The sequence below is a fragment of the Colossoma macropomum genome, unplaced genomic scaffold (assembly GCF_904425465.1).
Source record: "Colossoma macropomum unplaced genomic scaffold, Colossoma_macropomum, whole genome shotgun sequence".
Classification (NCBI taxonomy): Eukaryota; Metazoa; Chordata; class Actinopteri; order Characiformes; family Serrasalmidae; genus Colossoma; species Colossoma macropomum.
In genome coordinates this window covers 1,235,828-1,380,006 of record NW_023494800.1, presented here as the reverse complement: position 1 = coordinate 1,380,006, position 144,179 = coordinate 1,235,828, and the positions used below count along the sequence as shown (strand labels likewise).

At 38.5% G+C, this 144,179-nt stretch overlaps 1 protein-coding gene across 1 annotated transcript; it reads left to right on the top strand.

Annotated features, from left to right (window-relative positions):
- Positions 1-38,618: 38,618 nt before the first annotated feature.
- gabrg2 (gamma-aminobutyric acid type A receptor subunit gamma2) lies at positions 38,619-129,749 on the top strand. Its single transcript, XM_036588993.1, has 10 exons — positions 38,619-38,751; positions 61,872-62,014; positions 68,896-68,963; positions 75,951-76,171; positions 76,813-76,895; positions 79,876-80,013; positions 110,957-111,109; positions 116,533-116,738; positions 123,214-123,237; positions 129,432-129,749. Exons 1-10 carry the CDS (start codon positions 38,657-38,659, stop codon positions 129,711-129,713), a joined length of 1,413 nt encoding a protein of 470 aa, XP_036444886.1. The 5' UTR covers positions 38,619-38,656; the 3' UTR covers positions 129,714-129,749.
- Positions 129,750-144,179: the final 14,430 nt, after the last annotated feature.

Below are 144,179 nucleotides of genomic sequence, written 5' to 3'. Positions count from 1 at the left end.
TTGTGCTGTATATGGTTCTATATAGAATCTTTTTGAAAAGGGTTCTCTATGGCACCAAAAAGGGTTCTTCTATTGTATGCAAGCTTGACATCAAAAAGATCCCTTTTTGGTGCCATAGAGAACCATTTACAACACATTCTCCTTCAATCTGAAGAACCCCTTCACAGTGCAAACAACCCTTTATTCATCCAAAAGGTTCTTTGAGTGTTCATGGTTCTATATAAAATCATTTGCTTTACTGAAGAACCTTTGTAGAACCATAATTTTTAAGAGTGTACTTGATGTTCCACTTTAGGTGCTTTTTTCTGTGTGTATTAACCTAAACTATTGCAGCATTTAACACTATTAAAGATGACACATCTTATGCACGTCACTGTGCTTTATTAAATAGCTGTAGTTGGCCACAGCCACACTGTACATAAGAGAATTTTGATTAACCATTCACTCTAAGCCTAAATCCTATGTCCTGCTTTCTCAGCAATCAGTGTTAGACCCTCCTTCAGAACTATCTATAATCTATACAGAACACAGTTATGGCCAGCTCCACCTTCAGAATAAGAGTCCTCAATGAAACCCAACCTTTGTCAGGAGTTTAATTCCTTAAACTGTAGGCTTATTATTCAATTACCAGTCTCAAAGTAACTCTGGAAGTCATTTACACCATAAAACATCACCTATGTTGAATAAGAAATTGTTAAATATTTTTATGTATGACTGTTATGCGCACCCACCCCCCACCCCCAACCGGGGGGTGACCTGTCCAGGGTGTTCCTGCCTTCCGCCTAGTGACCACTGGGATAAGCTCCAGCACAAACCCCCTACAACCCAAAGGCACTAGCGGATTAGAAAATGTGTGTGAGTGTTATGCTGCCCAAAAATTGAATGTGATGATTTATGAACATGCAAAAAAATTGGTGAAAAGGTACTATTTCAATGATTTTTTAGATGCAGTATCCAAGCCTACAGTCTAACAATGATGGCTCTTTAAGGGTTCTATGGTAAAGAAAATATAGATAGAACCACGAATGCTCAAAGAAACCTTTTGCATGATTAAAGCGTTCTTTGCATGGTGAAAGTGTTCCTCAGATTGATGGTGACTGTGCTGTAGATGGTTCTATATAGCACCTTTTTGAAAGGTCTACTATGTAGCACCAAAAAGGGTTCTGCTATTGTTACGATATCAAGCTTGTACCAATAGAAGAACTCTTTTTGGTGCTATATAGAACCATAGAAACCACACTCTCCATCACTCTGAAGAACCCTTTAATCATGCCAAGGGTTCTTTGAGTGTTCATGGTTCTATACAGACCTATCTTCTTTACTAAGTAACCCTCGAAGAACCATCATTTTTAAGTGTGTATTCAAGGGATTTTTTAGATTCAGTAATCAAAGCCTAGGTGTGTCTAATTGAACTGACCTCAAATCAGCTGAATTTGGTCAACCGCTGATTGTAAAACTGACAGCAGCTGGACTTTGTGTTTACTCATGTTGTCTTTGTCTTATATTTATCTTATATCTTATATTTTTTCTCAGTATTGTATCTGTAGATCAGCTTTAGGGAACCATTGCAGTATTTTTTCAGAAGTCACCTTGCAGGCGTTCTCTTTCCTGTTTGCGCCATCTGAATGAAAACACTGACACCTGAGGGGAGGGGAGGGGAGGGGAGTGTTAACAGCCGAAATCGAATGGTTGAACAGTTACTGTGTCCATTTTGGTGATTTACAGAGACCAGAGCCCACTCTGGCCCATCCAACCGTGCCACCACCGCTCGAGCACATTTAACATCAGACTGTGTAAATTGGCCTCTGAGGTGGTGTCAGACCTCTCTGGGGGGCCGTTTGAGTGGGGGGTCTGGTCCAGTGAACATCCTGAACAAGCTCATAGAATCAGAATCGGTTTATTGGTCGAGTGCACCTCCACATACAAGGAGGTGGTGCTTAGATAAATGGACGATACAAGTAGTCCACCAATAAATATGAATAAACACAATATACAGCCACAAAAGGTCTAAAAATATGGAATATTATTATTCACATATTGTTTTTGGACGAAAACCTCGTATCCCCATAAAGGTGACTTTTTTGGGGAGGAAAAATCATTTTTAACTTTTAATGTATGTTAATGCAAGATTTTAGTCCAAGTAGTTTTGGACGGTTTCTGTTCACCCATTCATCGTTCATCAAGTTTTCACAAGCAAATGATGTTTCCAATGATAACATAAAAAGGTGACAAAGTGATATGAGACATAAATTTGCAATATTTGATATGACGTTTTGAAATGACAGATGATTTTCACTCACTGGTGGGTTTATTAGGTTTCTACACTCAGTGTCCACTTTATCAGCTCCACTGACTGCATAGTTTCACTCTATTCTACAATTACAGACTGTAGTCCATCTGTTTCTCTGCGTACTTGCTTAGCCCCAATTCTGTAATATTTTAAAACATATTTTATAGTATTTGTCTTCTCAGACCTTATATCTGCATATGTGCAGATGTGTGTGTAGATTCTGTTCTTACCTAAGAACAAATCCTAAATAAGAAAACACTGGTGAATTTTAGAGTCTTCGTAAAACTGTGTAAGTGGTGAACAAGGCCCAGTGTGTAAGTTGGTGAAGGAGGCCCAATGTAGGCATAGTTAGTTCTAGTGTTTTGTAATGACTGAGCAGGCGAGGCAGGTGGATACAATTCCTGAATCTGTTTATTAGAGTCCAAATTAACATCCAAAGGAAACACAGAGCACACAGAACGGAGGGCAGAAGGGCCCACGGTATCACCAAACACAAAGCTAATATAAAGAAAAGGCTATACAGAAAGAAAGCAGCACAATAACCAAGAAACCAAAACAGAGTGAAACAGCAAACGCACATTCAAACAGACCTCTCACAATAAAAGGCAACAACAGGAGCAAACAGTGGAGGATATAACACAAGGACTGACAAGGAGCACCTGGGAAAAGGAGGAGGGGCACAAACTAGACACAGGTGAGGAGGCTCAGAGGGGCAGGACAAGGGAGGAGACACTAAAAACAAAACAAACTCAAAAGCACATGGCTAAGGAGTCTAGACAGGGCCAGAGACAGAAAAGGGAAGAACTGAGTGGGGAGATCATGACGTTTCTGAAAACAAGCAACATGATCTGCAGAAATAGTGAGAGAATTTCTCATAGTAAAATTACATAAGAAATAAATAAAAAGAAATAAGTAAAATAATATGATAATATTCATACATCGATCACAAAAAAAATGGGAATATTAGATGTATCGACTAGATTACATATAATTTTACTTGCTATAGTATTATTTGCAGTGCAGACAGTTTCATCACTCGGGAGCCCAGAGCTTCAAATAATATACTAAATGTCAATCCAGGGGGCGCCATTCCTGTCATTTGACTAGAGCCCCAGAATCACTAGCAGATATTATTTGGGTGGTGGATCATTCTCAGCACTGCAGTGACGCTGCAAGTTTGTAATGATCCAGTTGCTTCCCGACAGCCATGAACAGCACAACGTTTAATCGTTTTCCTAACGTCGTCGGCTCCAATAACTCAGATACAGCTTGTCTGCAGGAACAACTATACACATTACTTTAATGGGAATGGGTGGAGCTAAACTGCTGTAGGCTGCATGGGTGGAGCTAAACTGCTGTAGGCTGAATGGGTGGAGCTAAACTGCTGTAGCCTGAATGGGTGGGGCTAAACTGTTGTAGGCTGAATGGGTGGAGCTAAACTGCTGTAGGCTGAATGGACAGGGCTAAACTGCTGTAGGCTGGGTGGGGCTAAATTGCTGTAGGCTGAATGGGTGGGGCTAAACTGCTGTAGCTGAATGGGTGGAGCTAAACTGCTGTAGGCTGGGTGGGGCTAAATTGTTGTAGGCTGAATGGGTGGGGCTAAACTGCTGTAGCTGAATGGTGGAGCTAAACTGCTGTAGCTGAATGGTGGGGCTAAACTGCTGTAGCTGAATGGGTGGGGCTAAACTGCTGTAGCTGAATGGTGGGGCTAAACTGCTGTAGCTGAATGGTGGAGCTAAACTGCTGTAGTTGAATGGTGGAGCTAAACTGCTGTAGCTGAATGGTGGAGCTAAACTGCTGTAGTTGAATGGTGGAGCTAAACTGCTGTAGCTGAATGGTGGAGCTAAACTGCTGTAGCCTGGGTGTGGCTAAACTGCTGTAGGCTGGATGGGTGGTCATACTGAGATACATTCATGGTTGTGACATCACAACCACGATCGCTTCAAAACAGGCTGTTTTCTGGAGTTCAGTTTCCATTTACAGACTGTATAAACTACATTTTGAAACTCTTATTTCGACAAAGGTTCGAAATGTTTGGGATTTTCCACACTATGGGCCCTTTAAACGGTGGAGGAGGGCACCTGGCTGATGTCTCACGAAGCTTTGAATGGTCCAAAAAAAGACACCGTCAACTTTTCCTCCACCTCCTGCTACCCTCCTCCCACGGAGATGAATTAGCCTTCTTACACAAAGCCTGCCTGGTCTGATCTGAGCGCTGTTTACTCAGTCTGACAGGCAAATACGCCAAATTCCCCCGGCTGCTGAGAAATGCCACAGTCTGCTTCAGAGGGGGAACTACGGGGAGAAAATCTAGGTTCCTCAGACGCTGTGTTTAGAAAGGCGAGTTGGGGGGTGGAGATGGAGCTCGACGTGGTGGTGTTGCAAAGAGGAGTTTATATAATCGACTGTGTGACTCATCGCGAGTCCTCTTCAGTAATTCCAGACCGAGTGCTACGACAGAGAAAAAAGTGATTTGTCATTGGGGCTAGTTATAATTTTAGAAGGCTAAAAACAGACTGTGACATCGGCCGTGACATACAGCAGCATCATAAGTCTGCGAGATGATGTTTTTTTCCTCCTACAGTAGCGTTTATGGTTAAAGAGCATAAATCGACTTGGAAGTTCTGCATTTTCAGCACCTGATTAGCCACACCATCTATTTTTAAGCCTATACTGGACATAAAAGTGGTGGCTTGTTCTCAGACAGTAAATCTCCTGTACATTACAGAACTGGTTCACTGCAGAGGAGTGGGAGGTCTCTTAATGCTAAAATGCTAAAGCTAACAGCAAAGTGCTGTTCATTATAGTAATGACAGCAAACGATAATTTTAATCTGCTCTGAGTTCAAAAACTCAGATTATGTAATAATAATTTACAACATGCTGCTCAATGTCTATGACAACCTATAGAACTGTAATTGAATCTTTTTCCACTTCTTAGTTGATGTAATGCATAGATAAATTAAGATCAGCTCTTTAGTAAAGAAAATAGGGTAACACTTTCTATGAATGTCACCTTTATAAGCATCTATAAACACATTCATAACATGTTATAATGTATTCATAAGGCATTATAAACATGGCTATAAATATTTATAAATATGCATTATAGCCATGTTTATTATGCATTATGAATTGTTAACATAATACATTATAAGTACTGATCATAACAAATTATAAGAGCTCATAAGTTGTATTTGTCCGCTCTAAGTAAAGTGAAGCGTACTGTACTAAAGCCTCCTCCAGTGTTCAGAGTGAGGCTTCAAGTTGAAGTATTTACTGAAGGATTTACTGAAACACTAAAACATTCACAGTAAAGCACATTACAGGCTTCAAATGTCAGAGTTTAAACTAGAGCTGCCATCAGTGTTTTACCCAATGTGGGAAAGGTAATGTACACCACCGTTAGCTTGGTATTTGTCTTTACTTTGCACTCTCCAAGCTGGGACTGACTTCTTTGGCACTGTTATAACATGTTATAATGTCAGCTGTGCAATTACTTTGGTTTAAATGATGGTAAGTACAAAGACATGCTTATCAAATTACACTGAAATAACAGGTTCTAGATATCAAACTGACAAAGAACCTAGTGAAATATCTCATCATTATTAGGAGTAATAAAGTGGTAAATACACACATACACTAAATTTCACTGTAGTGTCATGTTTAAGCAGGAATGTTAATCAGAAACCGGGTGAGTTATACGGGGTGAAATGACAACATACAAAGATTTTAGGAAGTAAATAATTAGAACCACAGTAAGAGTCTCTTAGCTTCATGTTCATCAAAGCATCTTCTTGGTTTGAAGAGCAGGTATAAAATAATGATTAGACAGTTTTCCAAGACACTGATAAAAGCTCATATTGAAACAATTTTGCTCTAAATGTGTTTTAAATAGGTTTATATTTAGATACCTAGCTAGTTTGCAATGAATGGCTAACATTAGCAGGCTAGTTAGCCTGGTATCATTACCTTCCACTTGAGTCAGAATGGCAAACATGCTAATTTATGAGCTCGCTGACTGACATGTTCAACAATAAACACATGAATCATCAAAACATATCAGTTTCTTTGAGTAGATAACAGATCCAAACAGATGCCACCAAGCTTAGAAAGCAAAACCCAACTTTTATTACCGATTATGGAGGTTCTTAGCTGCCTTAATGTTCCACACACATCACACGCTGACAGTCATTACCATGGAGACTGGGTGGGTGGAGTCTGCTGCAGCACCGTGACTTTTCATTGGCTGAACCTGAGGTGCTTTCAACAGAGCAACACCACTATACACTCAAAAACAACGAGGATGTCTGACTTACAAACTGAAACATTAAGTGAATGAATTGTGTTGTGTTTAAGTAACTGGCTTAAGTAAACTGGGCAAATTAGTACACTGTTTATTTTGATTGAAGGAGAATTCAATTTCAATGAAACCCCAATATGCTGCACTTTAAATTTTGTTCCATCAACAATTGCTTTTGTTGTGGTAACAACATCTGTAGATTAGATTAGATTAGATTAGATTCACCTTTATTGTCATTCAGAATACAGAGCCAATGAAATGCAGTTAGCATCTAACCAGAAGTGCAAAACACAGTATTATTTACATATAAAGTGCAGGAAAGTAACCATAGTAAGCAATACTGTGGTTACAATATGTACAATTAGGGACAGTAGAGTGGTAAACAAGATATAGATATGCAAATATAAATATAATATGCAGATGTACAGAGTGAGTGGAGAGAATGCAAGTGTAGGTTGTATGTACTGTGAGAGCAGCATATCACTGCTGTCGGAACAAAACCTTGTATCTCCAATTTAGTTGTTTTTCAGTTTTTTGACATAAATTTCATGATGAATGGATCAAAAGAAACGACCCAAAATTACTTGGTAATTTACTCTGGTTCCATTGACTTACATTAAAAGTAGAGTATGTTTTTTCCTTCTCCTGTAAAGTTACTATTTTGGAGATAAGAGGTTTTCTTCTGACAACAGCGATATGTAAAATGACTCTACTCTGATTGAATTAAATTCATTCAACAATACAGTAACACTTTCTATGAATGTCACCTTTGTAAGCATCTATAAACACATTCATAACATGTTATTAATGCATTATAAGACATTATGAACATAGCTATAAATATTTTAAAAAATGCATTATACATTATAGCCATGTTTATTATGCATTATGAATTGTTAACATAATACATTATAAGTACTGATCATAACAAATTATAAGAGCTCATAAGTGGTATTTGTCTGCTCTAAGTAAAGTGAAGCGTACTGTACTAAAGCCTCCTCCAGTGTTCAGAGTGAGGCTTCAAGCTGAAGTATTTACTGAAGGATTTACTGAAACACTAAAACATTCACAGTAAAGCACATTACAGGCTTCAAATGTCAGAGTTTAAACTAGAGCTGCCATCAGTGTTTTACCCAATGTGGGAAAGGTAATGTACACCACCGTTAGCTTGGTATTTGTCTTTACTTTATGCTCTCCAAGCTGGGACTGACTTCTTTGGCACTGACATTATAACATGTTATTAACACTATTTATTATGCATTATATTAACAATTCATAATGTGTAATAAACATGGCTATAAAGTGTAATTCAGTGTAATTCTTTTTTATAAATATTTATAACCATGTTTATAATGCCTAATGAATACATTATAACATGTTATAAATGTGTTTATAAATGCTTACAAAGGTGACATTCATAGAAAGTGTTACCAACAATACATACATGTTCGTGGTTTCCTTATAAATTCAGCCACCTAGATTTTTGAGATCTGAGCCATTTTGTCCTGACTCTTGCTCCCAGAGTGAGGTTCTTGTGTGTTCTGGCCCATTTCCACCCCTGTTAATTGCCATTGAGTAAGCTTCTCAGAGTAGCTTGTGGTGGTTAGATGTAACTGTGGTTAGGCTTTTGAGTGCTGTGGCGTGTTAAGCAGTGTGGCTGTGATGTTCTATGATGTTAGTTCTGGATATATGTTTGGTTTTGTGTATAGAAACTGTTTGATTTGCATAAGGAAATCCAGGGAAATTAGACAATAAACATACATAGCAGCCTGTATCGTCTCTCAAATCCACCACATAAAGTTTCTGAACAAAGAAAACTCTGTGAAAAGTATTTTCTCTAATCGTTCCATCTTACATGCTCCTGGAATGTTGTTTAACTGGATTGCAGGGCTTTTACTGACTGCTGCTAATTAAAATTACCATGTTTTCCACCTGTTATTTATTTTATTCTGAAGTTATGGACATTTGAACTGTGAGTTAATACACACACTGATCATACTGGATCATAAACTAAGACCAAAACTGGCACTTTGTTGTGTTTTGAACTCTTAAAAAGGGTGGTGAAAGGATTTTGACTGGGAATTAAAGCCAGTTAAACATGAAAAAGCCTTTTTGACTTTGAATTATTTCATAGAGCTCTTTTACAGTATTGTGAACTTTGCCAACACAGCAAAAACAACAATATTTAAATGATCCTGCAGCCTATATTGTGTCTCAGCGTATAAACATAAAGCAGCACTTTCATATTCTGAATGGAAGTAAAACAATGCATTCAGCGCCAGCATTAGTGACCATCCAGTGCCAGTTCTTTTCCACTGTAAGCCATTGTTGTGTTGATCATCACAATAAAGATATCAGAAACATGGCCTTGGTCCTTTGGATTAGGACTTAACCCAATAAAACTGGACATACTGTAGAACAGAAGCTCTGTGATTGATCACTGATGTTGCTGGATGCTTTGAGAGCCAGTTTCATTGTATTTGTACTCATCACAATGCCAACTATAGCTAAGTGTCCATTGATTCTCTGCATAAATTGCTAGCAATAAAATGAAAGTGCATAAAAAACATGTGCAATATCTGCTGCCCAGCAGCTTGTTTCCATCAGCCTGACATTAGAGATAAAAATGTTTTATATAGTGGTGTAGTTTTTGCAAGAAACTGATGTAGCATCAGTTTTGCTTTATAGATTAAAGAAATAGATTCTTTAGATTTCCAAATCTAATTTTATGTCGTAACTTGAGTGTCTTTGGCTTCACTGACTTTCCCATAACTCTGTTTACCAACAACTGTTTCCATGAACTACATTGCCAAACTTTTTGAAGCGTTGAAAAATTAATTGTAAAAAAAAAAAATCTTTTATCAACATTCATTCAAGACCATTTAACCCCTTAAACAGCCAGCCAGTCCAAAGTTTTGTTACACATATCTACAACCTAGGAATAGCTCAGCTAATTTGCATTGAAGTTCCTGTAGTTACTGAATAATAAGCCTTAGTATGTAATTAGCCTGACATTTGAAGGGGTTAACCAAACTTTTAATAAAGACAAAACATTTATTTGAAGGGTACCCACATAAAGACTTAATAATACATGCATAAGCATTGATTAACATATTTATAAAACAGTGCCCGAGTATTTATAAGCTGCATATGCTAGTAATCATGAGATAACATAAGCTGAAGTAAATGACATTGTATTGACATAAGTGTTTAACTCATGCTGAACTACGTAGAACCGATAAAAGTCTTCTAAACTAGACTTTTCTTCTTGGTTTTCATAACTTGGGAATGATGCTTCGTAATGGTGTTATAAATAGAGCAAAGGTCCATCACTTTAGTTTAAGGTCCCTTATGTCAGTGCAATGTCATTAACTTTATAAAACATCTGATGTCATCTTGGGGTTACTAGCACAAGCTGGTGATAAATACTCAAATATTGCTTCAGAAATCTGTTATTCAGGTCTTATGCATGCATTATGTAGTCCCTATGTAGGTAGCCTTTACAGAAAGTGTTACCAACAAAACAAGGAAATTTCTTACATTTTTCAAATTTTCAATCAAATGCGCACCTAATGGAAGAACACACTGCAGAAATGGCTCAATCTAAAAAGTGACAACCTTAAAAACTGATGTTCTGATGAGCACAATCAATATGTTTCATCAATTAAAACTTTAAAACAACTTTTTGATTATTGTTTAGCATTTTTCTCCGGAGTATAAGAGTATAATACATACAGCATGTTTACAAACCAGCCCATACAAGTGTGTGCAAAAGTTTGTGCACCCCTGGTCAAATTCCATGTTTTGTTGATTTTCTAATAAATAAGTTATACACATCATCTACAGAGACTTTTTTTTCTTTTGCACAATTATTGTTTATTTGCTTAATTATATTGAGGATGTGTTAACTTTGTTTCCCTCAACTAAACATGGAATTTAACCAGGGCCGTTAAACCTTGATTATTATAGCTAGGCTTTCAGTTTGAGTCATAAATGTAGGAAATTAGGAAGAAATCCAAATGTGATGATGTTAATTCATGCTAGGGCCCCTATGAGATTCTAATAGTCTGTTAGTGCTAACTGTAATTTACAATGGTGATTTTACAAAAGACGTTTCATATATTTTAATAAATAAAGCTTGTAAAAAATATTAACAAATACTTGACCTTGACTTCAGTCCAGCTCCTGAAGACCTAATCAACAGGAGAGCTTGCTTGGCTGTATCTACCTGTATGCCACCGAGAAAACAATCATGATTGGACAGTTTTCTGTTGGGTGTTTCAAGATGTTAACCCTTTTGTTTCCAACTGAAACAAGAGTATTACTGCAACACTTACAGAGTTTAAATACAACAAGGCTGATGATTATATGAAATAAAAATTTACAAAGAATCTCTGGAGGCTGTGAAGATCCTGATGGTTCCTCTTCTGCAAGTATGGCTTTACTTTCTGGAAAGCAGAGGAGACTGACTTCAGAAATGATGTAGAATAATATAATTCTTCCTTCGTCTATCCTGGGCCTGCGCTGACCTCTCGGCATTTCTGACAGAGCCAATTCGATTGGTTCTGATGGCTTACAGCCATGGATTTAAACTCCATCAAATATCGCAGCTGATGACCCTCAGGATCAGGATCTGGTCCACATTTCACTCAGCAGTCCGAGGGGACTGATCAGCGATGAAGTATTTCAGACAAATCGTTGATAACGGACAGTCCACTCTACTGCTGAACGTCTCTGAAACAGTCTGAAGGACTTCACTGGACTGTTTTTCGACAGTGCGGTCAAAGATGAGCCGTCCCACTGCTGCTAGTGATAAAGCACAGGACTGGCCTGAGCTGCGAATGTCTTTCTTCACATCAACATTGCTGCTCTCCTTTGCTGAGGGTTCAAAAGTCCTGAATGGAAAACTGTGTTTACATTGACATAGTTGAACAAGAAGAGTACATGGAACTGACAGAGTGTGAACCTCAAACACTGCTGTCTCCTCTTTTGAATACAAATACCGCATTTGCAAAACAGGCAGTGTTTGGGCCAATTCCAAAATCCTAAACTGTTACGTAACAGTCTGGACTCATTAATATTTAAGCCCCAAAAAATTACAGACACCAGCCCACATTCTAGCCCAGGAGGTTTTTCAAGTCAAGTCAAGTCAAGTCAGGCTTTATTGTCATGTCAGCTCTATACAAGTACACAGTGAAATGAAACAACATTCCTCCAGGACCAACACAGAACACAAGTGCAAAACAATCCAATAAACTCAGTGCAGACAATACAGTACAATAAATAAACATGCTGTAACAAAAGACTTACAATAAATACAGAACAGAACACAGGCAGTACACAGTACTGAGAGTATGTGGAGCTGTGCAAAGGAGGATGGAACACACTATGACATTAGCAGATTAGCAGACAGTATGAAGTATGAAACAACTACAGCCGAGCAGCAGCAATGAAAATGACCGACTGAGTGCAGAAATGCAGCTCCAGGCTGTGAAGGAACATCAACACTTTTCATTCCTTTCACAAGAACCGAACTGTCAGTGGCTGATGATCAGCTTTAATCCAGGCTGAAGGGCTTCCTTTTCACAGCTTCTTCATCGAATGTTCCACCTTAAATGCTGCAGCTTGTACAGGCGCCAGAATGTAACTGTAGCACCATTTAAGGTGGAACTGAAAATTCTCAAAACAAGCTGTTGAACAGGAACTTCAGCTCCCGCATCTCTAACAGGATCCCGACAGCTTTAACTCAGAGCTGTTAGTTTCTCTGCTCATTTCACTCCAGAGAGTTTCTCAAAGCTCGGACAGCATCGAGCAGCTTCGCTCAGCGTTTGACCCTGAAGAGACGCAGCTCCACCTTTATTAGCACCACAACCCCAACAGCAGCCTGTAAGCAGCCCTGCTGAGAGACTTCACTGTCTGATGAAGCTGATCATCTAAACTGAGAGCTTCATAGTAAAATAACAGCTTTAATTCACTTTGTGTTGTTGTTGAGATTGAAAGCGAGTAGCTAGTGCAGGTAATGTTAGCTGCTAGCAAGCTTCAGGTAATTAGCATAGCTAACTAAATAGTTTGACGGCCTAGCTTATTTACCCAGAGGTTCATTTTATTTTCCAGCCTGTGTCTATTTCAACATAATGCTTCTGTGTGAGCCTATCAGAGCGGAGCTCATTTTATTATTTATGATCCCCACCAAAAAAGAAAAACTGCTTGTTTCATTCATAATTAGAATCAGAATCAAGCTTTATTGGCCAGGTTTGTTTACACATACAAGGAATTTGGTTTTGGTTACAGGAGCTCACAGAGCACAGTATCAGATAAACATTTACATGTAGTGAATAAAATAAAATAAAATAAATATAAAAATAAAATAGAATAAAATACAATAAGATAAAATACAAAATAAATAAAATAAAGATAAAATAAAACATGCATTCCTACCATCATTCACTCATACACACACACACACACACACACACACATACACACACATACACACACACACACACACACACACACACACAGTCCTATCTGTAACCTTTACATTGTGCAAAGTATGGGTCTTATATTAAAGTGCTGAGTGCAGCAGCAGTTAAAGGGTGTATAGTGGCAAAGAAAAGGATCAGTGAGGTAACAGTCAGATAAGTGGGGTAACAGTCAGGTAAGTGGGGTAATAAGGCAGGTAAGTGGGGTAATAAGGCAGGTAAGTAAGATACTAGAATTAGAGCTGAGTTTGATACTATATACCAGGATATTCTATATATTCTAGTTTTTAAAACTGTTCTTAAAGCAACCAATAGTGTTGTCAATCTATATTCCATTTGAAAAATCATGAAACATGAAGGCTCTTTTGCTGTATTTTCAGAGAGATCTGGACTCTAGAATTAGACCGGAAACTTTTCAAACCTGCAAAAGGTTCTGTTTCATTCCAAATCCTTCTGCAGGTGTGCGAGCTGTGCTAATTTGCAAGTCAAACCTCTGTTTTCCTCTTCTGCTGTCTTTATTTAGTGTAATTGACCATGTCTCAGTATTTGAAAACAGCATAAAGGTGGAGACTAAACACCCCTTCTGTTTGCCTGCTCTGTAATTGCGTGTTGATTTTGGCAGTGAGTTGCTTTACTTAGTCAGGCCAAGCAATTTGTTCTTCTGTCAATATTAACAGCAGGACCTGTACAGTAATTATTTGACAAAATCAAACCAGACGTTAATGTGAGGTTTCAATTAGAAACAGCGTGTTATACGTGGACAGTGGCATAACATAAACTCTGAAACTAAAAAAAAAGAAAACATGCTGAAAAACAGCTTGTGATGAATTATGCTATAATTGTTGGGGAGTTATGCGCTGTCAGTCAAAAGTGTGGGAACACTTAGCTTTTCAAACTACTTATTTCAGTAATTTAATCATGTTTTTCTTGTCAGTTTTCAATAACTTACTATAATAAAACCTAAACGGGGCGAATTCACTTTGGCAGCTTACAGTATGCCGCACACCTAATCACACCATGGCAGGTTAAGTTTAGGACAAACAGTTCAGATCAATCAGCGACCAATCAAGGCTGAGTTTGTCACCAATCAGAGCCAAGCTCCTGACCAATCAGATACAGCCTTCTGAGCAATCAAAGCCAAGCTTCTGACCAATCAGGGTCAGCCTTCTGCTGAGTTTCTGACCTATCGTGTCAGAGCTTCTGACTTATTAAGTCTGAGCTGCTGACCAATTAGGAGCAGCTTTACGACCAATCAGGAAGCGACTTCTGATGGTGGCGATCCCTTCCAGTCTAATTAAGGTTCTTTTTTTAATTCATCACTTTTGTGGTGAAAACCCTGTGAAAATGATTACCTTTTAACTGCAATACATAGATAAAAACATTTACATTTAATTTGCATGAATGAATGAGTCTTGGCAAGTTATTCAAGTCTAATTCACATCAAGAAATCTCTTTTTTTTGGTTCTCCATAGTTGCTTAGTGAAGAATCCTTAGGGCTTTTTGGATTTAGTTCCTTTTAATTAATAGAATTATCATGCTTATTGTGTTTGAACTTCACAAGTATTGCACTACTACTTTTATATAAATGTTCAGTTGTGGTTAAAATCTTGGAATGTCCAATGGAAAATTATCCAGTCAGGATTGTTTTCTCTGTGATATCTAGATAGATACTTCCAAGTGACCTCTCCCATTGGTTAGGACTTCAGGAGCTGGACTGAAGGCCTTACATGTTAGATTAACTACCAACATAATAAGGAAGTGACAAAGGAACCAACCAGGGGAGAACAATCACTCTAGTCCTTCTGGAGGTTCTAGATATGTCACTGACTGTGAATATGAGTCGTAGTCTAAGCAAATTCTGGTTAGTTGTTAGGAATGTAAAACAGTGGCGGCAGCTCTATGTCAGGACTTTTTACTGAAAGAGTGACTGTAACACTGATACACACAAGCTCAGATATATGATGATGACTGTTACTAGATTCAAATAAAACACATCCCTGCTGTCAGAGCAAAACCTTGTATTTTGGAAAAGTTAACTTTACAGGAGAAGGAAAAAAGGTACTGAACTTTGAATGGAAGTTAATGAAACAAGATTATTTTCAAGTAATTCTGGAGCCTTTCTATTGGTCCATTCATCACAAAATCTTGCCATGTTCTAAAGGGCCATGTGCATTTTCAGATTTTATTAAAAAGTACAAATGATAAAAAATGGAAATACAAGGTTTTGTTCTGACCGCAGTGATATACAGTGTTTTAGAAGCTGTAAGTGGTCTTATGGATTGCTCTTAGGGTCTCATATCCTCAATCTCTTAGGGATGCAATCAATATCACAGAAGTAGGTTTTTCCTCATTTCTGACCAATATTTTTGACGTTTATGGCCTGAACGGAAGGCCTAACTCTAATAGTCATGGATCACAACTGCTCTGACCAAAACATAGATTTTCCCACATCAGTGAGAATATATTGTTGTGACAAACAGCACTGAGAGGCACAGCTCCATCATACTGAACCCTTTTTACTGTCTGTTTTGTGGATGTGTTGTGTTTGATGGAACCTGTCAAAGAGGAAAAACCAACACATTATCAATGTAGTGATTTTTACCAGCGTTTGAACTTTACTGCTCTGAAGGCTTTGATGATAAATTAATAACCCTCCATTATTATTATGGCTAGATATGTTGCAGTGACGGGGGGAGGTGACTCAAGGATCCAAACAAATGATTTATTTTACCTAAAATATGTCTTTACACAATAATATTCATTTTTCAGCCTCAAGAAAAAAGCAGAACACTTATTGAACAGATAAACACAAAGAAGCCTCAACAACTAAATGTATTATTATTTTTTTCAGTATTTATTGTGTCCACTCTTCACTTTTATTCCAGCCTTCATTCCTTTCAGGAGACTCACTTTCAGTTCCTCAAAGAATCTGCAGACACACCTCCAAAGTTCAGTCTTAGAAGCTGGTTGATCATTTTCTGAAGTAATCAAACACATTCAGTGGTGTTGAGGTCTGGCCTCTGGGGTGGTCGGTCCATCGTTCAGCTTCTTTGTTTGATGTGTCCGTCTCCTTTTCTCAGTGATGTTCTTCTTGATCAGCTACACATCCTTTCAGACCCACAGCGCTGAGTCGTCTTCTCACAGTGGAAGGATGGACAGAAACACCTGTGGATGTTTTCAGATCTGAAGCAGCTTGATTTTCTCCTCTCTCTCAGAGATGAGAGCTTTAAGTGCTGTTTATCTGATGGGGGCAGTTTTGGAGTCTACCAGGTCTTCCAGGTGGTTGTTAGGAGGCACATTTTCTCCGTAGCTTCTTCTCTGTATCATTTTTTTTGAACTATACATTTGAAAACTCCTGTTATTTTCATTTATTTTCCTTTTAATTTTCTTCTTCCTTACGCAAGTAGATCTTCTGTCTTACCTCCTTAGAAATATCGCCTGAGAAATTAATAACTTGTACTTAATGGCTGTTTTGACTGGAAATTAAAAGAAAATGTGCTCTTTATCTTTTGAACTGAACTGTGTTGTAGCTTCATAGCAACTTTTTTGAATCTTATACAAATGTTATGGGCTCAGGTGACACTGTTTTTGTGGACTGTGAAGCTAAATATACCCAAAAGATTAGCAAGTGGAAGGTTTTTGTTCACTTAATTGAAAAGCAACAGTGAAAATCAAGCATGAAGGAAGCCAAGGCCTCCCGAAACCTTCAGTGTGTATATTGAACTTCATTGTACATGATATGAAAAAGAATATACATATGCTAATGCATAATTTCCATCAGTATGCAGTGAGGCTGCTGAAACTGACAGGCCTGATCCACGGCAGGGAAGAGAGATTATACCTGCTTAGCGCATACACAGAGCTCAAACACATGGCAATTAAATCAGCTCTGCTGACATCTCAAAAAAAATGAGGCGAGAGGTCCACAGACGCATTAACACACTTTACACACCTCCAGCTGCCAAAGGCTTTCTCAATCCACCACAAACAAACAGTGCTGTGTGCTAATAGGAGAGACAGGGTTATTACTGAGAAACCGAGGACTTACAGGGCTTCTCTCAAGGCTTCCGCTGCCACTTCCTTTGTAATCATTCGCTGACAAAGTAATTAAATAATAATAATGAAAAAATCCAGAGGAAATACCACAAACTGGGTTCTTTATTAGAAATACCTGCCTTGTGCTGCCATTCACTGGCCACTTTATTAGAAACACACACCTTGTGTTTCCTCTCACTGGCCACTTTATTAGAAACACACACCTTGTGTTTCCTCTCACTGGCCACTTTATTACAAACACCTACCTTGTGCTTCCACTATCTGGCCACTTTATTAGAGACACCTACCTTGTGCTTCCACTCACTGGCCACTTTATTAGAAACACCCACATTATGCTTCCACTAACTGGCCACTTTATTCGAAACACCTACCTTGTGCTTCCACTGACTGGTCACTTTATTAGAAACACTTACCTTGTGCTTCCACTACCTGGCCACTTTATTAGAAACACCCACATTATGCTTCCACTAACTGGCCACTTTATTCGAAACACCTACCTTGTGCTTCCACTGACTGGTCACTTTATTAGAAACACCTACCTTGTGCTTCCTCTCACTGGCCACATTATCAGAAACACCTACCTTGTACTTCCACTACCTGGCCACTTTATTAGAAACACCCACATTGTGCTTCCACTAACTGGCCACTTTATTCGAAACACCTACCTTGTGCTTCCACCAATTGGCCACTTTATTAGAAACACCTACCTTGTGCTTCCACTTACTGGCCACTTTATTAGAAACACTTACCTTGTGCTTCCACTCACTGGCCACTTTATTAGAAACACTTACCTTGTGCTTCCACCAGCTGGTCAGTTCATCAGAAACTCTTGTGCTAGGCTGCATATAAGCGATCAGACATGACTATAAAATACTGAGTGCACATATTGATTGGATTCATATGCATTATAAGATTTAGTAGCGTGTTGGTACAAATTATGGTTTCCTAAAGTGCTAAATGGATTTAAGTGTACGTCAGTTCAGCTGTCATCACCTCATACACTGTATATTTAATCAAATCAGGAAGCATTTATGGAACAGCGCTTTGAAGTGCACTGCTGACCCATGAACAGGCCTAACGTCATTTACTGTCCATTGCATGGAAATGTAGTCCATGCTGCTAAAGTTTATCTCTTCAGTTTTGAAGTCTAATAGCTCGAGGTCAGCAAGAAAATCTAATCAGGGCTCTATTATGCACCCCTATCAGATGTTTTAAAAGCCTGAGACAGGTGGTCTTTTGTCCTTGCTTCATAAATATCATCAATTTTTACACAAAACCTTTAATAACCTTTATAATCTTTTTAATACAGCACCACATTTTGCAAGTACATAATTCAGCACATAATAACCACATAATGAAGTCTATTAGAGATACTGAACAGCTCCACACACTCTGAAGAGACTGTTTGATGACTGAGGTATGTGGTTAGCACCATGCTAATTGTTGGGATATAAGCTTCCATTACATGTTAGCTACATAAGCCTTGTAGCCCCAGTGCTAAAACTACAGAAGCAAACTTCAGACATCAAACATGTCTTGGCTGATCAGCTACATTTGCAGTTTGTGCGTATGATATTTGCCAAATAGTGTCTTAATCCCTATTTCAGCAGGATTAGTCCATCCAGAGAACGTCCAGTAATTTTATAAGTGTGTGATTTCACTGGCCGATTTGTATGGGATAAACAATCTCTGTAATTTTCACAAAATATTTCAAATAGCCTAGATAGAAACATCACTGTGGAGATGTTTACATCAGCATTATGCAAGAGGAACCACACTTCATAACAACAATAACAAGCTGTGAGACTAATTGCCATATAGACTAGTATTAGGCTACTAAAGTGGGTTCATTTAACTCAGCAAATGCAGCCCTACAAGACAGAAAACACACTGCCTTGCGAGAGGAGCTTTCTAGATATTTCATTTTCCATCTCCCTGTAATTCAGTCATCACTAAAAGTGTTGTGGATGTCAGTAGTCTTGTCCTGAACCTGAGAATTAAGGGTCAAATGGAGCTCAATTTTAGTCGTTAGCCTCATCTTCAGGTCACAGAAAAGAATATAAAGGGAGGCAATGTTTTCAATGAAGCTTCTTATTCACCAGCTTCTTGTTCGAATTTTCTCGTTCCACCTTAAATACTGCAGGAGTAACAGCTGCACCATATAAGATGGAATGGGAAAATTTAAACAAGAAGCTGGTGAATAAGAAGCCGACTTCAGTTCTATTGCTTAGTTTTGTAATTACACCACTGAGATGTTGATTCAAGCAGGGCTGCTGTTACTGAGGAGCTCTGAGTTTCGAGAATTATAGGAGGTAATTCACCCAAATTCTTACTTAACAGACTGTAAAAACTATGGACATTTCAGATTTGTACTGGATTAAAATCACAGATCTTATCTGTAATCGCTCAAATTACAGCACATCTCCAGATAATACTAATCCTGCTTGAATAGGGCTTTAGACTATGGACTGTGAGAAACAATCAGAGAGACAGAGACTTTTTAGAAAAATAAATAAATGATGTATGTGTGCTTAGGTCAACTTCAGCTCGCCCTAACAGCGTGTGCGGTCAGCACAGTGAAGTGTGGCCTATGGAGTATTCACGGTGTGGTTTTGAATCTAAATATGGCAGGACACGTTCTCCCCGAAGAGCTCAGCACTTTTAAGACGGCGCTCGGCTGGCAGTAAACAGCAGCTTTTGTGTTTTAATAGGTCCTGAAGGCAGGAAGAACATGAGAAAGCACTCACCTGGGGAGATGGAGAGATCTGAGAGAGGCATCACTGCTGTCCCAAAAGCTCACTCCAGAAAATCTCCGTCCTTGCGTGCTAAAGACACTCATTTGAATTGTAGATTTGAGATTGTGGCCCAGATTCTGTAGAGTCTTAACCATTAGATGTCTAGAGTTATAACTGTCCGTTTTGGTGGATTTATATACTATATATACACTGGCCACTTTATTAGAAACACTTACCTCATACTTCCACTAACTGGCCACTTTGTTAGAAACACTTACCTTGTACCTCCAGTATCTGGCCATTTTATTAGAAATCCCTAATTTGTACTTCCACTCACTGGCCACTTTATTAGAAACACCTACATTGTCCTTCCACTCACTGCTCAATTTATTAGAAACACCTACCTTGTGCTTCTAATCACTGGCCAATTTATTAGAAACACCTACCTTGTGCTTTCACTCACTGGCCACTTTATTAGAAACACTTACCTTGTACTTCCACTTACTGGCCACTTTATTAGAAACACCTACCTTGTACTTCCACTTACTGGCCACTTTATTAGACTTAAAGTAAACCCAGCTAAACTCAGCTCAGCATTGTGTAGCTCATTTCAGCTTATATAGTATAATATAAGGTAAAAACTGATGCACTTCATCTTCCAGAACTCTAAACTAAAAAAAGGCTGGTCCTCAGCCAGTGAGTTAGCAGTGGCTAAAACTACCAACAGTTTGTGTTTAAACAGAAAACAGATCAATATTTCAAATAATAATTGACTTTTAGTAAGATACACAAGGCTTACCTCTCTGCAAAATAGCATATTGTGAAAGGAGCTACTAAATGGCTAAGCTAATGTTAGCTACCTAAGCAAACAAGCTACAAGAGTGTGCTTTCTGGCTTAAATAGTTGCAAGCTGGTAATATATTAATTGTTTTAATATTCCAATAACTTTTGTTTAATTTTATAAATGAACTGCTTCAAATTTAAGAGCTCCAATAATATAAACTCAAGTTAGCGCTCCTTACTTCTGAAATTATGTTTGATTTTTGTTGAAAACAACCACATTTTGCAATCTGGAGGGATTTCCAACACTTGTGATACATACATGCATGCCAGACCTACTGAGGTGAAATCCCATAGACGCTGCACCAGAGGGGGCGCCCAAGAGCAATGAAGCTCATGGAACCTAAGCAAGCCCAGTGAAAAGCCCAGCTACACACAGATCGTGAAGAATGGCCATGTAAAACACAATTATTATTGACCAAGAGGGCAAAAGGGGCAGGGGCTCAAGACCTGCCTGGAGTCTCTCTGTGGATGTGCCTGTTGTGATTGGCTAAATGGGATGATGATGATCCAGAAACATGTCCGACTTGAAGAAATCACATTATGTATTCTTCACAATAACACACCAAACTCTTAAAGCTCTGTGAACCAGCTGGTCATATGCAGCCATTTAATAACACCAGCATGCACAAATACAAGCAGACAATTCTTTATGAATCACCTCCTGTAGTCTAGACTGAGGCTTTCGCAGGTGACTCTTATTTAGTGACTTTTTTTATGAGCACCATCTGTGATGCAGTTCAGGATGTTTTTATTTCAGCTTCATCAAATGAGTAGTGAGTCTTTAGTAAGAATGCACTTGGAAAATCTGCACAGGGTGACTTTTAGTTCCTGGAATTGTCTAAATATATTTACTCCAATGTTCAGAAAAGAAATAGAAAAGATGGATAGATGGTAGTTTCTATCATGCAGGTTTAGGCCTTCCAGGATGAAAAGGATGATAAAAATCAGTGCATAGATAGACACCAAGGTGTGCAGTAGGAATTATGCATAAGAAGAACCTGTCACAACATTAGAACATGCCCAAATTTCATAATAACTCTGGTCTGATCAATTCTGACTTTATGCAACAATCTATGAATTTGAAGTTAAGCAATATGGCTAAACATCAATATATTGTATTCAATGGGCCAAAATTACTGTTTCTCAAAACCATTGCATCTTGGCTGCATAAGTAAGCTGAATAATGAACACAAAGTCCACTAAAATCTCCACAGACTTACTCGTTTATCCAGCTAGAAATCATGAAATTCATGTGGACACCCCTCCTAATTATTGAGTTCAAGTGGTTCAGCCCCACTCATTGCTAACAGGTATATAAAATCAAGCACACAGCCATGCAATTTCCATAGATGCACATTGGCAGTAGAATGGGTCATATAGGGTTTTTCAAGGGTTCTTTAATAAAGAAAATGGTTCTATATAGAGCCATGAACACTCAAAGAACCCTTTGCATGATTAAAGGGTTCTTTGCAACGTGAACGCATTCTTCAGATTGATGGAGAATGCGCTGTAGACGGTTCTATCTTGAAACTATTTGAAAAGCGTTCCGTAAAGCATCAAAAAGGGTTCCACGATTGTTACAAGCCAAAGAACCCTTTTTTGATAGTACATAGATCTCTTTTTGCAAAGAGTGTACTGAAGAACTAAGTGACTTTAAATGTGACACTGTCATAGGATGCCACTTTTGCCATGTCAGTTTCTGAAGTTTCTGTCCTGCTAGATCTGCCCCTGTCAACTGTGAGTGCTATTATTGTGAAATGGAAGCGTCTAGAAGCAACAACAGCTCAGCTACGAAGCAGTAGACCTTGCATACTCACAGAACAGGACTGCCTAATGGTCAAGCATGTAGAACATAAAAATCTTATATTGCATCACTCACTACAGAGCTCCACGTTGCCTCTTCAAGCAACATCAGCACAAGAACTGCATTAGGAGCTTCATGAAATGGGTTTCTATGGCTGATCAGCTGCACACAAGCCTAAGATCACTATGCATAATGCCAAGTGTCGGCTGGAGGGGTGTAAAGTGACGCCACTGGACTCTGGATCAGTGGAAACATGTTGTCTGGAGTGATGAATCTTCACCATCTGTCAGTCTGATGATGTATCTGGGTTTGGTGAATGCCAGGAGAACGTTACCTACCGGAATGTAGAGCCAATGGTACAGTTTGTTGGACGTGGGATGATGAGTTGGGCTGGTTTTAAGGGTTTGGGCTCTCAGTTCCAGTGAAGGGTGATGTTGATGCTGCAGCACAAAGACATTTTACACAGTTATCTGCTTCCAGCTTTGTGTCAGCAGTTTGGGGAAGAGCCTTTCCTGTTCCAGCATGACTGAGACCCTGAGCACAAAGCAGCTCCATAAAGACATGGTTTGACCAGTTTGGTGTGGAGGAACTGCAGGGGCCTCACAGAGCCCTGACCTCAACCCCACGGAACACATTTGGGATGAACTAGAATGGAGATTACGAGTCAGGCCCTCTTGCCCAACATCATTGTCTGACCTCACAAATGCTATTTAGACTGAATGGACACAAATTCCCACAGACACACTCCTACATCTTGTGAAAAGCTTCCCAGAAGAGTGGAAAGGCTGGCAACTCCATATTAATGCCCATGGTTTTGGAAATGTGATGTCTAACAAGCTCATATAGATATGATGGTTAGTTGTCCACTTATCTTTGGCCATATAGTGTAGAAATTCTATTTCTTGTTTTTCTGTTCTTCTTTTTCTGTTTTTTTTTCTGCTGTTTTTGAGAACCTCATGTTTACATTTATCGGAAAAATCATGGTCGTAGGTCTCTAAAAACATGAAGTATGGATTTTATGAGCTTTACGGTTAATATAATGTACACATCCAGTCTAAAAGTCCAGGTCATAAAGTAGACTTTTTCTCAAACTGTGCTGCAAAGCAAAAGCCAAATTTGGTTCAGCAGCGGGTCACAGGCAGCTCAGGTCATGCAGTTTGTTTCTGTAAGTGAACGCAGGTGTTGCCCTAATTCCCAAAGCTCAGGCGCTGTGATTGCGAGATGCATCTGCAACACTGACAACAGACGCACGCCTCATCTCCGACCTCAGCTGGAAATGGAGGTGGATTTCTGATCCCAAACTGCAGGCGGACGGGTAAAGCTTAGTGAGGCTTGTCGCCCTTGACCTTATCATAATGATGGACACTTCAAAGCGTCGAGTTTTTTCTTCTTCTCCTTTCTGGGCCATCCCTCATGTATTTTTAACATGCTTCCTCTCAGAGGCGGTGTGAGGAGTGATCTAAGTGCTAAGTTTCGGAGAGGCTTTACTTCGCAAGTTTTGGAGTCTGTAACAACGGTGGAGAACCTGAAGGATCAGGATGACACCATCTGGACTGTGAGATCACATTTTTAGTGCTTCTTCACAAATTCTCAACTGAACTCAAGCTTAATTAAATGTAATTTGACTTAGCGAAGTGAATCTTAACTTACATGGTATATAAAGGTGCAGGCAAGTTAAATTTAAGACATTTTAATACTTTTTAAATACCAATTATAATTCAATTTAAAACCATTAGGAGAACAGAATTCACATGGTTAGTTTAAAACGTGCAATTTGGGCAACGATTCCATTTCATCAGCATAGAAACCATATGGGTGGTAAAATAACTTTAAGACCTTAAAGTCATTCATTTAAATTGAAGATCTTTTAAAGAATACCTTGAACACAACTTGGCTCATTCCAACTCAAGTTCAATTCAACTCAGCTAAACTCAACTTTATTCAACTCAGCTCAGCTCAGCTCAGGTTGGCTAAGATCACTTCAATTCAGCACAACTCAGCTTAGTTTAATGCAACTCAAATCACCTTGGCTTATCTCACGCCAATTCAACTCAACTCAGATCATTTCAGTTCAGCCTAACTCAGCTCAACTAAGCTAAGCTCATCTTCAGCTCAAGATTTAAGCTTGTCACTTCACCTCATCTCAACTCAAATCAGCTTGACTCACCTTAACTCAACTTATCTCAACTCATCTCAACTCAAATGAGTTTGGCTCAATTCAAAACTCAATAACGCTCCAGTTACTTCACCTAAATCAAATCAGCTCAACTCCAAACTCAATGAATCTCGAGTCACTTTATCTCCTCTCAAATTAGCTGAACTCAAAACTCAGATCAGCTCAGGTCACTTCTCCTTCACTCACTTCAACTCAACTCATTTTAGTTCAACTTAGAATCTGAATTCGAGTTGACTTTAAAATTTCTGTAATTGAACAGCTACAGATGCACATTGGCAGAGTGGAGTTCATGGTGGAACTGTAAATGGTTCGAAGGCACAAACCATGAAAATGACTTAACAGCCTTAAAAAGTGGTGCCATTAATAATTCAGCATGTTAACACTTTAACACAATAACATTGTCACCATTCATTTTTAACATCAAGTACAAAGCACTTCATTCAACTCAAGGGTAAATCTTCCAGTGTTAGCCATCTAATGTTCGACTGTAGTCCATAAGTCCTGATGTCTAAATCCAGAAACAAGTAATAATAATTTCCAGTTTCAAGTAATCAGTAAAATAATATTAACAGTTCAAAAGATACATCAAATGTATCAGTCTTGGATTTATTAAAGCTTGTATGATTTCAGGCTGACAGTACCGATTTAAATGTACAACAAATCTACTCAACATTTTAAAACACTGACAGGTTTGTAATTATGGATTTAATTGTCACGCAGACTTGCTTTTATTCCAGTTCTAACAATAAACAGAAATAGAAGTAAAGTTGCTCATGCTTAACAAATATTTACTGACTGTATATAATCGTCCTTGATACTCACTGATTAAATTATGATTGGAAGAATGATGTAAATAAAATAGAAATGCATAAATAAAGAACTCATTCAAGATGTTTTTGGCATTGCTTTGGCATTTTGAGTAATTGGCAGCCGTGTAAAACATGGAGGTACATATGGACTGTGTGTGGAAACATATCGACACATTAAACAAATGGAAAGTGTGGAGAAATACAGCCTCAGAATGACATCACTGTTGCTGAAATGCTAAAACAAACCTGGAAATTTAACTTTGCATGTTTCTATCAGGTTGGCAAAGCTTACCTGTTAAAGTCAGTATGTTAAGCTGTGGCATCTAAAAAGTCACAGTCAACTACAAAATATCCAGTGTAATAATATGTAATAATATGCTTTTGTTTTACTTCATTGAACTAACATTTACAGCAAACATAAATTCTGTGTTTTGTTGATATTCTAAATGTAAATAAGTTATCACTTATTTATTTCCTGAGTTTAATATTTTGGGGAAAAAAATAAAACATAACATTAAAAATGTTCATTTCAGCAAATAAATTGTAATTCTGCAGAAGTGTGATCTCTGTAGAGGATGAAAAACAACGAGAGGCACAGACTGGCCTACCTGGAGCCCTAAAATCTGACAGAAAACAGCAATAATGACATTGATATTTATTGGGCTGTGAAGCAGCAGAACTGCTCCATCCAACACCTTTGGGATGAGTTGGAGTGATCCAGAACTGACCATCCAACACCAGTACCTGACCTCACTAATGCTCAATCAAATCCTCACAGCAATGTTCCAGCATCTAGTGTAAAGCCTTCCGGATACCCTTCATTTCAGAAGACACGCTGGGGTCTACAAAGCTTTGGACATGTACTTTCTGTAAATACATTCTACAAACTCCTCTTAAACTCAGTCATAATCTGCTGTAAACTCAGGCTTACATTATTATTATTAATATTATTCTTTTTTGAACATAAAGCAAGAATAAATGGAATAAATCAAAGAGTAAACATGTTTACCTCAGCAAAGACCTTAACCCATCTCAGAGATTAACATCCTGGGTTTGTTTGTCGTTTGCTTTATTGATGTCTGTAATTCCAGTACATTATTATCACTGGGTTTAACATAGACAACTAATCTGTACATCTGAAGAGCAGAGTAAATAAACGCCCGGCTGTCTTTAATCACCTGTTAGCTTTATGAGGCAGAGGAGATCTCCCACTCTGCAGAGCTGTGACTCCGAACGCCCATAAATCTGCCTTAAAAACACTCTCGGCATCATTAGACGGCGCTCGCTGAGCCCTCTCTTGTTCGCCGTTTTAATCTGTGTGCTGTGAATCGTTTATGTAATGCTGAGATGAACAAGGAGAAATAACGTTAATCTGCAGTCAGCAACTCAAACATTCCTTCCCCCAGCGCATGTAATCTACTTTCAGAGCAGTGTAAACACAAGACTTACACACTGCACTATATCTATATCTCTGTCTTTCTAACTGTATATGTAAATATATAAAAGGTATTTATGTATGAAGAGTTTCAGTCCACAATTCTGTATTTTGCAACAATCTTGAATATGAAGAGATTTGAGAAGAATAACAGCTGTGATCCAACTTTGAACACACAAAAAAGCATTTTTATTTCTTTAATAAAGGTGGGATGAATCATAGCTTAGCATTGATATGTTTTGTATGGAAAGTCGGTGCTAAAAAAAATACACACTTAAAAAAGGTTCTTTATTAAACCATGAGTTCTGTATAGAACCCTTTGTAGAATGTGCTGTAAATGCTTCTATACTGAATCTTTTTGTAAAGGGTTCTAAGTAGCACCAAAAAGGATTCTGCTCTTGTTATGATGTCAATCTTGTAACTATAGCAGAACCCTTTTTAGTGCTATACAGAACCATATACAACACATTCTCCATCAATTTGAAGAAGGATTTCACCATGCAAATGGTTCTATATAGAACAATTCCCTTTACTAAATGACCTTTGAAGAACCACCTTTCTTATGAGAGAACAAAAAGGAAATTTATGAAATTATATATATATATATATATATATATACATATATATATATATATATACATACTGTAAATGCTTCACAAGACATCCCAAGAAGCCCAGCTTCTGCAGCCAGAGCCGGATTCAGGAGGAGGAGGCTGGAGTCCATATCCAACAGCATCTCACACCCACAGGGAGTGAGAGACAGACAGACAGGCTTTCTGCAGGTCCTGTGGACCTGAACACTACGTATAATATAAATGTGTAGGGGGTGCTCAGTGTGAAGTCAATGAAAACGTACTTGTTTATATGTTCTTCACAGAAAATGAGGCAAGGCCAAAAAGTTTGATGTTGAAATAATAAAAATTCGCGTCACTTTTCTTTTGGTAAACATTGAAAACGGGTCCCACAGACCCAACACCACACAAGGGTTAAGTGAGCGTCCAAGTAGGGAGCCAGTTAAGAGTCCAAATTGAGTCACAAGTGCAGGCGAGACATGAGACAACATGAGACTTGAGTCCTCATCTCTGCACACAAAGTAACTAATCTCTCTTTTTGTTTTTATTGTTCACACATTACTGTAGCCTGTAGGGGCCTCACAAAACCATGACCCATTGACCCTTGGCCCACCACAAGCGTCACACCTTGGCCCACCACAAGGCACCCCTAATTAACAACCTTCAACTCCATCAAAACACTCACTAAGCACCGATGAGCGCCTGAGCAAGTCCTTTTGACTGTCACCGTAACTCATAACTGTCTAAACCCGGATTTGCTGTGTTTATCAGAATGAAAACAAAAGCAGAAAAGTGGCTTTCTGTGTTTTGACTGCACTATTAGATGATTGAGACACAATTGCAGAAACACCGAGAGCACGACGTGTGAAATATTACGTGTTGTAGGTCATGTTCCACCGAGCTAATGCTTACGCTGATGGGCAGCAAATTTAGAGCAATCAAAAGGAAGCGACGCAGACTGTGTTTATATAAGCCAGGAACTCGTGCCTTCTCACTGACCTGGAAAATCCAGAGAATTCAAGAATAATTACAGGAAATTACAGCAGAAGCCTGCTTCCCCTTTTTTTCACTCTCGATGACTCTGAACGTCAGCTAGCTGGAGTGAGAGAGCGAGCGTGAGAGCGTTTTCTGTTCCAGCTGGAAGCAGGAGAATGAGAAACGCTCTCTGAGCCTCTGAGGTATACGAGGCAATAACAGTGAGATTATTATTAACGTCTCAGACTCTGTTCTCATTACAACACAGGCACAGATTACATACTTATGTTTGGCACATACGCAATAATGCAGTTCATCAGCACAGCTTATGTTTAGAGCAGATATTAACCTTCTGTTCATTATTAGAGAATTTCAATACCTGGAACACAATAACAAATCCACGGCACTAATTCAGATTTATACCAGGCTGTATTAGTCAGTCAAGTCACGTATATGGAATTACATTTAATCGCTGTCGGATAAAAACCTTGTAACTTTATAGGTTTTATGTTTTCTGTTTATTCTTCCCTTCATTTTGAATCACCAGCTCCCCATTACAATATATGGAAAGTTCATGATGAATGGACTCATAAAAATTGGACTAACATAACATGGGATGTTATTTATATTATGTGTTATGTATTTATAAGGCAGATTCCAAATAGAGTTATATACAATTAGCTAATTATACACAAATTCTGAAATTCTGAAGCACAAGTTGGTGCTCTGCTCCAACATTTGAATCATCTAAAGGGCTCATGCACTATCCTGAAATATACTATATGGACAAAAGTATTGGGACACAACTATTAATCACTGAACTCAGGTGTTTCATGCAGTCTCATTGCCACAGGTGTATAAAATCAAGTCTGCCTTAAGACATATTAGAGAAAGAATGGGTCTAAAGAGCTCACTGAATTCGAGCGTGGTGCTGTAATAGGATGCCACCGTTGCAACTGCAACTGCAAGTCAGTTTGTGAAATTTCTTCCCTCCTAGGTTTTCCACGATCAACTGTGACTGTTATTATTGAAAGGTGGAGGCGTTTAGGAACCACAGCAACTCAGCCATGAAGTGTCAGACCATGTAAAGTTACAGAGCGGGTCTCCGAGTTCTGAGGAGCACAGAGCATAAAAGACACCAATGCTCTGCTGATCAATAACTGCAGAGTTCAAACCTCCTCTGGTATCAACATCAGCACAAAAACTGCAGCTTCATGGCTGGGTTTCCATGGCTGAGCGGCTGCCCACAAGCCTTACATCAGCAAGCACAATGCCAAGCGTCGGATAGAGTGGAGTAAAGCGCCGCCACTGGACTCTGGAGCAGTGGAAACATGTTCTGTGGTGGTGTTCTCTGATGGACGAGTCTGGGTTTGGTGAATGCCAAAACAATGAAAACAATAAAACAGTGTAACAGAAAATCTACTCTGCCCTCTGCATGTGGTTTTTTTTTGTTGTTTGTTTTTGTTTTGTTGTTATTAAAACACTATTGTCATTTTGTTTTATGTAATTAAAGTGGCTTTATTATGTTTTAATCCTCTGTAAATTAAAAGGAGTGTGAAAGCTGCTGTACAGTGTTATCTGTATTTTAATCATCTAATAAATTCAGTTCACTTCAATTCAATACAACCACTGTCACTGGGGTGCTACCCTACTCTTTATTACCTTTAGTTAGAGAACATTATTGCGCCATAATCCTTTTGAAGTTCTACACTATGTCACTGTAGCCAAAAATATGTTGCACATATTGGCACATTGGCAAAGTATGGGGACACCTTGGCTTGTACAAGTTTGCACTGAAATTCCTGTAGTTACTGAATAATAAGCCTTAGTATGTAATAATCCTTTAGATGTTAAAGTAAAAAAAAAAATAAAAATAAAAAAATAAAGTCAAAGATAAAGGTGGCATCCTATGACAGTAAAGTCACAGAGTTGTGCTTCATGTAATTGGTTGGGTTGTCCACATACTTATGGCCACATAGTGTATTCTTAACTCCACACCAGGCTTTTTCATATTGCTTTCCTATTTAAAAAAATATACCTTTCCTCTGATAAAATGAATTCATTTTAGGGACACAATCAGGCTTTGAAGATATTCTTGCATCTTTGGAGACACATTTATATTGTTTATACAAAACAATGTGACAAGCCTCTATGTGTACCATAGCCTTTTTATATTCCTTCTGTTACAAATGACCAAAATATTCCAATAAAAGAATATAAGATGCCGTAAAATGTTTGAGCATGTGAGCTTCAGCTGCTGAGAAGCACCTTTTCTGATTAGACGTGATGAAAATAAATAACAGCACTAAATAAAACTGTTTTTGGCAAAGGAATTATGCTGCTTTATTAATATCTGCAGCAGGAGTCTAATCAGGAATGAATGCAAATTGAGGAGAGAGATTTGGAGACTGAAACGTGTTAAATATGTTGAGTTACTTCAGGTTGAGTGCATTTCTCTGTTTATTTATTTTTCAGCTGTAAGCTCAGGGCACATCTGGCAGAGCTGATTTTTGATGAGTAAGTTTTTCTGCTTATATCCCGCTTAAACACAGTTTACAGAAGTTAAACTCCCCTTCATTTTCCATATCTAACACCTGAATAAAAGCACAGACAAAATTGATTCTACATGATGGCTGCTACTGCGTTTAGCTATGCTAATGTACTTTGGCTCATGTTTAAAGATAACAGTGAGTCATACAGTGTCAGAAACCACATCATCAAATCTGTTAGATATTACTTAGTCTCGGTGTAACTCAGTGTAAACTTGGTGAAGGAGCATCTTCTGAGGATGTGAGTGAATTATCTACTACTGTCATCATATCTTCATCAGTATGATGTTGATTTTGAGATCATTTGGGACATAAATATGGAGCCGGACCTTCTTTTTGAGTCTGTGTGTGTGTGTTAACATGCAAAGATGTACGATTTGGTGTGAAAAACTTGATGCCTCTGATTTTTAAATGATTATTTCAGGCTCTACAGGTGACTCACAGCAGCAGCACCACCATATTTAGCCTGTTTTTATTGTCCTCACTCAGTAATGATGCTGCTTTCAACGTTAATGAAAGAAGAGCACAAGGTTTAGTTACCTATATAAAATGTAATGTGTAACTTAATCCAAAGGATTGTTACATTAAAGTAACGTAATCTACTTTCTGCTACTGTATAAATAAAACACAACACAAACTACAAACCCAATTTCAAAAAAGTTGAGACAGTGTATGAAATGCTAATTAAAACGAAAGCAGTGATGGGTTAGTTCTGTTTAAACCATATTAATTTGGTACAAAGAAAACAGAGAAATATTTGATGTTTCCTTTGATGAACTTGATTGTTTTATGTAAATATATGCTCATTCCAGGTTTTCATTAGAGCACCGTTCCTTTAACAGCACTTAATAATCATTTTGGGGACTGAACACACAAAGCGATCCAGTTTTGAAAGCCACAGTTTTTGCCATTCTTTAGTCTTTATCTGTACATTGTCATATTATAAACACATTTCCAATGGGATACAGTTCTGGACTGCAGACAGGTCAGTCTGGCACCTGCACACTCTGATTACACAGCCATGCTGTTGCAACAGAATGTGCTGTTGTTGCAGAATGTTTCTTGGTGTGTCATGTTAAAATAAACATGGACGTCCCTGAAAAAGACGGCGTCTAGAAGGCAGAATATGTTCTCCATGTGTTCAGTGTTAATGGAGCTTTCACAGATGTGTACCCTCTAATACACACACACACACACACCATGACAGGCACTGGATTAACCTGCATTTGTCGATGCAGCGATGAATGATGTTTATTGACAAGAGTTTGTCAATGTATTACCGAGCCCATGTGGTGATCTCCGTCACAGAAACATGCCAGTGTTTAATCCAGTGCTGTCTGAGGGGTCAAAGGTCACAGCATTCAATTGTGGTTTGCACCATTTTCTATTATGCACAGAGATTTCACCAGATTTCCTGAATCTTTTGATGATATTTTGCACTCTAGAGGCTAAAATACCTGAAATCACTTGCAGTTGTTCATTGAGGAACATTATCTTTAAACAGTTGGACTATTTTCTGTCAAGGTGTTGAGCCTTGACCCATCCTCACTCATAAAGGACTCGGCCACTCCTGAATGCTCCTATGAAAAGTGCTCTTTAAACAAAAAGTGTATTATTATTATTATTATTATTATTATTATTATTATTATTACTATGGGTAATGTGATGGTAAGTTATTGAGACAGTTAACTACATTACACTGAAATGCACAACAGGTTCTAGATATTAAGTGGGTAAGTGTCCACAGTTAGTGTTAAACATGGTGAATCTAGGCAGTGATTAACGGTGCTGTTATAGCTGTTCTGCTACACATCTGCATTTAATTGTTTCATTGCTGTAGCTGTAAGAGGCTCTCAAACAGGATCCTCAGACTGTGTTTTTTGGATAGGTGATATGTTGTAATGCTCCTATTCAACATTATGACCAGCAGACTGAATACTTCGTCTTGTAGCTCCAGTGCTAAAATTAGAGAAGTAAACTCCAGACACCAACTGCGTCTCAGCCGATCAGCTACGTTTAGGGGTGAGAATGGGTAAATTAGATTCCCACAGTGACGTTTATAGCTGAACAGCAGCACTGAACACGCACAGCTCACGCTGACGTCACACGCGCAGCGCCAGTCCTGAGGCATGAATTTTAATTCCAATCTGACTTTATTTTCCTCCCTAAAGGCTGAAACAGCCAGACAGATCATACAGGCGATGTGTCTGACTCTGCTGCTGTGACTAACCCTGCAGAAGATCATTCAATAGACAACAAAATCATGTGGGTGTTTTTTTTTTTCTTTAGTTTTAGTTTATTTTTTATCTCTTTTTACAGATGAAACAGTAACTCAGGTCTTATTTTGATATAATTGCATGCATGCAGATATTTGGTGCTCTCAGTCCAAAATAATCCAGACAGCACTTCTAATGAGGGAAAGGTCCTTTAAAGTGCATCTACTGCTGTATCTGGAATTGAAGGCTCTTATTGTCATGGTTTGTCACGGGTAAAAAAATGCCTCTAAAATATTTCCAGTTTAAAATGTTATGTTATGCTGGAGCTGGACTGTGTTGTAGCTAATTGAAACTGGTTGGAAACAACCAGTATATATCCATGTGTGTCCATTCAATTGGGCTCTACAGTTTCTCATTAGGTTGAATGAATAACTGACTCTAAATGTAGGTATTGTGATATAAACTGAGTCTGTTCTACAGTTTCTCATTAGGCTGAATGAATAACTGACTCTAAATGTGGGTATTGTGATATAAACTGAGTCTGTTCTACGGTTTCTCATTAGGCTGAATGAATAACTGACTCTAAATGTAGGTATTGTGATATAAACTGAGTCTGTTCTACGGTTTCTCATTAGGCTGAATGAATAACTGACTCTAAATGTAGGTATTGTGATATAAACTGAGTCTGTTCTACAGTTTCTCATTAGGCTGAATGAATAACTGACTCTAAATGTGGGTATTGTGATATAAACTGAGTCTGTTCTACAGTTTCTCATTAGGCTGAATGAATAACCGACTCTAAATGTAGGTATTGTGATATGAACTGAGTCTGTTCTACAGTTTCTCATTAGGTTGAATGAATAACCCACTCTAAATGTAGGTATTGTGATATAAACCGAGTCTGTTCTACAGTTTCTCATTAGGCATGAATAACTGACTCTAAATGTAGGTATTGTGATATAAACTGAGTCTGTTCTACAGTTTCTCATTAGGCTGAATGAATAACTGACTCTAAATGTAGGTATTGTGTCTGAGCGGAAACTGCAACACTGCGTTTCTGTTTTTTGAATAAATAACTGCATCATGTTACGTAACTTGTCTAAAAATAAATCAATTAAATGTGCTCATCCACAACTCAGTCCACATGTGTGATGATTTCTATCTCAGTACTGATTCATGCAGACAAACAGCAGAGAAGAGAATATATTCAGGAAAATCTGTTGGTGTAGATGATGCATTAGAAACCATTGATCTGTCTAATTTGTATGACTATAAAGATGCAGATATTGGAAAATAAGGGCTAATTAAGAATATTAAGAATAATGAACAAATTAAGAATAATGAACAAAGAAAATGTGAAAACAGCTGTTTGAGCATCACAAGGCAGCTGAAAAAGTGGAACAGAAAGATAAAGGCCAAAAGACTTCCCTAGAGCTTCTACAGTGGAGGAAAAGATGTAGCTATGAATCAGTAGATTTATTAACAGGTCATAACAGCTTTATTAACCAGACTAATGCACAAAGACTAGTAAGTTTCCATGTTTTTTCTTCACAGAACAAGTTGTTAATTTAGCATTAGCTAGCATTAGCTAGGCTGACTATGTAACTTAGATGGTAGGCTAATTCTAGCCACATACAATGTTTACTCAAAAATGACTTTGTGCTCTTCTGTAAATGTCTTATAAAAAGCTAAAATATCAGAGGAAACAAACACTTTAGCATGCTAATATTGGCTAAGCTAACCCCATCATCACAACCAGAATAGTACAATATAAAATACAAACCCTTCCTGAAGTAAAACCAGTTATTGGTTTCTTACTACTGAACAGTAAATAGTAAAAAGGTTATATTTTATGGAAGTTTGTTTTCCTGTTAACTCCTTAAAATCCCAGGCTTATTACACACTAAACCAACGTACACAGAATGCCATACGTAAGCCTGAGCTTGGGTAGGTTACACTACCAAATGTCCTGTTTATAGACGCTGTTTAAAGAGCTGTCCGTGGTGCTGAAATGTGGTTCCTCCAGTTTAGAGACTGCTTGTATTCAAAAATGTGATTTTTTTATGGTAAACTCCTCTTGGAAATTTTATTATGGTTATGCAGACTCATATTTAAACCATGTTTATAGTTTAGAGTTTACATTTGTTTTCTATTTAAAACTGTATATGATTCATGAACTGCTAGCAGGTTAGTTTTATCATGACTGAGCTTGAACCTCTCAGCTAGCATTAGCTTAATAAGAAAGCCTAAGCAGCTGTACATACAGCCACACACATTCTGGCTCACTGAAGCTTCACTGTTGAGAGAATAAACTCAAATCTGAGGAAGTAAACCTGTGTTTGTCTGAGTGGAGCTGTTAGCTTAAGCTACTTTCAATTCATCTCAGAACACCAGAGGCTAATGTTAGCTTAGCGAGACAGCTAAACCACCAACAGAGTCACAGAAAGTAAACTTCCATAAAATATAAAGTTTTTAGTATTTACTTTTCAGTCATAAGAAACTAATGACCGATTTTACTTCAAGAATGGTTTGAATTTTACATTGTATTTTCTGGCTGTGATGATAGGTTAGCTTAGCCAGCATTAGCAAGCTAAGAGTGTTTGTATCCACTGATATTTTAGCTCTTTGTATGATATTCATTTTTAAGTGAACATTGTATGTGGCTAACATTAGCCTACCATATAAGTTACATAGTTAACCCAGCTACTGCTAGTTAACCAAATAAACTCACTGACGCTGCACTGAGGCAGGTTTAGAGGATAAAGAGTGAAACTGATTGACAAAGGCAGAATCTTTCTGACATTAATTCACAACTGAAATGTGTACTTTAAGGTAAATGCTGCTGTCCATGGTGCTACTACACTGTTATTTGCAGTATTGTAATGTTTTAATATATTACACTTCATCAATCAGCTGCATTTGCACAGATCAGACAGCTGTACTTTACACTTCAGTATCTCTCCTGTCATTAACTTTATTCAGGATTGCTAATGTTTACCTGTTTCACATCTTTATGTCTCATGTTGGACTTAATTGTTTACCTTACTGTTTACTGTTTATAGTAGCTCTATGTACACAAAGAGCTTTAAAACGTGGCAGGACCTCCTGGTGGCTAATTGCCTCCAGTCAGTGTGGAAGCATCTCAGTTTATGGCACAAATTACAAAAAATACAAACATAACAGATAAAATATCCTTTTCTGCACAGCTGAATTTTCTGTTCAGCCAATAAAATCAGCAAACTAGGAGAGCAAGGAACCCAATTATCCTAACTGGACATTTTAAAGTGGCATAAAATTCTGAAAAGAAAAACATTCAGTTGTTAAGCTGTCTCTTGAGCAGGTGTGCAGGTTCAGAACAAGTTCAGTCAGTTGAGTCAGTTGAGTCAGTTCTTGTGCAGTGACACACCCTTGCAATTAAATATGTGGCTGGTGTTCATGATTATATAGCAAGGAATAAGCACACAGTGAAGTTACTGACCTGGGAAGGTCAGTTCTAAAAAGCTTTGTGGTCTATAGTGAAAACAGTGAGTGATACTCCGTGGTGCTGAATGCCTGAATCTCCATAGCAGCAAGCCCGGCGCTGTCCGAGGTGCTGAATGTGAACATCTCTGTATTACTGAGTACTGGTGCTGTCCGTGGTTCTGAATGTGTGAGTCACCGCAACATGTGAAGCAAAGGAATCTCTTAGGAATCAGAGCCATTTGCCAACTGTCCTTGCACACAGAGGAACTAGACCTCTTTTTAACCCATCCATGCAGTGAAACACCCGCATACATGCACACTAGTGAACACACACACTAGGGGGCAGTGAGCACACTTGCCCGGAGCGGTGGGCAGCCCTATCCACAGCGCCCGGGGGAGCAGTTGGGGGTTAGGTGTCTTGATCAAGGGCACTTCAGTCATGTACTGTCAGCTCAGGGGATCAAACCAGCGACCTTCCAGTCACAAGGCTGGTTCCCCAACCTCCAGCCCATGACTGCCCCCATAGTGAGTCACATTATAACATCAGTATTTCCAGTCTAACTTCACATGATAACACTAGAGGTGGAGCAGAGAGTACTTGAGTAGTTTAAGCTTGAGTTTAAGTACTTGAGTAGTTAAAGATATAAATAACATTATTAAAAATGTGACATTGTAAAACATTAGTATTAAAATCTGCCAGTACAGAATGTTTCATTATTATTATTATTATTATTATTATTATGGTTGTTGTTGTTAGTAGTAGTAGTAGTAGTAGTAGTAGTATAAACGTAGTATATACAATATGTTAACATATTGTATATAAACAAATATAGAACCATCAACTCATTCTCCATCAGTCAGAAAAAGTTCATATGCAAAGAACCTTTTAAGCGAGCAAACGGTTCTTTGGGTGTTCATGGCTCTATACAGAACCATCAACTTTACTAAGGAACCATTAAAGACTAGTAGTAAAATAGTAATGCTAATTATGTTATTATTATTATTATTATTATTATTATTATTAGTAGTAGTAGTAGTAGTAGTAGTATTATTATTATTATTATTATTAGTAGTAGTAGTAGTAGTAGTAGTAGTAGTAATGCTTTTATTGTTATTTTTAGTATAATTTTCATTTTCATTATTATTATTATTATTATTATTATTATTATTAGTAGTAGTAGTAGTAGTAGTAGTAATGCTTTTATTGTTATTTTTAGTATAATTTTCATTTTCATTATTATTATTATTAGTAGTAGTAGTAGTAGTAGTGGTAAATAATGCTTTTATTGTTATTTTTAGTATAATTTTCATTATTATTATTATTATTATTATTATTATTATTAGCAGTAGTAGTCAGTAGTGGTATGATAACTTATTATCAGTATTATAGTCATCATTCTTTCTGTTACAGTTATTACTGGTGCAATTATTAATAGTTCAGACCGGCTGCAGGTTTTGTTTTACCCCCTCACCACCCCCCCACCCCACCTCCCACCCCCGTGCGCGTGTCTGTGCTGCAGCTCCTCACACTGACCCTTCTGCAAATTAATCCGCGTGCTCACAGCACCGAGAGGCTCGCGGTGCATCTCTCTCTCTCTCTCCCCCTCTCTCTCCACGCGCGCGCGCGCAGAGCAGTAGCAGCTGGACCAGCGAGGCTGCGTTTATGATTCTCTCCGCCGCGCTCGCGCTGTAGGGGCTCTGTTTATTATTTTTATTTTCTTTTGTTTATTATTATTATTGTTGTTGTTGTTATTTATTTATTTTTATTGGTCGGAAGCGTCTCTTCCGATGCCCGTAATGCGCGCGAGCGAAGAAAGGCAGTAACAGATTCAGGGGGCACGCGTCCGTCTGTAACACACACACACACACACATACACGCGCGCGCGCACGCACGCACGCACACACACATACACGCGCGCGCGCGCACACGCTCACAGCGCGAGAAGAAAGATGGTGATCATGGCTCCTGCACACTACCCCTCTGATCCTGCCGCCACCGCGAGCCTCTTTCTGTGGCTGTTAATAACCGCCCATCTGCCTTCCAGGTAAGCTCGAGACCGCTGCGGCGCGGTGCTGGTATGAGGAGGTTTAAACGCGAACGCGCACGTGTGATTCATTCGCGGGGCTCGCGCCTCCAGACCGGGGTGAAAACGGCTCGGTGTGCAGCAGAAAGTAGCTGGCCGCGGACGGAGGGCGGAAGATGAAAGACGGTTTTGTTGCGTTCATGTGCGCTTCCCTGGCGGCGCGAGGCTGCCGCGCACGAGGAGCGAAAGGACGGCGTTAGTGGAGAATATGAGGGGGGGTATTTGGGGGCGTTTAGCGCGGTTGTTGGTGGAGAAAATGCGCTTTTAACGAGCGCCTGGGTTCCTTCAACGCTGCTATTGCTATGGATACGACGGTGGTTCTGCTGGTTGTTGTTTGTTTGCTATGCGTATCTTATTAATCCAGTTGTGCTAAAGATGTGAGCAGCTGTGACTTCCTGTGTAACTCCAGCTGGAAAAAACAAACACAAAGGCCTGAACGAGGCTACGTGGCTATTTTGCTAAAGCAGCTAGCCACGATTGAAGCCACATCAGCAAGCAAAAGCAGAGCTGTCTCTCTCTCTCTCTCCCTCTCTCTCTCTCTCTCTCTCTCCCTCTTCAGCATCGTCGTCCATAGCAGACCTGTTCTCAGAGATGGGAGGGATTTGTCACGAGCTGGACGCCATTTCAGTCCACAAAACATCAACATTTCACAAAGAAGCCCTCTGTCCGCTTTAGCCTAGACGCGGGGAGGGAGGAAATAGACATGGAAGGATGATAAAAGTCTATTTTTCCTCCTTTTTCTTCTCTTCCAGCCCTCCCTCTCCTCCTCCTCCTCCCCCTCCTCCTCCTTCTCCTCCTCCACAGGAATCAGCTTTAGCTTAGCTGGAAATAGTGCTGCTTAGCATGTGTGGCCTAGCTAAGCACAGAGAGATGCTGGTGAACTAGCATGCGTGTGGATGTAACGTTGCCTCCCTTTTTGTTAATCTTGTCGTTTTAGGTTTGTTGTGAGTGGCCATCTGGCCTGCATTTGGGCTACTTACTGTGTGAACTGACATCCCTATGATGCATCAGCTGCTAGCAATAAGGCATCAGACATCCAGCACAGTGACAGTAGATCAGCAGAGATCATTTTTCTAGCTTTATTGAGACCTGCGGCCTGTATGAGCTGATGTGCTTTGATGTCTTAGTGGCAGTGTCTTCAGAAAAGATCATAATGTAGCTCCTCGTTATGCTAATGTTTGTTGTAGGCCGCACTTTCGTGTGAATTTTGCCATCATGTTTAAGAGCAAAATGAACAAAATTGTACTGCAGCTTGTAGAAATGGGCTTATTATTATTATTATTATTATTATTATTAACAACAACAACAACATTTGTGTTGGTTTATATACCAGGCTGTTCTTGTTACTGTGCCTTTAAGACTGCTATATTCCATAAGCAGTACAGGCTGAAACACTCCTTATAACTTCAGCATGAGTGGGTGGGGCTAAACTGCTGTAGGCTGATTAGGTGGATATATGTAAATGAGCTGGTTCTCCTGACATCAGTTTTTATCTATGGGCTGTACTGACTGGGGAGTGAATGGTGTGTTTTGAGACTTTAACAATGTTTGTTTCACACAATGTTTCAACAAAACACAAGCAAAAGTTGTTTTTCTATGACATGGACCCTTTTAAATAAGAACGGTTCCTAAAAGGTTCCTTAGTGAAAACAATAGTTATATATAGAACTGTGAGCACTGTACAAATAGCCCTTTCTATGGATAAATGGTTCTACTCTGTGATGGAAAACCTGCTGTATATGGCTTTTAAAGAATATTTTGGAAAATGGTTCTATAAAGTACTGAAAAGGACCAGCTAGTGTTACAGAGAACTAATATATAGAACCATTTTTGCTTGAAATTTGAGGTCTTGGAATCCACAATTGGGTTTCAAGGCCTTAGAACATTAGTTCATTTTGTTGTGAGATTCTATGACTATATGACAATAGCAGAACCTTTAAGGTGCTATATGAAAACACTTGAAAAAAAAAGGTTATTTAAAGAAACAAACATTTTGGAGAAGAACAGTTTAATCACTGTACTGTATATCATTGTATTCTGTATATAGAACCATTGATATGGTTATATAAATTACCACTGCCGTACTAAAGAACCCTTGAAGAACCATCTTTTTTAACGGTGTAGAAAAGGCCTTGTAATATTAAATATTATTAGAAGGTTCCGTCTTTTGACGAGGCTGCAGAAATGATTGATGAAAGTATCCTTTGTTGTCACAATAGTACAAAAAGAACCTGCATATGAAATGAACAAAATTCTAGTTTTGTGATTTTATTTGCTGGATTGAATCACGATTTCAATATTTCTTGCAACTCATTATAAACACATTGATGAATCAGACGGGGTAAAGATCTACATTATTGTGACCAAAATAATGTCTTTCATTGTGAAACACTTTGATTCATCAGAACAGAGAAACTCATCTGGAACTGTGATTGGTCAGAATGCTCAGGTAAAAACACTGTGGTTGGTTGAAAGGCTCGTTTGCAGCCTTTAGCAAAAACGAACATCATGATAACAGTTAACAAACAGTTCTAGAACTGATACAGATAAAATATTGTTTTATATATGGATTAAATGGATTATATGGCTCATATAAATGCCCTGATTCATCCTGATGCTAACAGCTAATAATTTATTACAGGCTAATTGGTAACACTTTACAACAACACCCTCTAATAAACAGCATCGTAATCATTATGTTATCATTTGCTAATGATAATGATGTAAAAGACTTATTTTTTTATTTAAATCCATTTTGGATCATTACTGTTGGTCCACTCATTATGAAATGTTCACATAGTATAAAGGACAGCTGCTGTGCTGTGATATGAATGGAAAAATAGAGATGTGTGTCTTATTATATAATATGAACTATCATACATTTACCTAGCTGCATACAATTCATAATCAATAAGGCTTAGTAATTGTCTACTATTGTCTGCTTTAATATCTTGCTAATCCTTAAGGCATAAACTGTATTTCTCATTATTACTGGGATAAAAACATATATGTATTGCAGTTTATGCTGAGTTTATGATGGGTTTTGGGCTCAGTCTTTATTCTGTTCCCTTTTATTTCTTGTTTATAGTGCAGCTGTTGTACGCACACAGTGTTTTCAGCATCACTTAAACCTTCTGCTTTTCTGGAGCACAAAATATATCGTCAAATATTGCTTTGAAATATCAGTCAGATTATTATCTGTCGATCAGCTGCCAGTAACATTTTCTGCCAATATCAATATGATTTATACATCATCGTGCATCCCCTGTATGGCTTTCTGTCTTGTGATCCTGAAGTGTGATGGTTGGTGGGCTGAGAGCCTAAAGGACAAAGCAGCTTGACAGTTTGTTAGAGTTACGTTTCTGCACATTGTGAGTATATGTAGAGGTTTTTGGAGCACATGTGCTTTCAGTATGTAAAAGTATTGAGTTTTCTTACCTCCTCATTGATATGTTATTACCACTGTCCATTTCTGTCATTAGCTCATAAGTGGTAGCTACATATATGTTGTGACATTTGTGTTGAGGTCAGATGTAGACTAAAAATATTTTGTCACACAAATATGTGGGAAAAAATGTGTGAAAGACATTCCCTGTTGTTTTATTAGAAGCTTCCAGAAGTTCTAGTGTGACATTCTTCTATCATTGTACATCATTGTAAATGAGAATGTGATTGGTTGATTCCAGTGTCACTTAAATGTAGACAAAATATGTTTTGTCACAAAAAAATATGTGAAAAATTCAAATTATTCACATCAAAACAAACGTCTCCGTGTTTTTTGGCCTCGCTTTGGCCGGCCCTGTTCTATGGTATCTCTATTTTAGGCCCTTTATTGTTAAGGCTGTGGCCAGTGTGTCCATTAGTGAGGTGAAAGAGGAACCTTCTCATCCTTCTCTATTTATTTTCCATCTAGAATGCAGACAGTTGCAGTATCAGGGACCTCTGAGCCTTAAACCTGAATCCACAGTGTGCTAGTGCTAAAAGCAGCATACAAAAAGATGATATTTTGGAATTTATTGTTTAGTTTAATATCTGACGCTTGCTGGGTTTCCTTAACGTGGTTGGAGATGTTGGCTTGGTTTGGATTTTTGACTGCTGGTTTTTATGTTATTATTTATTACATACACACAAATCATCTGCCCATTCTATATAAAACACAGACACTTAAAGCTTTTAAGAGACATTCCATATGTTTTATTAGAAGCTTGTAACTTCCAGAAGGTCTAGCATGATGTTCTTCTATCTTTGTACATCATTGTAAATGAAAGTGTGATTGGTTGATTCCATTGTCACTTTATTGTGTTGGTGGTTAATCTAATATGTAAGGCCTTCAGTCCAGCTCCTGAAGTCCTGACCAATGGGAGAGCAGCTCAGCTGTATCTACATATATACCACAGGGAGAACAATCCTGATTGGACAGTTTTCTTCATGATTGTAGCCCTTTTATTTCCAACCAAAACCTAGTAGTAAAATAAGAGTATTAATAAAATACTTGCAGAGTTTAAACACAAATATTATGATCATTTTATTAAACAAAAATGAACTAAACATAACAGAGATGTATGTGTCTTAGTGGTGTTTAGATCTTTAGCCTGATCGGCTAACTTAGCTTGGCGAGCAGCTACAGACCCAAACAGAACCACACACCACAGTGCAGGTTTGATTCTGAGTATCTGCTGCTCTGTTGAAACCAATGTAAATGATAAATATGAGTGTCTGAGAGAGTGAAGGTCGAGAGGCTGGTGTTGCAGTGGCAGAAAGCTAAAACCAAATGTGCTCTGTGGTGTTTAGGAGTGTAGAATTTGGCTAAGCTAATGATAGATTAGATCAGACCAAACATTCCACAAACCGCAGCACTGTTTTACCACCCAGCACTAGCATGCAAACTAAAGACAGGACAGCAAGTTATGAGTTGAAATTATCAGCCAGAGTTTCGATAATTGGACTGATAATAATACTTAAATTTTTCCATTTATCAGCAAACAATTTATTGGCTGCAATTATATTGTACATTCCTCATTTATCTGTCAGGATTGGCTGATATGTACCTAAAAAATCAGGGGTGGATTTAGTGATTTAGGGGCTAAAGGCAAGAATGAGGCCCCCCGGAGGCACGGGGTTAAATTAGTGAGGCTCTGGGCTCCTGAGTGGTGCAAACATCTGTACCACAAAAGTGGCAAGAGAAACCTTAAATCTAGTCAATATAGACAATATTTCTTATTCTAAAATTATTATAAGTATATTATAAGTATATTATAAGATTATTTAGCTTATTTTTTAGACGTTTTGACTTTTAGGTAATGTGCTTAAATCATAGATAATTAAGTACAGAGTCATGTAGAAGTAGTGAGTAATGAGATCCCAGGAAGCAATAAATTTAATAATCATTACATTTTGAAGTAAATAATTAGTAACTTGTAATTTGTTATTTTTTTAATTACTCCAACCCTGTTTATACTAACATTTACACTAGCATTGTGTACAGCCTGCTCTGTTCTGACTGAATAAAACAGAGTCAGCCAAATTTTTGCCTTCTTTCCTCTTTTTGTGTTTCTCTACCTCTATAATTTTATTTGATGTTCCCTCAAAACGCCCAAAAAATCTTACCACAGAACATATGATTAGGTAAAAACATGGAATAGTTCATTATTAACATGGGTTGGGGGTGGTCAGTAATTAAATTTTCCGGTAATAATTGCTGCAGTTGCAAACAACAGCTATATATATATATGTATATATATATATATATATATATATATATATATATATATATATGAACAAGCAAATTAGATATACTACACAATGTTAATAACCTCCATATACTTTATTAAATAACATTTATTTATGTATTTATGTTTTTAATACAGTATTACAGTATGTATACATACATGCATACATACATACATGCATATATATAAACATATATGTATATATATATATATGTATATATATATATATATATATATATAATGTTTTTGGATAGGTTATTTAATCGTATATATACAGGTATAGTATATCTAATCTGCATTTTCGTGGGACCCTTGGCTCATTGAGGTCCTAGTCTGCTGCCTATCTTTGCCAACTGCTAAGACCACCTCTGTGAAAAATGTTGCATACTGACATCGTTCTATTGCAGGTAGCTATGATAAGTAAAACATTTAAGGTAAAAGCCATGATGCAGCATCAGAAACAGAGCAAAAGATGAGCTGTATCTCTCTCTCTCTCTCTCTCTCTCTCTCTCTCTCTCTCTTCAGCACCATCATCCATAGCAATCTTGCTCAAATATGGAGTGATTTGCCGTGAGCAGGATGTCATTTCAGTCCACAAAACATGGCCATTTCATAAAAAAGCCCAGCTAAAACAGTCTGAGATTGAACTGGCTGTGTCCTCATGTTAGACAGTCAGTCCCTGTTACAGTCTAAATAAGGAAAGATTAGACAGATTAGACTTCTTTTAACAGAGCTTTGGTTATAAATGGTTGACGGACAAATACAGATCAGTTTGTACCACAGTTATTGTCCTTGAATTGCCATCTGTGATGGTGTGTAGATGGATCTCAAGTCATAAACGTAATGCAATGACAATAATATAACACAACATGATAGTAGGTCACGTTCTTGTGAAAAATATTGTTTTGGCTCAAACTGAATTTGCATATTTGGATGTATGAACCAAAGTTGGCCTTTAATACCAAAAGTGTACCAGTCTTAAAGGGGGATTCCAAATTTCTGTATCATCACATGGTTAATTCAGTGGTCATTCAGATTGGTTTCATCTGAGATGATAGATAAATTCACTGAGTCAGAATTAAATCAGACGTCCACCTCTTAAAGCTCCCTCAGAGAAAGTTATTATATGAAATGGTTATGGATGTTATAATGAAGTTATAATGTCTGAGACATTGTTTTTGGTCTATAATGTATTTTTAAAAATTAATTTGTGGTGGAGGGACACATGCAAGACAAAATAGTCCCCAAAGAAAACTTATTATTTCAGATTTTCCACTATTTTCCATCATCAACATTCCATATAAACTCAGAAGACTCGTGTAGGTTCACTGGTGGTTCTGAATAGTAAATAAAATGTCTATATTTGTGTTGTAGTCATGGCGACCCCTGGTTCCTATCACCACCACTGTGAAGACATCTGAACCATTTCACACTCTAAATCACTCTGTTTACACCTCAAACACTGAATGGATTCACTGGGTGAATTTTGTAAAATTGATGGAATTCCCCTTTGTTACTTTTGTATATAGTCCTGTTTTGCAAACAGAAAAAAAAACCTTTTTACTTTTTTATTTATGTATTTGTAATTTTTTCATGGAAAAAAAGTCAGAAATACAGACTCAGACTTGTTGATACACATGTAAATTGAATATTATGTAATTGTGTAACTACCTATCAATAATGCTGCTATAAGGTGGAATAGCTTGGCTCCTTGACCCGTAGGGAAAAGGTGGCCCAGTGTGAGATCAAACCTCCTCTGTGTTAGTGACATGTGTCATGGCTGTTTCATCTCCAGCAGCACTGCAGGGATTAGCGCTGTCCTCTGGTCTCCTGCTGAAAAGACCGCCGGAGGGCTTTGATATCACCCTGCAGGGATGCTTTAAAGCAGGACCCCCCAGTTTCACCTTAACATTCTCATGAAAGCCGCAGTGAACCTGAGCTTCACTCACGCCTTCTGGAAGCGCTAACCGTGGGTGCTAGGAGGTCAGTTAAGGACTGGCAGATAAGCTTTTGTCCAGGGATTAACCGTTTAAACCCTAAAGGCCTGTATATGGGTGTACACTTCAACTCCACACTCTCATCACTACAGAACGTACATGTGTGGTTACTGAATGATTCATTGTAGTTATTGAATAACTTACAGTAGATATGGATTAAGTTATAGTAGTTATAATATTGGCCTTTGCAGTATGGTTAGGCAGTCAGATACATATTTCAAGTCTAGAATCATGTCTTTTCTGACTAAATTAGCTTTAATCATTGCAAATTGTAAATCAACATATGATTGGTTCGTTCCTTTGTTGTTTCTTAATTATGTTGGTTGTTGATCTAATGTGTAAGGGCTTCTGTCCAGCTCCTGAGGCCCTAACCAATGGGAGAGCTTGCTTGGCTGTATTTACCTAGATACCACAGAAAAAACAATCCTGATGGGATAATTTTCAGTTGAACTAATATTATTATTATAACTGTTGGATTTTTTTTTCTAATATAGCTTCTTCTGTTTGGGTCTTTTTAACCCCTTAAATGGCCAGTCTCCACAGGCTGGCACAAAGTTTTATTACACACTTCTATAATCTAAGAATAGCTTAGCCTGTTTGCATTGAAGCCCCTGTAGTTACTGAATAATAAGTATGTTATAAGACTGGATTTTAAAGGGGTTAATGGTTTGATCATGGTTCCTCTTATCGTTTCCATTCATTTCGCTGCTGGTCATCTTTTTTACCTTCAGCTCTTCAAAGCAGAATTGTCTTTTCAAATAAACTGGTTTGTTTCATAGAGTGTCCAAAAGTTTAGTTATCTGGGCTTTGAGTCAGATTCTTTGGTATCTCCAATTTCCTGAGAATATTCCGTGATCATGTTGTCATGTGTAGAAACACATGTTGACTTCCTTCTTGAATTCCTTGGCTATTTCAGTTGTCCAGTGTACATCAGCAATAATATCTCTTGTTCCTCCTGAATCCTGTTTGTATGTCTCGCAGTTCTCTTTCAATGTAAGGTCCTGATCTGTGTTGAAAGATCTTGAGCACAATTTTACTGGTGATTTTACTGATAATTTTACTGGTAATTTCACTGGTGATATTAGTGAAATTGTGCGATAGTTTGCACATTCATGATCTTTTTTTTTTGGAAGTGAAATATGAACTGACCTCTTCCAGTCTGCTGGCCATCGAGTGGTTTTCCAGATTTGCTGGCATAATTTGATCAGCTCTTTAAATCTAACAGACATGTATCATGCTGTGTTCACATGTTTGCAGTAGGTGGGCAAACTGGATATTCCATTGTTTTCAACAAAGCTGCAATAGAAAATTCAGCCATCATAAGCAGCGGCGGGTGTTCCAACACTCCATCAAGAGTTCAATTTTCCCAACTTTTGCCGTCGACCGCGGTGGTGGAATAAACCGAATGTTGATTTTTTTGGGAGCCAAACATCTCGTTGTTGAAATCCAGATGAAGTCAGCATTGTACGTCAAAAACAATAGAGTGCAGAGCGCCTCCTGCCTTTCTCTGTCTATACTGGTAAAGCTCCATTTCCATCTATTTTCCATTTTCACTGGTAATACTGTCACCATAGCAACGTTTGCATGGTTTGATTAATTGAGTCTTTTTTCTTGCCACTCATCGTGGTAATTGGATCCGTTGCAACAAGATGTAACTCAGCTCTATTGTAGCACAAAACACATAAACATACAATGTACAATATAAGTGCAATACTGCTACAAGATGCGGAATGACTTGTTTTGTCAATGCAAACATTTGAACACAGCATTAGACCTTCTCTGCAGGCCTAGTACATTATCATACATTATTGAATAATTTGTAATGGTCACTGGGACTGCACTGTACATCATTTGTTAATTGCTATTGGTGATATTGGCCTTTGCAATACTGACATCACAAAAGGCTTCGATATGCAAATGATCCCTCCAATCAGTCACAGTTACAGATGGGTTTCTCTAACTGAATATAAATACATTCCATTTTACATCTAAGGATTCATGCAGCCATCCAATATTCATCCAGTAAAGGTCAATTATTTCAGTCAAATCATGCAGGCCAATCTTAAACCGGGTCACAATATTGATTCCCTGACCTTATTTTATCATAGTGCTGGGTGAATCACAAGCATAATATGAATCAGTTTAATCACAATTCTATAATCACAATTATATTGTGGAGCTCTAGTGATTATCACATTATTCATAGAGGTTACTGAATAATATGGCTGCACTTTAAAGAGGTAATCTTGCATTTGTGTCTTTCCAGGCTGTAAATGAAGACATTTTTTATCTGCTAATAGGAATTGATTGTAAATAATCATCCTCTTATTGATCTCTGCTTGAATTTCTTTCAAGAAGGCCATCTCAGCACATGCATTAGCTTTCAGGCTGTTTGCTGAATGGCTTTGTGTCAAAAAAAAAAATCCTGACTGTGTAAAAAGCATTTTGTCAAAGTTTGCTAAACCCTCAACAGCATTTTCTCTGACCCCTTTATGCACGTGTGAAATGTTTAGCTCGCTATGTCCAGTCGGGCTGATCTCGTTTAGGAGAGCTTAACGTGTTCCGTTAATAGTTGTGCTGTTTAAAGGTCATCTAATTAAGGGATTGCTGGCCATCACAGGTCAGGGGATGTGTCGTTAATAGCCTCATCTCCTCAGGCCGGCGGACGGGCAGGATGTGACTTTTGGCCTCAGCGGCTTGACCGGTGCTTCAGGTTGAGATCACAGATTGTTTGGTATGCTGGAGTGAGACAAAATGGCCTTCGCTAACATCAACAGTCAGATAAACAAAATGGCAATGAGGCTTCATTAAAGGGAAACAGCTTATTATCTTCATTAAGCAGCAGAGCAGCACGAGTCTGGACGAGCGCTCGGCTCAGCCTGACGATTGTGCCGCTCCTGCTAACAAAAGCATGTGGTAATTGATGCAAGCAGAATGTTTGTAAACATAAGGTTGGATATTTAACCCTTTCCACAGTAGTACCAAAAAAGGTACTAGACTCTCACTGGGCTGGAACCCTTATATTTTCACTACCTTTAATTAGGGAACATAACTGTGTCATATTCCACTGCAGGTGTATATTTATGATATTTTTTGCATTGACTCCATTCACCCTGTCTTGACTCCACACTCTTAAAAAGATAGTTCTTCAAAGGTTCTTTAGTAGTTATATTTAGAATGATTTCATGTTCAAATGCATAATGAAATGGTTCTATATAGCACCAAAAAGGGTTCTTCTGTTGTTACAAGTGTGAGATTGTAAAAATAGAAGGACACTTTATGGTGCTCTATAGAACCATTTTCAAAAAAAAGTTCTACGTAGAACCATATACAGCACATTCTCCATCAATCTGAAGAATGTTTTCACCATGCAAAGAACCTTTTAACCATGAAATGGTCCATATAGGACTCAAGGTTCATGCTCTGGTATTCCATGGTCATAAGGCTTCATTAGGCAGTAGAAGGCTTTGTTCTAATCTATAAAACACGTACTTATATTAGATTAGATTAGATTAGATTAGATGATACCATTTTACAGAAATTTATCTTGCACTACCCCACTCAAGCAGTCATCAAAAGTACACAAAAATGCAGAAATACATAAATAACAAACACACAGACACAAAATAACTCCCTTTTCGAATTCTTTGTCTCTTTCAGTTATCCAGTTTTGATCAGCAGTGAGATCTCTTGGTCCTCTTACTCTCCTGAATCCTGTTTGTATTTTTGGCAGTTCTCTTTCAACATAAGGCTCTTGTTTCCATTTGATCATAATCTTACTGGCGTGTGGTATAAGGGAAACACATTTTATCTAGTCTCCTTGGTTTTGTACCAATTGTACCATATTTTGCTGCAGTTATTATATTTTTAAGTTGCATTAACTCCATATACTCAGTCTTGACCCAGGCTTTTTACTTTGCTTCTCATATTATATATGATGTAGATGTAATGTACAAAGTTAAGGACCATGTTGCACCTTTTGAAGGTGCTTTTACATTGTACAAAAATGTGCCTGTACAGTTCCTTTTTTCAGAGTATAGAATGTAACTTCTGCCTGTTTTTAGAGATGTGAATGATTTACAAAACTGGAACCAAACTGGATTTTCGTCTTTGTAGGTCGGTGAGCAAGTTAACGTTTATAAGAGTGTTTCTATTGCTATTTTGAAAATTCACCCTCATTGCTCACTAGCGGCTCAACACCATTTCACACACAGAGAGCCAGCAGAGTTTTACTTATGGGGAAAATGTGTTATTAGATCATACTGGTAAATAATTCATACTGAAGAATATTTGGGAACCTGCAGAAAGAGGCTGTGTAGTAGTAGTAAACACAAACAGAACAGACTGAACTCAAACATTGGAAAAAGGGTAATGAACACCTCCCGCATCAGGACACCGCTCTGTATTTACTTCGTTAGCTAGCTAGTAATGTGTAATATATGTAATGTAGTAATGTGTATATATGTATATATATATATATATATATATATATATATATATATATATATATATTTTAAGAGAGAAAAATAAAACATTATCCCTCCCTTACACCTTATAATGGTTAGAGTGTCAGCCAACCCCTGTGCCTAAATAATTCAGTGAGTATTACAAGAGTATGGAACTTTAATATCCAGCTGTAGTACTCATAGCCATTTTGTGGAAAGAAAATCCATAATTTCTTGATGGAAAAAAGCCAGAAGTGCAGACTCGAAACTGCCTATCCTGAATGTAAATCTAATGTAAATTGAATTCATAAAGGAACAAAGTGTGATAGCATAGCAAAACAACATTAATAATTCTAGACAGTTCAAACATTACAGTCTGTGAAAATATGAAATATAACAATGAAAATATAACATAATGGTTCTCAGTATACGCTGCATTCACGAGCCAAGAGGGATCATAACATAACCGTAATAACCTTAACGTATGAGATATGAGAACATTTGGAAATGATGACTGTGTTTTCCCACCGTTTGAATATTTTTGGCTCTGTAATGTCATCACGTATGGCTGCACAGTGTGTATGACCATGAGGCAAGGCAGATGTTGAGGCTTTATGTAATCCCGCAGCTCGATGGCATCTGTAGAAAGGTATTTAGTCTTAACAGAGGAGTTTCGTTACCGCTCTGCAAGTAAGACATTGACATCGTACAGAGCAAGTAAAATATTCAACAGAATTTTTACCGTACGGTCTTTGTGTCTCTTAGCCTTAAGGCCAGCACTGGTACCATCTTTGCTGTTTGGAACAAAGAAGACTGAATCATTTCCTCAGTGAAAAAGAAAAGACATAAATCAATATAAAGTCAATATAAAGTCAGCTTAATTCTTCTCATAACCGCACCAGCTTTCATTCAGAAATAGCAGAAATATGAAAATGCATCATCGTGTCATGATGTGTAGATCTAAAGGTGATGATTCAACTGCATACATTGACGGAAGCTAAATTCTCTGGCAGTTTTCAATGATAAATTGTTAATGTTTGCATTTTCAGTTTATTAGAATACTTGACTTCAGCAATTTCATTATTTGAGATTTTGGAATATATTAAATGTTAATGTCGTGTAATATGTAAAACGTTAATGTCCTGAACTAACACTTTTGTCATAAGCTAACACACTAGCCATGATGCAACAATACAAAACAATCCAACATGATATGTTACAATGAGATACGATACAATACAGGATAATACAATATCAAATGTTATAATATAGTACGATACAATGTGACATAATACATAAAATATGAAACAATGTGTACAATACAATGTAATGTACTGTATAATACAACATGATTTGATACAATATAATGTGATATGATTCAACACAGTACGTTACAATGTGATACGTTACAATACAGTGAGACATAATGTGATATGTTACAGTACAGTACAATATGATACAGTGTGGTGTGTTACAATACTTTGATACTTCACAATATAATATGATTTAGCATGCTACATCATGATACAACACAACACAATGATATAAGTTACAATAGAGTATGTTACAATATGATACGTCACAATAATATACATCGCAATACATTATGAATCTCTGGGATATGTTGTAGTACAGTATGATACAATATGATGTGTTGTGATAAAATACAGTGCTATACATACCAGTGCGATATAATACAATGTGATATTTTGCATACAATGTAATGCAATATGATGTGATGTATTACGATGTGTGATACAGTGCCTCCATATTTCCTCCACAGTTTTAAAAAGTAATTCTGAATCGTACCAAAATTAATTACTTGTAACTGAATCAGCTGTAATTGAACTAGTTGAATCAAAATCATGATGAGCTGAATCATATAATCGAATCACTGTGAAGTTCGGTATCTACACCTGTAATAATGATCTGTATTGGGAAGCTTTTCCTTCCTGAGATTTAGATTGACCACAGAGAGAGAGAGAGAGAGAGAGAGAGAGAGAGGGAGAGAGAGAGAGGACCCTCTTTAGGTTTGTAAAGAGTTAGTTTTATAAAGAACCGGGTCCGTTCACATTAACTCATCACCCTCAGAAGTGTTCGATAAAGCTTTGATTTTTCAGCCTTTCTCATTAACCACAGATCCCTGTGTATCGGGGGGGGTTAGGGAATGTTAAATCTCTCTTTAAAACCCAATCATGTCGAAAGGCTGTAGTAAACGGTGAAGCGCGGAGAGCACCGTGTCGTTTATGGCTCGTCTCTCCAGCTGTAGCGCGTTCTCCACAGAAGTGCAATCGGCTCCTACTCTTCACCGCTCTCCACCGCTGGGTTCTCACGCTCTTTTCCTGAGCGTCACACTGCGAATAGAGACGGCACTGATCCGGTACCAGATATCTGCAGAAATATATCAGCTGGATTGGATAGTTTAGGGAAAAAATAATGGATCTGATCCAATCATGTAACAGTAGAGTTTCATATGTTATGTGTTGTTTTATGCAGTATTCTGTGGAGCAGCACTGAATCCTTTGGCGTCATCGGTTTGTGTAACTTTTTCTATCCTGTCTTTCAATTCTATCCATATTCAGCACAAGTTGAACGCTAGAGGTGAGTCTTGTACCTTTTCAGTCAGTATGTACTGTACTGTCTCTGCTGCCTCGCCTTCCTGTGACTCAAAATTAGTAATTGAGGAGTCTGTTTTCTTTTGCTTTGACCGATTTAGTGGGACTAGAAACATAAAGTAATGGTTCAGCCTAATATCAATCTAACACAAAGTTCTGTTGTCTGTAAAATGGACAAAATCACATTGTATAGATAAAACAGGAGCAGCTCTATTGACACTCGTACTTTAGTCCATGTTTATGATAACAGTGAGTCATACAGTGTCAGGAACAACATAATCAACACTATTAGAGATACTGAACACCTCCACATGGTTTGTAATTAATCAGGTATGCAGTTAGAACCATGGTAATTGGTGGGATGTAAGCTTGAATCATATACTACATGTTAGCTACATTGGCCACTAAACTAAGGAACAGGGATGCACAATGACTTTGAAACCATATAGAAATCTGTAAATGTTTATGTATCAGCATTGACAGATATGTTTGAAAAACACTGGATGTTGGTATCAGCCAGGAATTTCCTTATCGGTGCATCCTATGATTATATTTGTTGTTACTGTGATAAATTATGTCATTTTGTCACTGTCACTGTGATAAATGATGTCATATTATGTTGCAGTATGATTGTTACTGTGATAAATTGAATCACTTTTATCACATACTGTTATAAATGGCATCATATTACATTGTGATATGATTGTTACTGTGATAAATGATGTCATATTATGATGTGATATGATTGTTACTGTGATAAATTGAATCACTTTTATCACATACTGTTATAAATGGCATCATATTACATTGTGATATGATTGTTACTGTGATAAATGATGTCATATTACAATGTGATATGATTGTTACTGTGATAAATGATGTCATATTACGTTGCAAAATGATTGTTACTGTGATACATTCGCATATCACATTTATCACATACTGTTGTAAACAACATCATATCACATTGCTATATGATTGTTACTGTGATAATTATGTCATATTACATTGTGATGTATGTAATAACCCTGGGATTTTAAGGTGTCAAGTAATACTCAACCTGCCTGTTTCACTATAAAGAGAGCACAGTTAGTCCTGTTTACATTGATTTAGTGCAGATACTGTTTATTGTTTAAAAAAGCAATAATATTATGCTTTGTAATTAACTATAATTAGTATGTTTGTAACTGCAGTAACTACAGGGACTACAATGTAAACTGGCTCAGCTGTTCTTAGGGTATAGAAGTGTATAATAAAACTTGCGGCCGGCGGGCTCTGGCCATTTAAGGGGTTAAGAGTCAGGCTGAAGCCCAGCTGCTCGGACACTGTGGTACTTTGATAGGATCTGCGTTTGTAGCTCTCTTGTACATATATAGTTTGATATGAGTCTCTTGTGTGGCGTTTATGAATCACGTATCTGTGCAGCAAAATAAAATTGCTGTTCATCACAGTTTTAGTTCAAGGTGTAGCTGTTTTCATATATTTGCTTAAGTTATTTGGATATTTCACTGTTTTTATCATGAAAGGTTGTGCTCAGTCATAGCCGGGTTGCCAGGTTTTATCATCGCTCTCACCAGAGAGTAGTAGCTGTTAAATAAGTACCGCTATTGACAGTATACCAATGACTTCACAATCACACTGCCACCATTTTGATTGGCAACTTCAAGTTCATTCAGCAGTGCTGTGGCTGTTTGTCATGAGAAACCAAAGCTATAAACAATCCAGCCAAAGCAATAAAACAAGATTTTTAAACACGTTTTTAAAGCACATTAACCATGAGTGTGCTGACTTGATTTCATTTGATTTGTGGTTGTAATGACAAACGAAAGCTAAAATCGGCTGAGATTCCCGCTGCGTTATTATTTTCACGTCCCAAATCACATACTAGCTCACTATATAGTATTAAAAAAAAAAACAGTGCATATTCGTGAACTCATTAGTGTAGCAGGTGAAGTACAGAAGTGTGTGGTTTGGGACGCAGCATTAGATCAGCCAGTGAGATGCGATCAGCAGCTCCAATGACTGATTATAACTTCGCTGTGCTGCACAAGAGCTGCTCAGTAAACATTTCCAAGCGGACGTTTGAGGTATTTGTTGATTATTTATTATTCATTTATTGAGGTAAATTGATGCATTTATTATGGAAAGCTGATGTCGGCTTCGTGTTCACTAATTTTCGAAATTCGTTCTACGTTTAAGGCGCCTCAGTGTAACTGTAGCACCACTTAAAGTGGAATGGAAAATTCAAATGAGAAGCTGGTAATAATAAATAAGATGTTGACTTCAGGTTTATATCTGTGTATGAGTTTATTATTTAAGAGCTTTGGCAGTTTTTGCTGCCACTTTTATTAGTATTTTATAAAATTTTTATAAAATCTCACGCTGGAATGTTCTGAACTCTGGGGATGTCCAGGTTATACGAATCCACCAATCAGCTGATCTTCTCCTCGTAGTGTTTTCTGGAGACGCATATAAAGTGTCCTCATATCTGTTCATGTGTTTGTGGTCATTCTGGTCTGTGTTGTTCGTGTTTGTCCTCCTGCAGGGCTGAATCTGCAGTAACGGTGATGAGCTGAGCTCCATCAGAGCACAGAGTTACAGCTCACCCACCAACATGAATACTTACATATATGAGATGATTCAGTGGTAAAACAGCCTCTTACTGTGTAATCTTCCAACGGAACCTCCGAATACTCGTGTATTCAAAAAAACTGTAAATTAGATTTTCTTTATAGATACTGTAGTATTTCTGTTCCCCCTTTGCTGTGGTTCATTTGCTGGGGCTTGGAACACTTTAAGGGCGCTGCTGCTTCATCTCTGAGTAAAAAAAGAACCTGGAGTCCAGCTATGAAGATTTAATGGACATCTCCAAACATTCAGGCACTTAAGAGTCTCCTCCAGAAGACCTCAGGTCGGGAGCCGATGTTTTTGCCCCAGACTGCGGAGCGTGGAAAAGCTTTCTGAGAGCCGGGGGGGCTTGTCTCTCGCCACGGATGTGTTAGAAATGTTCCTCAAGCCTCCAGAGCGATGTCTGTGCGTAGGGTCACTCTGCTCTCTCAAGGATAGGCTCTCTGTCTCCTGCCGGTTCCATGGTTACTGCTTCACGATGCCTTTTGTTGCTTGATTGCTTTGCCAAGGTCCGCTCTGTGCCCGAGCATTCGTCTAAGCACTGCTGTCTCCTTTTCCTTTCAGTCTTCCTCCTCTTTCTGCTGCAGCTTGCAGAGATTTCTTTCTCAGCTGAACGTTCAGTTGTGACTAATGAGAGCAGCAGTGATTGCCTTCCGTTATGAGCGCTAATATCACTGTGAAGAAGATTTGTTGTTTTGAATGATTACTTGAAAAAGTAAACTGACCAGGTTGGATTAAAAATGTATGTTTTTTGAAGCTGACAGAGCTGTAAGGTCTGCTTTTTAACAAATATTAAACCATTAGCAAACCATCAATAATGCCCTAGTAAACACACCAGTTCATAAGCAAGCTTAGAAATGTAGTAAATGTATTTAAATGATGTGTCTTACAGTCTTCTGTACATTAGTTACGCTATATGGACAAAAGTATTGGGACACCTACACATCACACCTACAGGAGCTTTTATGAATCCCATTCTAAATCCATAGGCATTAATATGGAGTTGGTCCCCCTTTGCAGCTCTAACAGCTTCCACTCTTCTGGGAAGCTTCTACAAGATGTTGGAGAGAGTCTGTGGGAATTTCTGCCCATTCATCCAGAAGAGCATTTGTGAGGTCAGACACTGATGTTGAACGAGAGGGTCTGGCTCACAATCACCGTTCTAGTTCATCCCAAAGGTGTTTGATGGGGTTGAGGTCAGGGCTCTGTGAGGGCCAGTCAAGTTCTTCCACACCAAACTCACCCAGTCAGGCCTTTATGGAGCTGCTTTGTGCACTGGGGCTCAGTCAGGCTGGAACAGGAAAGGTTCTTCCCCAAATTGTTCCCACAAAGTTGGAAGTGTAGAATTGTCCAAAATGTCTTGGTGCTGAAGCATTAAGGTTTCCCTTCACTGGAACTAAGGGTTCTAGGCCAACCCCCGAAAAACAGCCCCATTTCATCATCCCTCCTCCACCAAACTCTACAGCTAGCACAGTGCGGTCAGGCAGGTAACGTTCTCCTGGCATTCGCCGAACCCAGACTCGTCCATCAGACTGACAGATAGAGAAGTTTGATTCGTCACTCCACATAATATGTTTCCACTGCTCCAGAGTCCAGTGGTGGCGCTTTACACCACTCCATCCGACACTTGGCATTGTGCATTTTGATCTTAGGCTTGTGTGCAGCTGCTCGGCCATTAAAAATCATTTTATGAATCTTCTCATGCCCGGTTCCTTTGCTGATGTTGCTTCCAGAAGCAGTTTGGAATTTGTTAGTAAGTGATTCAACAGAGGATAGACACTGTGCACTGTAGGCCTCACTCCGTGAGTTTGTGTGATCTACCGCTTCGTGGCTGAGCTGTTGTTGCTCCTAGACCAGGAACGTCAAACTGGGGACCTTCTGGGCCAAAGTGCTGTGGAAATTAGCGTTTACACTCTGAATTCAGTTAATGAAGGCCTTGCTAATTAGCTGATGAGCCTAATCAGGTGTGTTTAATGAGGCAACGTGCTGAAATCTGCAGCGTTTTGGCCCACAAGGACTGAAGCTTCACACATGTCCTAGACTTTTCCATTTCACAATAATAGCATTTGCAGTTGACAGGAGCAGATCTAGCAGCACAGACATTTCACAAAGTGACTTGTGGCAGAGGTGGCATCCTACGACAGTGCCATGTTTAAAGTCACTGAGCTCATCTTCATAGGGTGAAGTGTTAGGGCTGCATGGCCCTCCAAGCGACCAAAGAAACCCACAAATTTTCTCCATTAAAAAATTACAGTGACTATTGTATTATTTTAGTTTAATGTTGTTTCAGTGTATTTTGGTCCTTTTATTCATAACAAGCATAAAAATCGCTAGTAGTGCTGATGTCTCGGTAGCTAGCTAAGTTTCCTGTTCCACCTTAAATTTAAGGTGTAATGGGAAAATTCGAACAAGAATCTGGTGAATATCTGACTTCAGCTTCTGAATCAGCTTCATATCACTGAAGAATTAGAGGTGGGTGATAATAAATAATTGCCCCCCTCTTTGAAGGCATATGATGCCCTAAATGTAACTAAAGCCCAGCAGTGAGGAGCTGAACTTTACCCTCCTCTGCTGTCACTGCAGACTGGCAGGGTCGCCTACAGAGCAGCGCTGGTAGCTGTTAATGAAGTGATGCTCTTTTTATTTGAGGGTCCCATTTCAGAGGAAGATTTCAACCACTACCCCTTGTAGTTCAGTTCCAAGGGGCAAGGAGACCCTCGAGAAACAGGAGGTAGGGGTAAAAATAGAAATGGGACTGGGCCAAAGAGTCCAGCAGGTTTAACTTATCCCGCTCAGCCCTTGTGAACAATAGTATAATTTTTTTTTTATAATTTAAACCGATCGCTAAGCTACAGTGCTGAGGATACTCATCTGTCTCTCAGGGCTGTCAAGCAAACCTTGGTGATAGTTTTTAATTTCTGAGGTGATCATTTTTTAAGAGAGAGAGAGAGAGAGAGAGAGAGAGAGAGAGAGGGGGAGAGAGAGAGAGAGAGAGAGAGAGAGAGGGAGAGAGAGAGAGGGAGAGACAGAGAGAGAGAGAGAGAGAGAGGGAGAGACAGAGAGAGAGAGAGAGAGTGAGAGACAGAGAGGGAGAGAGAGTGAGAGCTGTCCGCATTTTCACTAATGCAGCATTATTACTCTACGCCAGCGTCCTCGCCTCCACACTCCCCTCAAAAGAAAAATAATAAAAACACTCCCGACACACACCACGTAATTTAAACGAACGGCCTCGGCCCTCAGCGCCACGGAAACACTCCGAAAATATTCATTAAAGGGCAGCTGAGAGACATTTCAGCCAGAAACACAGACATCCCTCCATACAGCACTGAACCTGACTTACATACCATTAACAGAGAGAGAGAGAGAGAGAGAGAGAGAGAGAAGAGGATGAGAGATGTATAGAGAGAATGGAGAGGAAAGAGAATAAGAGAATGGAGAAGAGGGAGATAGAAAAAGAGAGAGACTTAGGGGAGCAAGAGGGAGACAGAAATTGGAGAATTGGAGAGAGTGAAAGAGTGATAGAGAGAGAAGAAGGAGAAAATAGGATGCAACAAGAAAAAAGGACAAAAGAGAGCGAGAAAGGAGGGTGAGAGATAGAGCAAGAGAGTGGTGAGGAGGAAGAGAGAGAAAAAGAATGAAGTGGATGGGAAGAGAGAGAAAGTGGGGGGAGAGAAGAGAAAGAGAAGGAAAGGAAGAGAGGGACAGAAAGAGAAGGACGGAAAGAAAAGAAAAGAAAAGGGAGAGAAAGAGAAGAGACAGGCTGTAAGAGAGACAGAGGGCATGATAAAGAGAGAGGAAAGAGAGTGACGGGGGTGAGACAGACAATGAAAGAGACAGAAAAGAAGAAGGAGGCAGAGAGAGATAAGAAGAGAGAAAGTGAGAGCGTGGAAAGCAGAGAGAGAGAGAGAGAGAGAGAGAGAGAGAGAGGGTGGCTTATTTGATCTGTGTGTGATAAAAGGGCTTTGGGAATCAGGGCTCATTTTGTCAGCTCTACACTCTCTCTCTCTCTCTCTCTCTCTCTCTCTCTCTCTCTCTCTCTCTCTCTTTCTCTGTCTCTCTATCTCTCTCTCTCTCTGTCTCTCTATCTCTCTCTTTCTCTCTCCCTCTCTTTCTCTGCTTGTGTCCATTGTTCATGTCCAGATAAAGCCTGAAGAGATTGGTGCATTGCTCTATTGATGGATGCAGTCGATTGCTGGCCTTCAACTCTTTTACTTACCAGTCTAGAAGAAACGTTGCGAGTTCAGCATCAAACTTCATCCCTTTACTCGCCGAGAGCTCCAGCGGAGGAGAGCAGCGCTGATGCTAACTCTTATTCTGCTTCTCTCTATGTCTGTTCTTTGCTGCTGAACATGGTTTCTTACTGTGGTGGTGATGATGGTTGTTTGCCGAGAGCTTCAGCCATCACTGCATTTACTGTTCCTTTCATCGGCTACCATTTTTAAATGGTCTAACTGGGGGAGGGACCTTGAACATGACTGATAAGAGGTTAGAACACGCCCTCATGGCAGCGCTGCTTCTTTATCGTTTCATGTTGGACTGATGGCAGACTGGATGCTACATTGACTCCTTATCATTATTTTAGTGGAAAGGCTCCTTTATAACTTTATGGCATTGTTTAAAGAGCAGCCAATGAAATCACAGGAAAGTATAATTTTATATGTACTGTTTTTTTCATGTGCTCAGTTTGATGCTTAAAGCTAATGATTGGAGCTACATAGGAAGCCACTATCTGAAGTATGCTGTCGGTAGCTTATCTAATCTTAGTGTCTAGTGTTTAGCATGTAGTGTATTTAACTAGCTAACTTTATTTTTATTCGATGTTCAGCCTAATTCAGAAATGCTGTCACTGCACTGCGAAAATGAAGTCTTGGTGAAGTGAAATTATGTTAAATCTAGTCAATATATCTAAGGTATTTTACGTGGAGACTGTTGTAAGCAAACTTTTTTCTGGATTTTTTTTTACTTAAGTGATTTTAGTAAGTGAAATTATTTGGCTGGATTGGCAGATAACATTACTTGTTGTAAGAAATATGCTTGAACTAAGCATAATTACCTAAAATCGTGTAATCGTGTATAAATACGTGTATTTTTCATAAATGTTTGAGTACCATCATCGGCATTGCCAAAAAGAAAGTGGTATCATGTCAGATTGTTTTTTTTTTTTATTTTTTATTATTATTGTTTTTTAAGACATTTTAAGATAAAATTTTAAGATTTTAAGATAAACACTGACAAAAAATGTTTTTTGCTGGTATGTTGTCATTATATCTTAACCATTATACTCGTATTGTATCAGGAAAGAGTGTGAAAAGGTTGTTAGCATTGCTCTTTAACTTATGTATGTATCTTGAAAGTGAGCACACGTGGTTCAGGACAAAGCTTGATCTTGAGTCTCCTGTAGTGTGATAGGTATCACTCTCAGCGGTAAATGTGACCACAATGTTTGCCCTGTCCAGTTTAATAGTTTGGATCACACTGAGAAAACCTCTTATATCACACTCTCTCACTGTGAACATTATTCTCTCGAAATACAATCTCCTCCAACAGTGGCCTTAAAATAACTTTCTGTGGAGGATCGCTTATCATGGGCCTAATTTGGGTCTTAGAGTCAGGTTGCCTCGGGTTCTATCGCTGACTCGCTCTGTTTTGTGTCTTTCCCATCACCAGTTCCATCCAGACAGAAAATGATGACGACGACGTGACAAACAAAACCTGGGTGTTGACCTCGAAGGTCTACGAGAGTGATGTCACACATATTCTGAACAGTCTACTAGACGGCTATGACAACAAGCTGCGACCAGACATAGGAGGTAGGAGTCCACAGCTCTTCTGTTCATAATGTGACCAAATACATCTTCTAAGAAGCCAATGAACTTCCTTCTGGTGTTAAAGTCATACATACATTAAAGTGTCACATACAAATAACAATACAAAACAAAATTGCAGCATTTTACATCATAGCCCTCATACTTGACATCGTTTTTTTTTTAATATTTAATGATTTTTTCAAATTTAATAAGAATATCAACATTTTACATGAACTAGTTACTAGTTTTGACTGTCTTTGATGGTGTTAAGGTCACTATAACATGCAGTTTTATGCAGTTAAAAAAAATGTCCCTAATCTAACATAAACACACCTGTAACACACCTAACCTAACATAACCACACCTTTAACTCATTCAACCTAACCTAACCACACCTGTAACATACCTAACCTAACATAACCACACCTGTAACATACCTAACCTAACATAACCACACCTGTAACACACCTAACCTAACATAACCACACCTGTAACACACCTAACCTAACATAACCACACCTGTAACATACCTAACCTAATATAACCACACCTGTAACACATTCAACCTAACATAACCACACCTGTAACATTCCTAACCTAACATAGCCACACCTGTAACATACCTAACCTAATATAACCACACCTGTAACACATCCAACCTAACATAACCACACCTGTAACATTCCTAACCTAACATAACCACATCTGTAACATACCTAACCTAACATAACCACACCTGTAACACACCTAACCTAACATAACCACACCTGTAACATACCTAACCTAATATAACCACACCTGTAACACATTCAACCTAACATAACCACACCTGTAACATTCCTAACCTAACATAGCCACACCTGTAACATACCTAACCTAATATAACCACACCTGTAACACATCCAACCTAACATAACCACACCTGTAACATTCCTAACCTAATATAACCACACCTGTAACACATCCAACCTAACATAACCACACCTGTAACATACCTAACCTAACATAACCACACGTGTAACATACCTAACCTAACATAACCACACCTGTAACATTCTTAACCTAACATAACCACACCTGTAACATACCTAACCTAACATAACCACACGTGTAACATACCTAACCTAACATAACCACACCTGTAACACACCTAACCTAACATAGCCACACCTGTAACATACCTAACCTAACATAACCAAACCTGTAACACACTTAACCTAACATAACCACACCTGCAACATTCTTAACCTAACATAACCACACCTTTAACATACTTAACCTAACATAACCACACGTGTAACATACCTAACCTAACATAACCACACCTGTAACACACCTAACCTAACATAACCACACCTGCAACACACCTAACCTAACATATCCACACCTGTAACACACCTAACCTAACATAACCACACCTGCAACATTCTTAACCTAACATAACCACACCTGTAACACACCTAACCTAACATAACCACACCTGTAACATACCTAACCTAACATAACCACACCTGTAACACACCTAACCTAACATAACCACACCTGTAACACACCTAACCTAACATAACCACACCTGTAACATACCTAACCTAACATAGCCATACCTGTAACATACCTAACCTAACATAACCACACCTGTAACATACCTAACCTAATATAACCACACCTGTAACACATCAAACCTAACATAACCACACCTGTAACACACCTAACCTAACATAACCACACCTGTAACATACCTAACCTAACATAACCATACCTGTAACATACCTAACCTAACATAACCACACCTGTAACATACCTAACCTAACATAATCACACCTGTAACACATCCAACCTAACATAACCACACCTGTAACACACCTAACCTAACATAACCACACCTGTAACACACCTAACCTAACATAACCACACCTGTAACATACCTAACCTAACCACACCTGTAACATTCCTAACCTAACATAACCACACCTGTAACACACCTAACCTAACATAACCACACCTGTAACATACCTAACCTAACATAACCACACCTGTAACATACCTAACCTAACATAATCACACCTGTAACACATCCAACCTAACCTAACCACACCTGTAACATACCTAACCTAACATAACCACACCTGTAACACATCCAACCTAACATAACCACACTGTAACATACCTAACCTAACATAACCACACCTGTAACATACCTAACCTAACATAACCACACCTGTAACACACCTAACCTAACATAGCCACACCTGTAACACACCTAACCTAACATATCCACACCTGTAGCACACCTAACCTAACATAGCCACACCTGTAACACACCTAACCTAACATAGCCACACCTGTAACACACCTAACCTAACATAGCCACACCTGTAACACACCTAACCTAACATATCCACACCTGTAACACACTAATCTAATATAATCCCTCCTGTAACATACCTAAGTTAACGTAACCTTACCTGTGCAAGAATCACTGATATCTCACACCACGTGGGGGAGGGGAACACAGAATTCCTACCAAAACTTTGATATTTCCCAGAGGCCCAAATTGCTGGGGTCAAACTGACCCCAGAGATAAAAGATGTTAGTAGATGTAATTTGAGTGCTGGTGTTGCTGCCATATACTATCTATTTACAACATGTCTAATATGAATATTATATTAGCCCTTTGAACCCCATCCTTATTACTCAGTTCTTGACCTTGAAACAAATTATTTGGTTAGTGCTATGAATTATTAGGTAATGGTATGAAAATAATATTTATGTTGTGATATGTTGTGATGAGAGTTTGGAAACTAAAGTTTGACCACACATAATGGCCTTTAATGGTTAAGGGGTTAAATATATATCAGAAACAGCACAACCTTGACCCATGGAGTCTTGACCCTGGATCTTTGGGCCGGTTTTATTTGTGTGTTTCCTGTGTTGAGTATGTTGAGTACACTTAAGTGCACTTGATCACAGAAAACAACCTCAAAATGGTGACCCTTCACATGATGCATGATCCGTTACCGGTGGGTCTATTGTATCTGAAGGGCAGCTTTTTCAAGTGCAGTACTGAGCTGTCTCTGCCACGGTGTCAGAATCAGAATCACTTTATTGGCCATGTATGAGGAATTTATCTTGATCAAAGATATTGCAAATGGTAAACAGATAAATGAGAAATATAATTCACATGTACTAACAAATGTGTAGGTATCCACTGTATAAACTGAAAGAACAATTTCCCATGGGGACAAAACACATTTTTCATTTTTATGATTTTTTTTTCCCAGTTCTGATGTCTTTACGGCCAAATTGGTGAATGACAAGTTTTTTGGCCATTTTATATTTGCCCTTTTTATGCAAAACTTACACTAGAAGCATTGTTTGTTTTCCTTCTCTGTATTTGGTAGCCATGTGTCAAAATTTTGGTCTCAATATAAATACTTATTTTGCCAAAGTATTGACTTGATATCTTAAAAAAATGATTTACATTCTTGAAAAGTCAATATTTTGAGAGTAAGCCAGTATTTATGTAACCATTCAGCGAAGTTCAGACGTGTGCGGTTAAAAATGAGAAGACGTAGGCAAAGTACAAACGTGGGTCAAAACCAGGAAGCGATAAATGATCATGAATGTGATCATAACACCAGGCAAACAAAATCCAGAGGGCAAGACAAAAGACAGAGTCGAAAAATGCAGGCAAAAAGGTTCAGAATCACAAATCCAAAAAATCCAGCAAAGGTACAAAAGGGCAAAAACAGAGTCGAGGAAACAAGATCGGGGTCAATAAACAGAGTAAGTCAAAACAGAAGAAACGCTCAGCAAGTTCAATAATGAAGCAACACCTCGCAAAGAACCCATTCTAAGGCCTGGGCTTATATACTACACTAAACTAGTCATATGACAAACACACAGGTGGAACCATTCAATATTCTGGTGACTGAGAGCGCTGATAGGTGCGAGGCTGATCGTCACTGATCACATGATCACCTCTTGACTCCTGGGTAATGGAGTCCATGAGGGACGCCGATTCTACAGGGAAGTCTGCCGTCATGTGAGTTCCCAAGGTGTCTTGGGAAATGTAGTCCATAACACTAAGAGAGTCCATACAAGGCGTGACAATTTGGAGATAGTAGAGCATTATTTTAAAATAATAGTAAATATTGGAAAAAAATCAGAAAATTCTAAATACTAAGCCAGATGTTTTCAGAAATATGTTTTTTATACTAATTCATATTGAGAAAATAAGTCATTATTTTGTGAATCTACATGATATTTTGAGGAAAATTTTAAGTCTTTAAATGATACATCAGTTACTGCAGTTAGTGCTGCATGTGAAGTAAGAGGTGAGGGGCTGTTCAGCACAGTGAGGGGTGTATAATTCTGCTATGACTTTGTGGTTCAGGTGGAGCAGCAGCATTCAGATACGGCGCGAGTGCTCTTACCTGCCTCACCTTCTTCATGGTGCTTTGTTGATTTGCTTGTACAGGACACAGCATCTGAAATTATCATAGACGTACACCGGATGTTTATTGCTTTGGGCAACATCATGATCCCATGATCATCTCTTTCAGGAGCTCTTTGAGTTCTGGAGAAGCTGGAGGGCTTCAAAGAGACAGTGGTGGAAGTGCAGATCACGGCATAATCTGGTGCGAGTCGATTGTGTGCCTCATTCAATATTTATGCATCTACAAGTAGAGCTTCAAGTGCAGCTGGAGCTGGGTCGCTAGAACCGCAGTCCTCAGAGAACCGGTTTGAGCCTCTGAAAAACAGAGAGAAGAAAAGGAGTTTTTCCTGACACACTTTTTTCCTCATGTATACTGTAAATGCAGCTGTTTTGATTGTGGAGAGAGCCGCGGGAATTCTGCTTACGTTCTTTGGCACGCATAACGATCTGCTGTCAAAAGCTGGCTGATGTAAAATCACTTTCATTGTCATGCAATGCGGGAGAAACAGCAGACTGGATGTATTTTTCATCCCGTCCTAATTACGTTTGTCCATTCAGGTTCTCCATTTACAAATGAGACGCCATTTCCGTGCCGCTAAGTGCAACGCACTGCCATTTTTCCCAGCCTCTGTATGTGGGGGGGTAGCGTGAGGAGAGGTCAGCCTCCTTTCTAATGCATAGCCTATATATGCTCTCTGCGCTTGGCTGGGTCGTGTGGACATCTCTGCAGTTTGACGCTGAGGGGAAAGGACTGCGGAGGCATGGCGAGGCCCAGCTCTCGCTCTGACAACAAGCTGTCCAGACTAGCTGCCATATTACCACTGACATCCTCTGCAGTATCACAGCAAGGCTGTGAGTTCATGTCGGGAGGTGTCAGTATTTATGAGAAATGCTGTCTGACCTACTAACCTGCCCGGACTGGCCACAGTTTCACTGAAATAAATGTGTTGTTTTGTGGGTAGCTACTGCAACAATAACAGCAGCAACAACCAAATAATAATAATAATAATAATAATAATAATAATAATAATGGATGCAAATTGTGGCAGCTTCCTTTTTGAACCAATCACAATTAGTTGGTGATTAATCGTTAACCAACAAACCTAAAAACACGACCCAAGAGAACATCAAATCAAATCACATCAAATCAAATCATGTTTATTGTCACATCACATTTACACGTGTGAAGGTGAGTAAAAGATCTTAGGTGTGTAGCCCTCTTGTACTTAAATACAAAAAAAGTATATGAACATTTAGACTCTAAATATCCACATTAATAAACATCAGTATTGCACCATTTCCAACGTACAGTTTTTGTAACGGTAATATAGGTTATGAAATAAAAGCTATGATATGTACAGTTGTACACATTTACATATCTGCAATTATTGAGTCTGACATAGATAGATGAAAGCAGGGTACGTTACTCTGTTATCAGATCAAAACCTCGTATCTCCAAAATGGTAACTTTACAGGAGAAGGAAAAAACAAACTTTATTTTTATTGTAAGTCAAAGGAAACCAGAGGTTTTTCATTTTGGGCCGTTTCTTTTGGTCCATTTATCATGAAATTTAAAGAAAATGGAAAGGGCAAGAGGTACTTTCAAATTATGTCAAAAACTGAAAAACAACAAAAACGGAGATACAAGGGATATATGCACATTATCATACAAGATATGGATAAACGATGTACAAGATGTCAATCTATATATGCAGGTGTAGATTTGCTAGATTAAAGTTAAAGTAAGATCAGACTGAGAGTTAACCAACGTATACAGTCTGACCGGGGTCAGCTTCAAGTTTATATGCATAGTTTAAACAACAATCAACAGAAAGACAGCAGTTCAAAGGTTTTATGTTTTTTTGTTATAGGACTAACTCCATAGGCTAACCGTTAGCTAAAAAACACAATTTCAGGCTGGACACTCTTTAAAAAGATGGTTCTTCAGGGGTTCTTAGGAAAGACATGTACTTCTATATAGCGCCATGAACACTCAAAGAACCATTTACCGCTGCTGTCGGAGCAAAACCTCGTATCTCCAAAATGGTAACTTTACAGGAGAGGAAAAAAACACACTCTACTGTTAATGCAAGTCAATGGAACCAGGATTTTGCCAAGTAATTTTGGACCATTTCTTTTGTAATTGTTGTAATGCAAAATGTTGTATTCATTAAGAAAATAAGCAAAATGACTGAGAATGATTTTCAGTGGTGATCTCAGACTTTTGGACTCCACTGTGTATTGTGTGACCTCAAGTCCAAGATTAGCCTAATTAGCAGTAAATTAGGGATTTAGGTTCCCTGGAGAGCTAAAGGAAAACAATCTCACACACAGACAGCCACATTTCTGTGGTATGGATGTATATATTAACTGTGTTAACCAGACCTAATGTATAACAACACTTTCTTTCTTTCTCTGTTCTTTCTCACTCTTTCACTCCTTTCAGTCCAGCCAACTGTGATCACGACAGACATGTTTGTCAACAGTATTGGGCCAGTAAATGCCATCAACATGGTAAGTGATTCTCCTGATAGCGAAAGCTAATGCTATCCTCTTAATGCCAATTAAAGCGTTGTTAAAAGCCATGGTCCCCTGCTGCTGGGAATTAGGTCTCCTTTCAATTAAAGGAACAGTTTACAGTAAAGGTATCAATGCGAAGGCAGAAACAATGACATGAGGTTTTCGAGGAGTCCCTCAGGGTTCTATCTACGGCTCATTTTTGTTTCTGCATTTCCTGTGTTCAGTGGGCTTCCTCCATGACTCATGCTGGACTAATTCAGTCTTGACTTGCATAATCTACTCAGAAGATGCTTGTTTCTATTTTGGAGCACAGGAATTAAGCTGACTGATATAAATAGCACATAAAAGGAATGATAAGATTAGTCGACTGAATTGGTTGGAGTGTTTACCATCGCTTAGCCGGCCATGAGTAAATGACGGGCTTTTCTTATCAGGCCTAAGGAGTCATTGTGCTCTGTATTGTGCCTTAATTCTAACAGTGATTCTAACATCCATATTGCATTTATCTGTTGTAGAAGGTTAGACCCCCTACTGGTCATTATATTTATCTCTGCTGATCATGTCTTCAAAAAACTGGAAGTGTGGTTATTTGTGGTAAATCAATATTTAGTTTTTTGAGGATGGCAAACATGTTATTGAGCAGAAATAGTGCACCAGCAAAACAGCAGTCCTGCTTTTAAAAATGATTTTTAATTCAGGCTTTTCAGGAACAGGCAGAAAATTTAACAATTGATTAGATAAATAAAAATAAAGAATTAACATACAACATACACTACTGTTTGGAAATTACTGTTTTGATAATAAAATAAAGCCAGTTTTATTGAAAAAAAATCTATAAAATTATTTACTATGTTCTAATATTTCACATTTCACATAATTAGTAGGACTTTATAAGTAATTAATGTTTTAGATGTACTTAGATGAACAGAGCTCTACATGAACAGCTGAACACTGTAGAACATCAAGAATGATGCTATAATGGAATTAAAGTCAAGAAAGATTAATTTCTTGACAAATATGTACATAAAATGAAAATTACAGCATGTTATTTATCATGTAATGAGTTCTTATTAATCTCAGAAGACTCAAAATGTTGAATACAATGTCTACAAATACCATTTGGTGACTATTTTAAGATTTTTATATTAAGATTTTCTATTAAGATTTTATTGCATGTACAATTACACAAGTTACAAATATCTAAAGTGATTCCAAACTTTTGAACAGTATAATGGGCCGACATTAAAACAGAAACTTGTTACTGTGCACTTTTAATCTGACAGCAGAACACAAGCTGGTTGTTGTTGTGAACAGTTTCAGTATAATTTGTTATCTTTTTGTTTCCTTGTTATAGAAGATGCTGTTGGTCATTTATTTAGAACTGCTGCTAATGCTTGATACAAAACTGGTAGTTCTCAGGATGACAATAACAAATCATCATAACGTCCACAAATTTTAATGCCTGATTCCAAATTCAATTTATTTACAGAGAAATTAGCAGATGCCTGATCTTTTCCTCAGTGTTTATTAGCTCATGCAGTGTGGGCTAAATGAACATATGAACCACACTAACACATTTCTAGTACGTCCTATTAGCCAAAGTAACAATATGAATAACATTTTTTGCTCTTTATTCACCCACACTGACATTTTAAATCCATAAATGAAAAATCAGCTGAAAGCACATCAGTGGAAAACACATTTTCCTAGTCTCACCTTTGTAGCTCTCGTTCAAATACAGCTTTTAAACATCTTTTAAAGCAAAAACCTTCAGCAGCTTCAGGAGACGATGCTGGGCTGACGTTGTCAGGAGAACTAGGAATAAATCAATGAGCAGCAAACTAACAAAAGCAGCAGCTTGGTGGAGCTCCAATTCACCTCAAGATCCTCCACAGTGACAAGAACCCATGAGCTGTATCAACAAGAAAGAGAGATATAAGGAGGAGCTTGACCACTGACTGTATATAAGATATATATGAAATATGCACTTTGTGACTGCATATCGCTGCTGTTGGAACAAAACCTTGTATCTCCAAAAAGAGAACTTTAAAGTAGAAGGAAAAAAACCTATGTTGCTTTTAATGTAAGTCAATGGAACCAGATGTTTTTACAAGTAATTTTGGCTCATTTCTATTGGTTCATTCATCAATGAAATTTACACACAATGTAAAGGGTAACGGGTGTTTTCAAATTATGTCAAAAACTGAAAATCAGCAAAAATGGAGATACAAGGTTTTGCTCCGACAACAGCAGAATATAAAATATGATATATACATTTAGTGTAAACCTACATATCCCACACCCATTGACTGTATATATGATATATTTGATATACACACGCATTGACTATAAATGTATGGCTTTTAATGCAATGGAAGGGTCAATTTAATATGATTAATTACAGTTAACTATGCAAAAAAAGTGTTTAATCATAATTAAGTACACAAAAGAATACAATTAATTATGAATGAATACAAAAAGAATACAATTATCTGTGATTAACTACACAAACTAATGCAATTAATCATAATAAACTTGCCAGAAGAATGTGATTAATCACAGTTAACTGCACAAAAATGCATTGTGATTAACTACAAAAAAGAATGCTGTTAATTGTGATTAACTGCGCAAAAACAGCCTCCTGACTCATTTGAAGCCCCTGTGTTTAAGTGAAGTGGTCTTGAGAATATTCTGGGTAACATGTCAGAGCCTATGTGGTCTCTGGCAATGAAACAAGATGATGTAAGCAGATATTTAATTTTAAACCGCATCCTAGAGGCATGGCATTCACAGCGCAATCCATTAGCTCCTTCATCTTTCGTGGATTTATGAATTTACAAAGAGGACGGGGACGCGCCGTGCATCTCCTCGCTGCTACATGCCTTTTGATGTGAGCAGTTTTTTGTGTGTGTGCCATCCCAAGAGATTTCTTCAGCCTCCTCGGAGCTAGCGCTGTACCGTCTGATGGACTGAGAGAGCTGGCAGGACCTTCTCCTCCGCACTGGCGCTCTGACACGGTGTGAATTTGATGCGCTGTGTTTTTGTAGGGGTCGAGAGCAGGGAGGGTGTATAAGGGCAGAGTGACGAAATCATAGGCTTTTGCACGGCCCTGTCAACAACAGAGAAAAACAACACCATGCTGCATAAATAGGACAGTGTTACGAGACCACAAGTGATGTGGATTTGAGCTTTCATTGCACGACTAAGCTCTGAAAAAAAGTCGATTGTTAATACCTCTGTCTTCTCAGCCGCTCACAAATCCCTGATTCAACCACCGCCCCCTCAGGGAATATATACATATATAACAGCGCTGCAAGAGTCAGAGACCACCCTTCATTTATTAAATTTCCAGTAAAAACAGGAGATATTTCTGAGCAGGTTAGTTATAAGATAATCCACCTGTATAAAGAAGGAGAAAGTCAAATAGGAGTTTCCAAAACTGCAGTTCAAAAACTGATTAAAAGCTACAGAGAAAATGTTTCAGTGCTGTTTATCTGCCCCATCAGATAAACAGCACTGAAAGCTCTCATCTCTGAGAGAGAGGAGAAAATCAAGCTGCTTCAGATCTGAAAACATCCACAGGTGTTTCTGTCCATCCTTCCACTGTGAGAAGACGACTCAGCGCTGTGGGTCTGAAAGGATGTGTAGCTGTCAAGAAGAACCTCACTGAGAAAAGGAGACGGACACATCAAACAAAGAAGCTGAACGATGGACTGACCACCCCAGAGTCCAGACCTCAACACCACTGAATGTGTTTGATTACTTCAGAAAATGATCAACCAGCTTCTAAGACTGAACTTTGGAGGTGTGTCTGCAGATTCTTTGAGGAACTGAAAGTGAGTCTCCTGAAAAGAATGGAAGCTGGAATAAAGGGAAAGAGTGACTCACTGAACACTACACAACTGATATTTTGTATTATATAAATGGCAATTTTGACTAGAAATTAAATAAATGAAGAGTCTCTGACTTTCGCACAATACTGTATATGTGTGCTGTCGTATGCAAACATAAGTTAACACATCCTCTACAGAGACGTCTGCACATTTGAATGTGCACTTACTGTTGAATTTAACATATCAAGAAAAAAGTAATGAACATAAAATATAAAATAGCCTGTGCAAAAGTTATGACACATTTTATGTTATATTTTCCCAACATATTAAAGTCAGCAAATAAATAGAAATTGTGCTCTAAAATGTGCAGAAAAAAAGAATATTATGCTTAAGCGTGTGTCAGTAGAAGACGTGTCAACTTATTTTTCACTTAGTAAATCAACAAAACATAATTTGACCAGGAGTGTTCAAACTTTTGCCATGATTGAATATCTTAAAAAAGATCAGTGCTTCACTTTAAACCTCTGCTCTTGCAAATAAACAAATAATTAAATTAATAATGGCAGTGATGATAAAATATCCCACTTGGTCGCCTCCTTTTGGGCTGTTTAATAGAGAAGCGAGGATCGAGGATAAATGTCTTACCATGTTTTTCAGCCGGGTTTCTCATTCAGACATTATTCAGGGAATGAAGACTGACCCTAGAAGAAAGTTGGAGAATGCTCGTGCTAAAAGAGATGACCCATTAATTGCCCCGTTGAACCTTTAATTTTCAGGTTGAGGGCCTCAATGTGGCTGAGTTCAGTGACACTATTAACACTGACAAAAGCCTATGTGTTCTGGAACGGGTCGCTCCGTTCTGCATTGTGCTTTGCCGTGTAAAAACGTCCACACTAGAAAAGAGGCCTTGAGTTCTTTACAGTTTGTAATACCCTGGTGCTGGCAGAGGATTTCACCACAAAGCCCTGCCACATACAGGGATTAAGTAGCTGGGATTGCTTTGGGTGATTTTGGCCTGCAGTTTGCACACAGCTTTGCATTTCCCTATATCGACTGCTTATTCGAGCGTGCTTGGGAAGATCCACATAAATAGCAAAAACATTTGCTTTGGTGATTTGACTCAGCTGTCACCAAAGCTTCTACAGAAATAAATATCTTCAAATTTATTTAAGGTGTTTTGTTTATGTCAGCTTTGCTGCAAAGCTAAGCAGTTTTTTTCTGTAAGCAAGCGCTATTCAGATGCCTGAAAGGCTGGCTGAACTCTCCAGTGTAAGAATATAAGCTTTGGGTCCATTGTTTACCAACACTGACAGAGTAAACAGAGAACGAGCATGTGTATATAGGCAGTGTGGGGTGGATTACAGAGGAAATGTAATCTAGAACTGAATACAAATGGCAAGGATCAGAATCAGAATCGCTTTGTTTAGCCAAGTATGTTACACAAACAAGGAGTCAGTCCTGGTGAGTTACGTCCTGAAACGTCGAGGCGTCACAAGATCACGTTTCACAGCAGAAACGGTCAAACTCCAGCGCTGTTCTCCAGCAGAACCCGATAAATCCGTTCAGCCAATCAGCACGCAGTATTGGGGTCAGGTGACGTAGAACAGAGAGACGATTCATACTGGACACAAAGACCAATATTTGGGGGGAAAAGACTGAATTTCATAACTCATAGTGACTATATAGGGGGCAGTGAGGCGTCTGAGACTCAGCCTGAGGATTTTCAGAGCTCTGATCTTATAGATGATTAATATTGACATTAATGGCTGTTTGTGTTCAGTTTTTCAGCTCTTTACCTGCTGTTTTATGGTAAAGATGTTAAATACTGACCTTAAAAGAAACTTGTGTCCATTAAATGGCTTTAACTCTGAAACATGAAATGACCATTGGAGTTATCTGCTTCTGACAAAAAACATAATTTAATGATTAAACATAATTTAATCAATAAATTTTAATATTGTAAGTTGTCTGTATTTTGTTGAGATATTTTTACTTAATCAAAACAACCCAATTGCAGTTTGACTGGTATTGCCTGGAATGCAATAAATAAATAATGATTTATGAAAATTCATTAAAACTGAAACGTCTTTCTTTGCAAGTGAACTCTTTAAGTATTTTATTTAGAGAGAAGTAAGATAAAAATACAACAAATGGAATAAAGAATACATATGAGAATATAGATACCATAACTAATACAAATAAATAAGAAACTATTATATATAGAATATTACCAAACGATGTGAACATTTGCATAAATACGTTACACCAAGAATAAAGATTTTTTTTTCAGTATTCAAAATACAATTCAGACTTAAAACTGAACATTTAAAAATGCGCATCATTGCATTTTTACACCATTTGAAAAATACCAGCTGCTCATTACATTGTGTGAATTTTTCAGCAACAGAAACAGAAATTGCCTTCCTGTCTATACAGAACTGACTATAAAATTCCCCTAACTTTTCAGTGTGTTCATGGAAACTCACCAGATTATCTCAAGGAACTTCTAATACTCTGTAATTCCAGTTTCAGTCTCAGGTCTAACACTAATCATCTCCTCTAACTTCCCAAAACTAAACTGAGGGTTCCACAGACACCGACTTCTTCATAAAAATGTATTCATATTTATTTAGAAAGGCCTTTTCTCAAATGTTATTGTGGTTTATAATGTACTTATTTGTTTTTTTTAATATATATTGTGGCTATATATTACAAAATTGTCCACTTTTTGTTCCTGAAGTAATATTGGGCCTCATTCGCCAATATTTTCCTGAGTTTGTTCTTAAGTGTGTTCTTGAGAAAGGTCCTAAGAAAAAGTCAACGTCATATTACTGCCGTGTTCTCAAAGCGCAGAACTGTTCTCACCTTTGTGCTCTTGAGTGTGTAGATTCTGATCTTACCTCAGAACAAATCCCAGATAAGAGAACACTGGATCAGAATCTTCATCAGAACTGCAAGAAGTTTTAAGAAGAAATGTCTTCATATGAATGGTTGGAGAATGAGGCCCAGTGTTTGAAACAAGATTTTTGAGTGTCAAAAACATTTTAAAGGTCACCTGATATAAAATTTGAAATAGAGAATCCTGAGATCCTAGAATCCTGAGATCTTAGGAGCCTTGATTTAAACGCCTTCTTCTTCCTCCTGACAGGAGTACACCATCGACATCTTCTTCGCTCAGACCTGGTACGACAGCCGCTTGAGATTCAACAGCACTATGAAGGTTCTGCGCCTGAACAGCAACATGGTGGGAAAGATCTGGATCCCCGACACCTTCTTCCGCAACTCCAAGAAGGCCGACGCCCACTGGATCACGACGCCCAATCGCATGCTCCGGATTTGGAACGATGGGCGGATCCTGTACACTTTAAGGTAGAGAAGAAGATGAAGAGGAAGTCTTTGTGTGTTTATACTGTTAGGCTGCTGTGACACAGTGAAACTTTCATGCTTGAAACTTTAGTTGCTTGAAACGTACATGAAACTAAATTTCACTCGTCATGTATCATAAAATGTCCTAAGACTTATGATTTCTTTTGAATTTGGTTGCGCCAAAAATATGTTGCATGCAACTCACAACATGCAACAAGCATGAAGGTCTCATGCAAAGCCAGCCTTATCTTTGATGTTCTTGTAAAGAGGGTCGAAATTTGCATTAGCGTAAAAGTTTCATGTTAGCAGTGAAATTAGCCACCCAGCTGCTTATTTGATATTCATACAGACAGCATTAATTTATTCATTATGCAACTTTGGGCTAGTGGCTTAACTTGCATGAAACAGCTGCATAATTGCATAAGACAAGGAGAAAAAAAAGCTCATATGAAATTAAATCAAACCAAGAGTTTTAGACTCTAACGCCAAATAAGGACGTGGCTTCCTGTCATTAATTCCATTATTATGCCCACTTAAATGGGTGCGATCCAACACTGCAGACTGTGAATATGTGTGTGTGCTGTAGTGAAATGAATCTTGGCCTGTGTTGAAGATGTAATTGAGGGAGTTATTTCTGTCTGTAGGTTGACCATCGATGCTGAGTGCCAGCTTAAACTGTATAACTTTCCCATGGATGAGCATTCCTGTCCCCTGGAGTTTTCAAGCTGTAAGTCTGGCCATATGCTCTCTATCTATTCCCACCTCATGTTCTGTTCTTCTCTCGCTCTTCCTCTCTCCTCCTCGCCCTCCCCTTCCATTGCCTGCCAAGAACACAGCTCTTTAACACGCTGATAAAGACATCGGTGCTCTTTCCACCAGAAACAAATATCCTTAAAGCTACTCTCTGATTAAAACTGGTTTTTCAACATTTCTGTATAATTAAATGGTTGAGATGTAAACAGAGTGGTTTGGTGTGAAACGTTCTGTTCTAGTGAAACTTACTGAGTCAGAACTGTTCACAGTGGTGGTGATAGGAACCAGACGTCCACCTCTAAAAGCTCCCTCATAGACTTAAAACTGTGTTTCGGTAGTGACAAACATTTTTTAAATAAAGTTTTTTTTTTTAATTATTATTTAAAGATTAAACTCATGATAAATATAAATCTTTCAACTTAGCTCTGAAAATAAATCAAAAAGATCTTTAAAAATATGCAAAAAAACATGTTAGTGTTATTTTCACAACTGTAAATTTAGAGGTGAGGGTTTTGGAGCAGACGCGTCCCAACAGAAAGTACCCTATAAATGATCATTTTGTCTATTGCTGTTGTTGGGAGAAACCCTCGTATCTCCAAAATGGTAACTTTACAGGAGAAGGAAAAAGCCTACTTTACTTTTAATGTAAGTCAATGGAACCAGACTTTTTTCCAAGTCATTTTGGGCCGTTTCTTTTGGTCCATTCATCATGAAACGTAAATATAATGTAAAGGGCAACAGGCACTTTCAAATTATGTCAAAAACTGTGATATATTTAGCATGTCTGTGGAATTTGAGGTGCCAAAATGTTCCTCCTATTTAAGGTGGAAAGGTAACTTTAATAAGAAGCCGGTTTCAGGTTCGTAGCTCCTCTGCTGATGCTGGATGTTCTAAGAAGTTCTACATCAGTTCTTCAGTAGTTAATGACCTGCTACATTTGTACTTCTGCTGAAGTCCTGTGTTGGTAAAGTTTGTGCTTCACTGCGGTACCAGCAGTGTTCCTGGAGGATGGTTTCAGGGTTCTCCTCCTCCCGTCTTCAGCGCTCCTTCTCCTTCTGCTGCCTGCCAACACTGTATCTCTTTAACATGCTGATAAAGACCTCAGTGCAGCAGAAAAACTCCCGCGTCTCTGCCTTCGCAGCGCGAGGACGGATAACGAAGAACACGTCAAACCTTCTCCTCACGGGCCAAACGAGACAGCAGCAGACAGGAAAGCTCTCTCTCTCTCCCTCCCTCTCTCTCTCTCTCTCTCTCTCTCTCTCTCTCAGTCTCTCTATCTCTCTCTATCTAGTTCAAGTTCAATAAGAAACACAAACATAAATAAGAAAAAGATTATATAGATTATAATAGAATACTAGAAAATAAGTGTCTGTCTATCTATCTATCTATCTATCTATCTATCTATCTATCTATCTATCTATCTATCTCTCTCTCCCCTTCTTTCACTCTCTCTCCCACTCAGTCTGCTTCTTTCCTTCTTCCTCATTTTCTTGTTCTTTTTGTCTCTCTATTCTTTCTTTTTCTGAGTCTCCCTTGCTCTCTCTTTCTCTCTCTCTCCTTTTTTCACTCTCTCTTTCTTTCTCCTGCACTTTCTCCTTCAGTCACCATCTCCCACTTTTCTGTTTCTCATTATGCTTTACTCTCTCTGCCTCTTCTTTGCTCTTCCCTCCCTCCTCTCTTTTCTTTCTTTTCTCTCTTGATCTATCTTGCCTTCTTTCCTTCCACTCTTTCTTCTGATCTTTCTTCTCCTCTTTCTTGAGCTCCCTCTTCTTTTCTCACCCTCTTTTTTCACTCTCTGTCTCTCTCGCTGGCTTTCTCCTCAACTTTCCTCTTCAGTCTGCATTTCCCTTTTCCTTTGTCTGTCTGTTTCTCTCTCCTGCCATCTCTTTACCTTCTTCCTCTTTTTTCTTATTCTCTCTCTCTCTGCTCCATCTCTTTCTGAGTCTCTCTCTCACTCTCTCTCTCGCTCCTGCAGTTTCATCTTCAGTCTCCATCTCCCCCTTCTCTGTTTCTCAGTCTTGTGCTCTCTCTCTCTCTCTCTCTCTCTCTCTCTCTCTCTTCTATGGTAATCAGGCTGCTGGGGAGAGGCAGATGCTCTGTGGGACGGTCTCTGGGGAGAACTTCCTAAATAGCTTCCATGAAAAACGGGGGAGAAAAATGGGGGATTCGTATCCCTAAATACAGCACAGAGGAGGAATGTGCTTAAAAAATTAATGAGCGACTGCGGATGCTTCTCCTGCGGATGCTTCTCCTCGTTCTCCCGCTGCTGCTGACTTCAACAGGAAAGCCTCTAAACTCACACCTGCGAGAGATCCGCGCTGTTAAAACTGACAGGCAGCCGATAATCCACAGCGGGCGACTCCTGCAGGGCGCAGAGGGACACTTTAACTGTCCATACTGTCTGTCCTGCTGGACTGATACACTAACATCACTGCTGGATGTTTAATCAAAGACAACATTAAAGGGCCCAAATCCTGCATTTCCCTTTTATTTTATTTTCCTCATGAAGTCCACTTAGAACATCAGTGTGGCTGCAGAATCAGCACTCAGCATCACTTGAATGAGCAGTTGTGAACTGCTGTAGGCTGAATAGGTGGAGCTGAATGGGTGGGGCTAAACTGCTGATGGCTGAATGACCAGTCATGTGGCAATGTCATCGTTATGACATCACACTCATGATAAATTCACAACAGGCTTTATTCTACCTGCGGACTGTGTGGACTAGGGAGTAAATAAATGGTTCTAAAAATGGTTCTCCGTCCACATTTGACATTAAACTGTGCTGAATTGGCTGACAGATGTGACAGAATCATATCTAGAAGGCTCAGATCCTGGAGACTCCCTGGAAGCCAGTGCAGCTTTTTATTTCTTTTTTTTTTTGTCCTTCACTAGATAGTAGTGATCCAGCTGACAGAGCTCTTGACTGTTTATTTATTTGTTGTTTCTTCCTGCAGACGGCTACCCCAAGGAGGAGATCGTTTACAGGTGGAAGCGCAGCTCCGTGGAGGTTGGTGACATTCGCTCATGGAGGCTCTACCAGTTCTCCTTCGTGGGTCTAAGGAACAGCACAGAGATCGTTAGGACCGTGTCAGGTACTGTGTCTGCTTGGCTTTGCTGGCTTGTGCAAAAACAGAATGCAGGGCTGGACTGAAAAGCAGTTGTGAAAAACTGACAAATTGACTGATTAACCTTTACAGTAATTTACAGTTTAATGTATGTCTAATGCAGTTTCCATTTGAGCCAGAGGAGGCGACAAAGTGTTAATGTACACATTCCCAGCTGTGTAAGATAAATAGAGCCAAGACTGACAGATCAAAGTCAAGAAAGCTTAACAAACTTCACAAGTCGATCTGTGTGAGTCATGAATCTCTGAGGTGCGAGTTGAGTCTCAAGTCTCTGAGGTGCAAATCTAAATTGAGGCTCGAGTCTCTGAGGTGTGAGTCTGAGCTGAGTCTCGAGTCTCTGAGGTGTGAGTCTGAACTGAGTCTCGAGTCTCTGAGGTGTGAGTCTGAGCTGAGTCTCGAGTCTCTGAGGTGTGAGTCTGAACTGAGTCTCGAGTCTCTGAGGTGTGAGTCTGAACTGAGTCTCGAGTCTCTGAGGTGTGAGTCTGAGCTGAGTCTCGAGTCTCTGAGGTGTGAGTCTGAACTGAGTCTCGAGTCTTTGAGATGTGAGTCTGAGCCGAGTCTCAAGTCTCTGAGGTGCGACTCTGAGTCGAGTCTTGAGACTCTGAGGTGTGAGTCTAAGTCTCAAGTATCTGAGGTGCGAATCTGAGTCTCGAGTCTCTAGGGTGCGAGTCTGAGTCAAATCTTGAGTATCTGAGGCGTGACTCTGAGTCTCTAGGGTGCGAGTCTGCGTCAAATCTTGATTCTCTGAGGTGTGAGTCAGAGTCGAGTCTCAAGTCTCTGAGGTGCGAGTCTGAGTCAAATCTCGAGTATCTGAGGTGTGAATCTGAGTCTCGAGTCTCTAGGGTGCGAGTCTGAGTCAAATCTCGACTATCTGAGGTGCGAATCCAAGTCAAGTCTCGAGGTTTTGAGTTACGAGTCTGAGTTGAGTCTTGAGCCTCTGAGGTGCAAGTCTGAGCAGAATCTCGAGTTTCTGGGGTGTGAGTCTGAGCTGAGTCTCTAATGTGAGTCTGAATCAAGTCTGGAGTCTTGTGTTCTTGATATTTCATTACTTATTATACTTATTTTTTACATCTGTCACAGATCAATATTAATTACCTTTGATATTTAAAGAACATGCAGACTTTCAGATTTGTGTTTTGCTTGTCCCAAACCACCATTTTGAACGTGTTGTTTCTTTTATAAAATCCTGCTTTGTGTAAAAACGCGTTGCAGTGATGTGTCTGATAGTTTTAGGTCTTTGACCTGCTCCAGACTGTATGGAGAAACTGTTCCACCCCATGTCCCAATTAACTTCGAGAAAAGTAACAACCTAATTTTGATCTAAAAGTTCTCAAAGAGCTCTTTCTAAACAAAAAGAGATTTATGTTTCTATTTACTTCCACTTTATGAGCTCAACCTACTTCATAGGTCTACTATACAGGTGTATAATTACAGACTGTAGCTCATCTGTTGAAAACAGTTTAAAACAAGTCTCCAACTGTGAAGCCACAAATGGGTTCCCAATAAAGTGGACAGTCAGTTGTCAGTTTACATTACATGGCAGTAAATAATTAGAAATCTTCCACAAATACATAATGACGAGTCATTTATTGCTCCATGGCTGGTAACAAGTTCTAGGTATTAACCAGGTAAGTGGAAGGTCATTTCCGACAGCTGGTGACCATATGGATGGTGTTTCTACATAATTTTCTGTCTTCTGTTTGGGCCTTCAGGCTTCTGAATGGCTGGTTCATGATTGCTCTCATTATATCCATCCATTTTGTAGCTGATCGTCCTCTTTTACCTTCAGCTGTTCCGTATAATGGTCTTTTCCTATTAATTGGTTCTTCCTAGGCCATGGATACACTACACTCTCAGAAATTAAGGTAGTAAAGTATATATATACTTTGTAGTCTGTTAGCAATTGCATAGTTAGAACTTGTGTGGCTGTAAAAGACCTAAAATATTGGAGTTACCTTACAGTAACATTTTTTGTTTGTTTTGATGGCTTTTGTTTCCACAAAACAATTAATGTTCATCAAATTCAAATCATAATAAATTTTCTCCTCTTCTATTTGCAAACACTAATGTGGTATGCAAGTTTACAGTCTACACTTTCAATCTGCATACGACCTCTTCACTTGTTTCAGGGAGGTAAGAGTCAGAAATTATTAACCCTCTGGGGTCCACAAACTCACCCATGTATCAAATTCTCTGTCTCTATATCTGTGTCTGTATCTTTGTGATGATCCAGCTCAGAAATCCAGTTCAAACACTTCCTGAATCTGTAGAGTCGCCCTTTCCATTCCATCTTATCATGAGATCATACGAGACTCACATCCGGAGTTATGAGCCTATGAAGAGGGGCTGAGATACACGTCATCTGCCTCTCACCGTGTGGAACTGGTGGATTGGTGTGTCCGTCTACATTCTGTGTGAAACTGACCAATGGACGCTCAGGAAATCACTAAGCACTGACCATCACGCCGGAAACCCTTCATTCTTCATTCAGTCCACATCGGAGACTCATGTGAAACGGCGTGCAGAGAGTTTACAGCTGCTGAAGCTGCTGCAGCGGTTTTGGAAAGTAGTGATGAAGATAACGGAGCATTTAGATATGAAACATATGAGGATCATGATATATGAAGAGCCTTTAAAGGAGAGTTTAAGGAGAGATGAACAAATCAGAAAAATGACCTCAGACCACAGAGGGTTAATATGAAATGATAACATAAGTTTTGTTATCACCTCAGCTTCTTGTTGGTATGTAGCAGGAGAAACATCTCTTCGTCCTCTGCACCATGAATTAGAATTTAAATGGCTGTGACAGAGAAAGAAGGAGCTGAGAGAGACAGAGTGAAAGACAAATGGAGGGAGTGATGGACAGAGATGGGGGAAACATCTGCGGCTTTAATGGCCCACCAGTAAATCACACTGTTTGATCGCTGGAGAGAAACACAGAAGCTTTAAAACTCATTTGTTTGCCTAAGAGGCTCCACAGCAGTGAGTGTTTACCAGAAGGAGCATGTAGGTTTCCATTCTCGTAAAGCTGACAGGTCCAGTCTGAGAGACTCGTGGAGAAAAAGCGATAAAGAGCCGTGCAGCAAGGTATCGTTTATGCAGACAATTTGCTTAAATGGTTATTGATCGAGGAAGAAAAGGCTCAGAGATAAAAACACACAGCCTGAACAGGCTGAGCACATGGAGAACCCAGGAGCTGCTGTGCTGAGAAATATGTATGTACTAGTATAATTTAATATAATTCAAAACTAAACAGACTCCAGTAGTGTGAGAGAGGCCCTTTTCACATGAAACAGAAGTAAAACAGTTCTGCCATTGCCTTATGGACAGTTATTAACCTACAGGCGTTCGTATCACTTCAGCCACCACAGAAAGGTGAGTCACTTTATCTTTGTCGTAGTTGCCAAGATTGAAATGCAAGGATGTGTCCAGAACTGTTGGAGAACCAAACACCCAACAATGTGGGAGTCCAGACTAAATAAAGGATATAAATACTTAATGGAAAAATTCCTTCACAGCTGTCAGAGCAGAGTAACGTCAGCTAACATCTACAGAGAAATAAATCCATAGATATACATACCTAGATGCTGCGTTGGGTCCAGCCAGGCACATCAGCGGCACCACCATTTTAAGGCAGTCAACATCACTGCTGGACAGCATTCAGTACCATTACAGAGCAGCAGTTTAAGAAAGATACTGTCCAAAATTACACTATTTCGGGAATATTACACTCAGAAAGTGGGATAGGATTATATAACGGAGGGAACGCAGTGATCCACACTCATGTCTGTGTGATGTGTATTGTCTGTGTGATGTTTGTGTAGATATGGCCGTGTGGTTGGTGATGCACAGAGAACCTGTTGATGTGATTGTTTTTCCTCTGGTTTTATATTAAGCTTATTTCATTTCATAGTCTATTCAGGGGCACCAGAAAGGGACTGCTGCACCATTTAAGGTGGAACGGGAAAACTCAAACAAGAAGCTGACAAATAGGAAGCCAACTTCAGCCTTGTCCTTCTTGCTGTGTTTTGGGGGTTTATTTTATTTTTATGTGGATTAAGATCAGAAGTGATTCACACATTGATGGATTTGCTGATGTGTGTTGTTTTGTTTCTCACGCTAAACTTGGTTTTTAACGTCAGGTCCAGACTGAATACTTTCCCTGCTGGTCTGGACGGCTAATTATCACGATCAGTTATTAAAGTAATAAAAGCTACCGAGAGCAGATCCGTGCAGCCTGGATTAATCTGTGTCTGAGGATTATAACTACACAGATTTGGTGAAAATCGGTTGAGTAATAAGGAAGTTGTGGCTGATTTAATCCTGAGACTCTTCGTCTCTCAGTACAAGTGAATTTATTCACAAGCGGATCTTGACCTCTCCAACATGGCGGACGTGCAGACGTATCGCCTCAGATAGAGAACAACAGACAATGCAGCTTTTAGGAATGTATATCAATGGATAAATCAATAAAGGATAGGTGTAAATAACCACATGCTCACTAGCAGTAAACTAGATGGCAAAAAGTTAAACTCGCACACGTCAGCAGGGGGGCGTGTCGGGTCGTCATGGTCTGAAGCACCTCTGTAGATGTTTCACACAAACACTGAACGAACATCTACTCCCCGCTGAGTGCTTCTTTGCTGTATCTTTGAAAGAAATGTATCATTTGTTATTGCAAGTATTTGTTAAATATTTTTTGATTATGTTTACCAAAAATTTTTCATTCTTCTTTTCTTACTTCATGAACAAAATTAGTTTTTGTGTTGCTACATCAAGTAATGCAAAAACTATTTTTGTTCATGAAGTAAGAAAAGAGGGATGAAAACAATGATTTGTCAGAATCAAGAACAAAATATTAAATGAACACTTGGAAAATTAAATGATGAAAAAAAAAAATGATACAATCAGCCATGCATGAAATAACAGGAAATGAATATGGGTAATTGTTGACCAATACCGTGCATTAGAAAATGTTTTAATAGCTTGTGCATCAAAGAGTTAAAGCACAAACTGCACGTTACTGTTAGTCAGCAGTGAAATGCTGACACAGAGGTTCTTTTACTCCGTAGGACAGTTTATTCCTTTATTAACTGCACAAACTCATTTCTCCTTTGCTCATCGTCAGCTGGCAAACCACTGAAACTGAGATGAGGCTGTTTTTTGCTCAAACTCAAACATTTGAATGAGCCGTACACGCTTTACTCTTCATCGTTGTTATTGTCGAAGCAACGTTACCCTGCAACAAGACCTTCCAGCAGAAAAGTAATGTGGAAATGTGAAAAGGGCTTATTCTCCTAATGTTAGAGCTGACTGTTCATTACTGCATAAAACAATCCATTTTAGTCAGTACCTACAGACCTGTGCCAAAGCAAAATAGACATTCAATTAGTTTCCAGTCAAAACAGCCATTAAGTACAAGTTATAATTTTACAAGAAGTATAAAGAAGGGAAAAATCAAAAGAGAAAAAAAACAGGAGTTTCCAAAACTGGAGTCCTTAAAAAATGATTAAAAGCTACGGTGGGGCTCCTAACAACCACCTGGAAGACCTGGTAGACCCCAAAACTGCCCCCATCAGATAAGCAGCACTTAAAGCTTTCATCTCTGAGAGAGAGGAGAAAATCAAGCTGCTTCAGATCTGAAAACATCCACAGGTGTTTCTGTCCATCCTTCCACTGTGAGAAGACGACTCAGCGCTGTGGGTCTGAAAGGATGTGTAGCTGATCAAGAAGAACCTCACTGAGAAAAGGAGACGGACACATCAAACAAAGAAGCTGAACAATGGACTGACCACCCCAGAGTCCAGACCTCAACACCACTGAATGTGTTTGATTACTTCAGAAAATGATCAACCAGCTTCTAAGACTGAACTTTGGAGGTGTCTCTCTCTCTCTCTCTCTCTTTCTCTCTCTCTCTCTCTCTCTCTGTTCAGAGCTATTCTTAGTTTTGACCTTCTGTATGTCGTAGCGTGCGGCTGTGCCGTTGTCCGTGTGCGTCGGTCTGTGTGAATCTATTCAGACTCAGATGCCCCGAGACATGAACACACAAAACACACACACACACACACACACACACACTCACACACACACACACGCCTGCACAGAGAACAACACAGCTGCTCTGTCTTTTTCAACATGCGTCTCCTCTCCATTATAACAGCTGCTGTAGAAGAGCTGGTGTACTCAATGCAGCTCAGTGTACAGTTCCAAAGAGGGGTTCTAGCTTCTTTAACACTCTTAGACTAGAACATATATACATGCAGCGCTGCACAAACCCCAGAGATCAACTTTAATTGAATTATTTAAGACATTATACTAAGGTATTTATATTTCCGGAGATACTTCTGAGGAGATTAGATATAAGATGATCCAAAAGTTTAGGATTCTCGTAGGGTCGACTTCTTACATGTGCACTCTTATTAAAGACGGTTCTTCAAGGGTTCATATAGAACAATGAATCATTTGCTGATTAAATGGTTCTCTGCATGGTGAAATCGTTCTTCAGATCGATGGAGAACGTGTCGTAAATGGTTCTATACAGCACCAATAAAGGTTACTCTATTTTTTAAATGTCAAGCTTGTCACACTAGCAGAACCCTTTTTGATTCTAGAACCACTTACAACACATTTTCCATTAGTCTGAAGAACCATTTCACCATGTAGAAAACCATTTCGTCGTGCAGATGGTTCATTGTTCTATATAGAACTATTGTCTTGTCTAAAGAACCCTGGAAGATCCATCTTTTTTAAGAGTGATAATAAATTATTAATGGCACAGTTATTTAACACCATTAACACATTTTCCTAAGTTGACCATCAGGCTGAAGCCCAGCTGCAGACACTGTATGTTGCACTATGTGTAGCTCTGCAATTGCAGCTCTTGCATACACATACAGTTTTTAAATGATGTTTGTATGTATGTATATTTAATGTATGCTTTACTTGAAAAGAGATGTAGCTCCAAAGTAGTGTGATATTATCAGCCACTCCTAAGCTCTAGTAATTTATCTGCTCTGTTGAAGATTATGTGACAGTCCAACTCTACATTTTTATCAGTTTTTATTTTTCTACATCATTTAAACACAAGAAGTAGCTCTTTACATTATGTTAAAATTTACTGGTGAATGGACCAACAGAGATGCTAAAGATCACTTGAAATAAAACCTCTTTACATTAACTTATATTTAATGTAAAGAATGTCTTTGTGTTGTCCCGTAAAGCTCCCATTTTGCAGATACATGTTTTTGTCCTTGAATATCGATGATATTTAGAGGCTGTTTGTTGAGTTGTCGACTATTGGTACCATGTTAAAATAAAACTATACTTACAAAGCATTCATGAACGGCTTAAAATTAATTTGTTAGTGGTTATTAGTCAGGCACAGAAATCCAGTTCAAACACTTCCTGAATCTGTAGAGTCGCCCTTTCCATTCCATCTTATCACGAGATCATACGAGACTCACATCCGGAGTTATGAGCCTATGAAGAGGGGCTGAGATACACATCATCTGCCTCTCACCATGTGGAACTGGTGGATTGGTGTGTCCGTCTACATTCTGTGTGAAACTGACCGATGGACACTCAGGAAATCACTAAGGACTGACCATCACGCCGGAAACCCTTCATTCTTCATTCAGTCCACATCGGAGACTCATGTGAAACGGCGTGCAGAGAGTTTACAGCTGCTGAAGCTGCTGCAGCGGTTTTGGAAAGTAGTGATGAAGATAATGGAGCATTTAGATATGAAACATATGAGGATTATGATATATGAAGAGCCTTTAAAGGAGAGTTTAAGAAGAGATGCACAAATCAGAGCCCAGGGGGGTGAAAGTAAAAATGAAGGTCACTGTTACCCTCTTTATTTATGTGTTGTAACTGCTTATTAATGATTTTAAGGTCTATAAGACCTAATAAATGACCATTAATAAACTCATTTTAAGCCATTCATGAATGCTTTATAAGAGTAGCCTTATTTTAAAGTGGTACCGAATTTTTCAGTGAAGATGGAGAAGTAGAAGAATGCAGTGCGGCTCCATCCATCCCTCACTCCCACCCTCGCTCTGTAACTTCATATCTGTGTCTCTCTCTCTCAGCCAAGCAGTAGGAGTGAGAGAACAACACTGACTCAGACAGGATCCCCCACAACACAGCTAAATACCAATTACACTCGCCCTCTCTCTCTCTCTCTCTCGCCCTCTCTCTCTCTCTCTCTCTCTCTCTCTCTCTCTCTCTCTCTCTCTTGCTCTCTCTCTCCTGTGGCAGTGTAATCAGGCTGTAATTAATACCTGGATGGTGATGTCCAACCTGGAAAGCCAAAGACTAATGTTGCTATAGTTACTGCAATAAAAATGACTCCAACCCCCCCCCCTTCAAATTCATGCTCTTTATTTCATGATGCTGAACTTCTGATAGAATTCTTTTGGCAATATCTGTTTGTGTGACCCGAAATAAAAAGCATATCAGATTGACTGGTGAAATTGTTGCTTATGTGAATGAATTGATGCAAATAGTAAACAAACAAATGCAAATTTGCAAAATGCATGGCCACAAAGGCTATCACAAAACATACAATGTACATATTTACTGTATAATCTAAATGTACAGAGTATTTACAGCAGTACAGACCAGGTAGGTATGACTGTAACTAGGGCTACACGATTAATCACATTTTCATTGTTATCACAAAACTATTTCCACAACAGACACATCTTTAAAGGCCACAGTCATAAGATGAATTTAATTATGTTCCATATGTGCAGCACATTAAAGATGCCATTATATTTACGTGAAATTTTTTAGGAGCTTATATAACAGCAATAGGGTGCCTTGAAGTCCAGCCTTCTTTGGGAAAAGTGAGTGATTTAACCACTCTGGTATACAGCTGAGTGCATACCTCCAAAACTACTGTTCTAAAGTATGACCTTGTAAAATCCTTTAAACATGTTCTCATCGTGTGAAGTAGAGGTTACAACAAACTTGCATCACCATAAGGATCATACACCGATCAGGCATAACATTCTGACCACCTCCTTGTTTCTACACTCATTGTCCATTTTATCAGCTCCACTTACTATATAGGTGCACTTTGTAGTTCTACAGTTACAGACTGTAGTCCATCTGTTTCTCTGATACTTTGTTAGCCCCCTTTTACCCTGTTCTTCAGTGGTCAGGACCCCCATGGACCCTCACAGAGCAGGTACTATTTGGGTGGTGGGTCATTCTCAGCACTGCATTAACACTGACGTGGTGGTGGTGTGTTAGTGTGTGTTGCGCTGGTCTGAGTGGATCATCAGTGCTGCTGGAGTTTGATCGGTGTATAAACACGCATCATTCATATATATGTGTATATATGTGTATATAAACACACACACACACATATATATATATATATATATATATATATATATATATATATATGTGTGTGTGTGTGTGTATGTGTATACATATATGATGAGCCTTTGTGTTCTTTGTGGTCAGCAGTGGTTTGTGTCTTTCAGCTCGCCATTTTTGCTCAGCGTCTTTCTTATTGTGGAATCGTGTACATTCACCTTAACTGAGGCAAGTGAGGCCTGCAGTTCTTTAGATGTTGATCTGGGTTCTTTGTGACCTCATTTTGAGTCATTGATGTGCTCTTGGGGAAATTTTGGTAGACCGGTCACTCCTGGGAAGATTCACATACTGGCTCTCACTGTGGTTTGCTGCAGTCTCAGAGCCTTAGCAATGGCTTTCTAACTCTATATATGCTGTTAACTACAGTTTAATTATCGTAGTGATTGCCAGCAATAACAAAAGCATATTGTAATTTTATGTACATTTCCTTTCACTCTGAGATGTTATATGATAATATGAATTTGTTGTTTGTCGAGTTTGATTTGCAGAAAGACATTTTTCACCTTTTTTTTTATTTAAATTGCATGACTTGAGCTTAATTTACTATCCTGTTTAACCCTATTAGACCAAAGCTCTTTATATTGTATAGTGTAATATATTAATATATTGATTGATGTTTTCAAATTTATCACAAATTCAGCTTCTCATGATAACCAACTTGATTATTTGAGATTAACTAAATAAATAAGTGTTCTCTTTGAATATTTAAAATATTTGAAGACGTGGGAGAAAACCTTTAAGAATTACCTGATCTGATCCAATCAATATCAGAACCAGTCCAGGCCTGATTTAATGGATCAGTATCGGTTATATTAGTCCCTTTATTTATATTCGAGTAGTCGAGGAAAATGAAAGTAATAACTCTCGACTTCAGAGGGTTAATAAAAAGACGAGAAGAGTGAAATTGCTTCAGTAGCAGCAGAACTGCCTGTGCTTTTGGACTGCACCCCAGAGTCTGCTGTCTGCACCAGGCCGGCCTGAAGAACATTACAGAGACACAAGCGCAGCCAGCACACTCTCATAACAGCAGCGTTCAGACAGTCATGACAGCACTCAGCGAAGGCCTGCATTGCTGTCACGGCTGCAGGTGGAGGGATATAAAATTGTAAAGTCTTATAGCGGGCAGGCTAACAGGATTTGGGCGCTGTGGACCTCATAGTGCTGCATTTAATCTCCACAACACCCACCTATTCCCTCTGCGCTCAGAGCGACAGTGAAATACTGCAGATTCGGGAGGTGATGTAAGGCATCATCTAAATTCCAGTCTCAGAAATTACAGATCAGATATACAAGCTGATTAATGATGGTGATTCAGCCTTAATGCCTTCATTTCTGTTCGGTTCCATTCGGTACAGCTCAAAAATGTTCCTTAGTAAAACTCCATTTACCTCCATTTTTAAGCACAAAGACTTACATTGAGCCAAGTTTTTATGATTCACTGCCAGCCACCGTCAGATTTGTAAGTTTTACAGCAATTGTTGCTGAAATATGAATTATTCAGTAACTACTATGAATTATTTAATAACTACAATGCACTATCCAGTATTTGTTTCACATTATCCATCATTATCATTCAGTATCTACGAATTATTCAGTATCTGCTATGAATATTTTGGTATCTAATATGACATATTCAGTACGAACAATGAATTATTTAGTATCTACTATGAATTATTCAGTATCAACTGTGAATTATTCATGACTTACTATTAATTTTCCAGCATCTGCTATCAATTATTCATTATCTACTTTGAATTATTGAGCATCTATTATGATTTTTCAGCAACTACTATAAATTATTCCATAACTACTATGAATTATTCAGTATTTTCTAAGAATTTCAGTATCTTCTACAACCCCATTTCCAAAATAAGTTGGGACATTTAAACCCTATATTTAATGAAAATAGTACAAAGACAACATATCCAATGTTGAATGAGAAGTTTTATTGTTTTTTGAAAAAATATGTGCTTATTTTGAATTTGAATCTGGCAACATGTTCCATAACCTCTGGCACAGGGGCATGTTTATCTCTGCATCACCTCTTCTTGAGGTAAGTGCCTGGGAACTGTGGAGACACTGCTGTAGTTTTGGAAGTGAAATGTTTTCTCATTTTTGTTGATATAGGATTTCAGCTGCTCAACAGTTCAGGGTCTCCTTTAGTCGTATTTTTCATTTTATAATGTGCCAAATGTTATCAGTGGTGACAGGTCTGGACTGCAAAGAGGTCAGTTTAGCCCTGGACTCTTCTACTACAGAGCCATGCTGTTTTATTATGTGCAGAATGTGGTTTGACGTTGTCTTGCTGAAATAAAAACGACCTTCCCTGAAAAAGACGTCGTCTGGATGGCAGCATATGTTACTCCAAAACCTGTTTATATCGTTCAGCATTAATGGTGCCTTCACAGATGTGCAAATCACTTACTTATGCACACTTATAGCATCACAGATACTGGCTTTACAACTGTGTGCTGATAACAAGCAGGATGGTCTTTAGGCTGGAGGGCACAGTATCCAAGAATTCCAAAAAGAAATTTAATCACAGGACACTTTTCCACTTCACATCAGTCTATTTTAAATGAGCTCAGGCCCAGAGAAGGTGGCAGCATTTCTGGATCCTGTTTATATTTGGTTTCTTCTTTGCATTTTAGAGTTTTAACTTGCATTTGTGGATGCAGTGAGGAACTGTTTTCACAGACAGTGTTTTTCAGAAGTGTTTCTGAGCTCATGCAGTGATTTCCACTACAGAATCATGTCTGTTTTTAATGCAGTGCCGCCTGAGGGCCCAAAGATCACGGCCAGCAAATACTGGTTTTTGGCCTCGTCCCTCACATACAGAGATTTCTCCAGACTCTCTGAGTCTTTTAATGATATTATGTAGCGTAGATGATGAAAAGCAAAAGTTCTTTGCTGTTTTATGTTGAGAAACGTTATTCTTGAATTGTTGCACTATTTGATGGTGCAGTCTTTCACAGAGTGGTGAACCCCTCCTCACCTTTACTTCTGAAAGACTCCGCCTCTCTGAGATGTCTTATACCTTATCATGTTTTGCCAATTAACCAACAGGTGTTTTTTTTTACCATCACACAACTTTACCAGCCTTTTGTTGCCCCCGTCCCAACTTTTTTGGAATGTGTTGCTTACATCAAATTCAAAATGGACATGCAAACCATTTTTTTCAAAAAATGATACAACGTTTCAATATTTGATCTGTTGTTCTTTTGTACTTTTTTTTCAATTAATTACAGGGTTTAGATGATCAGAGCACATCATTGCATTTTATTTTTCTTTATATTTTCATAGCATCCCAACTTTTTTGGTAACACGGTTGTATTAATTATCCAGGAACTACTATGAATTCAGCATCTACCCTAAAACTGAAGCTTCATTTCTGTATTTATGAGATTGAGGGAGTGGAGTGGATTTAGGGGTTAATCAGTTATAATTGGGGTTTGTATTTGTGATCTATATCCGTAACTGTTAGAAATGACTGCTTTTCTCTGATACGTGACGGACTGATCCTTTTATTCTAATCCAAACCATTAGCCCTGTGCTCAGCTTCTTACGGAGGAAGATGATTGCTATGACAACCAAAACAAAGAGTGTGTCCCGTCTCCTGTGAGATCTGTTAGCTGTGAAGCTCGTCTGACGTCATCGTCCTTCTAACACCTTCATCAGGAGCTTTTTTCTTCTCTTCGTGATGGAGTATTGAAAGCAGTGTGAGATGTTTCCTGTTACATTCACTGCTGTCCTCGATTGCATGTTTTCTCTCTTTTCTTTCTCTTCCTTTATCTTATTTCCTCTGCTTTCTCTCTCTCTCTCTCTCTGTTTCTCATTTTCTCTTTTCTCTCCTTTGCTTTCTCGTTTCTTTCTTTACCTTTCTCTCTCTTTTTTCTACTTTTCTTTTTCTGTACCTCATTTCTGTCTATCACCTTTTCTTTCTCCTCATCTCTTTTTCTCTCTTTCTGTCTCCAATCTCATATTCTCTTATTCTTTCTCTTCTGCCGTGTGTTTCTCCTCTTTCCTCTTTTCTTTTCCTCTCTCTCTTCTTTTCTCTTTTTTCTCTCCCCAACTAGATCTTAAAATCCAGAACAACAATGCAGATCAGTTCTATTTGTCTTATTCGTATCACTACATTAGTATTTTCTTGATTTTACTCACAGTATGTATGAATATGAATTTGTTGTATATTCTGTATATGAAATTTCCCTCCAGAGCTTAAGCTCTCCATCCTCTCCTCTGTGTCCCCTGACGATTTTGTGTTTCTCCGCACTGAGCCTCCAGTTTTTTTCCCAGCCAAAGCGTGGAGGTCTGTCGCCTTCCCTTCGCTAATTAGATCTTGTCTTTTTGAAATGCAGATTATCATTTTTTTCTCCTCCCTCCAGCACATCCGGGATTACAGCGTGTTCATCAGCGCTGTGATTGTTCTGTAGATAAGCATCCTTCAAAACAGAGAGTGCAGGATTGGTGGAGGATCTGTAAAGATCAAGTCCAGCTCTGGGTGGCAGCTGAATGCCAGCTTTGATAATCAGCTGAATGCCAACTCCGGTGCTCTGGGTGGCAGCTGAATAGCAGCTCTGATAAGCATCTGAATGGCAGCTCAGGTGTTCTGGGTTGCAGCTGATGCCAGCTTAGGATAGCAGCCAAATGCCCGTTCTCATTGCAAGATGAATGCCAGCTTTAGGTGGTATCTGGATGCCAGCTGTAGGTATCAGCTTAGGATGGCAGCTAAACACCAGCTCTCAATAAAAAACGAATGCCAGCTTAGGATGGCAGCCTAATGTCAGCTCTCACTTCTAGCTGAATGCCAGCTGTGGGTGGCAGGCTTTAGAAAGCTCTGAATGGCAGCTGAATGCTAACTCCTAGTGGCAGCCTAATGATACCTGTACCTCTGAATGCCAGTTAGGTTTGCTTTAGATGGCAGCTGAATGCCAGCTCAGGTGTACTTGGTGGCAGCTGAATGCTAGCATCTAGTGGCAGCCTAGTGACACCTCTGAATGCTAGCTAGCGTTGTGGCTGAATGCCAGTTTTAGATGGCAGCTGAATGCCAGCTCAGGTGTTCTTGGCGGTAGCTGAATGCAAGTTTCTAGTGGCAGCCTAATGACACTAGGGTTGCAGCTGAATGCCAGCTTTGGACGGCAGCTGAATGCCAGCTCAGATGTTCTGGGAGGCAGCTGAAAGCTAGTTTTGGATGGCAGCTGAATGCCAACTCTGTGGCAGCTGAATGCCAGCTCTTAATTACAGCTGAATAACACCTCAGAGTGGCAGGTAAATGCCAGTTTTGGATTTAAGGGGTTAAAGGGGTACTATGTCCAAAAGATGCCAACAAAGCCGACGAATTAAAGCCACTAAAGCGACCGGTTAGCGTGATCTCATCTGGAAAAAGTATGCTGTGATCTGCTCCTGCCCAAGACTAATTACAGCAGTTTATAGGCTGAGAAAACTTCTCCCTGCGGTCAGCACTGTGGGTTCAGCCTGTATAATATGCATGTGCATGTATTCTCACGCATCGGCCCCACTGCTTACTCCAAAGTGATGTTTCAGCAATTCCACCATCAAATAACCCCCATTCCTCGCTCCAAAACGGGGCGAAAATTCTTATTTACGGGTGTAATCTTGTTGCGGCGGAGGAGGCAGGAGCCATGTTATTTGCTTAATTCCATTCTCCCCGGAGTCATGTGGGTTTAAACCATGCTCAGCTGATAAATGATCTTTGCAGCCAAGTTATTATTGCATTCCATAACTCTATAGGGGAAGGAGATTATGATGGAGAGATTTGCTTGCGAGAGAAAGATGTGAAATCAACATTACTATGCTGTATTCCATATCTCACCAACTCCTAAACCTGCCCATTTCACACAAGGCTTTTTAGCACTACATCATGATGGTTGTGCTTGGTGAGGAATAAATTAGAGGATGAGAATAATATTGCTATTAGACGCACTGGGCCTTATTTATCAAAGTTGCATGCATACAAATCTGGTGGTAAAATGAGCTGCACAATAAACTCACATTAGGTCAGAGAATATGTCAATTTGAGCAAAATAGTTTAGAGTTTACAATTAAAGAATCAAAGTCGCTATCAATTTCATCACCTTGTAATACAATAGCAGGTAATTCAGACTGATAATGTCAAATTAATGTGCAAATGTGCATTCTGAGCTTGTTTATTCATTCAGTTGAGCAGTAAGTATAAACAGACACAAGCTTTGTGCTCAGATTTGCAGTTAGCGCAGATTTAGCTCCTAGAAGATGTCAATGCCACGCTTGATTGTAAAATAATAGCGAGTAGCCTATTAATTATTAACCAGACTGTTTCATGGAAGACTTCAGATTTCATGTTGGAGTGGAACGAATGTTTATTTTTAATTACATGCATACTGATTAGAGCAAGACAATTAATGCTTCATAATACATTATACATAATTACAATTAATTACCTTCCAAAACATACTGTGGCCATGCAAAAAGGGCGTGTCTAGAGGTTCCCAGGAGGCGCCGTGCTCACGGTAAGGAGAGACATTCAATGTTCATGGTGCTGTTGTTCGGTCTAAGTGTGAACATGTGTTATTGGTGCTATTCCGTGCAGGACTGTGGGGTACCTGGTGCAGTGTTAGTGCCTGCTGGCAGGAGAAAGTGGCTGTGGAAAGTGGACAGTGTATTATCCCTTTCTGCCTGCTCAGTGAAAGAGCATCTTTCCTGAATCTTCTTCTCCACCGATGCTACGTAGTGTAACAGAAGCCAGAGCATTATTGGCAGATTTATGTATATATTGTTAAGTTTTGTTTATTTTTGTGTTAAAAAAGTATTTCTGATTTAGTTTGGCAGTTAAAAATGCTTCTTCTTAAAAAGTTAAGGTATAATAAGTAACAAAAATGAGTTAACTTAAAAATCTAAAATGGTTTAATTTGAAACACAAATATTTGCACCCCCACCAATGTTTTTTCCTCTACTTTTTCAAAAAAATATTCATCCATATCAATAATGGTATTAAAAAACCTTTACGTCCACACGAGAAAACAAAAACATCATGCTTGCATGAGCATGCCAGCCCAGTAGGGGGCAATAACACCTCATCAAAGATGTCATACACCTGAAGAAGAACATTGTGAGCAAAATACAGAGGGAGAAAGCTATAACAGAGATTTTCTAACAACATGACAATGAAAATTGACAAACACTGTAGCTGTGCAAACTATCAGATGTCTGTAATTCATGATTTCACACAGATTCAAATTCAGATTCCTGCCAGAAAATAAAAGCTTTAAAAAGCAAAAGAAAACCTACCATTTGCCGTGTGGTTGTTTACATTGCTGTGGCTGTGCTACATATTTGAAATATCCACACAGTCCTGATCAGACAAAGAAGCTGAGTTTTTCTACCTTTTCATGTCACTTGAATAATATAGTCTTGATATTTTTTTCTAATCTGAGTTTGGTCAGATTAAGTCATGTCTTTTTAGAATCATTGAGGTATTTTTAATATTTGTGGCTGAGGTGATGCCACATGTAGAGCTGAGTGTAGGACATTCTGGCGCCTCTGCACTGCTGTTTAATGGAAAAGTAAAGCCAAATTCAGTTAATATCAACTCTCAACTCACTGAGCACGGAAACAGCCCAGCCGTCAGTCATATTTCGGTTCTGCATACTTAACAAATAGAAACAGCTACAGATGTGCACGAGTTAACAGTGAGTAAGAAAAGGTGTTATTTCACTGTTTTCCAAAAGCTTCATTTAGCCAGTCCACACAAAAACACTGAAAACACACTCCGCAAAAATCCCCACTCTGGAGAGTGTTTTCAAAAACCTCTGTTTTCAGTGAAAGAGAACACAGATGTTGTGTGGACAAACTGGATTTTACAAAAAATCAGAACAGAGCCTTAGGGTAAATAATGAACATGTCCAAAAAATCTCCACAGAGAACACGCTGTACTGTTCATTTACTGAATTTAACACATAAAAAATGGAAAAAATAACATAAAATATGGCCTGTACAAAAATGATGACACATTTTATATTGTATGTTTGTTTTATTTTTTTTTTCCAAAATATTAATCTCAGCATGTGTAAGGTAATTGTACAGTAAAGTGTTCTCTGTTCACTTGTAAAATCAACAAAAGCTGTATTTTGACTGGTGTTCAAATTTTATGAAATGTCACTACGGAAACAGATTTTCAGCAGTTCAGCACTTTTTAGTGTTTTAAAGAAAAATATGATGATTTTCTGTGTGAACAGCTGTTCAAAGCTGTGTTTGCTGGTCATGAACTGCTGAGTTTCTGAGCTCAAAATGAGCTAAAATTGTCACCGAAACAGTCACTACTGACACAGTCACTACTGACACAGTCACTACTGAAACAGTCACTACTGACACAGTCACTACTGAAACAGTCACTACTGACACAGTCACTACTGAAACGGTCACTACTGAAACAGTCACTACTGAGACAGTCACTACTGACAGTCACTACTGAAATGGTCACTACTGAAACGGTCACTACTGAAATGGTCACTACTGAAACAGACGCTACTGAAACAGTCACTACTGACAAAGTCACTACTGAAATGGTCACTACTGAAACAGTCACTACTGAAACAGACGCTACTGAAACAGTCACTACTGAAACAGTCACTACTGAAACGGACACTACTGAAACGGTCACTACTGAAACGGTCACTACTGAGACAGTCACTACTGACACAGTCACTACTGAAACAGTCACTACTGAAACGGTCACTACTGAAACAGACACTACTGAAACGGTCACTACTGAAATGGTCACTACTGAAACGGTCACTACTGAAACAGTCACTACTGACACGGTTACTACTGAAACGGTCACTACTGAAACAGTCACCACTGAAACAGTCACTACTGAAACAGACACTACTGAAACAGTCACTACTGAAACAGTCACTACTGAAACAGTCACTACTGAAACATTTAGTAAAGTTTGGTAGAGTTATGATAGTTTTGGTAGAGACAAAATGGAATGTTCAATTATTAGTTCTAATAAAATAAATATAATCAAGGTTTAGAGTCACTCAGAGCAAAAGGATTTTAGTTCAAGATTAACTCCCAAATGTGTTTCAGCTCTGACTTTGAACCAGTTTAGTGGAAGCATCCATATATTATATAACGAAACCAGAAATTTGAATTAAAAATTAATACAAATTTTTGTCCACATCGATCACTACTGCTGCACATTACCCAAAATCAGACGTTCATTTCCTGAAGCAGAAATTGATTTTGAAGATCGTGTGTGGATGGGTACCAAAATTAAAACTCAAACTGATCGCCTGAGGTCCTCCTGATGCGAACGCCCCGTTCTGACAGCTGGAGTTATTTATAACCCATCCGTCCTCCTTCTTTTTGACAACATTCTTCCTTTTTATGGTTTGAGGGGTTTTATGAAAAAAACGGGGAAAGAGGACTGAGGGAAAAAAAAGATCTTGCCATCTACCACCGGAGGAGTCTGTGAGAGCTCTCCTGGTGTGTGAAGATGAAAGGTGAACAGTCCTCATTTTTTCTTTTCTTTCTTTTTTTTTTTTACACCTCCACCATTTGTTCCATTAGGAGGAAGCAAGCTGACAGATGAGATCTCCAGGCAGATCCAGGCTTTGAGGTGTTGCACTGCTTTCTCATTAGGGAAAAAAACTAGAAAACAGCTCCGGGCTGCTTTGATGTCGTCGAGCTGGGAGAGAGAAAAGCAGGCGAAGATGATACAGCTACTTCAGTCAATCCTCCGTGCACTCTGAAGGGGCGAATGGCAACGCGCCGAGCACTGATCAATATTTCATTTGAGTAAAAAAAGGAAAAAATGTCTGAAAGACACCGTAGGAGCTGCAGATGGGAAGCCATGTTGCCTCAAAAGCATCAAAATACAGAGAAACGGATAATCAATGAAATATGTTGCTGTTAATATGGTACGGAATGTTTGTATTGATGCCAGCATGTCTTTAATGCATAATTACAGTTAAGATATAAACAGAGTGGTTCAGAGTGGTTTGGTGTGAAACGGTCCGTTCTAGATAAACTTACTGAGTCAGAACTGTTCACAGCGGTAGTGATAGGAACCAGACGTCCACCTCTAAAAGCTCCCTCACAGAAGGTTCCTACAGTAAATGGTTATGAATTCACTGCCTGATGACTGAGACACTGTTTATGAGTCTCTACAATCAACTATTTCACACCAAACCACGCCGAATGACTCAGTTATGGGGAAATTTTGAAAAACGACGTACTACATGAAATGGTTATGAATTCACTGCCTGATGACTGAGACACTGTTTTATGGTAGTTTAGAGAACTTAAACTCCATTCATGGTGGAGGGATACATGCAGGGCGCTGTGAGGCAAAATAGTCCCCAAAGAAAACTTATTATTTCAGATTTTCCACTATTTTCCATCATCAACATTCATATAAACTCAGAAGACTCGTGTAGGTTCACTGGTGGTTCTGGATAGTAAATAAAATGTCTATATTTGTGTTGTAGTCATGGCGACCCCTGGTTCCTATCACCACCACTGTAAAGAAATCTGAACCATTTCACACCAAACCACACCTTTCAACTCCAGTGGGATCAGCAATATGATGATATATTATTCTTATGGTGTCATAATATGCTTTTCTGGGTAAACTGCAGTGAGGACGTCGGTGGTAGTAAATCAGTCAGAATTATTAGAGTGGTGAAAGGTGTTCGTGAGGAGCGTATAATGCCTGACTCATGCTATCCTGATCTGGAGGGAGGAGCTGCTTTTATTTCTTTCCTGAAGCTGAAACAGTACTGGATTAAACTCAGTGGAAAAATAAGCTCACAGCTTGATGACAAACTATTAATAAATAGGAATATACTGGGGTAAGATATACTGTATCTGGGTTATTTGTTATGGATACAAATCATTTTAACAATAACAGCTTAGTAACCATTTGGGATAACAGCAACAGCCTATTAACACCTTAGCAGCTACCTGAGATACACTAAAACATATGACACTTTAATTGAGCCCAGCTACTTAACATTGACATAACCATGCCAATAACATATCAAGACAGATTATTTTAAGTAATATATCAGTGTCATGCTGGCATTATTGGTGACTGTCATAACATACATTCATTTGCAGTCATTTGCAAAGGTTTAAACACCCAGTCAAATTACATTTTGTTAATTTTCTTAATGAAAATAACTTAATTCATCGCTTTTTTATGCGAATTTTACCATATCAAAAAAAAGCAAAAAACATAATGTCAAGGATCAGCCTGTGCTGCAGACTGCCAGCAGAGGGCGATGGGTAGGAGGCACAGTTACGCTGGGAGACTCAAAATCCCAGAATACCAAGGGGTAATCAGGCCATCCAGGTGCACCTGTTGGTACCGGCATTTAAGTCTGTGACAAACAGCACACCTTTGTCACACCTTTGGGGGTGGCTGGTATGGTACTCAGTGGTTTGTATATACAAACAAAAAGAAAGGAAGGAAAAGAAAGAGAAGAAAAGGGTAAAAAAGAAAACAAACAAACAAAGAGGAGAAAAGAGTACAGCTGTAATCTAGTAGACAGAGAAGAAAAGAGAAAGAGGAGAAAGAAACACTGTGCTGATTTAAGATAAAAGGAAAGGCTAAAATCTAGTCAGCCCTCGTCTCTCCTTTGAGAGGTGTTTTGGTTTTGTCATTTTAGTCAGTTTCTTGAATTTATCCTTTGTTTAAGTCGCACCGTTCTGGAGTCTTCTTTGTTTGTTTTTTCCCGCCTTTTTTCCCCCCACCATTCAGAGGGGTGCAATTCCACTTGTCACCTGTGCCTCCAGGTGGTGCAGTGGTAGGGTGCTGGGATTTCAAATCCAGGCTCGCTGTTTTGAATCCAGCTGAGAGCACTCCGCTCCCTGACCGTCCCGTGATACAATGTGTAAAATGTGCTTTTTCAATATGTTAAATATAGTAAAATTAAGCAACAACTTAGCAACCACCTGGGATAATGCCACAAACTATCCCCTCCTGGGTCCGCGTGGTAATGCCCGTGCTTTTATTTTTCGTTTCTGGTTCTGCCTTTGTTATACCCGCTCCACACACACCTGTGAATCGTCCTAGAACTAATTAAGACTCCTGTATACCCCTGTGTGTTTATGGGGTCTCTTTTACCTGTGTACCAAGCAGTGTTTTCTTTGTTTTGTTTCTTTAGTTTGACCTTTGCTTTATCTTCAGTTTTTTGAGTATGAATCAGCCTCTTATTTCTGTGGTTTTACCCCTGCCTGCTGTGACTATGAGGGTTGGACTGCCCCGACTATGGGATATCCTACCACAGCTATGCAGATGATATTCAGACCTATTGGCTCTCTCCCCAAACAACTATGGTCCCCTTGACTCACTTTGTAAGTGCTTTTGAGTCATCACTAACTGGATCAAACAAAACTTTCTGCAGTTGAATAAAGATAAAACAGATTATTTTATTCAGGAACAGCAATGAGAGGCAAAGACTAACTGCCTATTTGGATTCAAGAGCCCTAAAATCTAAAGAACTAGTATGTAACCTTGGTGCACTAATGGACTCAGGAACATCAACAAGATCAGAGATGTTCAGACTAAAGCAGACCTGGAGAACCTCATCCACGCCTTTATTTCTAGCAGGATTGATCACTGTAATGGTCGCCTAACTGGACTCCCAAAAAAGACCATCAAACAGCTCCAGCTGATTCAGAATGCAGCTGCCAGAGCTTCACTAGGAGTAAAAGAAGAACCCCCCCTTAAATCCTTACACTACCAGTCTCTTCCAGAATAGACTGTAAGGAGCTGTTACTGCTCTATAAATGTCTCAATGGTGCAGCAGCAGCGTATTTATCTGACCTGCTGCAGCGATATGAGCCAAGCAGGACTCTCAGATCATTAGGAACTGGTCAGTTAGTCCTGCTGAAGGTGAAGACTAAACATGGAGAAGCAGCGCAATGATATAGGAACACCACTTAGCAATCTCCTGGGATTCTATATCAGTGACTTTGTCAAGCCAGCTTAAATTTCATTCATAAATTTTCCACCGCAAGTTATATAATGTTATTTGTATTCATTGTGTTTTTTTTTTCCTGAGGAAATAAAAACTTGCTGACCTGATAAACAGCTTCATAAACATATTTTCTCAGATGGCTAAAACTTCTGTGCACTGTGCATCTGCACTGAACATCCTGTAAAGCCAGTTTACCTTTACAAGAAAAAAGCTTCGAATCTTCTCCTCTGTGTGCTTCTAAATTTCCCTTTGTGCTTCTGATTTTGTTTCTGTCTGTTAGCTTTTCACTTCCCAGCATTCACACACTCGCTATCGAACCACCCCTGACACGCTGTGTCTGAGGTTTTAATGGAGGAGGTGTTGTGTCAATAACAGTTTCCACAGGTCCACCGTGGCTTGTAATGAGTCTCGCCAAAACTAGACAGTCGGGCACGTCCAGCTGGGTTACAGCGAGGTGTGGAATACTCCCGGGCTGAAGGCCATTAGCATTATTAATGGTGGTTGCGGGGTGCCGGGCCTTTGGGCCCTGCTGAGTTAGCTGAATCTTAGCAATAACAAGCAGAAGGTGGGCAGAAAGGGCACGAGGTGTTGCTGAGGGGCTTCAGGATCGCACTTCTTAATAAGAACAAACAGTACAGTTACCGGAGCTGCGTGAACATCCCTCACTAGCGGGCCGTGAGAGAGACGGAGACTGCCCAGTCAGCAGAAAAACACACATTTATACATACAGGCGCCGCAGGTGCACTTCGCTTCTAATGATGCCATCAATGTTCAGAGAGAGAGAGAGCGTGGAGAGGAAGAAGAAAGAGTGTGGCATGGGAATTGAGCAAACAGGCCAAGCACATTAACTCGCTCGCTCTCGCTCTGTGAAGGCCTACATACTATGAGAAGTACAAATGGGCTATCGCAGAGGCTTTACAGGGACCTTATGGCAAAACACAGTTCATAAAAAGAGAAAGTTAGTCCAGTTAAATTAGCTTTTCTGCTCATTTCAAGGTAGTTCTCCAATGCACACTAATAACCTAAGTATATTGTAGCGTCCTGCTACCAGCTTGTTTGGCCATGGACATGCAAGAGGCGTGTTCATGTGGAGCAACGAGCGCAGAACCCCTTGGTGGAAATATTGGAGACTTAAAACATGTAAATAGATGTTGTTGTGGCTTAAACGCTGTGCATATGTGCATGTTGGGCTATTCTACACTCTCAGAAATAAAGGTACTAAACTGTCATTGTCACTGGGGTGGAACCCTCAAGGGTGCATCTCAGTACCTTTTAGTCAGGGAACATAACTGAACCATGATCCACTGAAATGATATGTTCTAAGCTGTACTGACTCCACACACCCCGTCTCGTCTCCAGGCTTTTATTTATGTACTTTTCACCTGGAAAAACTTATTTAAGGTTCACAATCAGACCTTAAAACCACTGTTGGAGCTTTTTGAGGGAACATTTACACTGTTTGTACCTTGATGAGGCAAATATACCTGCACAGAACCTTTATTTCTAACAGTGTGTGCTGGATAATGGGGTAGTTGAGCAGTGTTAGTGGCCACCATCCTGTAGAGATGTGTGGTTATTGATGACCTGCTTGCTCTCCCAGTCGTTCAGTAACACTCCGCTCAATAAAAGACCTTCCCGTAAAAGCGCTCTGGTTCCCACATCTCCTTCTCTGCCAAATCGTCACAATATTATCATCATGGCTACTATTGAGTTCAAATTGCATACTGTCGCTGTTGTATCTCACAAATGGTGACTTTTGACAGGGGATGGAAAAATATCCCTAACTTTGAACGTGAGTTAATGGAAAAATATGTTTTGTCCAAGTTATTTTGGAGCATTTCTATCAGCATGTTTTGGACAATGTGTAAAAGGCAGCTGTCACTTTCAATTTCTGTGAGATTATTAACAGAAAAATAAAGATACAGACCAATACAGCGATGATATGCAGCAATATGTGTGGTCCATAAAAGACGTTAGTTGGCCTGGTTCCCATCAGGGCTGGGACCACTTACCAATTTATCGATAATTATCTGTAATAGCCATGAAATTGATAGCTGGTGTTAGCATTGCCAGATTAGCCTGTTTGTTGTACACTCCTAAAAAGACGGCTAGTAAAATTCAGTGTAGAGCCATGAACACTCAAAGAACCTTTTACATGCTAAAAGAACTCTTCGCATGGTGAAATGGTTCTCCAGATTGATGGAGAATGTGCTGTAAATGGTTCTATATAGCACCTGTCTGAAAAGGATTCTATGTAGCACTGAAAAGTGTTCTTCTATTGTTACAAATTTGACAAAACAAACATATAAATATATAAAATAATATATAAAAATATATATCTGGTGCTATATAGAACCAGAGTCTGGATCTAGAACTATTGTGTTTAGTAAAGAACCCTTGAACCATCTTTTTTAACAGTGTTTAGTGATACGTAGTGATATATATATATATATATATATATATATATATATATATATATATATATATATATATATATATATATATATATATATATATATATATATATATATGCGGTCTTTAATAGACATTAGTTGGCCTGGTCACCATCAGGGCTGGAGCCACTTATCACGTTTATCGATAATTATTGATAACAGCCATGAAATTGGTAGCTGGTATTAGCATTACCAGAATACTCTCATTTGTAAGGATTGTCTGTGTTTTTTCAAATACCACAGGTTGCAATGAACATGGAAATTCCTGGTGTACCTGTGTGGTTAGAGCACAGAACCTGAGGTTGTTTCTATGCTGGTTTTATGGAAGGGAATCTTTGGAATCTTTGCTGACGCAGTAGTGCACGGTCTGTAAAAATGACTGACATGGCACATTCTGCTAGGACTGTAATCTCTGAGAGACACTGGTAAAAACTACATTACCCACCTCCTCATATAAAACTAATCCCATCTGAATAGTGCTCCAAATACACTGAATGTTATTGGAAAATACTTACATAAAATGATGAATATATCCATATTGATCTATAATCTTGTCTTTACACTTGACGTATTGATCGTCCCAACCTTTCTGCCACAGCTCTGGCGCACTGCAGGCCTCAGTGTGATCACCCTAATTGTCCCACACTCCTGACAGTTACACCACTGGGCGATCACACATTCCTCTCTCACTTCATCCCCTCAGCTTCATACGCAAACATTGAACATCTTTCTCCTTTTCGACCTCTCTTTTGGGTGAATGGCAGAGGTTGAAGTGCCTTCTCTCTTCGCCCTGAGTCCTCAAGTCATCTTCCTCCAAGCAGAAGGGTCAAGAAATCAGTTTCAGTCAGAACACAAGGGTCTCTGACAGATCAACAGCCAGTGGGAATTTACTGGAGTCAGAAGTAAATAAGGTCCTGCTGGAGTGAATGAATGTTCTTCAGACAGTGGGTTCTGTCTGTTTAGTTTAACTTAGCCTGTCTGGTGTAGGGATATCTTTCTGCACCTCAACTGGTGAGATATTTCTTGAAAATAAGTGAAATTCTTGTAGTTAATGTTACAAAAAAAATAGAGCAAAACATGATTCAGATGGACAAATCAGATACCACCATCTCACCATGGCATTTTGGCTACATACAAAACCTAGATAGGTAGGTAGTTAGTTAGCTAGCTAAAGTCGATGATAGAGAACTTTATAACAGAACAGACTGGAAGCTTCACTTTTTAAAACTCCTTTTATTCATATAAAAGTAGATTATATAACTTCTACAGTCAAGTAAGCACACTAGTTAGTGAAGATTAGCCATGATAACGCTAGCCAACATGGACAGTGGGAGTATCTTCACATAGTGCTCTGTATAATCCAGATGTCAATTGCAAACCACACTGTAAAAAAAAATTCTCCATAAAATTGCAGTAAATCACTGCCTACTAATTGCATTACTATTACTTTTGTACCATATTAACAGTAAATAAGACTAAATAAGCAGCTGTGTTCTGTGACTTCACCCTGACCTGCAGCATAGGATTAGCTGCATTCTGATCTACAGTAATAACTGTAAGCTCTAACTAAAATACAGTAATCTCCTGTATTTTTACCCAACAGTTACTGTTGAAGTAATGTAAAGTAACTCAGTAGCCAGTAATTTACTGTAAATTTACATAAGAAAAACAGAATTTTGACTTTAGTAAAAGAGAAACTGTAATTAAAGAAAATTTTAAACATTTATTCAGACTTTGTGCTGTATGTGCACATTTTTGATGCAAATAAATATTACATGCAGTTTAAATTTGCTTATTATTTGCACAAACTAGACCAAAAAATTGCACATCTGGCAATAAAAACAATACAATTCTTGAAAACACCTCAGTGCACCAGCATTCAAAAATGTTTTTATTAAAATGTTCATACCTTTTTAAAATCTCTGTATCTGTCATATCCCATAATGCTGTGTGATGCAACTCGATGATGGGGTTTAAATATTGTGAAATCCTGTTAATAATTAACAGTGCATCACTTGGAAAATCCTGGTTGAACTAGAAGTAGGTTAAAAGTGAATTTACAGTAGAATAAAATGTTGAAAAACTGAAATGAACGCAGGACCACACAGAACAGCGCTCCAGGTGTTCTCCAGTACATTAACCTGACTTGTCCTCAAGCTTTTATGAAATAAAAATAATGGGTCTTGAGAGGATTTGTGAGTAGAGTTAGCAGCGGGATCCCCGAGCTCTTTGCTAATATTGATGAAAATGATGAAAGAAGTGATGGACGCTTTGTTTGAGCCTGTACAGATGGCTGTGTGAGCTCCTCTCTGAATACCAGCTGAATAAACGTCTGTGGAGTTCCTGGTTCTGAGTTTTAGTGATTGGTTTCTTCACTATATTCTCTCTACAATGAAGTTTGGATAATCGTTCCTGTATATGTAACCTCAGCTGGGTTTTCTCTCTCAATGTCTTTTCCTTCTTCACCCACTTGGCAGTGCTTTAAAGTGAATTTGGATGTTTTTCAAATTAGTTTCTCCATCAGCTCATTATACAGAACACAGCATCGAGGTTCTTCCTAAGATGTGAAGCTTCTTGTTTATCTCTACTGTCGAAATGAGCCACACGAGAGAAGATAATAATGCAGTTCTGTGGTGTCAGCGGTTGTCCTATGTGCGTGTTCCACCCACAAATGTGTTCTTTGGCGTACGTCTGCAAAAATTACATTCAACCTAATGATTTTAGATATTTTTGGAAAAACGTAGTTACAGTTTCTCATTAGGCTGAATGAATAACCGACTCTAAATGTAGGTATTGTGATATAAACTGAGTCTGTTCTACAGTTTCTCATTAGGCTGAATGAATAACCGACTCTAAATGTAGGTATTGTGATATAAACCAAGTCTGTTCTACAGTTTCTCATTAGGTTGAATGAGTAACTGACTCTAAATGTAGGTATTGTGATATAAACCGAGTCTGTTCTACAGTTTCTCATTAGGCTGAATGAATAACCGACTCTAAATGTAGGTATTGTGATATAAACCGAGTCTGTTCTACAGTTTCTCATTAGGTTGAATAGAATTTGTACCATCGTTCTCTAAAACTAGTCCAGCCTAGCAAGAGCAGCTATGAAACTGATGTATTTGCAATGATAATTCCAGCACTTAATTTGAGTGTTCGGTCTCCTAACCAGTCCAACAACAGCTACTAGAAACCACATGTAACTCTATATTGGTAGATCCTGCTATCTTGGACCTCCTTTTATCTGAAGGGTGTTTTCACACTTGTCCTGGATACTTGATTCTGGACTGGTTCCGGGCTCATTTAGGGGAGGGGCTCATTATTGCTGGTTTCTTTTCACACACAATTTCTTCTAAACCATAGATCAATTTGCAATTCCATCACTGTTCTGCATGCAGGTTTGTGGTTCTCTGTTCTGCTTTCAGACTTGAAAACAGCTTTCACCCTTGTACTGTAATTTAATGTAAAATTACTGTTAATGTCTGCAATTTTTGAAATATGACTATTACTATCATATTTGATCATTGAATTCTGATCGTTATTATATGTTTGTATTCCTTGATTAAGTATGCTTGTTACTGAAAGATTTGCTCTTAAAGTTCTTTAAAGGTTCTTAACTAAAGAAAATGGTGCTATGTAGGACCATGAACACTTAAAGAACCCTTTGCATGATTTAAGAGTTCACTGCACTGTGAAATTATTGTTCTTCAGGTTGATGGGAAATGCGCTGTAAATGGTTCTATGTAGCATCAAAAAGGGTTCTACTGTTGTCATAATGTCAAGCTTGTTACAATGGAAGAGCACATTTTGGTGCTATATAGAACCCTTTACAAAAAGGTTCTACATAGAACCAAATACAGCACATTCTCCAGTAAAGAACAGCTTTCACACTCGATCAAACATACCGAACTCAAAAAGCAAGCAGTCCTGGGTCTGGAAAAAAGCTCTAATGTGAAAACACCCTTATACTCCTGTGATTAGCTGGAGGGTGGAGAGGTCCTTATTAAAATTATCATAATATTATCCAAATATACCGCAGTATTAGATTATATTAAATCTAGCTTTGATAAAGTGAGTACATTTGCAAGGAAGAAAGACAAGGTAACCTCTCAAAACTAAAGCACTCCTCAAATTAAAATGTCTTTATTATTTTGACATGTTCTAGCTGGACCGTTAAATGAATGAATTATGCCCTGAAGAAGGCACGAGCTGCTACACATGGGCTTTTAACAGTCCGGCTAGGACATTAATAATTGTTAATACAATGAAAACGTTTTAATTTAAGGAGAGTGCATTGGTTTGGAGAGTTTTCTCTTTTCTTTTTTTCTCTCTCTTTCTTCAATGAACTTTTCCCTTGACATCAAAGAGCACGAAAAACATTAAAAGCAAAGATTTTTTTCAATGTAGAGCACTCCTACAACTATCTTTCTGAATAAATTCTCACTGATACAGTTATAAACCCATGCCTCCTCAGTGCTGTAACTCTGCTTAAAAGAAGTCTTACAAACTTGACTTTGCTGATTTTGTTTGGACTAGCGGTGACACGATACCATTTTTTATTTTTGATACTATTACTGAATTTTTTAACCTTAACTACTGTCTGATACCAATAACAGTCCAGTTAGCTCTTTATATGAAATTTATTATTTTCCATAAGCTCTTTATATTTAAAATGAGAAATGAATGTGTGGTCTTTAAGGATTTGTAACAGGATTGGATCAGATTTTTTTTTCTTTATCAATCCATCTTTCACTGCTGATGGTATCGGATTGGTGCTTCTCTACTAGACTGTTTTATTCTGTTTCCTTTTCGTAAAATTCCACAAGGAGCCAGTATTTATACAATATATAAAGTAAACATAAACCAAACAGATGCACATTTCCAAAAAGGAAACCTACTGTTTATTTAGCTTGAACTGTTCATTCAAAACAAGCTGAAACTCCAAGCAAATATACATTACGGTTAACTACGTTTTTGTTAATAAATGCTAAAGCAAAAAAGTGACATTTTAATTGAGCCCCAGCTAAATAACATTGACAACCATGAAATAAACGTAGCATGACTGATTATGTTCAGTACTATAACAGTGTCATGTTAGTATTACTGGTGACTGGCATGATGTACAGTCGTTTGCAAATGTTGATAACACTTGACCATAGGGTACTGGTCATAAGGCTTTATGACAGCTACATAAGCTTGTCATGACGACTGACATAACCCTACATAAATGTTTGTAAATGCTTATTCCAATAGGTGTAATTCGCTGCACATGCTACATTTGCCAGTTTTTGATAAGTCTGCTAAACTACCTTTATGACAGATAATATTTGTTGGAATAAGCGTTCATAAACATGTAGGGTTATGTCAGTCAGACAAGCTTATGTAGGTGTCATGTAGCCTAATGAACAGAACCCTACAGTAAAGTGTTACCCAAATGTGTAACCCTTTAACAGACCCAGGTTTATGTCATAGAAAAGCATATTGTTCATTAACTACAGGGATGTCAATGCAAACTAATAGAGCTATTTTTAGGTTATAGAAGTGTGTAATAAACCCTTGGGCCTGCCAGTGAGCCTGTGGCTAGTTAAGGGGTTAAAAACAATTATTTTGTTAATTTTCTAAATGAAAATAAGTTAACTCACTGTTTTGTTCTGTGCTGTTTTACCATATTGGGAAAACAAATAAAACATATTTTATATGCTATGTTTAAAAACTCCAGCAGCACTGCTGTCTGATCCACTCATACCAGCACAACACACACTAACACACGACCACCACGTCAGTGTTACTGCAGTGCTGAGAATGATCCACCACCCAAATAGTACCTGCTCTGAGGGTCCATGGGGGTCCTGACCACTGAAGAATAGGGTAAAAGGGGGCTAACAAAGTATCAGAGAAACAGATGGACTACAGTCTGTAACTGTAGAACTACAAAGTGAAACTATATGGTCAGTGGAGCTGATAAAATGGACAATGAGCGTAGTGGCCAGTCGGTATAATTCCACCACACGTGACCTCCTCTGTGTACATATTGCTCACCTTATATTCATTGTGTTCTTGTTTTCCTCTGTTCTCCAGGTGACTATGTGGTGCTGACGGTCTTTTTCGAGCTGAGCAGGAGAATGGGTTACTTCACCATCCAGACCTACATCCCCTGCACCCTCATCGTCGTGCTGTCCTGGGTCTCCTTCTGGATCAACAAGGACGCCGTCCCAGCCCGCACTTCCTTAGGTACAGACACTCTCATTAGGTTTGAATAAACATGGGGGGAAAAAGAATCAACTCACTCTTGAAAGACTCTATAGTGATGAACCTAAACCAATTTTTAATAGAAAATTGTTAACAGTATCAGACATGTCTGATGAAAAATTAAGACATTAGACTATATTCTACACAATGCAGTGTTTTTCTGAAAGCAGCTGTGTTAACTATCCATCACTAACAGCTGTTTAACCCTCTGTGGTCTGAGGACATTTTTCTGATTTGTTCATTTCTTCTTAAACTCTCCTCTAAAGGCTCTTCATATATCATGATCCTCATATGTTTCATATCTAAATGCTCCGTTATCTTCATCACTACTTTCCAAAACCACTGCAGCAGCTTCAGCAGCTGTAAACTCTCTGCACGCCATTTCACATGAGTCACCGATGTGGACCGAATGAAGAATGAAGGGTTTCCGGCGTGATGGTCAGTCCTTAGTGATTTCCTGAGTGCCCATTGGTCAGTTTCACACAGAATGTAGACGGACACACAAATCCACCAGTTCCACACAGTGAGAGGCAGATGACGTGTATCTCAGCCCCTCTTCATAGGCTCATAACTCCGGATGTGAGTCTCGTATGATCTCGTGATAAGATGGAATGGAAAGGGCGACTCTACAGATTCAGGAAGTGTTTGAACTGGATTTCTGTGCCGAATCATCACAAAGATAGAGCTGAAGAACATTTACAAAATACTTAATAGTCTCCGAATGACACCATACATTTAAACATAGACACTTCATTACCCTTAGGAAGAGCTTACAATGATACTTCCAAGTCATAAACTGTTATCCTCGGATATTTACTCCCAGACTTTATGGCGAAATACAATGAAATACTGTAATTTTAGAAAAATTTTTTATTGTATTGTAATTTAGTGGAATATTTAGTGTTCATGTGTCTGCAATTTTTGAACGTGACCATTTACTATCATATTTGGTCTTTAGGAATTCACATCATAATTATCTGTTCATATTCCTTGTGAAAGCTTGTAACTAATAGATTTGCTCTTAAAAAAATCTTTTATGGTTCTTTACTACTGAAAATGGTGCTATGGAGGACCATAAACACTTAAAGAACACTTTGCATGATTTAAGGGTTCTTTGCATTGTGAAAGTATTTTTCAGGTTGATGGTGTGTTCTGTATATGGTTCTGTATAGCATTAAAAAGGGTTCTGCCATTGTAACGATTGTAACATTTTTTCCTTAAGGGTTCTTTAGTGAAAACGGTAGAACTATAAACACTTAAAGAACGCTTTGCACTATTAAAAAGTTCTTTGCGTTGTGAAAGTGTTATATAAGGTTTCATATGGAACTTTTTGAAAATGGTTCTATATAGCACCAAAAAGTGGTCTTCCATTCTTACAATGTCAAGCTTTTATACAATAAAAGAACCCTTTTTGGTGTTACATAGAACTCTTTCAAAAGGTTTCTATAAAGAACCATATACAGCTCCATTCTCCATCAATCTGAAGAACACTTTTACAATGCAAAGAACCATTTAAGCATGCAATAGGTTCTCAGAGTGCTCATGTTCTTAATAGAATCATTTTGTTTAATAAAGAACCCTTGGAGAACCTTTTAAGTGTGTACAATGAATTCATATTCAACCTATTAGTCAACAGTTAATAACGAATTTACAGAAAACCGTGTGAAGACATCATTTATAACACATTCCTAAGCTTGTAAACAAATATGTTGAGAATTATTCCTTGATTGGCAGTAGTTCATTAACTGTTATAAAAGCAGACCTTAAAGTGTTACCAATATGTTTGCTTATCAATCTGCTTCAGGATTTAAGTTCCATCACATATAACACAGTGCATTATGGCTGTTCTGTGTCCACTACCCATTGTAGTGCGTTGTGGGATTGTAAGAGTGCACTGAATTTTCTCCACTGTGTTTTCAAACTATTACATATACAGCTCCCAAAATAGGGCACTTCATAGTGAGTATGGCATCATTTAGGACACAGCCTCTGAGCATCAAAGCAACAAGCAAGAAAAAAGGAAGAAAAGAAATCTGTTCTATTTTTAATCCCACTGTACACGTGCCAAGACTTTCGTTTTCATTTTCATAATCAGCCAACCTTGCCTGAGCGCAAACATACACCCAGCCGCCTTCCAGTGGAATTCATTAGTGAAGGTTGTCACTAATTAAGCTCTTCCTTCTTCTCCACGTGAAGCCTGCAGTGGTCCAGCCCTGCACCCTCCGAACGGCTGGACAGATGGTTTTTCAGATATTTTTTCTAATTCCAGTCAGGCTGAAGCGAAGGCTGGCCCACCACGCTTCTCTTTTTTTGTACTTATGCATATCTTAATAAGGCATTAATTATGCAGCACAGCAGGAGTGCAGCCCATCAGCGCTTTAAACAGGTGCCTTTTCTTCGCCAGAAGCACAAGGAGAGGATTTAGGGGATTTGTGGACTTTCTGACTTTGCCCTTGTCCCCAGAAGGCAAAACGCCTTTAAGCATCCCTGTCTTTTCAGGTTCTTCACAGTCAGCAGTCTGTCTTCCTTTTAGCGGAATGACCTCGACCCTGACATCATATCACCGAGTCCATTACCGGAATATTTCACCCTAAAAATGCTAACGTGGCTAATAATCTAATGAAAGCCTGAAAGACAGTTAGCATGAACTAACTAGACCATGATAGCCTCCATTCACTATAAGCAACATTAGCAAATTGTACACGAAGATATTCCAAGATGCCACATGAAATAAGATTTCAAAGACAGATAGTTAGATAGAACTTTATTGATCCTGAAGGGGAATTGCAGCGTTTCAGTAGCAAGACAACTGCACATAAACTCACATATACTATGCAGGAAAATGGGAATATAAATAAATCTAGACCTACGTTTGAATACAAGAGAAATACATTTAAAAATGATATAAAAGTATATCTATTTTTGCCTATAATCTATTTTACATATTTACATGGCATATGAGACAGATTTGCTGTATTTACATGACAGCAGGCACTGAGTGGTATGAGGTAAACTAAAAGCACAGATTATAGACAGAACTAACTCGGAGTTGCATCAATATTACAGTGTGAAGTGCGCAGTGGGACTCATTACAGTAGCAGTTATGATATATTGCACAGTGTGTATTAACAGGAGAGGAGATACAGTGATGAGGTTCAGCTCAGTTCAGACAGCAGGAGATCAGTGCCTTCTCTGCAGTAAGGAGACTCGCTGTAGAGGCGTATAGCAGTGGGTAAGAAAGATCTCACACGGTGCTCTTTAACACAGTGCAGCTGTACAGTCTGCACTGAATGAGCTTCTCTGTTTATTCAGTGTAGCATGCAGGGGGTGTGAGTTGGTGTCCAATATGGCTAACAGCTTGTTGAGTGTCCTCTGTTCTGCCACAACCTCCAAAGAGTCCAGCTTGACTCCTACAACAGAGCCAGCCTTCCTAATAAGTTTGTTTATTTTGTTCAGAGAAAGTTAGGTCTTTAGCTCATTATGAAGAAAACTAAGGTTAACATCATGTGAAAGACTACTGACTTTCCCATTGATGGTGAGGATGTAGAAGGACAGCTTTTGCTTACATGGATCAAAAACAAAGTCAAGAATCAACACTCTGACAATCAAGGATGAAGGAGCTTGAAAACATCTTCAAATGTAATGACGTCTCTCCAGAAACAAAGATCAGACTTGTCTGTTCTTTGGTTCTTTATGTATCTGAAAGCTGGGCACAAAAGTGGGACAGGAAATGCTCTGATGCATTTGAACCTGTGTGCTGGCGAAGGCTTTTGGGAGAACCTTGGACAGCAAGAAAATAAAGAAAATAAAGAAATGGACCACCTCGCCTCTCATTTGAAGCCTAGGTATCCAAACTGGAGACCAAACTGAAGAAAAGACTATTATGTTTGGGACAGTTGAAGGTATAAGAGGAAGAGGGTGACCAGGATGGAAGGAGACAATCAAAGGAATCATGAACCAGCAACTAAAACCAAAAACCTAAAGAACCAAGCAGAAGTCAGGATGTTCTGGAGAAGCATTTTCATATGGTCACCAAGTCTATTGTCAAGTTTCCTACTTTTGGCTTTGGTATTAGTCAAGATCAAGTCATAATAAGGTATCATGTACCAATCAGATCAAACTCAAACCAAATCTGAAATACATATATTTTGTCCTAAAACATTTCGGGGGGAAATCTGATGGTTCACTGGAAGGGATTAACAGCAGTGACATAATTTTCAATCCTTTAGTGCCATCTAATAATCATTCGAGGTACAGGCACAGATACTACAGTATTAATCTTAACAGAAAATGATTACCTACATCAGAGAAAGATATAGAACCATACACAAACATAAATGGTAATCAAAATATAAAATAAATAAAATCTTAGACCTACATGCAGTCAGCTGAGGATTGACACTGGTTAGTGAGTGGTATCTGTTTACATTGATCTGATGAGGGAGCCCTCCCCCACCTCAATATGGTATATCTTCCCATCTAGCTTACTGGATCTGAAGAAGCTAAGCAGATGGTCCTCACTTATCCAGCACTGGATCATTAGCACCATTGCAGTTACTTTCCCTCATGACCATATGGTTAAAGTCACGGCACTGAGTGCCCTGAGTTAAAGAGGTCTGCAGACTCCACATTACTGTAATAATATTTGTTGCCTTGATGACTAACAACAGTCCTGATAGTCAAGTTCTTAAAAACCAGATGTTCATTGTGATTGATATACTTAAAACACTCTCTATAATGCTCAATAATGTTCATATGATCTACACAGACATTATGACGGACTGTAATACACTACAGGAAGTGTAGGGGGCGATATGGCTTCTGTTGTTTCATTTATCTCTAGAGTGAATCTTCCTGAATCTGTAGAGTCACCCTTTCCATTCCATCTTATCTCGAGATCATACGAGACTCACATCCGGAGTTATGAGCCTATGAAGAGGGGCTGAGATACACGTCATCTGCCTCTCACCGTGTGGAACTGGTGGATTGGTGTGTCCATCTACATTCTGTGTGAAACTGACCAATGGACACTCAGGAAATCACTAAGGACTGACCATCACGCCGGAAACCCTTCATTCTTCATTCGGTCCACATCGGAGACTCATGTGAAATGGCGTGCAGAGAGTTTACAGCTGCTGAAGCTGCTGCAGCGGTTTTGGAAAGTAGTGATGAAGATAACGGAGCATTTAGATATGAAACACATGAGGATCATGTTATATGAAGAGCCTTTAAAGGAGAGTTTCGTGAAGATGCCCCCAAACCACAGAGGGGTAGGAAATGATGTTTTGAGGGATCAGCTTTTTCAATAATAAGCTTTGCTGCCTGTATCTTCGTTCAAATGATTCCTTTGCAAACTCCCAGTTGGCGTTCCATCTATCCTAATGCATCTCCTCTCTCCTCTGTAGGAATCACCACTGTGCTGACCATGACCACGCTGAGTACCATCGCTAGGAAGTCCCTGCCTAAAGTCTCCTACGTGACGGCCATGGACCTCTTTGTGTCCGTCTGCTTCATTTTCGTCTTCGCCGCTCTGATCGAGTACGGAACGCTGCACTACTTCGTGAGCAACCGCAAGCCCAGCAAAAACAAAGACAAGAAGAAGAAAAATCCCGTGAGTAGCGTTCTGACAACACTGACTGCAGAAATAACACGACTGCTGTGCTTTGCAGTTTTACACATTTTATGGATTTATATTGGATGTTTCATATCCTAAAGTCTCAATACTCATCAGTAATATATAGTTCTGGAACAATGATAGTTGTGGATGATTGGATTTAACCCTTGGAAGTCTAGAGTCATCGCTGCTGTATTGTTACTATTCAAAGATAATTACGAAGTTACATTTACATTTAATGACCACTGCAGAAAAGGATATCCTGGCTTAAATCTTAAATCTAGTCAACGTAAATCTAGTCAAAATATGTCATTTTTCATTTTAGGATTGTTATAAGAATATAAGATAAATTAACTCATTTCAAGACACTATTCTACTACTTTTAAATAAAAATGTATTTAGTGAAAGTGTCTTATCATATTAGCAGATAAGACTTCAAAACAAGCAACATTATGTGTGGAAAAATGCAAAATCATTTGCAAGTGGAATAAAACAGTTGCTTATATAATTAGATCATAAATTGCATTAATTTAAGTAAATACATTTAGAAATAAGCGAAACAATGCTAAAATATTATTAAATATATTAGACACTTCTAAATGATTCATTCACTGTGCATTAAACTTTATTCATTATAACTGGAGGACTGTTATGTGAAAATCACTAATAATTAATAATGACTTGCAATAATCCACAGCAAACACTTTGTTTATACCTTGTTATGCGAACAATTGACTGAGTTTATCATTTAAATTCACAGGATGTCAGTGTACAATGAATAGTATTTGATTCTTGCAGGTTCTAGATAGTCTCAAGTTTACTGCTTTTTACTTAAAAGCAAATGAGAGTTTAATACAGGACTAATACTTCCAGATGCATTTCATATTCTAATGTGTTTTGTCAATAAAATGAGGAATAAATGAAAATTCATGCACAATAATTTACATAGCAAGGTCTTAAAGTGCTTATGATGCATTGTTACAAATAATAGTACAATAATAAGTGAGTTTAACATAACAGACTTCCAATTATGTCCAATTTTGTGATAGAGGTCAGAATGAAATTTTATTGTATAATGAATAAAAAACATTTAGGAATGTTAATTTTGATTTTAGTGAACAAAAACGAGACCTTAATTAATCCCCAATATGCTGCTTAACATAATATTGTTAGAACAATCTCAAATGAGAAATACAATGTATATAGATTAGATTTAGGATGATTTCACTTGTCAATATTATTATGTTTTGTTTGTTTTGATGTAAAAAATGACAAAAAAAAACATGGAAAAATGTAATGAATAGCTTTTAATTCCCTAAAACAAGACTGTACACATTCCATAACATTAAATTCACAATATTTCAAAGAAAAAAACAAAAAACAAATTTCCTTTTCTATGTACAAACACTAATGTGGTATGAATTGAAAGTGTAGAATCTGCACTTTCCACACGTTTTTGTTATCCTGACTTCTAAGGGTTAAAACATCCAGAGCAGAACACAGTCCTTAGTCTTTTCAGCCAAGTGTGCCACATAGAGCTTAGCCCTCTTATTGGTTTAAGCTTGTCCACTGGGCGTTAGCTATGGCCACGAGGCCCATCTCTCTGGCTAACGTGGTATTGAGACTTGCCCTTAATCCCTGCTTTTATCGTCTGTAGCGATGCCACTGTCAGTCACATGACTGGACTGGTTTGATGGCGCCCAGTATCTTCAGTTTGAAGGAGGTCGTTCTTAGCAAATGAGGTCATTCCACTTTTAGATGCCAAAATGGGTCCCAAAAAACCCTGTGATTTGATTTGTGGGTATAAACATCAGGCGGACTAATGAGGAAAAGGTTTTCAAACTGCGTTCACCAGTTTGGATTTGGTAGAACTCTCCAGGAAGGTTCTTCACACGGCACTTCTGTGTTAGATGCCTAACAGAGTTTAGAAATATCACAGCTTTTCTGTGTGAAGCGTTTAAGACGGCAGTTTGATCATGCTCTGTTTAACTGTTCAGTGGTGATTGTTTATTACAGATGTAATTTGCATGAAAAGAAGACCAGGTTCATACTTCAGTCTGCGCCAGTCTTTCATATAAAATGTATTGGTCCCATTTTATGTTGTGTCTGTATTAACTGTGTAGTTACACTATCGCAATATATCTAACAGTGTAACAACCAGTTTTATATTTATTCCCTGTTATAGATGGATTATAGCAGTGCAGCTAATGTAAATACAAGTTTATCAACTTCAGGTTTTACTCAAGTAATTACACTGATAGTTGTAACCGCATATTGTAACAGCTTATTTAGCACTTCTCTGCCATGTACTTACACATTACACATGTATTTACATGTGTAACAGCTGTTGCTGTGCAAATAGTCACATTACAGAATGGTTGAAAGCCAGAACTTTGGTGACCATATCACAACACTAGCCTAATACTATAGCTAGGTAAATGTTAGGATAGTTACCGTTTTCTGTGCAGTGTAAGTTCGCTCATATGGGTAATTACACATCTGTTACAATCAGAAAAGTCTTGTCATAAAAACAGCAGTTCACTGTATTACACATGTAATTACATAAGATAAAATTGCTATTACAATCAACATACACTTGTGTAATTACGTGTTAAAACTGTACGCATTTACATAAGCTACACTACTGTTATTGATCTGTATCGGTGAATACAGCACCAGTAGTTATACTGTTGTTACATAGGCAGTTAATATGTAACTACACAGTTGTAACACTTAATGTAAAGCAGGACCAATAAGGTTGATTTGACTGTTAGTTTTGATAACAAATAATAATGATAACCTTGTATCTCAGAAATAGGAGAAGAAAAAGTCATTGGGGCTGATTTACTTACATTTTGTGCCATGTAAAACCCTATTTTGGCATTAAAAGTTTCAGCACCTCTTCAGCACCTATAATAAGATCAAAGGAGCGGCCACTGCAGTTTTGGCATTTTTTAATTTTAGGAGATTTTATTGCAAGTAGTTGTGATAAAGTGGCGGTTTTGGACCATGTCTTTTGGTTCATTCTTAAGGTTTTCAAGTGAAGTAAAAAAAAAGTGTGTTACAAGATTTTGGATGTGACAGCGATAATTAATCCTGTTAGTTAGAGACGCAGTGATCATGATCAAGGCCAATTCCAGTTCTGATTACTTTACAGCCAAACTGGCCGATAGATGATATTTATTAGTCTTTTTTATATCCAAAGCTCAAATTGTTTGGCCTAAAAGAAGACATGAAGCACATTAGCACACTTTCATACAAATAACATTTATTTCACAATATAAATGTCATTATTTACTCTTTTTAATAAGATTTAAATTATTAAATTTACTAATTTAAAATGAATAAACAAACACTAAATCTGTTCAAATAACATGAATCAACTAAAGTGCTGCAAGAAAACCGAGAGGTTGTGCTGTAGGGCAATATGATGATATTTTATGATCATTTTCTGAGCATACCTTGGATATCATCAGTACACACTTGGTTCTTCAAGGGTTCTTTAGTAAACAGGTGTTTCTATTTCACCCTCACCATATTTTAGCCTGTTTTTATTCTCCTCACTTAGTAATCAGACTTTTTTTCAGTTTCAACAACAAAAGGCAGTACAGTTTCAGCAGCTCCACACAGTTTGAGGAGAGTGTGTGATGATTTAGACATGCAGTTACCGTCATGCTAAGTGGTGGAAATTTGTCTTAATTGGTCCTGTATCCAAGTAATCCTCCCAATGTTCCCTAAGTGAGGTGGTCAGCCTTCAAAAAATGGGATTCCAGACATCTTTTTGAAGGAACAAGTGACTTGCTGTTATTAGACAGTAAAGAGTTTCAGAATATGCAGAACTGACCAGGTGCTAGAGTTGATAATACCTCCTCCGCTATGCCGAAGTTGATCTGTGAAAGTTTCATACAACTTTCAAAACAGTACTTTTTTTTAATTATTACATTTAAAATTGATCAAGTCTTACAGCCGACCGCTTACATGAATATAGGTCAGTCCGTGCATAACACCACCTACAAACAGCTCCTCCACTCCATACAGCCAAGAAATGATAATTGCTCATTCTCACCTTAATATGACGTTAGTCCAACTGTTTTGTTTGGCTTACTGTGATCTTATTGTTTATTGATTTAAAAGTGAGAAGCCCTTCAGGAGTTCTGCATACTCTGAAACAGTTCACCGCCGTGTGAGAGCAAGTGGCTTTTCATGACTTCATCAAAATAAATTCCTTCAAAGTGATGTTTTGGAATTCTCTTTTGAAGGTTTACCACCTCAGTGAACGCTGGGATACAGACTCAGTTAGGACAAACTCCCACCAATTAGCGCAGTGCTAACTGCCTGCCTAAGTCAGCACACACTCACCTCAAACTGTGTGGAGCTGTTAAAGCTGCACTAGATGAGATTTTTGTTGTTAAGGCTAAAAGAAGTTCCCCTCCGGAGGAGAAACGTCAGAGCCTTCTAGACCTTCAGAGAAGAATGATTTCTGATTTTCTGTTCAGTAGAAAATCAAGAATACTTGAAGTTAAACTTTGTGTTACAGCACTACTTTTGTTTGACTGTTAAGTTTCTGATGGAGTTAAATTCTGGGAATGTCCAGTGTTTCCTCTGTGGACCTCACAAGCTGAAAAGGCCAACTGTGTTAGATTAACTATCAACATAATCACTCTTTGATTTCTAATAAGTGGAACCAATTTTGTCAGAAAAGCATCACTCCAGGTCAGGGGTCGCAACCCAAATGTTAAGAAGAGCCATTTTGTACTTTCAACAAAAATCAAACCACTTTGAGAGCCTCAACATTTTACTGATATTTTACTGAAGTAACGTTTCACCATCTTGGCTGAAAAGATGTCTTATTTATATATATGCTAGCTAATGTCCTGATATTGGGCTAAAAAATATAAACAAAAACACAGACTTACTTTGCTCTGCTTTAAGCTTTAGCTCAGCTACAGCTGCTTTTCTCACATCTCCAGCAGGAAACTTTTCCTCAAAAGTAGAACAGTTTCTTGTAAAATGTCTCAACGTTTGATTTTTTTTTACGAGGCTGAAGTCAGTTTCTCATTCTCCAGCTTCTTGTTGAAGTATCCCGTCCCACCTTAAATGGTGCCTGGGGTGCCAGAATGCAGCTGCTCACCATTTAAGGTGGAATGGGAGAATTCAAACAAGAAGCTGGCAAATGAGAAACTGACTTCAGCTTCATGACATTTTAGTGTTCTGACAGTTTCTCGTTGCAGATTAAACGTATCGGGAAACCAGCTGGAGGGATTCTAAACACAAATAAGTTAATTTGTCTCCAAATAATGCAATATTTCCAATTGTTCAATGTTCATCTTAAATCTGTCTCTTTGCCGTTTCGTTAGCTACTGGCTAGGCAAGATTGTTGTCTGTGTTGCTATGGTGACCAGCAGTCTGCGCTGATCTTCAGGGTTAAAGGGTGAATCAGCAGTTCTACAATAACTCCAGCGTTTAAGACCATTTATTGATAAACTGTGTTGAACGATCAGCAGAGCTTTATTTTACTGTAAAGGAGGATTATTTTAATTTTACCTACAAATCTGATTCAGCTGTGGAGCCACAGGACAGTAAGACAGCTGCATGTTGCCGACCCCTGACCTAGGCCTTCTGGAAGTTATAGATACATCACCGACAAGCAGCAGCCTCATCAGTGGGTTGTTAGAAACTAAAAACAGTGGCAGCAGCTCTGCACCAGAGCTCACTACTGAAAGTCACTGTGAAACTGACACAAGGTAAAATATGCCAGTGTGTCTGTCACAAGTGGCAAACAAAACACGAAATATCTTTCAGAAGCTTCAAAAGTCTGTGTTTTATCTAAAACTGCCCAAATGTTTATGGGAATCACTGTTAGCTTAGTGCTAACAAGCTACCGAATCCAGTAGGGATGCTAGTAGAAGAATTAGCGTTATCATAGAGCTGTTTTGACCTTTTTATAAAATGTTTTAGGAATTACAAAAACATAAAAATTATGTTCAGATTGTGTTGTATTGTGATGCAAAAATGATAAGATATATTGTGTCATGGAATTTGCATATCGTCACAGCCCTACTTGAACCCATATAGGATTTAGTGCTGTGTTTATTTCCTCTATGTTTGCACTATAAATGACCTCCTACACCAGCTGACTCCTGGTTGCTGTGTTATTGGCTTCCTCATATTATAGAGAATACCATGAAAATCCACTCTGAGACTGAAGTGAACCTGATCTTAACATATCTGCTCATGCATCTTCCTCCTGTGTGCGTTATAACTGTATTATGTGTTTGTGTGGTACAGTATTTACAGTATGTTGTTCTCTTCCCACTTTCTGAGTTCAGTTTGTTCTTTACGACATTCTGTTGCTTATTCTTTACATTTGTTGTTGTTGATGTTTTTGATGTTGTTGTACTTTTGTTTCTTTTGCTTTTTTTTTGTTTTTGTTTTAATTCTACATGTTCTTTGTTTCCTGTTTGGACAAAAGCTCCTCCGGCTCTTTTCCTCAAAGGTATATTGCTTGTGTACGAGTTGAAAACGTCTTGCATGTGTCTGCTTGACGCCACACGCGCTGCTCTTGTGCCTGTTCCATCTTTGTTTTCAACATAACCCACCACAGTCCCCTTACACAAGCGCTGTTTTGTGCTACTGCTAATAACATAACTGTATGTCCTGTGATGACAGAAAGCCGCTGGACGCGCCACAATGACACCGACTCACACAAAACACGCACAGTTCACATTTTAACCAACATTCCTACAAAGCTTATGGTGTTGATCACGTTCAGTGTGCTTTTGTACTGTTCTGATTATTGACATGTTCATGCTCCACCCACAGATGCAATCTTTCATAGCTGCCTGTTGCTACATTAACAAAATCCCATTCAATCTAATGAGAAATTGTTTTTAACTCAGCCTTGAGTTTAGAGTGCATTATTGATGATGATTTAATTAATTAGTTTCAAATTATATGATCATTTGGAAAAGTCTGGGCAAAAAAAGAGAAAATAAGTCACCACATCCCCTTCGGAGAAAACACTTCAGCGCATTTTAATACTCAATTACAGGTTATTTGCTGAATTTAACATAATGGGAACATAAAATGTGTCCTATATAAATTATAGCACATTTTATATTTTGTTTTATTGTGCTCTGATATGTTAAACTCAGCAAATAAATAGAAGTTGTACACTAAAATTAGTAGATGATTTAGTCTGATTTGGTTTAATTTGATTTAATTTAATTCAGTTTAAAAGTAGCTCAATTACACACACACACACACACACACACCAACTTCCATCCTATCAGTGTGACATCATTTAAAAGAGAGAATCTCTGCCTAAATGGTTAAGATGTAAACAGAGTCATTCAGAGTGGTTCAGAGTGGTTTGGTGTGAAACGCTCTATTCTAGAGAAACTTACCGAGTCAGAACTGTCCACAGTGGTGGTGATAGGAACCAGACGTCCACCTCTAAAAGCTCCCTCACAGAAAGTTCCTACATGAGATGGTTATGAATTCACTGCCTGATGACTGAGACACTGTTTTATGATAGTTTAGAGAACTTAAACTCCATTCATGGTGGAGGGATACATGCAGGGCGCTGTGAGGCAAAATAGTCCCCAAAGGAAACATATTATTTCAGATTTTCCACTATTTTCATCATCAACATTCCATATAAACTCAGAAGACTCGTGTAGGTTCACTGGTGGTTCTGGATAGTACATAAAATGTCTATATTTGTGTTGTAGTCATGGTGACCCCTGGTTCCTATCACCACCACTGTAAAGACATCTGAACCATTTCATACCAAACCACTCTGAACCTCTGTTTACACCTCACACACTGAATTATGGGGGAATTTTGAAAAATCCATCTCTTTAATATTATTTAGCATTTGCCAAACACTGAGTGTTCAGTACAGTTTCTCATCAGGTTGAATGGGTTTTTTTCTTCATCAGTAGCTGTGAAAGAATGCATTTGTGAGCGGAGCATGGGCGGCTCAGTTAAACAATAACAGCTTCTTTTTAACCCCGCCTACTGACCTTCCCTCGTGTATGTGTGTGTATGCGGGGCTTTTAACCTGACGCTTCTTAAAGAGTCAGCAGAGCCTTAACAGCCTGAAGTGGACAACCCCCCTCTAACCGGCTTAACGCCAATTAAGCAGCATCGTAATTGCCAGGATTGGCAGCTTTAGCCAGAGCGATCTTTAAAGAGCCGCCACAGCTTGATTCACAGGTCTATAATTACATAAGATTTAGGTTAGAAGATCACAGTTAAAGGCTCAGACCGAAGGTGAGGTCAGGCCAGGGGACACAATGAGTAAAATGTTCAACACTTACTGAATGAGAATCGAAATATGTAAAATATAATGCTAATCTGAGTCCTTGGACTGTTTTGTGCTGAAACTTTTCAGCCTTCAGGATAATTTCTGAATAAATAGATGTTGAGAAAGTTATGTTTAAAAGTTGGAAAACTGCAGGAAAATGAGGAAAAAGTAGTTTCAGACTTATCATCACTTTCTTATACTTTCAATATGTAAGTACGTTTGTGTTTACAATTAAGTAAGGTGTGAACACAAGGTAGTTAAGTTTGGCCCGTACATAAAAGTGTGGGAACAAGATAGCTATGTCAGGGCCATAAGTTGGTAAAAAGTGAAAGCGAGATAGTTGGTCACAATTTAGTAAGGTGTGGGAACAAAATAAGTCATGACAATTAAATAATGGCCATGACTTAGAAAGGAGTTGACATGAGAATTTAATTTAGTAAGACATAACAATTAAGTTGTGGCTATTACTTAAAAAAATGTGGTAACAAGATAATTATGTCATGGTAATTAAGGCAGGGCAATGACTTAAGGAAGGAGAAGAGTCATGGCCCATACTTAGAAAGGTATGGGTATGAGATGGTTTAAGTTGTGGCCATGAGGTAGTAAGGTGTGGTAACAAGATAGTAGAGTCCATGACCAATGAGACAGTTGGCCACAATTTAGTAAAGCATGAAAACAAGACAATTAAGACAGGATAATTAAGTTGTAGTTATGATTTAGTAAGGTGTGGAAATGAGGTTGTTAAGTGAGGGAATGAGATAATTAGGTGATGATAACTAAGTGGTGGCCATGGCTTAGTAAAGCATGGAAACAAGATAATTAAGACAAGATAATTGAGTTGAGATTATGATTTAGTAAGGTGTGGGAACGAGATTGTTAAATCGAGGCTGCAATTTTAAAATGAAGGAATAAGATAATTAAGTGATGATAATTAAGTGGTGGCCATGACTTAGTAAAGCATGGGAACAACATAATTAAGTGGCCATGCGATACTATGTCAAACAGATTATTGTTCTGTGAATTTATTGCAAGTTCTAGTTACCAACTTTTCTAAGTTAAAGCAACAAATCTTTTTTGCAGTGAAATAACTGTGACCTCCAGGGTTTAACATTGAGAATATAACCTGCAATATGTCAAATTTAAAGCTCTTCTGAGCTCTAAGTGAGGTGTTTGGTAAAAATCGAACTAGTTTCAGAATAATTTCAGAATAAATTGATGTTGAAAAAGCTTGGAGTGAAAGTGAGGCAGGAAAGAATGAAGGACAGGAATAAAAAAAACATCAAGGTTGTCTGATTTCATGCAGTTAAAGCTGCAGTGCCGCTGTGTTTCAGGCACGGTTTCTTTGTGCTCTCTTGCTTCCTTTTTTGCTTTCTTTCCTTCTGAAACACCCTTTGAGAAGCGAGTCACGTGACCCAGCTCGGTCTGAGCCCCAGGCGGCTTCACCATAAAACCAAACCCGGCGCATTTTTCTGGGCGTGCTTCGTTTTTCAAAGGGACGATGATGCACTAGTGCTGGACAAAATGCATGTGATTTCCCAGAGACGGCGGGAAATGTGCCTGAAGGCCCATTTTCTCAGATTTGTAATGTTCTTGATGTACTGTGGGTCGATAGAATTCACAGCTATTCTCAGGCCGTATTAAAGAACGCAGCTCAGTGAATGGAGAAATGATATATTGGCAAGTGCAAGCATCTTTAATGTAGGTTAAATATCTAATATTTCTCATTATGGGATGGATGTAAAAATATTGTACAATTATTCACCTTATTTTTTCTCTTTTTTTGAAGGGGAATTCCAATGATGTTTTAAAAATATTTCCATAATTGAGTGGTTGAGATGTAAACAGAGATTCAGAGAGGTTTGGTGTGAAATAGTTCAGGTGTCTTTACAGTGGTGGTGATAGGAACCAGGGGTCGCCATGACTACAACACAAATAGACATTTTATTTACTATCCAGAACCACCAGTGAACCTACACGAGTCTTCTGAGTTTATATGGAATGTTGATGATGGAAAATAGTGGAAAATCTGAAATAATAAGTTTTCTTTGGGGACTATTTTGCCTCACAGCGCCCTGCATGTATCCCTCCACCATGAATGGAGTTTAAGTTCTCTAAACTATCATAAAACAGTGTCTCAGACACTCAGACACTTTAGAGGTGGACGTCTGGTTCCTATCACCACCACTGTGAACAAACTTTCTCTAGAACGGAGCATAGCATGTCAGCTCTGAATGATTTTGCTTATGTCTTAACCGTTTAATGATGTAGAGGTTATAAGATTTATGATTTTCTACAAAAAAACCATCTGGAAATAAGATGTATAATTTTATAATATTTTTCTATCAGTCTCTACTGAGCAATATTAATATATTTCTTATATTTAGGACACTTTCACTTGCCAGAATATTATTTTTGCAGTGTCCAACATGGCCTGCTTTTTTTAAGGACCCTGGTTTATATAAATATGTCTTTTTTAACCCACAAGCCTGCAAAGCTGTCCATGTGTCTGTTCCAAGAAATAGAAAACAACATAACGTTTCCTTTTGAGTTTTAAAGGTCAGTGCAGATCTGAGTAAATGAGGACTGCAGGGTCAGGGAAAGCTCCGCTTCGTTAGTCGAGAATAAAGGCGGAGGCACCTTCTGGAATTTGTGCAGTGGTAGCATGCGGCTGATTGATAACAGGAGCCCAGAGTGTCTCATTTAAATGTCAATGGAGTCGACAGTGTGAAGCAGGGAAACGGACAAAGTCCCGTCACTCAATTAGTATGAGAAGCACTGAATGAGGGTCTTCAGGAAGAGAGAGGTTAAACTGCGGGAGCTCATTAAAGTGCCTTTAATGGCTCTCTGCTAGTAAATGTATTATGCCAATGGCTCTTTTGTCTTGTGCTTAAATATTAATGGTAAGAGCGAGGTATAAATACATGCTATGCTGCGTCTACAGCACTGTACAAAGGCTAAGACCATCGGAGGAAATTATATAGTGGGGCTGTCAAATGATTGAAAGGGTGAAGTATGAAAAATTACACTAAATTCTGGGTTAAAAAACAACTCAATTTGGTTCATATCTATAAAAGCACTGGACTCATTTTAACTCTTTCGTTGGGTTATTGTGTGATATTGTGTTTTTTTACATTTTCATTTAAAATATTTTTTTATATTATTATCTTAATGTAAAATCACCAACAGTATTGCTCAGTAAAGACGTCGCTTTTGCACAAGTTGTTGTGCTTTATTAAATAGCTGCTGTTGGCCACAGCCGTGCCGTACATTAAAAGATTTTTGTCTAACAGTTCGCTCTAGACTAAGCTCCTATCTTAATCTCCACCATTAGACTCTCAGTCTCAGTACTTCCTAATCTACACAGAGCACAGCTAGCTGGTCAGCCCCGCCTTCAGAATAAGAGTCTTTACAGAAAAACCCAACGAATAGATGCTGCAGAACAATTACTGCAAAACTAACAGGAAAATTCCAAACATGCTACAATAGTCTCACTTTGCTGCAGATACCCTGGCATTTTGTTTCAACCTGTAAAAAGAAAAGATTGGACAAACAACAAAACAGATGACAAATATTTTACACTCAAAAACACCTAATCTAAAGTAGTGGACCAAACACTCAGAGACGAGTGATATGAGGTCTAGTCTAGATTAGCTATGTAAATTAGTTGGTAAGCTTATATTGGCCACTTATAATAACATTTTTACACAGATAATATTAATATTTACTTATAGACCTAATATTCAGCTATGAATATTGAAAAATGTCATAAAAAGAGCTGCAACTCTTTCAGTGCCCATCAGTTTAGCCCCAACCATTCAGTCTCCAGCATTGTAGCCCTGTCCATTCAGGCTTTAGTGTGTTAGCTCCGCCCATTTAGCGTACAGAAGTTCAGCCTACAGTCTGTATCAGAGTTATTGGAGTGGAAGTTGTGGGGGAATTATTAAACGTTGTGTTGTTTCTGGCTGTCAGGAAGCATATTGATCATCCTGGCCTTCCGAAGGATCCACACATTGGAAACAAGTGGCTGGTGATTTTTTTTGCCCCACAGACCTGAGTATTTCAGTCTGAACGTAGCAGTTTGTTCCGTATATTTCAGCCTGGACTGCTTTTTTTTAACGGGGGCAGCCAATCAGAACAGCAGTCATTTGCATATATCTTAAAGGGATAGTAACACAGACAGGTCATTTGATTCTAAGGGATAAAGAGAGGTTAAAAAATAATAATGCAAAAATTAACTAGGCCTGTTTTTAATAAGCAAACCCATGCAGACTTTATAAGTGGACTTGTATGGGCCCTATAAATGCAGTCCCCAGTTTTGTCGTGTTCGTGTTCGTGTCATTGTACTCTCTGACTAACTCTGCTCTTCTTTCTCCTAAAAGCAGGCCCCCACGGTGGACATCCGCCCTCGTTCGGCCACGGCCATCCAGATGAACAACGCCACACACATGCAGGAGCGTGACGAGGAGTACGGATACGAGTGTTTGGACGGAAAGGACTGCACCAGCTTCTTCTGCTGCTTCGAGGACTGCCGTTCCGGGGCGTGGCGTCACGGGCGCCTGCATATCCGCATCGCAAAGATAGACTCGTACGCCCGCATCTTCTTCCCCACAGCGTTCGGCCTGTTCAACCTCGTCTACTGGGTGTCCTATCTCTATCTCTAAGATAAACCCCGCCCCCGTTCCGCCTGCACCGTGTCTGTTTTAGCTGGCCTTATTTATTTATTTATTTACTTATTTATTTATTTATTTATCTATCTATTTATTTATTTGCGTTCCACGCTCCTGCGACACTGTTCTGTTTTTTCAGAAGCGCACTAAAGTGTTTCGCTTTTTCCCTTGTTTCTTGTGAATTGACTCGGTTTATGTTTATTTTTTTATCGTGTGTGTGTGTGTGTGTGTGTGTGTGTGTGTGTGTATGTTGTGTATCAAGCAAAAGTTGTAGCAAACTAGGTCGAGGGGACAACAAAAAAAAACAACAAAAACAAAACTGGAAACTTACAGCACATCTGGGATTCGCTGAAATCTTTTATTTTTGGGGGGGTGGGGCTAAAAATGAGCTGCATGACTACATTTCCCAGAATCCCTTGAACAAGAAGCGGTGCGAAGAGCACTACACAGAGCAGAACGGCACTTTGGGCAACACCATGAAGCCCGTTATTCACAAACTATTTTTTTTGAATTGTTCACAAACTTATCCTGGTGTCCTGTCATTTTAGAGTTACACGAAGAAAAAAAAAAGAAATCAGTTGTGAAATTTTAAGTATTTGAAGTTTTACGGTCTTTGTTAACCCTCATGTGTTGTCACAGCTGGTATAAATCTATGGTCATCTGTACAGAGGTTGTAAATACTTTAATACTGTACAATGTAGTGATTTACATCTATTGCATGCACCTTTTCAGGCCAAAAACAAACAAATATTTAGAGATTTAAAGGTCTTCTGTTGATGGTTATGGATAAAATATTTAAAAAAACAAAAAAAACAAAAAACACAATCACCAGTCATAAATATGATTTATGATTTTGAAAAGTGAGACGAAAAACAAATTCTTTCTTCTTTGTCTGGAAAGATCAGCTTATCTCAAGTGGCTCAGATAAAACAATACTGTCCACCAAGAACAATGCATATTCATAAACACGTCTATTCACACAATGCAAAATATTTGGAAATATAATTTATTTCCAGTCATTTTTTGACCATTTCTTTGTTTGTATATAGGCTGTGTACAGTTCCTACAGACTGAACAGAGCTAATCTGCATCTTCCTCTTTATTTTCTGATTTAAATTGACCTCTAACTAGCAACATACAGTCTACATCACTCATAAGCAGAGATTTATTACTTATTTTTGGACTCATTTTCATTCTCAGTTGAGGACTTTTATAGGCAAATCCTTAAGAGGGGCATTCCGGCCTAAAGCTAGAGTTATTTGTCGTGTTATTGCTGTATTCCTTAACACAGCATTGTATTTTTCAGCCTTTTACAGAACTCATAATTTAAGATTATTTTCACGTTTTCATTTATCAGTGTTCTTTCACTACAATACCCAGCATGCATTGCGCAAATGCATCATACAGCCATTAGGAATCCCTGTGATATCATCAATCCTGACTGCAAGCCTAGCCACTCAGCTACAGGCTAATAAGCACAGCTGAGCTGGTATTAGTGTAACTCTTAACTCCATCGTAGAACAAAATTGGGAACAAAGCCGTGATTCTGTCTTTAATCAGCGCAAAATGAATCCCAGAGATGAGTTTTTACCCTTTCAGTCAGAGACAATGAGCCAAACTAATGTCTACATAACCAGCGATCTTGCTAATTTTAGCTTTGAGCTCATCTGTGGTTTGAGTAATATATTCTCTCCACTGTAATAATGATTTGAAGACAGTTACTGCGGTTAAACAGCTGCACTAAGATGCAGCTTCCCAACAGTAATGTTAGTATCCTGGCTTCCTTCTGTGAACAGCCAGCTAACAAAAACAAAAAAATGAAAACAACCACCAAATATCCACCCAAAAGCGGTTGTCGTTCTCCAGAAGCTCAAGATACATCATGAGAAAAGGTTTTAACCTGAAAGTCTAATTCAAGAGGCCACAGGGTCTTTAGTTTATAGAATGTTTACAACAGATGTAGTGATGGTTGTGTTGTTCATTTCGGTCGGGGTGCCCCTGTAGGACATGGAAATAAACATGTGTTACATTATTTTTAAATAAAAAGGTCATTGAGCTAATTGTACATTTGGTTGTGTCAAAGTCTGGCCACAATTCCAGTAAACTTCTGCAATTGATTTATGAAGTTAGGATATCAAACATTGGTAGGCGTGCACCTTAATGTGTCTCTGCAACAATATTTGCGTTATTTTTCTTTTAAAGTTAGCAGAACAACATAAATCTGTGCTTGTATATCAACAGTGTAGTTTTGCAGATCTGAAGGTAACTCATTAAAATGAGTTCATTATTTGCTAATTGTTTTTGTCGAGCTGTTGATGGAGGGATGAGAGGAACAAAGCAAACTTATGCACGAGCCTTAGAGGAACAAACACTGTGGAAAAGAAACAATGTGAAATTTGGGTTTGGGCAGGTTTTATACTGCTTTATTCTCCTTTAGGCTTTGTTAATGTATAACGTCATGGTGGAGAAGCATCACCACTGCAGTATACAGCAAAGAGTGTTATATAATACAGTATATGGTATTAATAGAACAATACAGTATTGTCATCATCCATTAGCCAAATGTTGACCAGTAGAAATACAGAAATGAGCATCATTTGAGTGTCATACAGTACTTTATACATCAAAAGCTCAGAAAATATTTTTTTTGGTAACACTTTATTTGGATAGCGCACTTTAGGTGCTTTGTAGATCGTTCACATACAATACCAGTTTGTGAGAATATGTATTTCTCTTAATGATAAAGACATTTGATCTAAAGATCTAAAAGCCTAAATGCTTTAAATTTGTTTCTTAGACAAATTCCAATAGTGAAGTTGATGCTATCTCAAACAAGGCTCTATTTGGGAATGTGACTTTGTTAAGCTGCATAATGGCAAAGAAGGTGAGGGGTTTCAAAAATAGTTTGAGCTTGTTTAACACTAAATGTCATAATGAATAGACCAACATAAATGATCCAAATTGATGTAGAATTACATTTTCTTACCCTAAAAGAAAAAGAATGTAAAGTGACTCTTTTGGAGATACAAGTTTGTGCTCTGTGTTATTTTATAGGAAAACACTATTTATATTTTAAGGAAAACCCACTTGGTTTTAATGAGCAGCTGCATCCAAACATTTGCCTGTTTTAATTTACATTCAACTACACATCTGTTAAATTCATCTTCTGCCTAACTTTAAGCTCAACCCAGATCCTAAACCTCACCCTTATCCTAAAGCTGTTGTTTCACCAGATAGTTAATAAACACCTGGAGGTGATCTATAGTGGTCCATCCAAATAAAGTGAGACCATTTTATTTCTTTCTTTTCACCTGTTTGCATATATTGTCGAGCTTTGCTGCACTTAAGCCTCCAAAAATTGTGTCTCGGTTTGTTATGGGAGAGTTTAGCACTGAGCTATGAAGGAGACGATGGATTCCTCATTCAGAATGGTTTCATCTTTGAGCTCTCTTTTAGCGGCTGTTCATTTTCTTAGCATTCTTCTGTTTTTCTTGCTTTCTGTTTCAATCTACGCATATCTTATATAAACCATTCCCGGCCTATTTAATGCCATTTCTGTTAGCAGTACGTCATCACTGAGCAACTAGACACTGTATACCAAGGACATGTGGTGCCCCAGGCTATGCTGGTAGATGTAGACGGTGTAAAACCAGTTAGCTAGTTTAACCTCAGTATTCAGACGTTTCTATAGCGTTTCTATATTTACTGCTCTTCTGTGGAGTGACTCATGCGCTGGAACAGCCAAACATAGCCCAGCGTGCTCTTTTGTTCAGTTGTTTGGTTGCTTTCAGGAGTTTCTAGATGTTTCGAGATGTTCTGGCGTTCTCCGTAGGTCCTGAAAACATCAGCTCCATCAGAGTCGTGTCTTTGCACTACAAACAGTATTTTATCTTTAAACTTTATATCTTTCCCAACATTAATAGTTTGGATGGAAATCCTTAAAAGATCCTAAGTAGCAGTTGGTAACACTATTAGCTAATTATTAATCATAGGAAATTTGTGGAAGACCTTATTTAAGTGCCAAGATATGAACTTATCTACATGTATGCCACACTGAATCCCATATGTGTCATTGAGCTGTGTATTAATGTACTTATTCATGATCTATTAATGTGTTTTATTTATTTTAGAAAAAGGTGTAAACCGCTGAGTTTAACTGCAGCTGGTTAGTATTACTGGGTCCTTTGCCACGTCCACATAATTTGTGTTATTTTGAGCCAGTGGTCTTTTCATATGAAGTCACTTCATGATGATTAGCTGTAGACAGTAATGCGATAGTCTTGCTGGGTCGTGAGAACATCTGAGAACAACCATGCCAAATTTTTGGGACTTATTAAGGTGGGAAAAAACTGAATGTGAAATTTTCAAACAAATCCAAAGCCTTGTGAAAGCAGAGCTCAAAGTAGGGGTGCTAGTGCGCTCATTAACATTGTGCAATGGACAACAATCCTGTCTTTAGCACCAAACGAGATGTAGTGTAAGTTAGCATGGCTGAAAAGTCCCCCAAAACTCCAAATAAACATGTAGATGTGAGTCAGAAAACATATTACATGCAGTAAAAATTTTGTAAGAGAAGAACAGTTCTGTTTAATGATAGCATTTTTCTAGCTAGCTTGCTTTGCTTGTGTTATCGATTGGCATTAAAAGAACACAGGCTAGGGAATTTGGGGGGTGGGTTTTAGAAGGGCGTTCCCCTTCTAGCGTTAAATTTTGCCACATTCCAGCACCAAAAGTCTAAAAAGTTATCCCCAAATGTTCTTGCTACGAGATCAATACCGTTGGACTAGTAGCATCACAGCTAGACAACTTGAAAATGCTCTGCAATGCTCAAGAACAAAATCATGTAGGGTGCTCAGGTGTCAAAACACATTATGTTCCCAAACTTTTGTCATTGTGGTTTACGGTCATCACCGCTAGTTGTACATATCTGTTAAGTCATGGATACAAAAGCTCACCTGCTTTATTTTTGGTTTAGTTTTGTTATCAAACCAAACAATGCTAATATGAATAGCTAGCCTTGTCTGTTACTGTGATGTAATGCCAACTGGCAGCCAGGACTTAATTTGTGCCACAACAAGCCAAATCCCCCTGTTGTAATGCATCCAACATCTCTTTCACTTATTAAATACATAGGTGAAACTGAAGATCTGTAGAGATGCATCAAGAAAATTCAGAATATTATTGTCTATATTATAAAATTCACAACTCCTGGCTGGACGTGGTAACAGAAATGGTTTTAAAAACAACACAGACACTGTTTATCACTTGCAAATGCACCATAACTGCTTTGCTCTTCCCTCAAAAGAGCTCAGTAACACTAACATAAACCTCTGACTTCTGACCAGTTCATTAGCTAATCATCATTAGAAGCTGGTTAGTTTGGAGAAACTCATATTTGATGCTGAAAAGCCTCACTACTCAGTGTTCTTTGACTTCAGCTCCTACAAATAATCCCTGTTGTTAACCCATTGCGTTCCCAGTCTCTTATTGCAGTGGTTTATGTTGAGCACCGATAGATCTTTTTATCTCTTAAGTCAATACAAAAGCACATCAGCTTCAAGCTAGCTCCAGCATAGGCTTTGAAACCTGACTAGTGATGCCACCGAAGGGATATTCAAGCAAACAATGCTAATATGGACAGCCAGCATGGCCAGTTAGCATAATGTAGTGCTAACTAGTAGCTTTAAATTTAATTAAACATTGAGTGATTGAAATATCTTTGTAAGGCTTCTCGTTTCTGCCAAACTTTGGGCTTCAATTCCTTCATTTGAACATCCTGAAGCTGTGCAATTTAGTTTAGAAGGTGGTCCAGCGTGTCGTTAGCATTAGCTCATTTCTGACGATGTTTCATGAAGGTGGATTACAAAGCAGGTCTAACACTGTTTATACAGTACAGTGTACAGTGTCACTTTCAGGTTGATGTTTATTTAATTTCCCTGTCAACTTTGAATTTCACTGATTTTTCCACATTTCTGCATTATTGTCTGTGTGAGGTGTAAACAGAGTGATTCAGAGGGGTTTGGTGTGAAATGGTTCAGATGTCTTTACAGTGGTGGTGATAGGAACCAGGGGTCGCCATGACTACAACACAGATATAGACATTTTATTTACTATCCAGAACCACCAGTGAACCTACACGAGTCTTCTGAGTTTATATGGAATGTTGATGATGGAAAATAGTGGAAAATCTGAAATAATAAGTTTTCTTTGGGGACTATTTTGCCTCACAGCATCCTGCATGTATCCCTCCACCATGAATGGAGTTTAAGTTCTCTAAACTATCATAAAACAGTGTCTCAGTCATCAGGCAGTGAATTCATAACCATTTCATGTAGGAACTTTCTGTGAGGAGCTTTTAGAGGTGGACGTCTGGTTCCTATCACCACCACTGTGAACAGTTCTGACTCGGTAAGTTTCTCTAGAAACCAAACCACCCTGAACCGCTCTGTTTACAACTTAACCAGTAAACTGTGCATACATTTTATTAATAATTTGTAATTTAGAGTAATCTGCCTTTTTAAAAGTTTTGGATATTTTATTTTTTCTCTCTTTCTCCTTGTCTAATCCAGTATGAATTAGTCAATATGTTCAAAATTCTGAGTTTGCTCATAAAAACTATGTTTAATTGCTATGAATGAACCATTTCAGACACTGATGCTCAAAAGCTGGTCATCATCCTGTTTTATTTATTTATTTGTTTATTTTTATGTTCCATCATTGATTGTATAGATACAGTAGAACACGCCGGAACTACGAAACAAATAATGTGAAGACAAAGTGTTTTTATTTTGAAGACATTTGTGAAGAGCACATGTAAATAATATATATTGTTACATACTTTATTGTCAGATTGGGGGAAAAATATGATTTATGATGCTTTGACAGGCTCTGAAACAAAGAATTCAATTGATTTGTTAGTTGTTTGCCATCTCTCTCTATATACATATATATATTTCTTGAGTAGTGTACAAAAAGGACACTGATGATTTGTTGCATTATATACTTGTACGTACTGAGAATCCTTTTCATAAGGGAAATGCACAGAGCTGTGGAACTTTTTCAATAAAAAGAATGCATTTATGACGAGTCATCGTTCGAGTTCTGTACATCAGAATTGATTTTAGAGAGAAATCTCAGAACTATGCCAGGATTACAAAACTTTCCCTTCAGCTAAAAGCTGGAAGCATTTTATTAGTAAAATCTGCAGCAAAGGTACTTATAAAATGCTTTTAGTTGGAAAGGTTTCTCTGTTTGTTGTGGATCCTGATTTTGTGGTCCAGTATCAGAGCAGGAGAAAACATAACTGAGGAACTCGGTCATTTGTTCTCATGGACTCACAGCAGGTCAATGTAAAGTTTCTGAAAGTTTTTGTAAAGTTATTTTGTTTTTTTTTTCTCAGTGGCACTGAGGCACATCATTCTTCCACATAAAGGCATCACTTTTATTATTATTATTATTATTATTATTATTATTTTTATTATTATTAAAAAGTTCTTCAAGGGTTCTTTAGTAAAGGCACTGCTTAAAAGTGTGATTAGTATTTATTATTGGGCTTTTTGTTTCTAGTAGCTCATCCACCTAATAAGTACAGTCAAGATTTGTGTTTGGGTTTGCATTTGATTTTACTTTTGAGTTGGGTTTCAGTTTGGGCTTGAGTCTGGAATTGAGTTTGGTTTTTAGGTTTGACATTGGGTTTGATGTTGATTTTGAGTTTTGAGTCAGGTTTTGAGTTTTGGTGTGACTGGTTTTGAGTTTGCATTTGAGTTTGTAATTGAGTCTGGATTTGGGTTTGAGTTTGTGTTTAGGTTCGAGTTTGGTTATGAGTTTGGGTTTGAATTTGGGTTTGCATTTGTATTTGGGTTTGACTTTGGGTTTGAGTTTACATTTGAGTTTGAGTTTGGGTTTGAGTTTGCATTTGAGTTTGGGTTTAAGTCTGGTTTTGAGTGAGTTCAAATTCGGTTGTGAGTTTGGACTTGAGTCAGGTTTTGAGATTGGGTTTGGTTTTGAGTTTGGGTTTGACTTTAGTTTTGAGTTTGGGTTTGATTTTGGTTTTGAGTTTGAGTATCCATTTGAGTTTGAGTTTGGCCTTGAGTTAGATTTTGAGTTTGCATTTGAGTTTGTGTTTGAGTTTGGATTTAGGTTTAGTTTCTAACTTGGGTTCAAGTTTGGTTTTGAATTTGGGTTTGAGTTTGGGTCTGACTCTGGTTTTGAGTTTGATATTGAGTTTGTTTTTTTTTAGTTTGCATTTGAGTTTAAAGTTGGGTTTAAGATTTGGGTTTGATAGAGTTTGAATTTTAGTTTGAGTTTGGGTTTTACTGTATTTTTGGGGTTGGGTTTGAATTTGGATTTGAGTTTTTAGGTCAAAACAAGATTTATTTATACGGTGCTTTTTACAGTGGGTGTTTTCACAAAGCAGCTTTACAGGAAATTTACCTCCAAACCAAAAAATCATCACCAAGGGCAACAGTGGAAAGGGAAAAACTCCCTAAGAGCACAAGGAAGAAACCTTGAGAGGAATCAGTGGGGAACCCATCCTCCTCTGGTCCACACCGGATAGCAAAACAATAACACAACAAGAGCCATACAAACAGAATAGGATTTCACAATTATTTACAATATTTAATACAGACAAAAAGAAATAAGAAACCAGCCTGTCACTGGACAGAGGTGTACAGATTAACCAGTTTGGGGTTAAACTTAAGTTTGAACTTGGGCTTAGATGTGGCTATGGGTTTAAATCTGGGTTTGGATTTGGGCAGTGTGCGGCTGGGCTGACTGTGATGTAGTGTGTGTGTGTGTGTGTGTGTGTGTGTGTGTGTGTGTGCATGAGTGTGTGAGGACAGTGCCAGGTTGTCATGGTTTCCTCTCGAGGGTCAGGTAGCAGCTGCTGAGGATGAAATGGTAGCGAATCCCTCGCTCATTACGCAACTCTTATCAAACGTAGCCTTTCATCTGTGGAGGTACAGACTCTTCTCAGAAAAACCCAGCAAACATGCAGGACTTTTCCTGTAATTTCTACACGGTCCACCTGATACAGATATGCAATTTCTGCTACATAATCATCGGTTCATTTCAAGTGAAATGTGCTGGAGTCAAAATTTGTGTCTACGTACAATTACTTATGGACTGCACTATATATATGGCCATCTTACAGCAGTTTAGAGCTGTCTCAAGTGTCACCACCCACACCATCCACACTACCTACACTGCCATCGTCTTTTACATGAACGCTGTCCAGAGGGAGCTAATGAGAGAAACGCTTCCTCACCACAGTCTAGAAAAACTCTCAACTCTCAAAATCTGCCACATTCACATGAAACTCCAACACTGTATGACATACTGCTATCTATAAACATGGACCAAAGCAGTTAGACTGTATACTGGAAAAGATGGGAAATTGGGTGATTATATTTTTCAAACTATCACTCGAATCATGTTCTCACTGTGACGTGTCAAGAAATATTTAGTGGATTTCTGCTTTTATTATGTATTTGAAGTTCAAATAGATAAAAGAAGGAAATAATAGGAGATGAGAATTTAATGACAGACGCTTGTACTTTCATTCACTGGCCACTTTATTAGAAACACCTACAGACGTTAAAAGATGGTTGTTCAAGGGTTCTTTAGTAAATGCAGTGGTTCTATTTAGAGCCATGAGTTCTATATTGGACTTTTTCATGCTTAAATGTTTCTTTGCATGGTGAAATGTTTTTTCACATTGATTGAGAATGTGTTGTGTATGGCTCCATATAGCAAACAGGGTTCGCAGTTGTTATGATGTCAAGCTTTTAACAATAGAAGAATGCTTTTTGGTGGTATATAGAACCTTTTTCAAAAAAAGGTCAACCTGAAGAACCATTTCACCATACAAAACACCATTTAAGCATGAAATGATTCTATATTGAACTCATGGCTCTAAATAGGACTATTTTACTTAAGAACCCTTGAAGAACCATCCTTTTGTGTATATGTTACAGAATGTAGTCCGCCTGTTACTGCACAGTTCATTAGCCCCTCTACCCCATTCATCATTGGTCAGTTTCTCACCACAGGGCCACTGTTGTCCAGGTATCATTTGAGTGGTGGTCCATTTTGAGCACTGCAGTGACACTGAGGTGATAGTTTCCATGGCAGCTGGTTTATGGGTTGGTTCTGAACATGTTATCATCATGTTAAAGTGATGTACACATTAGTGAGTTATTACTAGCTGAGGCGTGGTGACTGGTAGCTGTTTAATTGCTGCAGATTCATGATGTCCTGCTGACTGCAGTGAAGCTGTATCTTAAGAGGAAGATTTGATAATTAATCCCTCTTTACTCAGACAGACTGGGCTGATGCAGGAGAGTTATGTAACAAGATTTTAGCATTCATGGCCTGCCTTACCAGCACAGCAGCTCAGGGTGAACGCCGCACCAAAACTGAGGCCTCCACTACACACGTCCTAGTATTTATGAAAACTTCATTTTTGTCCTTCATCATTTAAAAATCTCTGTCCAAACAATGTTTTTCAGAAATCTTTCTGTCCACACAAACTTTTTTGAAAATCTTTCTGTGCACACAAAAAATGTTTTATTGAAAAAAAAAATTTTTTGGAAAAAAATTTTGGAAAAAAATCTCTCTGTCCACACCAACAAGGTTTTAAAAATCTCTCTGTCCACACCAACAAGGTTTTAAAAATCTCTCTGTCCACACCAACAAGATTCTCAAAAATCTCTCTGTCCACACCAACAAGGTTCTCAAAAATCTCTCTGTCCACACCAACAAGGTTCTCAAAAATCTCTCTGTCCACACCAACAAGATTCTCAAAAATCTCTCTGTCCACACCAACAAGATTCTCAAAAATATCTCTGTCCACACCAACAAGGTTCTCAAAAATCTCTGTCCACACAAACAAGATTCTCAAAAATATCTCTGTCCACACCAACAAGATTCTCAAAAATCTCTCTGTCCACACCAACAAGGTTCTCAAAAATCTCTGTCCACACAAACAAGATTCTCAAAAATCTCTCTGTCCACACCAACAAGATTCTCAAAAATCTCTCTGTCCACACCAACAAGATTCTCAAAAATATCTCTGTCCACACCAACAAGGTTCTCAAAAATCTCTGTCCACACAAACAAGATTCTCAAAAATCTCTCTGTCCACACCAACAAGATTCTCAAAAATCTCTCTGTCCACACCAACAAGGTTCTCAAAAATCTCTCTGTCCACACCAACAAGGTTCTCAAAAATCTCTGTCCACACAAACAAGATTCTCAAAAATCTCTCTGTCCACACCAACAAGATTCTCAAAAATCTCTCTGTCCACACCAACAAGATTCTCAAAAATCTCTCTGTCCACACCAACAAGATTCTCAAAAATATCTCTGTCCACACCAACAAGGTTCTCAAAAATCTCTGTCCACACAAACAAGATTCTCAAAAATCTCTGTCCACACCAACAAGGTTCTCAAAAATATCTCTGTCCACACCAACAAGGTTCTCAAAAATATCTCTGTCCACACCAGCAAGGTTCTCAAAAATATCTCTGTCCACACCAACAAGGTTCTCAAAAATCTCTGTCCACACCAACAAGGTTCTCAAAAATATCTCTGTCCACACCAGCAAGGTTCTCAAAAATATCTCTGTCCACACCAACAAGGTTCTCAAAAATCTCTGTCCACACCAACAAGATTCTCAAAAATCTCTCTGTCCACACCAACAAGGTTCTCAAAAATCTCTGTCCACACCAACAAGGTTCTCAAAAATCTCTCTGTCCACACCAACAAGATTCTCAAAAATCTCTCTGTCCACACCAACAATGTTCTCAAAAATCTCTGTCCACACCAACAAGGTTCTCAAAAATCTCTCTGTCCACACCAACAAGGTTCTCAAAAATATCTCTGTCCACACCAACAAGATTCTCAAAAATCTCTCTGTCCACACCAACAAGGTTCTCAAAAATCTCTCTGTCCACACCAACAAGATTCTCAAAAATCTCTCTGTCCACACCAACAAGGTTCTCAAAAATCTCTGTCCACACCAACAAGGTTTTAAAAATCTCTCTGTCCACACAAACAAGATTCTCAAAAATATCTCTGTCCACACCAACAAGATTCTCAAAAATATCTCTGTCCACACCAACAAGATTCTCAAAAATCTCTCTGTCCACACCAACAAGATTCTCAAAAATCTCTCTGTCCACACCAACAAGGTTCTCAAAAATCTCTGTCCACACCAGCAAGGTTTTAAAAATCTCTCTGTCCACACCAACAAGGTTTTAAAAATCTCTCTGTCCACACAAACAAGATTCTCAAAAATCTCTCTGTCCACACCAACAAGGTTCTCAAAAATCTCTCTGTCCACTCAAACAAGATTCTCAAAAATATCTCTGTCCACACCAACAAGATTCTCAAAAATCTCTGTCCACACAAACAAGATTCTCAAAAATATCTCTGTCCACACCAACAAGGTTCTCAAAAATATCTCTGTCCACACCAACAAGATTCTCAAAAATATCTCTTTCCACACCAACAAGATTCTCAAAAATCTCTCTGTCCACACCAACAAGATTCTCAAAAATATCTCTGTCCACACCAACAAGGTTCTCAAAAATCTCTGTCCACACCAACAAGATTCTCAAAAATATCTCTGTCCACTCAAACAAGATTCTCAAAAATCTCTCTGTCCACACCAACAAGGTTCTCAAAAATCTCTCTGTCCACACCAACAAGATTCTCAAAAATATCTCTGTCCACACCAACAAGATTCTCAAAAATCTCTGTCCACACCAACAAGATTCTCAAAAATCTCTGTCCACACCAACAAGGTTCTCAAAAATCTCTGTCCACACCAACAAGATTCTCAAAAATCTCTCTGTCCACACCAACAAGGTTCTCAAAAATCTCTGTCCACACCAACAAGATTCTCAAAAATCTCTCTGTCCACACCAACAAGGTTCTCAAAAATATCTCTGTCCACACCAACAAGGTTCTCAAAAATCTCTGTCCACACCAAGAAGCTTTTTGAAAATAAACTCTGGAAATTTTCTAAAAGCTCTGTTCACTGTACTAAATGTATTAAGACACTTTAAGAACACAGAGTATGAATCCAGGGACTAAGGGTGTAATGAAATGGTAATTTGATGTTAATCAGCTCCAGCTAAAGCATACTTATACATCAGGACTCTGCTGGTCTGCTGTGTTTAAAGATCCGTTCGGTCACTCTGCGTTAAATCATGCACTCTGTTTACTTTCATCTAAGCTTTGCCTGATTTTGACAGTGACCCTGCTTGAATTCAGATTTGTTTGTAAAACAGACAAAAGCTCACATCCCTCGACAACACTTTTCTTCACTCAGCTTTATGAAGGCCGCCCGCCAGATGGTCAGACTGTAGCAGGTGTCTCACACAGCAAAGTAAACAGAATAATGTCAAAGTAAATCTCGTCTAAAAGCATGTTTTAATGTCCTGGATCTCCTTGTAAACTGAAAGACAATAATATCAATAGCAGGATATTATAAAGGGGAGAGTCGGGGCACAACATGACACATAATGGGTTTTGCTCACTTAAAATGTTAGAGCTAGATTAATTTTTTATACAAATGGCCTTCACATCTCTGCTACAAATCGCTGTTGCTGGAACAAAACCTTGTATCTCCAAAATGGTAACTTTACAGGAGATGGAAAAAACATACTCTACTTTTAATGTAAGTCAATGGAACCAGAGTTTTTTCCAAGTCATTTTGGGTCGTTTCTTTTGGTCCATCCATCATGAAATTTACACACAACGTAAAGGGAAACAGGCGTTTTCAAACTATGTAAAAAACTGAAAAACATCAAAAATGGAGATAGGAGGTTTTCTTCCGACAGCAGCGATATGAAACTTTGTTTCCAGCACCTACTGTTTGTAAACACTACAGCTGTTGGCGGATTTGGAAATTTTTACCACGGGTGGCAGGGAGTTGCAGCAGGGTGGCTTTCTGAATGTGTGAGTTGGGGAGGGACAACCAGAGAGGGCGGCGAGAGGTTAAATGGCTGTTCACTGATTGCTAAACACCTCTACTCTCAAAGGCACAAGGTGGAAGCCAGTGACTAGGCAGAAACATTGGGGTGACCAATTAAGTTTTAGGGAGGGCATTGGCCGCCCCGCCCACTGTAACAGACTGAGGGGTGGTGGTTGTGACAGTCACTAAAAGTCTGGTGAACTGATGCAAAACACAATAAATTCAACACAATTCTATGTTATTTAAACAAGACAAGCTTTCCTTCCTAAAATATGTTCATCAGAATAAATATCAGCAAAATAAGCATTTTATTTGCATCACATTTGTAGTTGTTTCTGATGAATCTGTGAATAAAAAGTTCAGTAAAATGTCCTGCTGTGAATGTAAATGGAGGGGATATTATATGGAGCTCTGATTGTTTACTCTGGGGGTCTTAGCTGCAACAGTATGTTAAACTAACTTCCCATGTGGAGGCT

What these genes read in the sequence shown, in the direction of transcription:
- gabrg2 (XM_036588993.1), top strand. Translation starts at nt 38,657, where the DNA reads ATGGTGATCATGGCTCCTGCACACTACCCCTCTGATCCTGCCGCCACC. An exon ending in ACCGCCCATCTGCCTTCCAG is followed by an intron (nt 38,752 to 61,871) that starts GTAAGCTCGAGA and finishes TCCCATCACCAG; the next exon opens with TTCCATCCAGACAGAAAATG. An exon ending in TCCCCTGGAGTTTTCAAGCT is followed by an intron (nt 76,896 to 79,875) that starts GTAAGTCTGGCC and finishes TTCTTCCTGCAG; the next exon opens with ACGGCTACCCCAAGGAGGAG.